At 37.2% G+C, this 144179-nt stretch overlaps 1 protein-coding gene across 1 annotated transcript; it reads left to right on the top strand.

Annotated features, from left to right (window-relative positions):
* The first annotated feature begins 62107 nt into the window (after nucleotides 1-62107).
* On the top strand, nucleotides 62108-143976 carry TRPC6 (transient receptor potential cation channel subfamily C member 6). The gene is made up of 12 exons (XM_064645157.1): nucleotides 62108-62368; nucleotides 111369-112143; nucleotides 116598-116783; nucleotides 118357-118521; nucleotides 121788-122001; nucleotides 123645-123872; nucleotides 126856-127120; nucleotides 127914-128109; nucleotides 129469-129672; nucleotides 136359-136442; nucleotides 138896-138971; nucleotides 140861-143976. Exons 1-12 carry the CDS (start codon nucleotides 62226-62228, stop codon nucleotides 141010-141012), a joined length of 2688 nt encoding a protein of 895 aa, XP_064501227.1. The 5' UTR covers nucleotides 62108-62225; the 3' UTR covers nucleotides 141013-143976.
* Nucleotides 143977-144179: the final 203 nt, after the last annotated feature.

The raw sequence follows: 144179 nt of genomic DNA, 5'->3' as shown, positions 1-144179 counted from the left end.
GTTTGTCCACAGTTTCTGATTTAATGTATAATGCTTTCTGTCTTTCATTTTATCTGTTCACTCGAAGAAGGAGTTTGCATTATCCAAGAACTTGTCCACACATCTCTGTCTCTCTCATTCTACTTTCACTCCCTCACTCCCATCTTTTAAGATATGCAGTCTGTCCTAAAAACTATTAACACGTAAGAGACTGTCAGACTCTTTTAGTTTTGTAACCATAATTTTGTGTCTTAGTATTTTTCTACCTTTCAGATTTTGTAGATTTGGTTTTATTTCTTATGCTTGTTTTTTTAATTTGAGAAGAAACCTGATAAAACAACTTATTTGGGTTACCTCAGATTTACCTGCCTTTCTCTCTGTTTCCAGAATTTTCTATACTAATTTATGTATAATCTTGAACCTTCTGAAGATGAACATACTGTTAGTGAGCGGCAGAGTTAAGGATTAAAAGTTTCAGATAAGTGGTTCAAATTTAAGTGAACTTCATTTAAATTACAATGGAGAACTGTTTATGATGATGCTTTGTAAAAATGCAGCATTACAGGGAATCAAGATATGTCTGGTAAAACAGAATTATGATTTCTCAGGTAAACAGGAAAAAAACATAAATCCAAGAAAGACCTAAAAAGCAGAAAAGCACAGTAACTAATTATAAATAGTCTTTATTCAAAAGACTTAACTTTCTTTCTGTTTTGGAGCATATTTCAGAGCAGTGTCTAATATGCCTTGAAGCATAATTGTCAGGAAACATGGTACAAGGTCATGTAATGCCTGTTTTCAAATATGGTATCCTAGAACCCATCTCTCAGTTGTACTATAAATATAATGTTAGCTGTTCCTCCAAGAGGTGATACAACCTCGCAAGAAAAACTGCCTCAGTTCTAGCTCTGTGTGTAGCCTTGGGTATTGGCATAATCATGCTTGTGCCCAGAGAAAATTCAGGTTACCAAGCGCTTCCAAAAGAGTGCCCACGGATCTGACTGACAGTTCATAGACACTACTAAAATGCACAGCATTGTTTGCATCCATGAGCTTGGTGGACTTCCAGATGTTTTTTTCAGAATCATATAAATGCTTGTCAACTGCATTTTGCTTTAGCTTGCCTATTAGTAAATAGGAAATAGAAAATTAATACTGGTTTTGTTAATTAAACACACTGTCCTCTGTTTAGTACCCAAATAGAAAGTCAGCTACATACAGCGACTCTCAGATGTTACCAAGTTTCCTGAAGTAAGGCTACGTGCTGCATGAGTCTTGCCTTTGTGACTATTTCCTTGTTTGTTGATATAAAAATCCTCTTCCCAGAAATGCAGTTCAAAATGGCATGTACTGAGCACAAATTCATACTGATTTCAAAGGATATTTAAGACAGCAATGGTAAATTTCCATTTTCTTTATATCTAATTACACTGACATAAAGACAAAAGAGTCTTCTTTACTGAAGACCCCATCTTGCCTGGAAATCAATGTAATGTCTGAGTAATAAAGCCTGTACCAAGAAGGCATGTCTCAGGAGAAGTGTAGTGTTTGTATGTTCAGAGGTTGTCTGACTGGCTCTTCCTTAAGATTTTCTAAACCTCCCGGCAATCACACATGTTTTGTCTGACAGTCCCTGCTACTATGTATGTTATTACTTACAGCTTTCCTCTATTAAAATAGAAACTTCAGGACCCATTTTTGCCCTTATGGGTCTGTATAATTCCTACAGCTAATGATTTGGAGCTGCTGATGCATACTGCAGCACAAATAATATATTGGTAATAAGGTGGCTTAGGATAGCAGACAATTTTTGGAGGCTGCTAACTCTACAAAGAGTAATCATTTCGATAACAAATAAGAATAATATAATAAGGATACTCTAGTCAAATGTCTGTGGCCTAATGAAATATCTCATTTACAGCCAGTTGGAGCAAACATCCTGTAGTTAGAAACAACCCCATATTGGTAGGGAGAAGAAAATCCAAAATGCTGGACTTCTAATATTGGTTTGCTCATGTCTCTTGTTCAAAATTCAAAGACACAAAATTAGAGCAGTTTCTAAGTATATCAGGAATGGGTTTCCCAGATGTTCAACCACATATACGTGAAAAATCATTGCACTAGGCAGTAGAGAAAACCCATTCTGTACTATTTGGTTCTACCAAGAGGTCCTAGATTATGATGGTAGAAAAGATTAATTTTCCTCAGGTCAGTGTAGTCAGGACTATGTTACCCATTCCTTCCTTGCCTAGGGAAGAAGAAACATTCTCGTAATTAGTCCATCATCTTGTCCTCCTGTGCAAAAACAGTGCAAGGGTCCAGTGTGCATAAATCATACTATATTTGTCCTCCAAGTTATTTGCTGACACACACACTGTGCAAGGTCATTAACTTTTAGTGTGGCAGCAGGAAGCACTTAACCTTAATTAAGTTGAAATGCATTACATTTTCAAGGCATAGGAAGAAATACATGATGTCTTGATTCCTTGGGAAAAATACTGAAAAAACTCAAAAGGAACAAAAACCTTTTGTCAATCCAGAGCCAGGTATCACTGTTTCGTCAGTCCTTCTAGTACATTTACTATTCTGATGTTATAGGCACATTCTTAGTACATAGGTCATGTGAACATGACTTACAAAGCTGTATTTTTAGCCTGAATGAATACATATTTTATGAGAGGAAGAGTTTCCTTCACAAAAAAAGCTTGAAAATGATGTGAGACTTATTTTTTTCCCACAGACTCTTACACATATGTTGCAGACATCAAGAAAAAAAGTATTTGATCTGGCTGGCTAGGACAGCTGCACGAGCTAAAATACAGCTCTAAGTTCATTGGTAGATGTCTCTAATACCAGATATTCAACTTATTCACCCTCATACTCACTGAGAACCATGTAAATTAAAGAATAATCTGCGATTACATTATGCTCTGTAGTCTATTGCACTACAGATTGTAGCAATTTTCTCAAAATCACCCTGAAAATTGAGGAACTAATTATAGCTCAAGATACTCTGCATTTTCTCTGTCAATCTACTTTTCTCATGTAGGAATTGGTTTGGTTATGGCAGGCTAAATGTTATTTCTATTACCTCACTGATTTTACATTATTCTTCCTTAGATCCAGCCAGAGGTTCCCCAGGTCACTTGTCTATGTATATGAGCATTTTGACTCACAAATAGAGTAGAGGCAGGTCCACAGTTCTGAAAATGCTGCTTCTTCTTCTTGTTCTTCTTCACACAATACATCATTCCTTCTTTTCCCTCATCCCACAAATGAAATATAAATGTCCCCAAACATGTCACAGAGGAAATATAAATTAGAATTTATTTCAATGCCACATTTCAGTCATTACTTTTTTGCTACTTTTTTTTTCCTCTGGAGCTCATGAAGTCCTTCTCATTAGAAGTGGGCAAGGGTTTTCAAGTGAGAGAAAAGGAATAAGGCTGTCTGGCTATTCTCCAGGTTTTTTTCTAGTGTGGCCATGATACTCTGAGTTTCCCCCAATGCATTTTCCAATATTTAATGTGAGAAATCCTGAAAGTAAGCCAGTCTCCAAAGAGGCTTTTAACAACATTAAGACCCTGAGTACATCTACATAGAAATGGTAGGTTAGCCCTGACTTAACATGCCAGGCAGCAGTATTTTAAGCTCATTAAAGCACTTGAAATTTGACCAAATTGGAAGTTGGACTGTGATACTATCCCCAAATTTGCTGCTCAGATGTGCGATCTACAGACATACAAGACAAAAATTCTATTGTCTCTGAGCACTAGGAGGCTGCTGAGGGGACTAGAGGTGTCAGGGCATATGCACTCACCTCTGCAAGAGGGAAAAACTGCTTAATCTGCTGTTAAAGTTCTGTTGCACAGCAGTATATTCTGGGTGAGCTGAAGGGGGAAAACTCTGAGTGCAATTAAGAGGCAAGAGGGAAATCAGCATGTCTGGGAGAAATACTAAGTGTCCTCTTCTTTTTCCTCTCGCTTTGCTCAAGTCTGTGTATCTCCCAATTTCGTTTGCATTTGAGAAACTGCTAAGAAATTGTTTCATTGAGGACCTAAGAGTTTTTACCATAATAACCTTCTCTAGTGACATCAATAACCTCCTTAAAAAAGGATAAGAGTGAGGGAGGAAGAAATGTACAGATGAAGGAGTTTGCTGGTTTGCTGTATGACAATGTTGTCCAGATCAAAATTATCAGCAAAATCTTTGGAGCTGATTCAAAAGTTGGGTTTCTTTTTGAAGTTCAAATATTGACTTGTTTTTCAGGAATTAGAAAAAGCACGTATTTCATGTCATTAGGAACTATAATTGTCCAGTATTTTATAATGAGGTAGTTGTATCTATTATAGTAACCTTATAGCTTTAATTCTATATTTAAATATAGTTATGACTATAAATCAGGCTAAAGGTCCATCCAAAGCCGAGGACTCCACATTGCAGCTAAAGTTTCTCATAAACAAATTGACCATTATACAATTTGGTATATAGTGGGAATCTTATTCTTCCATCAGAAGTACTTTAGTCACAGCTGCAGTTGCAAATCCTAGAGTAAGTTTAGGTCCTTCTCTAGTAGTTTTGTGGTGGTTTTTCAATCTGTTCTAATTTGTGAAGTAATAAATATTTTCTATAGAAGCTATGGACCCTGAATAAAAAAATTCAGGCCATAATAGCATACGCTTATTTTTCTTAGGGTGTAGTTGCACTGATATTTTTTCCAATAGGAAAAAAAAGGTATAGGAAAGAAAACCTATACCTCTCCCATAACTTTATCTTGTTTCTATGCTGTACACCAGTTAATCACACTCCTTAGCTTTTTTTATATAGCAGATTGTTGATTCAAACAATGGCATGGTTAAAAAATAATCCTAGTAGTAGAGAAATCATAGAATCGTAGACTGGTTTGGGTTGGAAAGAATCTTAAAGATCAGATAGTTACGGCCTCCTTGCCATGGGCAGGATCACCTTCCACTAAACCATCTTGCTCAAAATAGGCAGTTCGGACATCTGTAACCAAGGTGAAAAGACAGCATTTGTAACCAAGATGCAAAAAAAGCCCCCAAAAAACAAACAAACAAAAAAAAACACACACAAAAAAAGAAAAAAGAAATTCCAGTTTATTGTGAATGCTGCTAATCATTTACTCAATGAAACTACTAGTGTTCCAAAATAACTGATGGTAGCCAGCTGCTGTTCCTCAGCTAATTGCTGAGTTAATGTACAGGCGATGAGGCAGCCTGTGATGGTGCAGAGCAGGAAAGGATTGAAAGAAAAAGCTTTCCAGGCAGCTGTTTTCAGCAATCACTAACAGGCTCTCCCTTACTGCCATGTGTAGGTGGAGTACACCTGCCTGCTAGTAAAAGATCATTTAAACATCTGCAAAGACTTTTTCTTTAGTGTTTGTGCAGTCACTTGCTGATTTATGAAAGGCTGGATGAGCCTGTGAAATGGTAAATCAGGTGCCTGTTTACAGAACAAATGGTTCGTTGCAACAGGCCTCACTGGACTCTTTTTTGCTACCCTTCCCTCCTTGCTGTTGCTGCCCAGGGTGTCAGCACTAGCATTTGTATGTCTGCTCTGTCAGTCAGACCAGAAACAAATCTAGTGTTTGTTTTTTTCTTGGTGGGTTTTTTGTTAGTTTGGTTTTTATTTTTTTTTTAATATTTTTAAAGGTTTTCTTTAAAACCATGTCCCAGGCTCAGGGTCAGAATTATCAGACAGGAGGGAGAGAGATATAGGCTATCTCATACCATCATCTTTATCAGATGCTTGACTCAGGCATAAAGACACAGATTTTACAGTTCCTTATTCCCCTTCCTCTGAAAAGCATCACTTTTTTCCAGGCTACTCAGTTCAATATTATGACTTTGCAGCCTAAAGAGGCAATGCTAATAAAGAGTGGATCTTTTCAGAAAAGTTGGGACAAGAAATAGGAAGATAACACATTTGTCTAGTTCATAGAAATAGGATTGGTTTTAGTTTCATTTTCCCCATTTAGGAATACAGTTAAGTGCAGAATTAATTTGCAAATAAAAATACTGAGTTGGTAGATGTAGGTATTTTTACTGCTACAAGGGGCAACTAGAATACAGAATAGTTCCCTTTACATGTAACTTGCGATTTGGCTTCCCTTTGAAGTATGTAGAGGAATATTGAGGCCTTTGAATTACTAGTATCTCAGAAAGAATCTATCCAGTCTCAAAAACTAGGCTTATTTAGTACTTAAGACAACAAGTTCAAAAAAGCTTCCCTGTGTTGAGCATTCACCAATTCAGGTTTTCAGATAGCTAAAACTGCTAAATTTGGGTTGACAGATAAAAAAACACTGTATATATATGTAAACTATACAGAGAGAGATAGACCAGGAAATTTTATATTTATATATTGATATTTATTAAAAAAATAATCCTCAGACAGAGGAACAAATTTTCTTACTGGGAAAGGGAGAAGTAATATTTTATAGATACTTTCTTGGTAAAGAAACAGGGCAACATACACACTCAGAGTAGGAGATTTTTTTTCTTTCGGGGAACAGTTGGAAACATGGGTGTTAAAGAAAAGACCAAACAGTTGTCCAACTATTTAGGTCCATTTGCATCTTTACAGGTAACTAGTGTTCCTAGCATTCCTATAATTGATTACCTTACTGTAATTTTGGGGAAGATGGAAGATCCATATTTAAATATTGGCTTCAATGAGTCATCTCTCTATCTTGCCATCTGTTTATACTATACCACAGCTTTCATTACTCACTGACTATTTTTCACTTGATGCATCTGCATAAGTTTCATTAACATTAATGAAAATTCCATTTGTGTCAGATGGAGTCTAAATCTCCAAGACTGAAAATAATAGCTTTAATATTTCCTGCAAAGATGTCTGGAGAGAAGACAGGTGTAGTTCTAATAGGTACTTCTTCCTTCCCTGCTCATTATATCCATGTATTTCCGTCTTAATATAAATTGCTGTTTTCAGACCTACTATACAATTTAGATTCTAAAGTACAATTTAGATTCTAAAAAATGAAACAATTCATAATGTGGAAGTCTTAGAAATTTAATTTAGGTTAGATAGATCTAGAATGGTTCTATAAGAACATACAGACACAGATTTCTCAGAAGCAGTTCCAAGGCTTGACCTATGTGGTGTGACAGGACAAGTCCAGGTCTTGTGATGCAATCGTGAGTCTTCTGGCTCCTAATTTGCTCATACCCACAACTGCTCCTGATCTTATAATCCTTTGGGCACAGGAGAACAAGAACTATTAAGAATCTGCATTGCATTTATTTATCATTTACCTGTATATTCTTGTTTATCATCTGAGACTTAGCTAAAAATAAAAAAAAAAATTTAGTTTTAATTTACTGTAGAAAAATTTTTACATATCAACAAGTGACAAAAATGTTTTTTATATTAACTCTGGATAGGAAGCAGAATGTCAAAATCTCATCTTATTTTAGACATAGACGCCTAAATCAAAGCTGTGTGCGTTTCTTCTAGACAGCAACCTAGACTTTCAGCTTTCAAATACTGCCTTAGTCCTGTAGGCACTTATCTACTGAGCCTGAAAGACCTTCAGGTATCTAGCTTTAGCTCCTCAAACATGCTCCAAAGTGGAGCAAACGTGCTCTAGAAGGATGAGCAGACCACATTTGCATCATAATACAGATTTAGGCAGACAGCCAACTACAGTCTGTCCAACTCTGGAAGAAGAGGTACTACACATGGTTTTGCACAAAACGTTTAGTGGCTAAAGCCCTCACTAGCATGTGAAACTTTCTCCCAGTCTACAGTTTCCACTCACTCTTCCATCTCTTAGAAAATGCCCTCGCCATAGCACTGTGGGACGTTGGACTGGGAATGCTTACTACAGCTCCTCATGGAGCTGAGCCTGGGATCCATGTCATGGGGCCAAGGGAAGAAGAGACACAAGGAGTCTGATTTAGCCTGGATGTAGGCACTCTTGAGAGGCTAATACTGTGAGTCTGGACTTAGATACCAAAAGCATTTTTTTGAGTAATCCACAATTCTTTCTCCATTCTGGGTGAGATTTGAAGGAGGCTGGATGCTGCACTAGAATCTGCTGGTGAAAAACATCTGCATGCTCAGCCTCCCAGTCTGCAGGGTTTGAACAACAAAATCTGATCCTACTGAAATGCCATTTCAGATATCTGAAATTCTTCATTGAGCTCAGGCTTCATTTTTAAACATTCTTGTGATAGTTTTTTAAAGATGAAACTGATTTTTTGTTCCCTGCTTTTATTGGCCAAGGTTTACATTATTGTTGCCATGATGATTTTGCAATAGTTCGGGTACCACCACTGTGTGAATTGTAACAGAACACAAGTCTGTGTTATTCAGAGTTTATATGTTATATATGGTGGTGTGCTTAAAGACAGTTTTTTTCTCATATTTCACTTGCCCTTTACTGTTTTGACACTCTTATAATTAATACTGTAAAAAAAGTATTGGGATAGCATTTATAGAAACAAGAGTCTCCACTGCAAGGTATGTTTTCTTTTGCTTACATTTTCCCATTTAATCATTTCTTTCCTGAACTGTAGAGATTTGCATTAGTTAGAAACCACTATGCCTACATAACTCATACTGGTACTACCTGCTTTTTGTAGCAAATTCTCTATTATATTCTCCTGTTCTCCCACATTTTGTTAATCCTAACTTCACTTCCACGTTTTGTTAATCAGACCCTCACTTCCACAAGAACAAAACCAACCAACCAACCAAAGAGAAAATCCAAAACCAAATAGCCAACAAAATTCAATGGCTGAGCCAAGGACAAGATAATATGATCTGTTCTTCTTGAAAGGGAAGAAAAATTATTTCTGAGTAATGGAAAAAAGCAAGAAATCCCCAAAGCATCAGTAGTAGCCAACACTGGCTACTACCACTCTTCTCCAAGAATATAGATCTGAAGTTGTGGAAATACTAGGCTAGTACAGATTTAAATTTCAAGGTCCCCTTTCCTCTGTTGAGCACACTTGTCATTAGGCTGTGAATCCTACGAATGCATGTTTTTTTGTTTTTTTTTTTTTAAAGCAACAATGACTAGATTTGTGAGGACCTGAACCAGTTATGAGTCTCAGAGCAGGCAATATTATTTCTCCTAGTTTTTGGATAATGATCAACAGCAGGCAGGAGTTCAGAGTCCAGAAACCTATTTTGGAGTGTGCTGATGTATGGGATCCTAAACGTTAAGTGAAGGGCACACAGAAATTTTTGGTGCTTTCAGAGTTAGTGAGGCACTAAGCAAAGGCATTTATGGCCTTCGGACCCAGAAGTTCACACAAATGTTTTCCCAGAGTGCTACAGCCCTTTGCTATCTATTGCCCAGTGCCTTCTTTACATTCTCCGGTACCTGAAACCTGCTTAAGAATTACTCCGCAGTCAGGAGTCCAAAGTACTTCAACCTATGGCTATGCTCATGCTGCGTTATTAATGCCTGCCCTCTGCTCACTCCACAGCACATTAATCCTGCCTTGGAAGACTTTCAGCTTTCTTTAAGACTACAGCAAAGCAGTTTAAATAAAAGACACCTGTTCAGAAGCTATGATCTGATCCATTTTGGGGAAGCAGTTCCAGCTAGTAATGGGGCGGCTATTATCTTCCACCATCTAAGCAAGAAGAAACAATTACACAAAAAAGCCCCAAACACAAAACTCAACAAACTGGTAATGCTGGGAAGGGAAATTAAGTACTAGTAGTGTGATTTAAAGGAAAGCAGCTCAGCAAAGATTAAAGAGAATTAAAAGCAGCAGAAGGTATTATTTCATAACTCTAGAATTAAAGGCATGCCCATCCCCAAACCCTGCAGCCATGAGCACCTGACAGTGCTGAGGATGTTTCAGCATGAACTGCAGAACTGGCACCTTTCTGTCCCTGAAATGAGCGGAAGATGTTTTCAGGGACTGCCCTGTGCTACATGCTCCAGCTGGACACTAGAACAAAATATGTAGGTTAGCTTCTGTCTACATGGGTCACTGCAGACTGTTTCCTTCTCTTCAATGTTTATAGATAAATAGTATTTACAAAGTTATGGTCTATGCTCAAATCTGATGAAGCTCTACCACAGGTACAAATGTAGTACAAAATCAGGCTAATACGAGTTCTGAAACCCCCCAAACTTCACAGGGAAAACATCCAGACCAAATAGAGGTGTTACTGAAAAATGAGACCCTGTAGACATAAAAAATTCTCTCTCTCCTCCCCCCCCCAAGTATAAATAATATAAATATTTCTATAAATGATACATTGTGAACCTGAGGCTATATCTCAGGAGAAAAATCTGGCTCATAACTAGCGATGCAGAAGTATTTAACGTCAAAATTTCTTTTGAATTTATTGAAATCTATTTGTTAAGATGAACTTTCTTTACTAGTTTTTGACAAAGCAAACTGCAGGCCTCTCTCCATACTGCAGTTCAGAATGTCTTGCTTCTGAGTTATTGCTACTGCTATAAAACCCACACAGCTCAGTTACACCTGGTTCTGACTTGACTCGTGATGATACAAGATGAGCAGTCTCCACTGGGTGCTGAGGCAGGTCAGTATGATGCTTCCTTTGGATTGTTCTTTCCCTCTGCGTCAAATTTGGTATTCATAATTGCCTTGCTTTTTGCTGGTTGGAACTGGATCGAGTTTTGTTTAATTGCACTGACCTTCTGAAATCAATATGGTTTTTATAGAAAGGATCAGGAGCTATGGCTCTTCTTTTTAGGCTGTTACTCATTTATCATCTTCATTTCAAAGTCCTATGTTGTCTTGAAATTGTGTGGCACACATGTTCAGCAGTCATTGCCACTGGGTGCCAATGAAACTGAAACCTCTTAGGGTTTAAAGAGCATTTAAGCAAGTTGTGAGGGAGATAAGGGGGCTGAGGCTCCCCCAGGGTGGCAGGGCAGAGGCTGGCACCAAACCTGGGCTTTTTTTCACCACTGTACAGACATTATTTTTTCTCTCATAAGCAAAAGAGGTTACTTGAAGATTTTCTAAGTAAGTTCATAGATTTCAAGTATTTCAGCCCAAGTGCTTGTGGTATTTCATTTTAGAGATAATGGGAAATATGTGTTCCCAGGATCAGACGATGTGAATTTGACCTTCATCTGCAGATGGAATTTAGCTCCCCCCCTCATTTTTTTCACATTTGTCCTTCTGTTGAACACAATCAATAAACAAAGCCTCGGGCTAAACCTGAGTTGCCAGCATTGTAAAAGACAAGATGACAAAACATAGTAATACACCTTTAATTATTTTGCTTTATGGATTCTTTTGTTTAATCTCATGTTCAATTAATTCTCTAAGTAAACTTACTCGAGGTTATTCAAAATTGATCCCTAGTAATTTAAATTGACTATTATTAAATTTTATTGGAACTAATAAATTAATTTCAATCCAGTACTTCCCTGTTTTGAAGAAAACTGAAAAGTCTATTTTCACAAAATATTACTTATAATCTCTGTTGGACATCAATTCTTATTCCAGAATTTAACTCAAAAGACTCATAACAGCTCATTAAAGTACTGTAAGAACCTTCTAACTTTTTTCTCATGCTCCCAAGGAGGACTGGTTCCAAATGGATCCCCAAAGAAGTCTTGAATCACTTGGTTAATAGCACAGAGTTGATGGCTCAGTGAAATCTGGATATCTGTAAAGTAATTACATTTCTCTTCAGGACTAATTGATTTTTGAAATGTAACAAATTACATATCTTCAAACATGAGCCCAGTTAAAACTTCTTAATGATTTAATAAAACATAAACCAAAAATTAAATTGAAATCTTTATACAACCTATCATTTCTTATGTTGGTCCTACACCTTTTTGGAGTTGGTACTGACAGTTTATGGACAAGTCTTTCCTCAGTTTCCATAATTCCTGATCATCTAGTGAAATGTCTATTTTCTTTCCTGAGTAAACAGCTGTCATTAAAAACTCTGGAAGGTATAAGCAAGAAAATTATGTGATCTGTCAAAAATTAATGAATTTGGATGCTGATAACTAATATTTACCTGGAACATTTTTACATCAGGAGACTACAAAAATGTAGCACCAACAAAACCTGAACTGTATATCAATAAAGTTCTTATTCCACATGATAATAAGCAGCCCTAGAAAGCCCATTGTCCTCATTTATCAGAAAGCCCCAGCACTGAAATCTCTAGAAACCCAAGTGCGACTTCACAAGCTTCACAAAGCATGGCATGGTTTGCTATTTGGAGAACTGATTAAAAAATGAGTAATTTTCCACTCTTTTAAGACAAAATATGGAAGAATTCAAGTTAATTGGGCTGACTGTAACCTATTAACATTTGATATCCCCATCCATTTGGGTAAACTTTAATGTGTTGGCTGAGAATGGTGGAGTGACTTGAACATACCTTCCAGTCTATCCTCTCTGCACTGACATTGCTTCTTTGCAGGCACTGAAGGACCAATTCTCACTTCTTTGGGATGGCATTGGAAGGATATTTGATTATTTGTAGGCTGAGGTTTAGAGTTCCAAAGACTTACTCTCTGGGAAGTATAGGAAAACTTGATTACTGATGCATGAGGGCAATTTTATGGTAGCAAGTAGAAAGCAGGAGTGGGTTTTTTTGGGAGGTAAGAGGCAATAACTGACTGTTTTAAAACGCTGCCCAATGAGTCTGCATCAGAGCATGGAGGGCCTATTTAAACAACATTAAATATTTTATTCTGCTAAATCTGACTGCGTGTCTTGAGTTGATTTACTGCAGCAAGTTGTACAGCCAAGCCTGGGCTACATTCAGGGAAATAATGCACTGCTCAGAGATGCCAGAGTTGCAGTTATCTCCTCTAAATATTTTTCTTGTGTTCACGTTGGGAAACAAATATAAAAATCCACTCCCTCTTGAACCCTCTAGGTACTGTCAGTGCCAGAATTGGAAGTGTCAAATGTGGCTCTCTCTACATGGCACTATTTTGTATCTCCAAGGCTTTCAGATATCTGGCTAAATAAGATGAATCATTGTCATTCATTTAAAGGGTAGAGAACAAAGAGCATGTCAAGGATGGTGTGAGAGCCTCTCTGGCAGTTACCTTTGAGCTGAAATTGTTATGAGCTCTATAACAAATTGCTTGCTTACAGGCAAGGTCACTCATATAAATTTTTCTGAATTGCCCTCAGTTCCTTGAATCTATGAACTATGCAACCAAAGGCTAGCAATAAGCTTCACTAAATCAGTATTTCAACTTTTAATGATAATATTCGCAGACTTTATGGAATCAGCTCAGTTTTAATTAAAGCTCATTAAAATTAACACAGAACAAACCCTGGAGAACACGTGTCAATAAATAAGGTCCTTAAAGGACAAAGATTTACAAAAAGACTAAAAGAGATAATGGATCACTGGATCTATATCTGGTCATTTGCTATGCCAGGAAAGACAGTTTATTATTCTTGAATTGCATTAAGGGGAATTTCATGGACTCAGCCTCTCTAATTGTGAAATTTCAGGAAATTCATGGTTTCCTAAATTACTGTATTCTCTTTAGGTTATTTTGATCCCCCTTTCTTGTGTTCCTGTCATTCTCTTTGTGACTGCTGCTTATATAGATGTATCTGACCTAGCCTTAAATTTTCTAGTGTAAGCTCAGCAACATATAGCTCATTGTGGGCTGCAACACCTAGCCAGATGTATTTGAGATGGCCTTCTATTTGACCTCTAGATACTGTTGCTGAAGGACTCTATTCTCTGACAGGTCCTGTGTAATAACAGCCTTCTCTGTAAGGCTCTCTCAGAAAATTGTGGTCTCAAACAGAACAGTTTGTGTTCAGGTAATTGAGTTGAGCTCAGACTGTTGCAGGAGCTGCTGTTGAGCCTCACATATAATGATTGTCAGGTACCTGGAAGTGTAAAAGGTGGATTGTGAATTCTTCCCTTCATTTAGAGAATAGCTTAATCTACCTTAATATTTGTAAGCACTTGCCAACATTGAAAGATTTTTAATAAGGGACTTAAATGTGATTAATAGGTGATAAAGTTAGCTTTTAAATAAAAAATGAGCAGTTAATGTCAGCTATTGACTTCATTTGTTAGTGATGTTGATGTTTTAAGTGACATAATTATTTTCTTGCTCTAGTAATTGCTCATCTTCATATGATATAGATTTTCTGTACTTATACAAAGTTAGTTGATGTTCTGTTATTTACTTTCTTGCAATGATACCAGTAAAGCTAAGCCATATAACACAATCTTGTAACTGATCCCAGTATGATCCAGCTATATAAAGAAAAACAGGCTTCCCACTGACTCTGGCCCTAGAAGGCTCTTAAGCACCAATTTAAGAGGAAATATTGCATGATGTTTTGCTACTAGGGACTTCAGCAAGGTTGAAAATGGAGAGTGACTGTGTTTGGAGTTGTATTTCTTTTTACTTTTTAAGTAACTGCTGACATTATGGCTGACAGCAAAGGTGGTCTAGAGATAATGAATAAACCAAAATCTAGATTACCCCTGTTCTGCTGCAGACTTACCTTGAGTGAGTAATTTTAGCTTGAGGAGAGATTTTACAGCATGCCAAAAGAGGCAGTCCAGCTACTTTCCTCTCTCTTGGCCATACTTTCTTTTCTTGGCACTGGCACACAAGATTCTGTGATGAGTTGATTCAGCTCCTTAAATTGGCAAAAAACAATTGTTTCTGATGGGTTCATTCTTTTCTGATTTAGTGAGCAGAATTCATCCTGATAATGACCAGAGTGATTTCAGGGGTGGGACTGGGATGTAAAATCAAGAGAGCTGAACAGGAAAGGGAGAAGAAAGAAAGGGAAGAGGAGGCAGGCTTTACATTTTGGTAATAACTGTTAGAGCTGCTTGACTCGTTTGTAAAACTTCAAACCCAGCATAGTTTCTCTTAGACCTTTCCCTTTCCATAATATGTGAAGAATAAGACATCCATTTAACACCTATTCTAACAGAACTCCTGTTTGCCTAGGAAGTTTAGGCAGAAAAAAGGCAGAACATGGTATACAAGGCAAAATATGACTCACTAATATGACTAAAATATGAAAAAGATGTAGAGAATAGAAATCCTATTGAAGAAGTAGTTTGGAAAGTGAGACAGGAGCAGTCCAGAAGATAGCATGAACAAGAGAGAAAATTAGGAGTGCTTACAGAAAGCTGTGGGGACAGCCTCAAAAGAAAAACCTGAGGCTGATGTTGAATTATTTTGTATACAGGATGAAAGCCAAGCTCTAGCAAGTGAATATGTGAGCAGATACAAGGCATGTAAGCCTAAGGCATGTGTCTGTTCAGTGGGAGACAGAATTGGGACAGAGCATGTTTAGACTTTTTTTCTTTCTCACCTATATATTATGCTTGACTTTACAATCTGTCTGCACTTGCAGCTAATGAACTAAATTTCATTTAATTGTAAAATGTGTGAAGGAGGGAATACAGACTTCAGCAAATTTTATTCCTGTATTTTTTATTCCCTTGGATGCAGTTGGCTTTCTAGTATTTGTAACTAGTCTATTTCTAGTATTTGTAACTACTAGTTGAATGAATATTTTTAGGATCAGGTCTAGTAGATTTATAGTATCAATTTTGCTATATCAGTTTGCTGAAAAATATTTGGGCTTTTCCCCCATTTATTTTGTAAATTCAGTATTTATATTTGCAGCAAGAGTAGATATTGTAGGATACATAGAGGCCAAAGTGACAGTTCTGAAATTCCCCTGAGCTTGCTGAAAGTCCTTTTGGTATTCTGCAACTCTCACTAAGATAGATAATGTATTCTACAAAACATTCTTTGTGCAAATAGCACCTAAATATCTTCTCAGACAATAACAGATATGTAAGGCTATATTTTCAATCAAATATCTCACTTCCATATGCAGTTTGGCAAAGCAAGAGGGTATGAGATAAAGAGAAGAGACTATCCTACACACCTAGGGATATAAATGGGAGGAATCTTAACCAAATAAGTCACTGAACTACCAAGGGCTCATATTGGGAAAATGAGTCAGGTGTGACTGTTTGTTTAACTTCTGCTCATATTTGGCCTAAAACCCAGCTCTTGCTAAGGCTTGATGTGTGCTAGAAGCAGTGCCTTTAGGTCAAAGGAAGGACAACACTTAGGCAGGACATCACGGCCAGAAAGGGGTAAAGGTCCTCAGGTAGCCACTGTAACCTACAACTTGCTGTCTCCTGACCAAATTTCCAAGCTCAAAGTTGTAAATATGTCAGCTTACCCAGAAGGTTTTTGAAGCAGATCCAAAAGCAGCTGGACTGCTGAGGTTTTCATGCTTACTGATGTGATAAAAGAGATGACTGTGCTGTGACAGAGGACAAAGTATGAACTCTCTCACTGTTGACCAGTATGTTGTGTGTAGGTGCACAAGTTACAGTTGTAAGTTATAAATTAAAGAATTTTTTGGTTAGAAACATCATGAATTAAGCCATGAATTAGTGAATCACTTGTTAGACTAGTTTGTACAAAGGGGATTGAGCCATTGTTTGTAGTTTTTTTCTTTTTTTGTCTTTCCTACTACGCTCATAAAAATAAGTAAATTTGAGATCCTAGTGGACTGCCACAGTGAGGCTCTAGGAGGGCTGTTTTCAAATTATGTAACAAAAAGCTAATGTCATCACTCCTTGGAACGAGTGTTCAGAGTGCACTGCACTGATGCTGCTCATCATTACTACAGCCTGAGCTTTTATCATAAGTAATATATGAAAATAGTAATGGACTTCTTGAAACTGTAAGTTTCATAAATTAAAAGATCTAGACCTTCTAAGATTTGCTCATGTTTATTAAAAAAAAAAAAAAAAGGAACAGAGAATCACAGTTTAGGCAAATTTCTGACTGACTCAAGCATGGGCACTGGAGTGGTGGAATTTTCTGAGCAGCCAAAAAATTTTAAAAGTCTTCTGGTGGTCTTGAAACCATTGGGCAATGTTGGTGACACAGCTGCAAACTATGGATATGTGTTAGCTAAAACTTCTGTACATCTGAAAAATGCAGCTTTGCTTTTGGCATGTCACTCCAGTGACTCTCATGTTTATTTTTTGGTGAAAGAGAGTGATGACTTCTAAGTGGTGCGTCTATTTAGAGAGACTGTATCCAGTTCCTAACACTTGGCTGGCAGATCTAACAGCTTACACATAAATTGTATTTATGCTAGTAACTCTGCTAGACTGATGATCCTTGAGATGTCAGGTTTCATGTAAAGTGCCTGAATTGTATGTTTGCATGCTGTGCGTGATTCTCCACAAGACAAAACTAGATAGAGGGATAAAGGAAAGGAATTCTGTAGTTCATGCAGCCCTTGATATTGCTCCCTCTTTAGGAGCTGTTTAAAAAAAATTAAATAAAAAAGTAGAAAGAGACATGCTAAGAAGTTACATTTTTGGGAGATGGAAACTGAGTGGTAATCTCTGTTCAACAATTTGATATAATAAATACAGAGCCTTTGTTTTAGAGCATATATTGTTCTCCATAATGATGTTTAAAATCAAGTCTCAGCTAAAGTTGTCCCCTTTCTGCTGCCCCTCACCTGTTGCCAATTTAGCAGAGCTAAATGTCCTTCCCTATGGCCCAGCTGTGCACATAATGGCACACACAGTTGCAGGAGAGACTTCAGTGACTCAGGTGTGTGTTAAAGGAGATTTCAAAAGTTGCTAATGGTGCTATGAAGAAGTTCCTGCAATCTCAACTAATGTGTAATTTCTGTTCTTCAGTAAAATAGCTAAATTTAGCACCAGGCAAAAAAGAATATGGAAAATGCTGTAATAATGGCAGTGAAATTTATTTTGCGTAGGCAGAAAAATCATAAACTATCACTAGAAATGCTACTTGCTGATTAGACTCCAAGCAAACACTTGAAAAACTCAGCTTTTAATCAGTGAAAAGTAAATTATCATAAATAATAGTGAACGGTAAATAAACATAATGATAAAATATATAATTTGAAACTATTTATGCATGAAAGGTAAACAAATAAAGAAGCAGTTGTATCCTACAGGATTTGATCTCAGATTTCAGAACATCTGGAATTCCTTGCTTTCTCATAGAATATAAATGACATTTCTGGAGAAGGAGAAGGAGGGACTTTGCTGCTCTCAGAAAATGAAAGTCTTAAGCTGGACTTGGGCTTTCTTCTGTTTCTCAGATAGCAGAAGAGATCAGCACAGTAAATTGCAGGGAGGCAGTACACAAGGAAAAGTTTCCCCTAGGTGAATTGATAGAGTAGATAAGAAGAAAATTACAAAATCCATATACATTGGAAGTGTTTCCTGGAAGCGTTCAAGGTCAAGTTGGATGGGACTTTCAGCAACCTGGTCTAGTGGAAGTGTCCCTGTTCATGTGAGGGGGATTGATCTGGATGATCTTTAAGGTCCCTTTTAACCCAAAACATTCTATCAATCTATGATAATATTGAATATTTCTTTCTGTGAAAATAAATTAAGGTCTAAGTGCTGTTATAATATATTATGTTTTTATATAGCACTGACCTTCATCCTCTCAGATTAATTAGGTTGTGGGGTTAAAATAATTTGTTAGCATGGGGTGTTTTTTTGTCTCAAATATGCTTCCTTTTGCAAGCTTAACCTTGTTATAAAAGTACTTGTAATTCCTTTTTTCCAGAGATTTTTTTTCCCAGTAGGAGCTTAATATTGAAGCAACAGTAACATTCTAGTTGTCCCAGATTATTATTAAATTGTATGCTCCAAATAGCCTCTTTTCACCACTATTTGTTCTATGGCCATGCTGAGAGCAGTCTATCTTACAGACCTTTCCCAGTGGGCAGTTCAGATTGCCCTGCCTCTTGTAGGGGTTTTCAGATAGAGATCCCAGGCAGCATCCACAAGACTTTCATGACTGGCTGGGGTAGAACAAGATAAAGCCACCTTTCCTCAGTTTTCTCCCCACTGCAAAGAGAAATTTCAAAATAAAACCGTCTTTGGGGGTCCTGTCCTCATCTCGCCTTACAATGGTTCCCAAAACCTAAGCTTTCTGGCCTGTGATCAGAGAAAGACTCAAAAGGATTTGCACTCACATTTGCACCCCTATCAACTCTCTGCTGCTTAAAAGATACAAGAAGGTGGTACCCAACCCTCTGGAGTACTGGGCTACTCACCCTGCATCTCACTAGATTTCTGTGGGAGGCCAATACAGGTGGCTTTTGGAGGGCATAAACACTTTTGTCTAAAAAGAAATAATACGAGATTTGAAGTAGAGTGCTTGGGACAGTCTAAGGGCTGTTATCTTAGGGAGAGCAGCCTTGATCCTTGCAGTGTATTTGTTGACATTTCAATAAATTTCTCTAGCAGCTTTCCAGAGCAGACTGGGGATATTTTGGACAATTCTGTAAAACCTGGTGGGTTTTTCTGGAAACACTAGACATAATATTAATCTTGAAGGTAGAAGGAAACAAAATCACTATACAATTGTGCGGTGAACAGAACTTTCATTTCCATTTTACTCCATTGGCTAAGAGAGTACCTGAATCCAATAGGACTTGTTCAGCTAAGCCTGGGACCACAGAGTAGCCAGGGATTGGCCTCAAGACAATCCACATTAAGTATCTGTTTAAATAGAAGATGTATTCTATAAGAATAAATCACAGCAACATTCTGGTTACGTATATTGGATAAACTACTATTTAATGTACCGGCTTTTAATCTTTTGCTTCTGGCAACTCTTCTCTGTGACAGCTGCTGCAATTCAAAGCACACTTGCTAGTGAAATGGTGAAAAAAGATTAGAGAATATCCAGGTGCAAGCTGTTCAGGACTGTGAGGCTGTTTTCCAAGACAATTTCAAACCAGATGATGCTTGTAGACAACTCAGAAGCAAGAGGGAAATAGGGCAACCAAAGGAGGGATTAAACCTTACCAATAAAAGCTGAAGAGTGCCAATATTATAGGGTTTTTGTATGGATGAGAGAATTTATCTATCTGTCTTTACTGTGTGCCTAGTAACAGTAATGGCTGGGAAACCACAGTGTTGAACCCAACATCAGATTTTTTTTCTGAACTTTAGAAACCTATATGTTACAAGAAGTAATTGGGTGAGAATTAATCATCCACCACTGCAGTACATAGGAAAAAATCAACTCCTACTTGACATGTCTGCATATGAAATAGGCTTTAATTGCAGTGACTAATTTTTCTAGCACTGTTGCGCTGTATCCATGCTTTTTGAAGAGATGCTTCAAGGACTCCAGTGTTAACAACTAAACCTCCTTTGGACAATATCCAAGCACCCATGCTGGATGTTGCTATGAAGGGTGGTCTTAATATTTCTAAAGCCTAATTTGTGCCCCTAATTTGTGTCCAAGACTACTCTTTGGATTGGAATAAAATTATAGGAAAACTTTGCTACTGCCCAGTAATAATTCTAATGAGAAATCACTTCTGACTGAACAAGCAGATTTGTTTGAAGGTAAGAGAGTTTCCAAGGAAGACTGTTGTTCAAGCTGACTTAAAGAGTATATCTGAAGATAAATGTGTTTAATCATGAAAGCCATGGTTCATTATACCCTGTACAACGTTTCTGTCGGCACCTGACTGTAAGCAAAATGGGAGAGGTTTAGATTTAAAGAGGTCACTGCTAACATGCTGATTTGTACCTCCCAGCAAAAGGTGAAAGATAAATTAAACTAACATTTTGGTACTAAATGAGGGAGTTTTCGTCACTTACAAACCCTAAAAATTGGCTTAACAAATGGTTTTTATTAAAGGGAAGAAGAGAAATCTGAAGAGGTGGACAAGCTCTCAAGAGTTACTCTCACAGCTCATCTTCTAAAATCACTTGTGTTGCTGATTTTTGCTGGTGTCACCCTCCTGCTCCGTGCTGCCTCTTCCTCTTTCCCCTCATAACCACCCCTGTTTATCACAGTTGTGACTTCTATCAGGCCTACTCCTTAGCACCATCATCAAAGCACAGCTTTCCACTGCAAGAATTTCCAATTCCTTCTTTCATTTTTCTTCTGAAGGGCTTCCTTCCTTTGTCCTGCAGTGACTGTTGCTGATGATGCTGCCTGATGCCATTGTCCTAATGCAGTGTCCAGCAAGGGAGCATTCAGCTTACCTCTTACACTACTGTAAGGGCGTTGCTCTGCAGGCCATCTAGGTTGCCTTCCTAACAACCACAACATGTCCAAAATTCATGGGTTTTGGGTCTGTCCTAGAACATGATTCACAACACACAGTTTTTTAAAAGTACTCAGTGATTTTTCTGGTTCATTTTGGATTAATGTCTACAAAAATGTAAAATGTTCTGTAAATAACAGAGGAAGAAGGAAAGGAACTGATACTACTGGTGGTGAATTGCTTCACTAACACCAATATAGTTATCTTAGATCTGCATCACCTGCCCTAGACTGATTAAAATATCCAAAGGGATTTTAAATGTGATTTTTAATCTCTGTTGCTATATTGTGTAATAAATATGAGAAACATATTTTCATGAGGCTTCACTGTGCTTCATCTTGTGGCACATTATTGGCTCCTGTACTTCCTGCGCAAACTGGCAACACGATGCCTCAACATAGAGATGCTTTTTGCAAACAGAGGGCTGCGCACCAAGGCTTACATACTTAATGGGCGACACAAGGAAACGACACATCATCTACTACATTCTCATCAGGGGATGAAAATTAGGAGTTTGGTGTATAGTCATGGGAGGGTGGAGTCCAGTCAGAAGACAGCTCTTAATAGGTTAACTCTTCTCTTAACTGATACATAGTCACTGGTAAGTGAAGTTCAACTCTTATGACTGTATCAGATCTAAAGAAATATAAACAGGATGATACTTGTGCTTTACTTCACAGGGTGTGCAAGCCTGCCACAACAAAGCTTTTAAGAAATTCTGTCTGTACTTTGTGGAATTAACAGCCTGGAAATTTTTTGCAACAAAATATCTTGAGATATGTACAGGATAAATTATTTTAGATGGAAATGAATCATGCTCCTGCAGTGAAATGCCTGTCTAAAATAGCTCAATAAGAAATAATAGGCAGTCAGTTTTGTGGTGATGAAAACAACACCCTGAGAGAAAGACTAGTGAGGGTAAAAGCACTGCTAGATTTGACACTCATGAAATGCAGAGAAGATTTACTCACACATCACTGAATCTGCAATCAGTGGGTTGCAGCATGAAAGCAAGAAGTCTGAGGGCAGTTACAGTTCTGGTGGTGGATTTTACAATTAGTTTTAACAGCACTCAGTCATCAGGACAGTGTACTGGTTAAATAATTAGATTTGTTTTGCCAAAAGAGGCAGATGTGCAGACTCGCACCAGGAAAGAGAATTAACCCTTCAGAGTCATTAGGGTTTGCCAAGACAATTAAGACACTCCCACCCCTCCCTTCAGACTGAAGCTGATGAAGAATGGAGAAGGCTCTGATACTGTAGGTATGACAGACAGACAACATAAAATAGAAGAAAAATGATCCAAGGCGAAAAATTGCTCAGAGCCAGCATGTATTTGCCATGCGTAGCTTCAGAACTAGATTAGCATTTTTATGGGGAGGGAGATGAGATTGGGAGAGAAGGTAATATTAACAATGGATTATATTGTTTGGCTGGGCTTTGCAAATGACAGCAGTGTGCACAGCATGGACTGGGGGATTGAAGTACTGCCTTAATTCAAAAGAATTAGAGCTAGACACAAAAGATTACGCTGCAGCAAAAGACAAACTAGCAGCCCAAAAGCACATACAACATTTGCAAACCTTGAGTTGGATCAAGAAAGGTGTAGAGGCAAAAACTGTGCCAGAAACAGTAATATTAACACTACAAAGAAGTTAAACAGGTAAAAGCTGGGCTGTGTAACGTTGGTCTTACAATAGAAGATGTGATTATACAATAGAGGATGTTATTATACAGGTAAATACCAGCTGGTAAAGAATCTGTTCTGTAACAATGCTGAGGAAAAAGGTGGGTTATATGACTGTGAAGCTCTTAGTTTCATCTACAGTGCTGCTGCTGGAAGTGTGTTAAAGTGACTGAGGAAGATACTCAGGGCAGTAGACAGGACTCAGACCTTACAGACTAAAGCTGAAAAGCTCAATAACCCAAGGTCAAAACTTTAGGAATGCTACCATTGCCCTAGAGCAATACAAACCATGGAGGATGGGATTCAGGCTGCAAATAAAATACCTCAATTAAGAAATACATAAATGTTTGCTTATGCAGAAGTTTTCCAAGCTCCTAGTAAAGTCAACAGAGATTTGGAATTAAGGTTGGTCACTCATATATAAGCATGTAACCCTCTCCAGTGAGACATGGATTACTTACAGGTCATGTTTCATGTGTTTCATATTAATGTCTCCACTACCCAAAGGAGATATACACTGGGCAGCATATGTTTGCTTAATCATGAATGTTTAATGTCATTGTAGGTTGATGGCTTATTTTGCTGAGCCTCCAATGGCTGCACCAGCGAAGTACAGATTTCTAGTGGGTGCTGCATTAATTTGCCAGTCCTTTGTGAAGTTTATTTGATACCACTAGAGCCTTTCAGATGGCACTAGGTACCCATGGTTAGAAAAAATTAATTCTGACTCTAGCAACTGATCATGGTGCTGAGGAAAGAACTTTGGGCAGAATGTAGGCTCTGATTTGCCAAGCTGCCTCCAAGAAAAATTCAGGTACTTAGTACAACAATAAAATATTTGATCTTTGTATGTCAACAAATACTGGTATTCTGTCGAAGAGTTATACTACAGACACTTTTAATACTTTTCTCTAACATTGCAAAAAAAATATGTAAATATCATGTGCAGATTTTAAAAACTCTGTGAAGAAATTCTGTGTTTTAGTCTCGTCTTAGATAAATGACTGTGTTATAGTATTTAATATCTCAGGAGTTGGGTGGCTGGAGCAAAACAGACTGGGGAGAAAACTTGTAGGAATGACACCCTATTCCTAAAAATAAATTTTAAAAAATAACTTAAATTCACCCTTCCTGGTGCAGCCCTGCCACAAAACACACCAGCTGGACAGAGCCCTGTCTAAAGGAACATGCTAGACAGGTCACTCATCTCACTCACCTCATGTTGTCTCTGTGTTTCTCTTTGCCCTAACCCTAAATATGCATGTGTGTCTGTTGGAGGGAGGCAGGAGGGAGTTCGTGTGGAGGAAGAAAGTGGTGCCTGCAAAGTTGTCCCCAGAGTGGGATTTACCCTGGCTGCCCCTGAGGCCCAGCTCCCAGCCTGGCACAGCGTGTACATTGGGTGGCAAGAAGGAAATGGCTGCCTATGACCTGCGTCACAGTTCTGTCCTCAGCAAAGGGAACGAGCTGACACTGCTGCACATTGTACAAAATCCTATTAATGCCAACTGGAGGATTTCTTCAGCATCATGAATTTGCTCTTGCTGAACTCACAGCAGTACTTAAATGCTACTCTGCTGATGAATGCAGTTGCATTAGCGTGATTAAGTAATGAGGCAAGTGAAACTTAACATGTTAAAAACATAATTTCTTGTGCGATAAAAATTACTTTCATTGCTTAGGTAGCATACCCGTAGTTATTTCAATGAAAAATCCAGGTGTTACAAATTATCAACTTAGAGAATTTTGCACAGTGCAGAAAAGACATTAATTCTTAATTAAATTAAATCTTTTTAATAAAGAGCTAATATTGATTTGTCAGACTACAGGTACAACTTCAATTATAATTAATAAACCACTAGACATTCTACTTATGTAGCAACTATGAAACAATATCAATAAAAGTACTAGAAAAAAGGCAGTCTATGAAAAGAATTAGATGAAAGTTGCTGTCTTGATCCAGAGAAAATGCTTGAATCTAAACATAGACCCTGCAGATAAGGGTGACTACACAGGAAGCAAGGCACCGCGAATAGAGATGGTACAACGGCATCTCGCAGACCTCGATTCCACAGTATAAAATATTGTAACTATTTCCATTCCAGGAAGCCTCAGTGTTAACTGAGCTACCTGGGCCTCTTTGCACTCTTGCCTGTGCTGGTTTAAAAAAGAGTCTTTTTACCTCTAAGTCAGGATGCAGTGATGCAAGTTCCACACTGAGCAAAGCATCTGTGTTTTCAATTCCAGTGATGAAGATTACCCAGATCTTTGTGTTAGAAGACTGTATTTGTAGACAAATTTAATTCAAGTGGTTTAATGGAGGAAGAATGACTTTTATCAATTTTTGTACACTTTTTTTTTTTTTTTTTTCAGTGGTCTGGCTCTTTCATACAACTGCAGTTCAGATCTAAATTTTTTTTTCTGCTCTCAGAATGCCAATCACACCTCTACCAATAGGAGCTACAGGTAAAGTGAGAAAGCTTAGCTGTATATTTGGCCTTTCTAGACCAAAATATTGTAATTTCAATTACTTAGACCATAGGGGAGACACTTTTAACTTTAATGGATTTCCTACTAGTTTTCTGGATTTTTTAGCATGATACTTTCCAACTGTCAAATGTGAGTAATAGCTGATGTATTCTGACAGTGACATTGGAGCCTACCTTTCTCTTACACTTCTGCAGAGGTGAGCAAAAGGGATGTAGACAATTTTAAATGCTACTGTAGATTTTTAATTTATCTTCTGACACAAGCTCACAATGAATCATGAGAATAACCTTATTTTCTTAGTCTGGCGATTCAAAATCTTATTTTCTTTGTTAGTAGAACTAGTCTGCCTGTGTTTTCACTCTGGTTCATCTTCTCCCAAGAACCCTGCAGACTTACGATATGGCAGCAGAAAATTCTTCTAGCCTAATGCAGAGAATTAATTGACAAGAATAATCGACTGCTGTACAATTATTCCATTTAGTTCACCTTTGTCTATGATAATTGATTATAAAATGAATAGTGCATGGCCCATCTACTCTCATCTTGGGCCTCATAAAATTTTTCATTTTGTGTAGGTCCTGTGTGAATTTCAATCTAGTACCAAAATTCTGTGTGCTTCAATGGTTACTAGGATACATATTTTCTTCCGAATTTCTTTATTTACCTGTCACTGTGCCATCAGGTTATTCTCATACAAACTTTCAGAAAGGGATAGGTTCATATTCCCAGTAAAAAAGTGGCAGAATACTAAAGACATTAAAATTTGTTGGTGTTGATATAAGGAGATACTGCCATAAAGAGAGGTCTTCCATGTCTCTACTTAATGCCAAAAATATGACTTCTTTCATCTTGTTCTTAAATCAGAGAAAAATAGTCACTGGAAAGTGATTCCTGTTAAAAACCGAGGTCAGAATTTTAAGACTGTTGACATCATTCCCTGAAATGTTTTATATTTCTCCTTATTTAAATCCACTCTCCTTATTTAAATCCACTTTTACCTTTTTTGTCCAAAGAATTTTTAGAAGAATCTCATAGCTCTGTTGGCTTTTTTTGCAGATGTAAGAGGATGACAAGTAATTCTCCTTTTGCGAAATCTGTATGTTGCTCTCTGGTACTTCATAATTTATTATAAGCTAGTCTATTGTTATTCTTTCAATTAAAACACCTTTTCTATACCATGACATATTTCTTTGCACTTACTGGGGCCACATATGAATGTGTCATGTCACTTCACTCACTTTGAGTTTCTTGAGAGGAAATCTAGGTATTTTCAATGTTCTTCTCTTCAGACTGCTGAAATAAACTGCTTTTGGCTAATTCCTGCAATTCAGTCTGTAAACTAGTCTTAGTTACAATTTGCTATAAATAATGACCAAAACGGGAATGAACTGAATTTGTTTTAGTGAACTTAAGTAGTTATGAAATACAGTTATCAAAAAATGTACAAGTCTAGAATGAACTCTCATAAAAGTTTATTATGATAGAGCAGCAACTATCAAGATCATCACATATCTATTTACACTGGCAAGTACATTAAAAAGCATATTTCTGCAGGTATTAGTGATCATATGATTTTAAATAGCTTCAAATATTTGCCTTTAAAATTGACAATATAATGGATTTCATGGAAGTGACTAAAGAATGAGTGCATTTGGCATCACTCCCTGCCTCAAAATTTTGGGCGAGCAGTTCTAAGAATCTTAACAAAGGAAAAAAACCCAACAACCTGATGTAAACCTCCATGCTATATCTTATGCCAGTGTTACCTGCAATCTGGAGATATGATGCACCATAGAACAAAAATCTGAAGAGATCTCAAACTGGTTATTTAGTTCTGAGAGCCCTATTATTAGGGCTTTTCCTAATATCTGACATAAGTCTTTCTAGCCTGTCTAACACGAACTTTTCAAACCTGCTACTACTGGAATAATTAGGCGTGAACATGAAAAGCAATTTCCCCCCCTTCCTTTTACATAAATCATTTATCATTTTCTTCTTTGAAGCATTCCTAGTATTTAGTGTTTTCCTTATAGTGCAGTTTCCAAAGCTGGACACAGTATTAGAGCAAAATCTTGACTAGTGTGGTGCAGAGAGTAAGGATTGCTTCTTGTGTCTTGCAGGCCGTATTCTAATACATACACTCTTTTTAACATTAAGATGTTTTTAACTGCTTTCCAGCTTGTGATCTTCCTTGAGTTTCTAATGAAATATTTCCAATGAATTGCTTCCCTAGGCATTTATAGAATTCAATATCCTTAAATAAATACCTTGTACTTATTCTGGTTGAATTTTGTCCTTGTTTTCCAGAGCACTCCACAGTAGCTCATTTTGTACTGCAATTCTGTCCCCAAGGCAATCTTTTTTTTCTCAGGCTCTTGTTATCTGCAAATTTAACAGCATGTACCTTCTGTTCAGTTGTCCAGGTAATAAATGAGGTAATTGAGTAATATAGAATATAGGACATATCACAGAACCTCAGATTGGTTTGGGTTGGAAGGAGGACCTTAAAGATCATTCAGCTTCAATCCCTCCGCCACGGACAGAAACACTTCCACTAGACCAGCTTGCTCAAAGCCCCATCTAAACTGCCTTTGAGCACTTTCAGGGATGGGGCATCCACAGCTTCTCTGGGGAATCTGTGACAGTACTTCACCAGCCTCACAATAAAGAATTTCTTCCTATTTAAACTTACCCTCCTTCTATTTACAGCCTTTATCTCTTGTCCTATCCTTATATCCCTACAGAATAGTACAACCTTCAGTTTTGATAATCAACGAAAGATAACTACTATCTGAATGAAGTTTTCTAACTAATGCTATATCCAAACTATGGTAGTCTAAAAGAAAAGTGAAACCTAATTCTCGTTTTGCTTAAGAAATTCTATGTGATACTTGACAGGAACATAAAAGGCTTGCGTGAAAACAAGTGCTTCTGCCTGTCATGCAGTCATGGAAAAACTATACGGGTTTCAGAGTATTTGTTCATAACAAGTTTGTGTTAGTGTGTCTTAATTTATATGCTTATTTAATTATTTTTAGCAGAATATCTATGATAAGCTAAGTAGGTTAGTTTGTAAGTGTTTGATTCCTCCTTTTTAAGGAAGGACACTGTGGCTACCTTCTTTCTCTATCCTTCACAGCTTCACAAATAGAGCAGGCACTCTTCTGATGCTGCTTTGACCGGTTCTAAAGTGTCGTTTATCAAGCATGCTACTCCTCTACTCCACTCATTGAAAGCTGTAGTTACAGACTGAGAAATGAATGTGTGAAAACATTACTTGCATTTTATTATATTCTGTCTGTATATAGCTTTTGTCAGGACACAGAAAAGGTACAGTTATAGTGTTGGCTGGTAGTGTAGAAAAAAAATAGGTTCTTCATTCATACAGTTATTTTTTTTGCCATGTTCTGTGGCTCGAAACATGCACTAGGGCATACTGATGATCTAATACTTTGTTCCAAACTCCCTTACTCTTAAAAAAAAAGGAAAAGAAAAAAAGAAGGCTGAAGGAAACCAGGAGAACATTACATTTTGCACTTCAAGGACAGTATTGTTTTTCAAGTGCCAGCTGGATTCCCTTCTGAATTGGGAAGTCCTTAATGTAATTACCTGAAACACCCTAATCTAACTGTGAATTCCTTACTGAGATTGTAAGAAGGTAATTAGAAAGTATTTTGATTTTATTTATATAATGTGCTACATTCACTATTCCCTGTTCCAATAAGATTATGTCCAATTAAAATGCAATTACTTCTAGATTTCCCCAGAAAAATGACTGCACAAGAGAGCCTTTTTCAGGCTTGGAGAACTCTTTCTTGTCCCCATTCACCCTTTCCCATCAAAGTGTGGTGGCATTTTGGTGGGTTTTTTTGTGGATTGAGGATTTTTCTAATTGGGGTTTTATAATGAAAATAAATCAGTAAGTAACATCAGATGGTGGAAGTAGATGTTTGAATTATCAAAGAGGACTTTAAACATTAGCAGGATTTTGTGCAGTAATAGCTGGACTTTCCCTCTTGGCATCTCTGTCTTCAGCCTCCGGTCTGTTCACCTTCTTTATCCTTACACAGCCTTCTAGACTTTCTTTTTATATAGTGTCCATCAGAGTAAGTTTTCATTCTGCTTGCTTTAAGGTGTCATAACAAAACCAAGGTCACTAATAATAAATGAAAAACTATGGCAATGTAAATTGAATTGGTCAAAGCAAACAGGTTATGAAGATTATGAAGATCTGTGAACTTTGTGCAAAGAATGGTAGTGCTTTTTCTCCTACCAGCCTGCATATCTCCTCTTCTGGAAGGCCTTCTCTCAAAGCACTTGAAGTTTTAGATGGCTTTGTGAAATTTGTGGTAACTAGATTTCATTGTTAATTTGGGTTCATTTTGCAAACAATACTTTTACAGACTTTTTTCTTGTATTCCATGTTGTCCATTTTCAACATTCTCAAAGTTATAAAGTGATCCTTAGGCTGAAGAATATTTTCTTCAGAAACAATAGGCATTATATGCAGATTAGGGTTATCTCCTTCAAAAAAAACCTGGAAAAAATCTGGAGAGGAATTGCTTATATATTTAAACAATTATATCATTTTCATAGGCTAACTGCAGTCAGGTGACCTTTAGCAGGATGATACTCCACTAGGTTTGAAAAACAGGAGGAAGGATAGCATCTGCTCCCAAACAAATGTTTAAACATATGAAACAATTTGTTCACTGAATATAAGAACTGTCTGTCTTTTCCTTCTGCATCACTGGCCTTATGCATGAGATTCTCTGCCAATGAAAAATATTTCTGACATTGGTAGATGTGTCATCAAAGGCCTAAAATAGTCAAAACAGGCTACCCTTCCTCTACAAGACATCTGGACAAGGCTGACTTGCAATGCCAAACATCAGCATAGATCTAAGTGAAAAATTGGCTGTACTGTGGATTTTCTTTTTTCTCTTCTTCCAAGAAAAGGTATTAGAAACATAACCATGTAAATTCATGAAGTTTCATATTTTGTATGTAAAAAGACTTGACAAAGGGAAAGACAGATATCCTAATGAGAGACGTCTTCATTTGGTTGTGCAGCCTGTTTGTGTTGGATGAGTATGGGCATGTGTGGTAGACATTACTAGCATTTGTAAAGTTAAGTCTTGGGAAAGCTTAGGAGATTTATATTGACTTTTACATGCTCTTGCAAAACTCTGGGTGAAGCTTTCGCTGTATCTGTAACCAGCTCACGAAGCACAAGATAAAACATGTATCAGTTAATCTTGGCATATCTGCATTTATTAAAAGAAACATCAAAGCATCATTCATGAGCTTTAAATGCTTTCACTTTCTAACGACATGGAGAGTGCCCTTAAGAAGATGTAATTTCATTTAAGTACAGTCAAAAATATTTTGATACACATTAAACATTGTTTCTTCGTTTTCTTTGAGGAGAAAACTTCTTGTTGCATGGGAATCAAATGGATATCTTAAAAAGCTGCAGACCTAAAGATACAGTTTCGCTAATTCTTAAATATCAAATTGAAGAAACATATTCTTCTGTTGGACTCCGTTCTCTTCCTTTTCATTATTATAGTCAATGAACCTAAACAGGTACAAATCCCAGGGAGCATTTCCAGGGCCCAAGCACCTGTGACAAGTGGAATATGAGATGTTTTATTTAGCTTCTCACTGTCATTTGTATCTCAGGCATGATCAATTATCAAATACATCATCCTCAGGAAGATGTCTCAGATGCATCAATGCATTGCCTGTGAGCCCATGATGATTCAATTATCAGGACTTCTGTTTCTTTGCAGAAAACACTTTGACTGCTTAAGTCTAGAACAATATTCTGTCATGGTTTCAAAGACTCACCTTCCACCAAGATTTGATTTAGACAATTAGATCTCTCTCCTAGTTGTCAAATTCCATCTGAGTTTCCCCTGCTGCAGTAAAAGTCACGTTTATTAGCAGTCACGTTCATGACTTGGTTGTTATAGAGCAATATTTCATGCCGTTCCTAATGCACTCATTCTCGAAATACCTGGTTTTCCTATATCTGATATCCCAGGCCTTTCCCCCATTAATAATGTTGCATTTCTCATCAGGGAATTAGAATTTCAAGTTTTAAGCCAAGCTGGCTATCTCTCAGTCTTCTCTCTCTTCTTCAGTTCTTACAAAAAAAAATTTTTCCCAACTTATTTTTTTTTTTTTCATTTATAGTCTATAAAATACTTATCTGACATTCTGGATAAATCAGAACTACAATACTTCTTTTGTTTGGAAAATAATTTTTCTAAACAAGAGGTGTCAGATTAGACTTGTGTACTTCTAGCACTATTATATAGTCTGTTATGGCTCATTCTAAATTTTTCCACTATATTGTACATTCTTTCTTAGCAAATCTTTTCCTTCCCTTCCCACAAGTATTTGCACTGTATTTGTATAACTGTGAAGACCCACACATCTGTGATTTCAACACATGTCCTTCTTGCCCAGATATCGATTTATTTTGGTACAAACTTCCAGATGTCTATGACATCATAGAGCTACTTTAACTCTGCAGCAGGCTTACATCTGCTACAGGTTGGTCACACAGCTCTTGAAATCATTTCTTCAGCCAGCTAAAGAGCCAAGAATTGTGTGTACTTTGCCTATGTCTCAAGAGACAATGTGAGTGCTACTGCCTTGACATTGGCTCATTAAGCAGCCAAAATATATGTTTTCAGATCAGCTGACCAAGAAATTATTTTTCATCAAATTTGTGAAGAGGAGCTATAGAGCTCTGGCTTACAACACGAGCTGACTTCAGTGAATATGTGTCAGATATTAGGAAGAAATTCTTTGCTTGGAGGCTGCTGAGGCACTGGAACAGGTTGCCTAAAGAAGCTGAGGATGATCCACCCCTGGAAGTGTTCAAGGCCAGGTTGGATGGTGTTTTGAGCAAGTTGGTCTAGTGAAAGGTGTGTCTCTGTCCATGCCAGGGGGGTTGGAACTGGGTGATGTTTAAGGTTCCTTCCAACTCAAAAAATTCTGTAATTCTATTCTTATCTTTTTACTGGTTCTATTGACTAGAAAGAGCTACCTCAGTATTTTTAACCCTAATCACTTGCTAATAGTCGTGCTTCATCAGTAGTCCTAGCTTTGCTGTTCATATGTGGAAACAGTGGCTGAAAATTAAATTCTATTTCTTCCCTATGGCCTAAATTTACAAGCGCAGATTTTTTTGCATTTTTTTACTGCAGTTCCTCTTCTAGAAACTATGGCCTTTTTACAGGTAATTGAAAATTTACATCCTATCTATTATGATTCATCAATACTTTTCTTGAAAAGCAGCTTCTAAACAATCCAAAGCAGTATTTTATAAATCCTAATAAAAATTCTCTTCATTAGTGTAATCATTCATTAATGTCTTCTATTAAAAATTATTCCACTTTCAGTATTATTGCCTAAATGAATTATCTGAACCAGCAACAACTCTTGAAGCCTTTTGAAAAAGTGTGTAATAAAACACAATTCCTGACTGAAAAAATTTAGATAATATATTTTTCTTTTCAATTTGCAACACAACTCACCTCCCAAGTAAAACTTACTTCTTCCATGCATTTACACTAATGAACAGCTTATTTTCTTTCATATTCATAGCTATGTTTTTTGAATCAAGTACTCCACACTAGTGGTGGAGAGCTACTGGTCCATATACCAGGAGAACTGCATAAGTACATCCCACCTGAGGTACAAGAACATCTGTAACTGGCCATCAGTCTGAACTGTAGCAAGATGTGTTTCAGTCTTCAGTTTCATTATTATTTTAGTACTGTCATTCAGAACTACATTCAGCTATATCCAGGGGCAGCAGGTCTGTAGTTTCCTTTGACAAAATATTCCACTACTGAGACATCACAAACTATTTCCAAATATATTAAGAACAAGTAGGGGATTTGAAGTAGTCAGCATAGATTTATAAAGGGAAATGACTGTTCAATCTGACAGACTTCCATGATGAGATGACTGGCTTGGTTATATGAGGAGAATAGAGTCCTCATGTTTGCAGATGATATAAAACCAGGAGTGACTGATAAACCAAATGGGTTTGTTGCCATTCAGAGGGTCCTCAACAGGCTGAAGAAACAGACCAACAGGAATCTCATGAAGTTTAAGAGAGGAATATGACTAGTCCTGTCCTGGTGAGGAATAACCCCCAGGACAGGCTGGGGCTAACTGGCTGGAATGCAACTTTTTAGCAAATGACCTATAGGTCTTGGCCAATACCAAGTTGAGCAGGAGCCAGCAGTGTGCCCTTGAGGTAAATAAGGCCATCAGTCTCCTGGGCTGCATTGAGCAGAGCATTGGCAGGAGGTCAAGGGAGGTGATCCTCATCCTCTGTTCAGCACTGGCAAGACATATCTGGAGTGCTGTATTCACTGCTGGACTCCTCAGCAGGATAGAGATATGAAAATACTGGAGTCAGTCCAGAGAGTACATATAAGAAGAGTCTGAGAGAGTCAGGACTGGGATAAATGCATGGATTTCTACATTTTAATGTGTCTGTGTTTCTTATTTACCCACAGGTTTATTATCCTTTTTTAAAATCCCTTGTTGTCAACTTGTTATAGGTGGAATTAGCTGGACGTCTAGTTTGGACAACGAAACACCCTGAGAACAGTGTCTTTATTTAATCTTTCACAAAGCTTTGTTACTGAAACATGTGAAGAAGTGTAATTATGGACATAGGAGAAAATGAGATAATATTTTTTCAGTGATCTGAACCTAATTACTGGAATCAGAAATGTTCTATTTTTCACTATTCCAATCGTTTGCATTAAAATCTTTTCTGCTTTAGTAAGACCTACTTGTTCCAAGATAACCATTTCTATAAGTTGAAGTATTATTTCTGTGTGATTTTAAGAATTTACAGACCTAAAAACTAATACATATTTTTAAAATAAGGAAAGAAGAAATATTAAGAAATGTACCTAACTGTTCTTATATTTTTGGTATATTTTCATAGACAGCATCTGAGTCTAGATCCTTTGAAAAGGATACCGATGTAAACTTAAATCTTTGCAAGCACTGTCTTTTCTTTTTTCTTCTCTTGCAATTTTTGTGATGGAGATGATTACCATAACATCCCATAACAAGTTTAATAACTGAGCTTCCTATACAATTGCTACAACTATTAGGCTATGTCAGGTTAATCGTCCTGAAATAAGTTATTAAAAAATCTCCAACGAAAAGAACTTTCATAGAAAACCAAAGCAGAGAAGTAGTCAGTGGTTGTGTCCAATAAGTACAACCAAGAAACATATATTTTCTCAAAACATGATTCAAATCCATAGAGGATGCATAAAGCACACGTGAAAGTTAAGAATGTGTTTTCATTTATGCATTTCATTTTTGGTTGAGATCTGACACTAAATTATTCAGCAAAGATATTTCTCAGGTTAACCAGCCCTGTTAATACTCCAATAAGAGAATTATTTCTTTTGATAACATTTGGAACATTTAGATGATACCTCACTTTTAAAAGATAAAGTGGTTCTTCTAATTAGCTTGTAACCCAAAAGAACAGGTCATAACCTTAAAGATTATAGAAATACCCACTTTCAAGTACTGTAAATTGATGCATAGCTCAAACATAAATACACTATGATGAAAACAATTGAGGTTGCTAAGAGAAAAAAATTCCATGAAAAGTAAATCACCAGTTTTAACTCAGTTTATTCAAGCAATGAAGTTGAATGTATTCTTGTATCACTATCTCATATGTGCATACCAAAGTCTGAGATTACACCCTGAGAATTTACAATTCAAGTGCATATATTCATAATAACAATGTTCTTTCACATAAGCATTTCACAGCTTGAAAAAAGGGCCAAGGTTTCAGTTATAGGAATTCATGTTCTCCATAGATCTCCAGTATATCTCTCATTATGCATTGAAATGATGGACACTTTACTCCAATGAAAAAAAGTTAATAGGTCCCTGTGCCTTATGCCTGAGGAGTAATTGTCAGTTATACAACACTATTTTTTCCAAACAGGGAAAATTTTTCTTTCAATCTGTAATACTACTGTGACATAGACCCACATTTAGAGGGCTGTAAATGAAGCTAAGGCCTGGTAAAAACAATTAATGAATTTAAAAATCAAATATAAGAATCAAATATAAGTTTCTGGATAACATGTTCATGCATTAAAAATATTAAACATCTAGCAGAAGAAAACCATAATGGTATTCTCTGCTTATTTAACTTTAATCTGAATTTCTGGGTGCTAAGCATTGACACAGAAAACCACAGCTGCAGTAACTTTAGGCAGAGACAGGTTCAGATGCTTCTAAATCAGAGGAACTGCAACTGATCATGCCTTGAGGCTCTTCTGCAGCCCCTAACCATTGAGGTTTCGGAGCACCTACAGTGTTTAATACTCTATCTCTCATAATGGTGCCCAAAGATAAGAGCAGCTAAACCAAATTGCCTGGGAAGCCTACTAAGGTCAGCCTGTGCAGAAACAGTGAAAACAGGATATGTATTAAATGTCATTTCTCTCCAGGGCTGAGATACTTCATGCAGGGTGGCAGATAAGTGCCACTTGAGACTCTCACCTCTGCATCTTTCAGCAGCAATGGCACCTCCACCACTTTCTTTCTAAAGCAGAAGAAGGAAAAGTTTCTTCTTTTAAAACCAGAGCTGGAGTCTTATGCTGCTGTACTGGTGCAGTATTTTAGCACTTGCTCAGAACGTGGTATCCTCACATTTAATTACCTCTTGTACCCAAGTGAATTCAGGCCTCTTTTGTCCCTGGAAACATCCTAGCTTTAAGTTGGGTTGTGACATTCTCCACTTCTCTGGGTTTTGTACTTGCTGAGCAGCAACAATTCCCAATTGGAGATGGCGTAACTTTCAGTTTCTGTCCTGCTCAGCAGGGTGAGAGAGGTGGAGCTGCAACCTCATGGCTCTGTTCCTACAGAATTCAACGACAGAAAGAGCAGGCCCTATAATTCTATAAACTGCAATTCACCTACATGATTTTTTAGCTTTGGTTTATCGCTAATCACAATCCCCCACAAACACAATTATAGGTCATTATATTTTAGCGAGGCAGCAGAATTTTCTGTGAGCGACAGGCTACGCTTTGTGCGGTATGACTTGGATCACAATGTCCCACACAGCATGACTGTATGAAGTACAGAAAAATTGGATATAACAGAGGGAGGAGATAATTTTAGACCTTTGACTTGGATGCGTGTGTTGGGACCTCAGAGCCACTTTGTAGTAAAGGCAGCCTTTAGAGAGTAATTGAGAACAGCGGAGCTGGGAGCCTCCCTCACTCCCACATGGGCTCCCACCTTAGGCACAAAGTTAAAAGCCTCAAGTAAGGAGAGCAAATGTTGCCATTTTCATTTAGCTTAGTAGAAAAGACAAAAAGGCCAAATTATCATGTGCTGATGCCCTAGCAACCTTCCCATGTAGTGTCCTTGCTGTAACAACAGACAATTTGGTCCCATAAGATTCCTCCACTGTTTGCCAAGAGAAAGGTTAGGAACAGATGAGAACAAATATCCTGAGAGAACAAAATCTTTAGGATTTTGCATTGGATTATTCCTCAAATAGTGAAAAGCTACATGGAAAGCCTGAAGCTAAATAGTTCAAATCTCCATTTTGCTGGTGGAAATTAACCCCCTCCTGAAAAGCATAACCCAGGATTCACTCCACCTCCTCAATGTGTGCGTCTCAGCTGCAGAGCTCATCACTCCAGTAACCTGGATGCCTTTTGAGACACCAGGTGTGTTTATGAAATTCTGAGTGGCTGTTGCTGCTATTTATAGTACCAGGGCTACTGTGCTTCTCTCAGTAGCTCAGTTGAGCTGGTGTGTTTCAACCACGTTCACTTGCAGTGGCAATGGACAAAGGAGCCCACGAACCACTTTTAATTCTGCAGTTTCACATTAAGGCAACTGAATGCAAAAATGCATGGATCTTTACTGGGGCTTTAGAGGGGGACTTCTGAAACTTGGTGTATAGTAGCACTGCAGAGGAACTTGCACTAATGCTAAAATGTGTTATTGGGGAACTGCAGGCTGTGTCCATCCTGGTACGGTCATTGTGGAAACAGAACTAGTTCAAGTTAGCTCAGGTGATGAGTAGGTGATTTTCCTATAGAAAGTCCAAATGGGATTTGGGATCCTCATTCACACTGTATCCTGAAAGATCTTGCCATTATAGGCTACTTTTGCTGGGCATTTTCTGTTAAAGTTGCCATAAATTATGTGTTATCCTCAAGATTTCTGGTTGTTCTTGTGGTAACGTTTTGAAATAGAGCTGTGTAAGTGCAGAGGTTTGTTCAGAACATCTTATCTGAGATGCTGTAACACTTCTTTAGGTTATAGCAGCAATTTTAGTTTTGAGGATAGCAAGGCTACAGCAAGTATGCAATCAGCATAGGAAAAGCATGCATAGGTAAGAAATCAAAAGTAATGCTTCCCATCTATTGTTGAAATGGGTAAAAAGTGTATAATATTTTTCCTCACACAGAATTAAAAAATAAAATATTAAATTAATGAGTGCACAAGGAAATAGGAGTAGCATTGTAATATATTCATAATTACTTTGGAAACATATGTGCAGGACTTGCACTGAGGAGTTTCGTTTGACTTTGCAATATTACACTCAGTGATTCCAATGTGTCATAATTGTGTAGATATTAAAAACTTAATATTAGATTTTATGATATATGTATATATAACAGACTATATTTCAAAATTCAATATTGTTTAGATTATTTAATTCTAAAAGAATTAACTAGAACTGGTGATCATTGAGTAATGCAAGTACAAGAAAGTCTGTGTTATCCTTTCCTTTCTCACTTAACATTAAGAAGGATGTTATATATATGACCTCACAAACAAGCACTAAGATTGAATTTTGGATATTACCAAAAAGCAGAAATATCAGAAGTATCTCAGAGAAGTCTGAAATATATTTTGACCTTTCTCTAATTCAAGAATGTGTTGAAATGTTCCAAAATCAAGAGAAATGTAAATACATAAGTGAAAAAAAATTCTGTGTGTTTTTGTTTTTTTCTTTTAATCAAGGTGAAAAATAAGAAGATGAAGCTACTGTAAGTAGAAGACTAGACTAGATAACCTTCAGAGATTCACTTCAACCAATATTTCTGTGAGTAAATTAAAATGCATTTTATCAACCTTCAATGCATTACATAATTTTGACTTTCATCTCATTAAAGCAAGAATTCTTACCTCAGTGTTGAGCCAGCCTGGGACTTCATTGTCCTGGATTCAACTTTATGCTCAGGTACAGACTTCCTATGAGAAGCTTTCTGGGAGTTGAAAAGCCCTTTAGCTCATCTCAAGGTGTGTCTCTAGAGACATGTAAACGCATCACTTCTTGATGTGTTCCCTCCTTAGTCCAGAAGCCTGTGACAGCATGACCCCTGCACTGAGCTCAAGATAAAGCAGAGTAATCCCCCTCCTTTGTTATGACCACGACACTTCTGGAATAGCACAGAGGAAGTATATCAGTGTGGAGTGATTTGATTTTTAGTAGAACATACTTATACGAGCTGGTCTTCACATTTATTACAGAAGGATTTCATGGCTTTACTAACCTCGGCCTTATATAGTTGGTGACAAAAAATAGGGTTTTTCTTAAGAAGCAGACATATCTTAGCACAAAGGTTTTTTAAAAGCTCCCTGAATGCTGGTATACGAGATATTTGAATAGAATCATAGAGTGGTTTGTGTTGGAAGGGACCTTAAAGATCATTTAGCTACAATGCCACTGCCATGGGCAGGACACTAGACCAGTTTGCACAGAGCCTCATCCAACCTGACCTTGAACACTGCTCTCATGGAGATTAAAGGTAGGTAAAAGGAAAAAAAAAGTGTTACAAGGGTTGGAGGCTCTAGTGCACTTAGTGCTTTCATTATTCTTGACTGTTTTTTAACAATAAATTTTAATTGAAAGAGGATTGCCCCTAAAAATTTTATTCAACACATATTTGGGATCCTGCAAACTAATGCTAGGTTAGAAGAACCACACTGTGACATACCAAATGCAGGTGGGACCTGCGTAAAACTTTTGCGTATTGTACAATAGAGTCACATAGATATGAAATTGGCATATTGTGGACTGACAAAACAGAAGCATTGAAATGGCTTCAAAAGTGAGCTCTGCAAAGAGAATCCTATTTGTGGATTGCCATAGCAATACATACCAGCTTTTAGCAATCAGGACTGAAGTGTCTCTGGTCATGCTTAAGAAATCTCTGCTTTGATAAACACATTCAGGTTTTCAAGGTAACTCACTTGTAAAACAAAAGGAAAAAAATTACCATGGCCAATAATAATAATTTACACATGTTAAAGATATTTAAATTAGAATTTTATTTTAATCTCACAAGATAGTCATGAGATACAGTGTCTAGCAATTTAAGTCAGAAAAGGTTGAACAAAGGAAAAATTTGTATATAACTTTCACAACAGATTCTCAAGATTGTGATCAATTCTTTCTCTCTTAGAAACTTTAAATTGAGATTAAATGTATTTGAAGACATGCTTAATCTAAGCATGAACTGCTAAGGTGGGTGTGTAAACTATTGAGCAAAATAGTGTGTCATAATTTACCTAGAAGATCAAATTAAATTTCCATGAATTATGGCTTTAAAATAAATAAAATGACACAACTGACTCTAATAAGAAAAGGTAATTCAAAAGCACTGGAATCCATGAAACTTGAGCAGCTCTGGAAGTTAATTTGAACATTTTCAGAAGAAAATAGGACTTGGAAGGTTATGTTACTGACATATAAATCTGTAGGCGATTTTTGCAAACATAAAAAAATGTGATGTATCACATGTTATAGCTCAGTCCCTACTTACTTACATGAATGCCTTAACTTCTGATCTATAATACAGAGAAATAATTCCATTTTCATAGAAAACAAGACTTGTCATTTCTCATTTTAGGTAGACTAAATATTGTTGAGAAGAGGAATTAAGAAAAAAACAAACCAAACAACCCCCCCCCCCCAAAAGCATACAAACAAAACCCTATAACCCTGACTGAAAAATAGTGTTTCAAATCTGAGTGACTTTGAAAAATTTGGCAATATAGGCATACTTTTAATTTATTCTTTGTGTTTCAATAAGGTTAGTAATGATCAGTATTATGGGACAGGTATGTATTATCTGTATAAATAACACTTACTGCCTTGAGATGGTTCAGGACTTCACCATTCATTCCAATCATATTAAACTGCAACATTTATTCATTACAGACAATATTGAAGAAAAGTATTTTTGTGACTCATTGCTGGACTACCACATTCAGGTATGTAGTAATTATTGTTCATAAATTCTGAGACTGATGCAGAGGGCTACTTGTAGAAAGTTGCATTGACTCTTCTTTTAAGAATCTTCATAATGATTTTAAGTTTTCTTGTCAAGAACATACTTTTCTTGATAATTTTCCTCATTACTAGATGTTAATACACAAAGAAAACATCTATCTAGACACATATGTATCTAGATAGATGTATTTGTCTACTTTATTTCCAGAGCACTTAAAAATGACAGAAACACATAAATGATATTAAAATAATTGCATGCACCATGAGATTGGATGACTACGTGTTTAATCTGTATTTGCAGCTATTTGTATTTGCAGTTTTTCAAGTGACTCCATGAACACTGAAGCTGAGTCACTTCAGTGCTGTAGTTACATATGCATCAAGGCACAGAATTTGTAAGAAGGTGCATATGCACAGAGACATTGTAAAATGGGAAACATGCTCCCTGCCACAGAGCAGAGCACCAAGTACGGACTGACCCCTGTGAACATGAGCTGCTCAGAACTACTGTTAGAAAGCTGATGGAGATGGTCTGCGGCTTTATCCCTCTGCAAAAATAATATGACGTTCTTTAAGATTAAGAGGGAAGTTAAAGAAGGCAGATACTTTGTCCAAGTGTACCTTAAAAATAGTTAGATCATGATCTCTTTGTTAAAATGTACAGACCTGTGCTCTGCCATGCCTGTCCGGCAGGTGGTTATTAGACATTGTATGCACAGAGGACTCACTGGGCTGAGAGTGGAGCTGACCAGAAAATATTAATATTGTGGGGCCACAAATTTCAAGAATTTATAATTAGTTTGAGCTCTGTAACAAAATGGAATTAGTCTTTGGTTTGTTTTTCTTTTTTTTTCTTCTTTTTAATGAAAAAAACAAAGGAAAACCTAACATAGTTAAAAATCTTCAATATTGTTTTTTGCAGAACAGGAGAGTATGGATCTAGTGAATGATTTAGATGAGTGGTTTGAACACAGATTTTGTTCCCATATCAAATAAATATTAGATTATTGACTCTTATAAAGACGTGACATCTGCATGTCTGGCCATTTTTTCTCATTTCCTTTATCTCTCTCTCTTTCATTCTCTTATTTTGACCAGAGTTTTCATCCAGGATGTAATAAATGTTTTCTGAACAGAAAATTATAAGTTTCAGGGAAATACTTCGGTTTCATTAAAGAAAAAGTTTTCTTCAGGTCTAACTGACATTGCAAAAATATATTCTTCCTGCAACTTTGGAAAAAATTAATAATCTAGCTTTAGAGAAATACAGCAGAAGGATCAATCTTTGTGCTCTTGAGTCACCCACTTATTGGTATCTTCAGGCCACTTTGCTTCTGCTTCTGTTAATGTCACTGCTTGCACTGGGAATTACTGAACAAATAATTTTGCTTTGTTGAGGCTATTTTATTTTCAAATCACTACAAAATATATGTTTTAGGAACTCTTCACAACAACAAGTAACATTTTGTCATTATCAGGCTAAGGTTTTTTGGTGGTGTTCAGTTTTTCACAGTGGAAAATATCAAAATTTTGACCATGGACTTTTTGAATTTGAAATTTGAAATTTAATTTTAAAGGTAATTTTTTCTTGAACAAGCAGTTCTCCCACCAGAGGCAAGTTAGATCAATGTATTCCTGCTGTGAGAGACACAACATCTGAGAAGAATTTACCAACAAATCTGCATGAGTAAGAAATGTATATTTTAGGAAAAACACAGGGATTTGCTTTCATTCTAAGACTTCTGAACAAGTTCTAAAAATAGGATCATAACTGTTGTTTACTCTGTTTGATTCTTAGGGCAAGATTTTCCCTGTTCCAATAAAGTGATTTCTGGTGTAGATGGTTTTTTACTTTCATCGTTCATGACAAAATACAAGGTTCAGCTTATTCACCCAACAGGAATCTGTACGTGGATTAGTTTTCTGCCAGCCTGTTCAGTTGGATCAGCTCAGAGAGCAGTCTGCACAAGGTGCCAGAGATAGCAAAAGGCAAACAGAAGGTCAGTGGGATGGAGAAGAGTGGAGCTGAGATGAGGAATGGAAACTCTTCTGCTTGGAGGCAGTGAGTAGCTTGGTCAGTTCATCCTCTTTTGTGAAACAGCATCTAGAGTTAGGTGAAACATGCCCACAGTTGGATCTATATCTTGATTATCTGCATCTGAACAAGAAAATCCAGACAGGTTTCAAAACTGCTGTAAGTGGTCAGTGGTGTCCAGTGACTTGGTAGATCCTGTAAAGCAGACTTCTGACTCAGCTCTGAAGAAGGGAAGAAATGACAATCATTTTATCTTGATTTTGCTAGAAATCAGGAAAGCATAAATTATTAAATTCTGAATAGCCATCTATAAGTGTTTACTATCACTTTTCAGGTACCCCTAATGATCAAATGAGATTCCACAGAGACTTCTTAAGATTTCTAAATTAAGAAATAATTATTGTGCGGAGAAGGTCATAAAGGGTTTTTCAACTGAGAGTATTGGAAAAAAGTTATACATGTGTGTACATGACTCTTTCTTCACACCTGAAGATTGAAACACTGAACTTGCAAGACAGGCACAGATTTGTAATAGCTACTCAGTTTCACTAAACTATAATAATAATAATGTTTCAGACTTTCATTAGGCATTTGCTGACTTATGCAGTGTTGGGGAGTTTCGGTGGGGTTGTCTTGGAAATGTGCGCAGCAGAAATCCAACAAAATTCATCACAAAAGTAGCTGGTAATTACATGTGATACGGGTATGAAATGAGTTCCTCCATCCCTGTGGATTTACATATAACAGAACAAAGGTAAGAATCACCTTGTCTTGAAGGTTCTGGGATGTGGGGATGGTACTTGTCCCGACTCTTGGTTTAGGGCAATGTCCCCACAGACATTAAACAGCCCAGCACAGTGGAGATGGGGCAAGTGGTGCATGGTGAAGGGACTGTAGGCAGGCAGAGCAGGAGAACTGCTCATGCTTCTGAAGAGTTTTTATTGCCAACTAGCAGATTTCCAGAGTATGCTTTGGGACTGGGGACTGTATAGTTATACAAATGTCATTGCAGACTTAAGCATTTCATGTCGATTTGTCTTTTTTTAAAGGCAAACTGCTCCTGTGACGGGAGATCATACTCGTACTCTGAGGTACCTGGTAAAGAACCAGCTGGCTAAATATTGTCCTCTTTCAGGCCTGAAGTAGTTATTTTCTTTGTGCAACAAAGTTTTCTTTGTTTTTTGCCAAAATGTTTTAATGAAGTATTTCTGTCAGAACTGCCAGAGGCATGAGATGGGCATTCCCAGCTCTCTCAGCTCAGCTTACTCTCTCTGGATAGGGTGGGATGTGTCATACTGTCTATGGAACAGGGTGACTTCACAAAGATGTTCTTGGAAGAAAGCATATTGGGTTAATCTGAAATTAAGTTTTCCAGAGTTTTAAAAAAGTGCTAAACCACTTCCATTTCGTAACAACTTTATTTCAGCTGTTGGGTTTTTTTTTCTCTCTTCATTTGGGCATGAACTAAAGAGGCATTATTCATACAGCTGTACATTTTAAGTCACTTGCATATTTTACACTGCACATACCATCATTGAAAATAAAGGCTTTTGTCTCTAATCCTTTTGAAACATTATATCATTCTCTGTTTATAAAATCTAAGTCAAGAAAAATAATCCAGAATTTGGGTATTACATTTACAGGATAAATTGCTATTAGTATCTCTGGGTTTGCAGGTGGAATTCCTGAAATCTGGAGAGGTTAAGACACTCACTCTGGACCACACAAATAGCCCAAATGAGATTCTGCATAATTTTTCTGGTTTTTGGCACAAACCAGCATCATCTGTGTTTCCTTTGCTATAGGAAGTATAATTACAGAAGTTTATGCAGATAAAACTTCAAGCACACTTTATCAACTTATTTTTTTTCTGAGGTATTGCTCTGGGAAATCAACCAAAACCAGCAGTAAATAGCAATTGATTCACACTGAGTTTTTACTAATGCTCTCCATGTTTTCTATATTATAAATCTTTTATTTTATGGCACTCTTCAACTTGGTGATTTGGATATGAGCACATATGCATAGTCAATTTGGCTCATAAAGTACATAAATCAACAGCATTTCATCTTACTCTAGGGAAAGATTATTATCTGTTTTCAAGCAAACAGAGGCTGGTGATGCATAGAAGCAGCCTCACACATTTCTCTATTCCTGTTAGTTTTATCTTTCACTGTAGAATTTCCATGATCAACAGTTTGATTTATATCTCTCAGTTGCTGCTCTTTTCCTTTACAGGCAAAAACAATGTTTAAAGGCTCTGTTCACTTTACGTGTATTACAGCCTCCACAGTTCTATCTGCGGGATGCATTTTAAATCGTCAGATAAAAAAGTATTTCACAAAGTACTGAAAAAAAAATCAGACATAATGAAGCCTCTGTCAGCTTGTGAATCTTCTCATTTGGGGATGTTTGTATGAAAAAGAAATATTGCATTTGAGTTTTCAAAAATACCACATGATTAACTGAAATGTAAGCATAGCCTGCTACTCTTTCAAGGCACCATCCAACCAGAAGGAGGAAGGATGGGCCTGCCAGATACATTCCTGCTTAAGCATGGGTAAACCATGGCACTTTGCTCTTTCTCCATTCTTGGTTATAGACTGCAGATAATCTGGATCTCATAAATACTTGACATACTTAGTAATATTTCCTTGTAATCCTTTCTTCAAAGTGGATATTGAAGAGAGCATAGATGGAGTCAGGTGGATTTTTCACATTAATTCTTCTTTAAAAAAAGAAAACAAAGCTTTTTCAAATTTTATTGTTTTTTTGTAGGAATATCTGCAATGTTGTACACAAAAGTTTTAATATGACCTTACCAGAAATCTTTTCTCCCCCTGAATGCCAAGCTATAGACAAGCTAAAATCAGATTTGTATGGATAGCATGTTTTGCATATGAAAATTTATATAATGATATGCAAGTTTCACTTAATTTTGAAAGACGGTTTGCTTGTGTAAAATAACATTAACATTAGTAAAATATAAAGATTAAATTTCTAATTTTTTTCTTCAATAAAAGAATGCTCACCCATATCACAGAACTATAAACATTTCAGGCCTGTAGCAGATCTGCAAAAAAGCACAGAGCATGAAAGAGTTTCCAGAAATCCTCTGAAAAGTGTTCTAAGGGACTGAATTCCTCATCATTTGTGAAAATGGGGAACATTAAAGAATAGTTAGCTAACTCAGATTTTTGTATAATATTATAATCAGAAAGCTGAATTGTTGCACAAAATCAATGGAAACAAATATGTTCTTATCACTCAGTGTTTGAGTTGGTAGTGTTGTGTTGGTGCATCATTCACAAGTCTGTTTGCTGAAAAAACAGGGCTGAGCTTCTGTCAGCCAAGCAAGAGAGTTCTCTCATTCTGCTACTGTAAAGCCCAGAGGCTGGGGGGAGTTGCTGAGGAAGCATTAAGGTATATACCATCAGAGGACAAAAAAATCCATCTGGAAATAGTAGGATTCCCCTTCTAAAAAGTAGTTTTACAACAGATACTGGATATTGAATCAAGGAAAAATTGCTATTCTCTGTCTTTTGTTGGGATTCACTTCATCCAGCTTCAACTATCTGTTTTGTGCAAGCTGACTAGTGTCAACAACAGAATCAATATAGGAGAGGAGCTGTGAGAAAGCAATGGAACAGAGCAGGGTGTGTGTGCCTGACTGCGGCTCTTAGGACATCCAAAAGAAAAGCCAAAAATATTTTAATGAAGTTTTAATATGTACTATTGGAAGGTTCTTTCATGGTAAACTGAACTTTAAAAGTTCCTTTAGTAAAACAAATAAATAAACAAATGTATGGTGTCCTAGGAATTGGTAGTGGTTAGCTAAGTTTGTGCATGTCCATGTGCTTGTGTGCATGGACAGTCATATAAACACATGGACAAAGCTCAGTGGTTCCCTTCAGTCTTTTCACACTCAGAACTGAGAAATCTCTGAAGTGACTATCTTGTGTTTGAAGACCTGTTGTCAGTGCTGCTAAGCATATAGAGCACCCAGTGCACTGCATTCAAATTATCTTCTGCATGACAGGAAAAGGACACTGCCATTCCATACAGGAGAACTTTCTCAACACGCTTATTGCTCAAAAAAAGGCAACGAACCTTTCTAGAAGTGTTTTAGAGGTGGCAATGTTGTTGCATGTATACATAGAATAGGACAGGACATTCTTTCTCAAGAAAACCACCTCATCTAATGAGCAAAGGCATTATGGACTTGAGAAACTGTAATGAGATCAGACTTCTGCTCCTTAGTTTGAATTTATTTTTAATGACACTTTCTGCCAATTTGAAGACTACAAAAGGATGAAAAATGAGCCTTTGAGAGGCTTTTCAGGCAGGGACTCATATCTCACACAAAAGATTTTAATACTGTATGGACAGTTGTGGTAAGTCGTGCAATGGAAGGCACAGGGAAAGAGCTAATAAACGTAATAGAAACAGAGAAAATTTATTTGGGTGAGTTACAAAGACAACCAGGAATCTTGATGCAGACAGTGCTGTTCTTCTTTCTACTTCTCATCTGTATTGAAATTGATTAAATAAAAATTCTTCTGTGCCTTCCTTTATCCATAATTTATTCTTGTCTCTCAAAGTTGCTTCAAAGATTCATTAATTAATTGGTGTTCATGTAGTAATTAAAGTCCATAGTTGAAGTAATTTGTAAGTGCTGACATGATAGAAAAAATACATATTGAAACCTATAACACTGGAGCATTTCACAGTAGCTGAAGAAGGTTCAGGTGAAAATAAGTATCAATTGTTTAGGGTTCGATGATTAAGAGAGGAGAAATCAAGTTCTTAAAACTACTCAGATCTAAGGATTTCACTGGGAAATTAAAGCTTGGCTGGGCTGTTCTTCTAATACCCTAATGGTAATTAAGAATTAATGGTTTAACGTGACAGCTTTAATGTGCATATGTAAACTGTGATGCAGCACTAAATCAGTGCCAAAAAAAGACTGGAACAGACTCATAAAAAAGGAGTGCATAATAATTTCATAATACCATGTTTCAATATCTTCAGAAACAGACTGCATAATAGTGAGTTATTGCTAATGGATAATTAATCAGGAACTTAGATTGCCTCATTTAAATTTGATATATCATGCACTCAATTAGGACTGTTGAATGGATTCCGTCTCTACTGTATACCAGCAGCAACACCTAATAGCCTACTAAAAAATGGTCAATATGCTTGGGAAATTGTATGATGCTGTGAAATACCACCAGGATTTCTATGCTTTTCTCACAGCTTCAGAACTGCCAGCGGTTTCTGCCTAAATGGTACAATGAAATAGCTAGCAGTATTTTAAATTTTTAAGGATTCTTATTCAGATAAACTTTCACACCTCCTTTCCTTGATTAAGGCAAAATAAGCAGTTAGCTCTTCTTCAACATTTGTTTTTGGCATGCCTGAGAGTGCTATCTGTGTCATACAGATGGAGAATGTAAGGCATGGGGAAACAAAATAATATAACATCGTACAGCAGCTAATTAGCAACAGGTCCCAGTCAGATGCCAACAAGTCCCAAGCCTGTGCTCAGCCCATTAGATTGTGTTTTGTCTGTTACTAAACTTCATAAAGTCAAAATAAATGGCTTCAATGGGACTGAAGATGAGAATGGGAATCGCTTCCATAATTCTTTGGAAAGCTTTGTAATTCCTCTGTTGCTATGGTGGTAAATGAGATCTTGTGCATCACATGAAAAAGAAGGATAAATATGGTAGTCAGAGATTCCTTTGTACTGAGGCAGTTACAATACCTGCACCTGAATCTTTATGTTGTTGATATTACCTTTTTTTCTTTTGATTCAACATGATTACTAGTCTTATCATGACTTGTCATTCCCCAGATGAGCACAATCTTTGCAGTCATAAGGTAGGAAGGTGTTGGTGTTCAAATGAATCATATAAGACAAAACACTACCACCAAAATAGGTTGGAGAGCTGCCATAAGCCCATTCAACTCACTCCTTTGCTTCTAGAAGAACTGCTACAAGAGATTTTTCCAGGTATAAGGTTTAATTCCAAATGTAAAATGTAGAATATTTCACTTCAGGTAAAATTTTCAAAAGGTGCCATTTCAGAAGCCAAGCTGCAAGGCAAATGAGCCTATCTATGACTGTACCTTCATTGGTACCTGAAGTAATTTAAAGCTAATGCCTTTACTACTCTGTCATTAAATAGTTGGCTGATAATACAAGGGAGATCAGGGTGCTTTCATGCATTGGTCTATGCACAAAAATTTATTCCACCTTCAATTTGACTTATACTTTCAATACACAAGTTCAAAAATTATGAATGCCTTTTTGAGCCCAAGTTCACCAGTTCTGAAAATCTATCCAAGATATATTTATCCAGGAGGGAACAAGATACAAAAGAGAACTCCTGAAGTGTGTCATCCAAGTTCCATGAGTACCATACTGATTTTTCTCATAATGGACAATTTTTTCAGCTAAACAGAGTTTAGCGACATATTACATCTAAAACTGAAATGAGAATGTAAGTAAGGAGCAGCAGGGAACTAGGAAAGGAGCTGTGACTATAGTGGTAGTAGGATCAAATTTAAAATAGAGATTGTCACCTGGTCTTATGGTATTCAAAATAATAAATAGCTGTGTTAGAAATCCTTGGTGTGAAGAGATTTAGCTAGTATCTGTCCCTAAGGATAGCTTTAAGCTGCTACAAAGCCATCAGGTACCCAACCTTGCCACTGGAGCCCAGAGCAGATGGACTGCGAACAGGGACTTCGGACACAGAAACTCAAAGCAGGCACATCAGCTTGTAATGAAAATTTAGCACTCATGAATGTCCAGGCAAAGGGTCGGGACTAAAGCTGTTACACCTGCCCTATTAGGGTTTTTCAGGTAACTGTTACAAAACATTAAGCAAGTAAAATGGGTTAACATAGCAATCATAGCTATAAGAACATATCCCACAGTTGTAACATCTCTATTAACTCCTTACCTTGAGGATGAACTTGTTTCAGACTTTGGAGCCTCTTTCTGCTTATGGTTCTACAGGTTGTATATATTTTGTAGAACAGGTGAAGTTTGCTCTCAGTTACAAGGCACTGGAGGAGCCTGTGGAACAAACTCCCAGCTGTGGAACAAGAGAATTGGTGACACCAGCAAGTGTTAATCACAGAGAATGCTGCACTCTCAGTTCCCCTAGAAAGTAGTTCTGGACTAAATTATTACAGTTGTGTTTAAATCAGAATGAGAATAAATAGTGTAGGAAAAAATATTAGTATTTCTAAGAGCAGAATTTGGAACATATGATTTGTGGACTACCCAGTTGTCAGAGACATATATTACCTTGTGTATTATTCTTATATGTCTCTTTCACATCCTATGCAATGCAGCAATATCTCTGTGTTTGGAAATTTATGCTTTCTCATATCCTTGAGCAGCTGCTGCCTGTTCTCAGCAGGATGGCAATGGATGTTGCTTAACATATAATTTTAAACAGAACTGTGTAATTGTATTTATTACAACTAAACTATTTGAATTTTCTAAATCTATTATGACTGATTGTCAAAGGCCAACTCTAAGACTTCTCAGTTCCGCAACTGGAGATTCAGCTCTTCTGATTTAAATCCTGAAATCTGCAAAAAGAGCATCTCAGATCTTCTGAATTGTAAGATATGGTTTCAAACACAACACTTCATAACTTAATGTAATTTAACACTAATTTTAACCTGTGTGAAAAAAGAGCTTGGAAAGGCCCTTTCATTGCTTCTTCAGTGGGTAAGAACAGAGTATACAGGCAAAAGGAACTTCCCAGAACTGTTGTCTCTAAACTGGGAATCTCTGAATTTATTTTCCCCTTATAACTGGAACCAATTCCTATTCTGCTTGGAGTCAAAATCAATCTTAACATTAAAGCCTGAGAATTATTTTTTAACATAATTCCCAAGAGAAATATGAAGTGAATTTTTCTTTTCAAGTCCATCTTTGCAACTCAGAGTCCCAGAAGCTTTTTTCACTGAGAACCCTCATGCAAGTAACATGGTCCCAAGAGATGATAAGTGAAGATGACCAGATTCCTTAAGACTCAGGTTTCCAAATAGCAATTTACAATATGCAACACTTTACTCAGAGACAAATAACAGCAGTCTTGTGGTTCAGAAAACAGTTCCATGGCAATTTCATCCATGAATTTATTAAATAAATCAGTTAAACCACAAAAATTTAGTGTCTTCAGTGAAAATGAACTTCTGAAGCAAACCATTGTCTGAAAAATTCTGTTTAGAATGCTACTGGGATCTTGGCAATCTTAGCAGTTCTTGGAAATCTCGGTGTTTCAGAAAAAAAAAATTAAGGGAACAGAACCTGAGGATTCATTTTTTGCAGGTTGCTTATTCCCAGTCTTAGAGCTTGCATGTTCCTTTCCAATGGAGCAACATAGACTCTCAGAGAAGTATCACAGTTAAAACGACTTACCAATATTTATCCATGCTAAGTATCTTAGCACAGAGTATTGATACAACCCATTATTATGGAATTTTAAGAGCAATTCCAAAACCCTTCAGTCCTGCATAGTTCATGTATTGAGAACTTAGCATACACATAGTGCCATCATAGTGAACAAGGTTGCCCATATAGACCTAAAAAAACCTATAAAATGTCAAGATGCAGCAACTCATCAGGAATTTGGTGGCTGGATCTATAACTGGTGATTCTAAATGCATCCATCAAACATTCATGATATAACAGATTAAAAAATTGCAAGCAAAAATAATTCATACAATGACAATTTTCAAAGTAATTTTCAACAGTTCTCAGTAAGCAAGGCCAAAACAATAAAATGTAACCCCTGACTCATAGTTGTCAGAGTTTTTGGTGTTATTACTAAACATTAATAACATAAAGATGCTGATCTAGCTCATCCAGACAGATGAGATTTGCTTAAAACTTTGTCTCAATTCTGCTAATACTCAGGATAAATTCTTGGTTCCGTTTTAGTCCATTGATGGCATGATTTCCATGGATTCCAGTGGGATCAGAATTCCATATCAGTAGTTAGCTTTCTGGTGGACTATCTATGGGGGCTGACACCAGTACTTTGTCAGTAATTCAACACTGCCTGGAAAAATAAAAATGCTAATTAATGGGGGAAAAAATCGAGTTTATCTGGCTGCTTTAAGTATTTAACTCTGATACAGTGTTTAAAGTACTTCGAACTGATTTCAAAATTTCAAGTGTAATTACTAAAATCCAAATAGAGTAAGCACAAAAAAAAAAAAAATCAAGGGGATATATTTTGAAGTTACCAAGAATGTTTGTTTTTCAATTAGGGATTTCATTTCTTTCCAAGACAAAAACCCCTCTCAAGTAATAACTGAATATTTTGGCAAGTCTATGTCTGCTGAACATTGCAGAGAAGAGTTTTGTGTGAAAATTTTCATCATCTCTAATCAGAATATAATTAACATTATTCAGGTTAGCTCATATATCTTGGATATGCAGATAAAGATTCAACATTTATGTATTTTTAAATTTTCAATATCCTTTCTTTCTGACTTTTCCATAGAATTGTTTGCTAAAGGCACAGATTACTTTGACAGAATAAAGTAATCCTCTTTAAAATTAACTTGTTGTTGTTATTAATCAACACGAAGCAAAACTAAGGGTGTTGGCTACTTGGCACAACATGGATAGTTTTGTGGGAACTATGTATTTCAGGTAAGTTTTTGGTTTGCCCTCGTTTTTTCACAGAAATGTGATCTACAAAAATGATTCTGTGGAGACCAGCAGAATATTTAGTTAGTCGTATTTTAAAAGATGTAGAGCTAAAAATACAGTGGTTCATCTATTTATATTGATAAGGAGGATTTTTCTAAGAGGAGATTAATTGATGATGCAGTTTGGAGGACACAGACAAGATTAAAAGTATATCATACAACTCTGGACCCATATAGGTGACATGGAACGTAACAGGATCAGTGCAGGACAGTCACATAGTTTTTATTACAAATATACTCCTTTTGGAGTAAAATCTCAGTAACATCTAATTTAGTAAAAAACATCTCAGAATCAAGGTGAACTGTGCAGAACAAACTGTTCCACATAACTGACGTGTGTAGCTGTGTGCAGTAGATCACTGCTGTAGTTTGCATATCGTTAATGTATTTTTCGCAGTCTGTTTTCTTAAGGTTTAAGGAATCAGCAGACTGGTGAGAACCTTAGAACTGTGAAGTCTGGGACATGATGTTTTGCAACTGCCAAGTTGTTTAGCAACTTCACCTTGGTGAAGAAAACAAAGACCTGCTGAATAAACACTCAAAAATCTGCTAAACTTTAACTGGAAATATTGAGCAAGTAGCTCATCTCTCAGTAGGCCTGATTTATTCAAATTTATTTCAATATATTTCAAATATTAAAAAAATTTAAAAAAAAACTTCTTTATTCCCAGACAAACTTTCTTTGGGAGAATTTCTTCAATGTATTAAACATAAGTAATCTTTCAAAAATTGACCATGTCCATAAGACTTAACTTTCAATCCCATCTTGTTTTTTACATATGTATTTATCTGTTCTCCATTTATCCTACTTGTCAGGAATGAATTGAACATCCCAGATTCCTTTTGTGGTGTTTGTCCATACTGATAGTTTGCAGAATCTAGTTACATATGGTACATCTGCTCTCAGAGGATAAAAGGAAATCCCTGTGTTTTCACTGAAAGGGAAATGAGCATAACAATTCAATACATTCATCTTTACATGTTATTTCTTTGCTAGCATTATTTACAAATACATTCACCATGCAGATATTTTACAAAGCCTAAACAAAAGTATCCAACCAGATTTTAATATTGCCATTTTATTATTTGTTGCTACCAAATGTAAGAAGTCAGTATTTTGGAAAGTCTTACTAGATATCAGTTGTCATAAGAAAATGGAAAAAGCCCGAACCTTTCTAAAGATGTAGATTTTCTCCGATTCTAAACGAATATTTTTAATCAGAAGGCGAAAACAGTATTCCTTAGAGCTACTCTTCTCTCTCTCTGCCCAAACCTCAACCCACTCCTTTAGCAGTCTAATTTTATGTTAAAAAGTCTCTACTAAATTCTAGAATTGTTTTTCTCTTTCCTTTGAGGGTTAAGTGGTCATGGCATGAAATACAAATACTATTTCATCATTGCCATTTGCAAAAGGGGAGTCTGGAAATATATTCCTGTTTAACATTTTCCCAGTTTTGTTTCTCATGCCTTCATGGGATGTGCATACATCTATTACTACAACATGGTCTAAGTTTTATGTGATGACTACAGTGTGAGGGCCTATATGGTAACAGGTGAATGATGAACTGTGGAGCAGAATTTATTTTACTTACCTTTTGCACATTTGCAATGTAAGAATCTACTTCTGGGGTACTTATCTAGGCTTCCCTGAAGATAACTGGTGGAAAGTTTCTTCCTGCAGTGTGCAATTAATCTAAACCTAAATAGATAGACAATTTCCTACAGAAGAAGCCTAAATAGCTATATGTCTGTGTTGTAAACATCTAAAGATAAGCGAAAACTACTTTCCCCTGATATGATATTCTTAAAAGGCTAAGGATGATGTATCTCTGCCTCCAAACATACCTTACATCTTTTATTCCCAGCCAGTATCACTTAATTGTTACTGCAGATATTTTGGTAACAGATTAGGCAGATGAACACTGCAACGCATTTTGGAAAGTCCATCAGAAGCAAAACTTTCTTTAGAGAAACTGCAGGTGGGTCATGATCTATTTCATACTTTAACTTTTCTAGATTGAAATAGATTTTACTTACATGATGCTTCATAAATTCTGGTATTCCAAGAGGTACTCTTACTTTCTTGTAGGTCCCAAACTGTTGTGAGTTATCATTTTTAATACAACAGGATGAAGTCAGTGGGATATCAATGATTATAAATTCCACCTTGAAGGCAGAATGGTGACACTAATATCCATCATGCCAAGGTCTCTAAACATTCTCTAAACTTGACATAGCAGTTCAGGAGGTACTCACTACAGTTAGTCTGCTTTTAATATAACAAATGTCTTCTGTTGGTCTCCTTTCAACATGTTTTTCACATTTTGTGTTTTTATCTACTTCTCAAAGGAGGCAGCAAATTGCTAGTGTTATGATGGGCAGATAGCTGATAACTCTTATATGAGTATCATTAAAAAAGCATGATATTTGATTTGAGAACTAGAGTAACTACTGGTGTCATCTCTTAATATGACATAGAGACAAATCTTGACAGGGCTGACTCAAGATTTCTAGTATGCACCAGAATAAAAACCAGAAAACATTCTTTTCTCATTATTAGAAGCTTCGCACCTTCAACTTGCAAAGAAAAGTTAAATTAAAATTAAAAGGAAATAAAAAATTTTGCAACTGTTATGAACCACATCATGGCTGCAGGTGATCATGTCAAGTTAAACAGTTTGTTATTAAAACACGCTTCTTTGCCACCAAAGGTTACATATCAGCAATAGTTGTTTGAATGTTCAAGAACCTATTTTTCATAAAGTTCTAATTTATTTGTCATTATTTATTGTTTATTCTTTATACATTTTTACGTCTAAATATCAAATCTCCAAGAGGAGTGCCACATACTGATTCTTCAAAGTATGTATGTGAAAGGCTTCAGTGTGTCGTGCTCTCTACTCCTGTGATAAATTTAAGTGATATGTAGAGACGCTTTGAACCACTTGGGCAGGACACAGAAGTTAATATATTGTCTTGCATGAACATGAAACCGACATTGAAAAGCTCTTATGTTAGTCATTAAAAGGGAAAATTGAAGATATTTTATTTCTTTCTACAATGAAAGAAGGTAGAAAAAAAAGAAAAATCTAATTTTGGTCTCACTTATGCTGTAAATCTATTGATTTCTGTCAAATTAGTCTTGCTTTTCACAACACATATGATCTCTGGTCCAATGTTCCTTTCTGTAGTCTACTAATTGGAAGTTTAAATACTTTTCCATTTCCTTGGAAACTTGCAAGACATTTTCCACTTGATTCTATCTAGTTTTGACTTCAAATGTCCTCCTACTCACTTGTAACAGAGTATCTTATTATCTGTAATGGGAAAGAGGTTTGATGACTAGCAGTGTGCTTTATCTTTGAGCAATAAACCTCAAACTGGGTTGAAAACACAGTATTTATTCAAAACCCACAAAACTGTGCAATGAAACTGAACTGGATTTAATGACAATATTTCAATTGAACTGACTTGCACAGTGTAGGTAGAGTATAAGTGGGTGTTAGTGCATTTCAAAATTGTAAAATTAATTGACAATAATTAATAACACCATGTAAACCAAGATAAATGTAGTATGACAGATCTTGTGTGAAGGTGCGTAGAGAACAATTGTATGTTTCTGACAGTGAAAAAGGTTAATGGCTGAGTGGATCCTGTAAACTGTGCGTGTGTACACATGTGTAAGAATCCCTAGCAGTCCAGCAATAATGATGCTCCCAGAAATCTATGTCTCCCCACAAACTAGAGTGTTGAACATAAATGTCCATGTAGGAACGCATCACTATATTCATTCTTTCTCATTGCAGACCCTACTTCTCTCCCCTCTCTCTTACAGTGCAAAAATCCTTCAGTATCTCTGGCCCCTGAACATCCCAGGATCTTCTTAGCCAAGACATTTTGGACAATTTTTGAGCGTGTTCCTACTGTTTCTGTGATCCAGTCCTAGTGTTCTTATCTGGCTCACTAATCATCTGAGCTCAACTCCTCATCAAGCTCTCCTTTACAGAAAAAAAGGCTCATCTGTAATTTTTGATAGTGATTAAAATTGGCACATCAGTTTCATAAATGTATCCAGGAAAAGGAATACAGGTATGACAGCCAAACCATAAAATCATAGAACGGTTTGTGTTGGAAGGGTACTTAAAAGATAATCTAGTTCCAGCCCCCTTCATGGGCAGGGACACCTTACACCAGATCAGGATGCTCAGAGCCCCATCCAACCTCCAGGAATAGGGCATCCACAGCTTTTCTGGGCAACCTGTTCCAGTGCCTCACCATTCTCATAGTGAAGAATTTCTTCCAAATATGTAATCTGAACATGAAACAGTATGTTGGATCATGGCCAGAAGAGACTATACAAGGGAAGAATTTTAGAAATAGGGGAGGTTTCTAGGTTGGCACAACAGGATTCTGTCCTAATTCACATTTAGACAAAAACTAATCACAGATATTAGCTGTGATTAGAATTAGTAGTTTACAATGGTTATTCCATTTTTGTTATGAAGACAACTAATAAAAAGTAGAATGGTTCGATTTTTGGGCTTTCTAAAAGCAAGCCTTGAGTTCTGTACTACGCAGTAGGAAACAATTCCATCAGGCAGGTTACACATCTTTCACACTTCCAAGAAACCAACATTCCATTGCTGTATAGCATTGCTGTTTTCTTTTGAAACGAGGCTCACATCCACAGCAGCGACACTGCTTAGCTGTGGCACAATTATGCTGACTTGCACCCTTCCTGTTTTATTCAACAGTGGTTTTGACAGTATTCCCAATGCAGAATAGAAAACCAGGAAACTGCGACTGTGGCAGTGCTGTAGTACCTTTGTTAGTACACTCTAATCTGCTTATGTAACAAGACTTTGGTTAAATATGAGCAACCAAACATCATTCCATGAATCCTTGAAAGTTTCCCTGAAAGTACAGGTTATTGTGTCCACTTCCTTTTGTTCCTGAAGAGGTTTAGGTTAGTCTGCAAGTGAAAAATACAGGTGCACATATATATATTGTACTATATAGAGATAACCTTTATGTAAGTTATTCAGTGAGACTGAATCATGGTACTGTGCTATTCTGCATGGCTTCTTTTGCAGCTTTCATTGCCATGGTACCCAAGTGACTTCTAGTAGTACATTAAGCAATGTGCCTGTCACTCGTCAAGAGAGTTCACTTCATCTCTCCTCCTTTCCCTTGTACAGGGAATAGGAGCTTTCAGCTTTTCTTTTTAATCTTTCTGAGTGAAATATCTCAGTCACTAGACTTGACTGAGTGAATGATGATGGAACAGTTTGTAACTTGCTGTCTGTAATGAAACCAATTAAACCAACTCTAAACTACACTTCCATTTCACACTAAATGCATCAGTTCTTCTTATCTGAGAAGACAGATGTATTTTCAGATTATGTACTAAAAAAGGTTCACAGAAGGGAGATAATAAGCAGGTAAAAGTTGCAATTTTTGTATCATCAGTCAGGGTTATATATTTTTTACTTCAAAAGAATGAAAGGTTAACACATGTAAAAGTCAGATAAAACTCAGTGGTGGGTTGACCCTGACTGGATGGCAGATGCCCACCAAAGATATTCTATCACTTCCCTCCTCAGGTGGAGATGGGAGGCAAAATATAAGGAAAGGCTTACATGTCAAGACAAGGACAGGGAGAAATCATTCACCAATTACCATTACAGGCAAAAGAAACTCACCTTGAGGAAAATTAATTTAATTTTTTACCAATCCAGTCAAAGTAGGATAATGAGAAATAAAATTTAAATCTTAAAACACCTTCCCTGCAGTGGCACAGGGGGACAGGTAATGGGAGTAGTGATCAGTTAATCATATGTTGTGCTTCTCCTTCCTCCTCAGGGAGAGGACTCATCACAGTCTTCCCTTGCTCCAGTGTAGGTACCTTCCATGAGGTGCAGTGCATCAGGAACAGGTTGATTCAGCATGAGTCCCCTTCATGGTCTCAAGTCCTGCCAGCAAAGATGCTTCAGCGTGAGCTCCTCTTTCCCCAGGGCCACAGGTCCTGCCAGGACCCTGCTCCAGTGTGGGCTTCCCATGGGGTCACAGCCCCCTTTGGGCACCCACCTGCTCTGGCACATGGTCCTCCAGGGGCTGTAGGTGGATCTCTGCTCCACTGTGTGCCTCCGTGGCCTTCAGGGGCACAGCTGCCTCACCATGAGCTGCACCATGGGCTGCAGGGCAATCTCTGCTCCAGAGCCTGGAGCACCTCCTCCCCCTCCTTCTACACTGACCTTGGTGTCTGCAGGGCTGTTCCTCTCACATATTCTCACTCCTCTCTCTGCCTGCAGTTGCTCTTGTGCAGTAATTTTCTCCTCTTCTTAAATCTGTTATCCCAGAGGAGCTACCACCATTGCTGATGGGCTCAGCATTGACCAGTGGTGGGTCTGCCTCGGGGCTGGCCGGCATTGGCTCTATCATACATGGGGGAGGCTTCTGGAAGCTTCTCACAGAATCCATCACTGCAGCCTCCCTCCTCCCACTACCAAATAACACACAAACTATGGGAAATACTGCCGTGAAGATCTGATAACTTTTTCCAGAACAGCAACTTCATTGTAATTCAATTTGCAGTTTAAATGTCTAATAAAACACTGCATAAATATCAATAATGGCTAATTCATTAAAAACAGCATATGTTCCTCTTTGCAACAGAAATACCAATGCATTAGCAAAGCTAGAATAATATATAAATTTCATTTTGGTGTTGGAAAGGCCTACAAGAAAGGTAATGAATAGTTAAAGTAATACTCTATTAAGAGTCTCCTTTCTCGTCTCTCACAGAAGGAAAGGACCACTCCTTGCTTCTTCATCTAAGCATCTTGGCATCACAAGTAATTCTCTTTAACCTCACTAGCTTTCAGATAGTTACAGAATGGAATCATCATCCCTAGACTATTACTCAAAAAAGGAAATAGATGCAAGTTCACTCCTCTGCCCTGGAACCATTCCAAAACAAATGTATCAAAAGGACTTAAGTACAACAGGACACACCACCTTTAGCCAGGGTTCCCATCATCTTGTGACTCAGACATCAGAAGATCTGTGCTTATCTGACCTCTAGTAGAAGTATATCCCACTCCTACAGTGCTGCATGTTTTTACCCTGTAAACAGACAATGGAGACTAGAGAATTGCTACAGTATGTTGAAAGAGAACTTTTAAAAATATAAATCAGGTTGAAAAGATTCAGAATTTCAGCTTAGCATCCTTTTCTCTTTCAAAGGTGCTGAACATTTTATGTTCCTATGACTTGGTCTGCCCAATGTTTCTGAAAAATCACACAGCTGTGTCATCACTGCAAGTTATGAGTGTGGCTTCAGAATTTGTGAAAAGTTTGGGACCTATGAGAAAGTAAGAGTACCTCTTGGAATGCCAGAACTTATGAAGCTGAAATAAGAATGAAGACTAAGGAAGGTTTGGGATGTAGGAAAGGCTGCAACTGAGAAAATGAGAAATGTCACCTGGAAGCTGAGAGAGATGCACAACTATCATGGGGAAGATGGGAAATAATACTAGGGGCACTCAAACAGTAAGCACAAGATCGAAGGAAGCAGCAAAATAAAATAGAGAAAGTGTCTATGAAGGCTCTGAAATTAAAGGTAGGATGGTATTAGCTTTAAGAATGAAGAAAAAATTCCAGAGGGGAGCAAAAGAAGAACAGAGGGAGGGGGGTAAAAAGGAGGCTGGAAGAAAAGATTTGAAACATCAGTCTAATATCAAATAGACTAGTTGACATGAAAGGGAGAAATAAAAAAAACCTTCAAACATTTTGGGAATATAGAAAAAAAACATTAAGTGGAGAAGCACTGTATCTTCATAACAGAGTAGAACAAGTGAAATTAAATGGTTATGCACAAGAGCAGTGGAATACATTAAAATTCCTCCCATCACAAAATATTCTGTTACTGGCAAACAATTTTCTTACAATAAAAATGTGAGATATTATCAACAACATATTTCTCAAATGCAAAGACTGCACATAACTTTGTAATATCTGTTTTTATAGTAATATGAAATAAGAATCAGCATGAGAACTATAAAATACACGTGGTATCATTGGTACTAAACCTCCTATTTAAAACAAAATATTCTTTAACAGAAAAAAATTATTTGCAAAGAAAGGAAGATTTCTAAAACCCATTAGAGAGTGATTTTAAGAGCCATAACTAGGAGGACAGAAGAAATTTCAGAAATTTGACTGCAGGTATTTCTGAACCTCCTCTAAAGACCACATAAATGAGCTGTGGATCTCTTTATACACCTTCTCCTCTTGCAGTTCAGTAGGTGAAACGAGTCTCAGAGGCTCAGGCACTTCTTAAAACCATGGTCTGGCAAGGGCTGGTGGAGAGTACAGGCAATGTATGCCTGCTTTGCAAATGACTGTACTGGGGTTAGCCCAGTTATTTTCTCAACACATCACCAAATCAGGGGAAGGTGTGCATGCCTAAAGAGTATAGGGCTGTGTGCTGTTCCAACACAAACACTGGCAAGAATTTCAATATGTGAACATATCCAGGAATGAGGGAACAATTTTATTTAGATGCACTAATTTTTTAACTGTACATTTACATCATTTAACTCTAAATATTCCCTTTTGAAATAGCCAGTATTATGTTTAACGTGAAAGATGCTATAGGTCATATGTTATCTCTTCAGTGCCTTACATTGTTTCCTAGTAAAGTTGTAATTATGTTATATTTCAAGTATTACAATATATCTAAGTAAAATATCATCGAACAAAGTGCTACCAGTGAAACAGAATTGAGAAATACAAGTGGACTGAGTTTTGCTAAAGGTTATTACTGCAAAAGCATTGGGTTTGGGTTGGTTTTTTTTACTATGATATGTGATATTTTGCCCCTGCACTTAACTGAAATTATTAGAGGTGATTCAAAATTGGTTCTTCACTGAAACAAGTGAACAGCACTTGTAAAAGGATGTTTCAGAGATGAAAGAAAGAGGCAAAGAGCTTGAAAAGGAAATGGAATTTGCGGGGAAATATTTCAATTTCTAGGGAAGACTTAAAGTTTCAGATTTTCTGCGTTTGCTGGATTAGCATTAATTTTCACTTACGCTCTTCCTAGACCACTTACACCAGAGCAACAGCACAGAGCAGGCTGAATTGCCAAGCCACAGTTAAGTCGAGAGTTCTGCTCCCCAGCCGCGGGAGCCACTGTCGGTCGCTCTACCGGTCCTGCCGAATTCCCAAGGGAGGTTTCGGTGGGATTCATTGTAGACCACCGCGGGCCGTGCTGTAGGAGAGCGGCGGGAGGTTGGCACTGTCCCCGCCGACACGGTCAGTGGGACATGGCCCCTCTCTGGGGCAGCACTCCCGTGCTGGGCTGCCCAGGGGGCTGCGCCGTGCGGTCGCAGGTGAGGCGGTGTCACGGCCAGCTCCGCTGTGCCGAGGCGCTGCGGGCCCGGTCGCCACCGCCGTGCGGGGCAGGGGCGGCCGGGAGCCGGCGGGGGCGGCGCGGAGGGGGCAGCGAGCGCCCCAGGGGAGGCGAGCGGAGCCCGCCGCCCTCCCACCTCCCGCCCCTTCCCGCCGGCCGGGGACAGCCGCGCCAGCTGACGCGCCGCAAACTTTCCTGCTCCCGCTCCGAGCTGCGCCTCGCCTCCGGCGCGGCGGGCGGCACCGGCTGCCCGTGACCCCTCGGCGCCGGGGCACGCAGGGAGCGGCCCCGCCGCGCTGCCCGCCCGCCTGGGGGACGCGGAGCTCCGAGGGGACACCCGAGCCGCGGTCCCGTGCAGCGGCGGCTGCCCGGGGGAGCCGCGGGACAACATGAGCCAGGCGCAGCCCTATGGCCCGCGGAAGAGCAGCTCCCCGGCGCCCGGGACCCGGCGGAACGACAGCCAGGACTACCTGCTGCTGGATGCGGAGCCCTGCGAGGAGAGTGCCCTGCCGCCCTACGCCTTCTATCCCGTGTGAGTCCCGCCGGCCGGAGCCGGGGATCCCTCCCTCTCTCCCTCCGCTGGCGCGGAGCTCTGCGCTGCCTCCCGCGGGAAGGGGGGAGGCGGCGGCGGGATAGGTGGTGGCCGGCGGGGGGCACGGCGTGGGGCTGGGGCTGAGCCCACGGCAGGGACCTATCATCTTCCCTCGCCCTCTCGGGAGGACGAGCGGGGTGTTTGTGTTTGGGAAAGGCGGAGGAGCAGCGTTGGCACCGCCGTGCCCAGCTGGCACCTGTGTCCTCCTCTGCGCAGCCCGTGGTGCCTGCCCCGCTGTAAGGGATGCGAAGCGTGGCTTGGGTTCGGCTGTGGAGAGTGGGGCGAGAGACGTGGGTTGTACATAAACCCAGTAGATACCGTCAGTTTTAATATAATTACAGAAATTTTATCTCCTGCAATCGGTTGCTCCCACTGAGAGAGTGCACATTGCAAGCATATGCATAAACCTGTCCTTTCATTACTGCATTTCGTCAGTCATATAGCCTCACACAATTTCATTATGCGAGTTTTGGCGGGTGAGTTTTGGCAAGTAGTTATCATTTAAAGCAAGGTATAACAACATGTGCAATAAAGCTAAATTACATAAGGATAAATTACAAAGGTTCCACGAACCACAACTTTTTAACATCCAGGTCGCTTAATGTTCAGTGTTGATAGTGTCCTTCTGGTTATGTGTGGTTAGCATGACTTCTGTAATTACCACTTGTTAACGCCTCTGAGGAGAAGCTATCCCACAGAGGGGGAAAATGGATGTTAAGCAGTGTAAGATGAGTCCTAAAATCTCAGATGATTACCAGAAGATGTGTACTTTCCTTTGTACAAATTGTATTTTGTTGCTTAACTGGTAAATCTCTATTATCAGTCTTTCCTAATATTTGCTGCTTTATCTTTGAGCAACTTACCAACCACTTGCCAGCTGCCTGGGTATAGGCAAGGAATAAAAGCAATGAAACTGGGAACACTCACAGTGGTTGAATATTTATAAACTCAGCTAAGAACAACCAGAGTTTTCAGAATTTGCTGCTGTTATGGCTATTCCTAAGTGTCTTTGTGGATCACTAATTCACTATGCTCGTGTAGCTATAACAGTATACATTATGGCACATCGGACTTAAACCTCATCTCAAAATATATGAAGACACCTGTTTAATGAATCTTTTCAGAAGAAAAAACCTTGTGATGGTTAGTTCAGAGATTGGTTCTCGCCAGTAGACTTCAGCTTGAACTAATATGGCAATTCTGAAGTTCCTTTGCCATTTACTCATTCAGAATGGTTGTGCAGCTGTGAAAGGATAGATCTCGCATACATGTTTCAAAGCTTCTCTTAAAAAAAATATCCACAAGTCTGTGGGGTGCTGCTGTCTTAACTTCAGGAGTATAAGGTCTTGGTCCAGCACACTCCCAGCGTGGAGCTTGCCTCTCATCATCTCACAGTGGTCAAAAGGAAAGCCTGCATCCCAATCAAGTTGCTCTATGGAACAAGGGTAGCACTAAACACAGGAATTTATCTCCAATTATGTCATGTCAGGGCCCTAGATGACTGCTTCTGTTGTACAGGTAAGTCCAGTACCCTGGAGTCCCTCACTGGTAGAAGATGTTTCCATCAGTCTTTGAGAGAATAGACAGAAGCTACCTGATATGCATAGAGGGTGTAAATTGAGAAATGTGCCCCTTCTCAAATTTATATAATCACTACTTAAAAAGGGTGCTTTAGTAGGCAATGCTTTTTTTTGCATGCATGTTAGGTGTGGGAAGCTGTCATTTGGGGTTTCTCTGGATATGGAAAAGAACCACTTCACATACATCCATAGACAATGCCTACATATGGCCACTGCCAGGACTTCCTTGGCTGGCAGGGATGAATGCAGTGAGTAAATAGGCTCCTCCAGGATACAGTGATTACCTAACACAGTTTCTGAATTTTCCTGCCTAAATTCCGCCTCCATCACATTTGAGGTACATTTTGCAGATCTGTCTTTTCAGCCAGAAGACATTAGTTTTGTTAGTGGCCTTCATAAGGCCAAACATATAATCAGATGGGCAATGTTTAGGATATATTTTTTTTACTCTTTATCATTTACATTCAGTAATAACACTTTTATCTACTTTTTTTAAAAAATCCTCAAATTACCAGTATTTCCTGATACTATTATGGTGATTAATGCAGAGTACAGCTGATGTCCAAAAAAAGCTGAGTTGTACCTCCTTTTAAACATTGCTGAGAGGGTAACATGCTTACTGGTGTAATAGTAATATGGCATGTGACTATTGCTTGAAAAGTAGTTTGATACTAAGGAATAGTTTTTCTCAAGTGGTGATTTAGTGCTAATGCTGACTGGGTGTGTTGTTTGTAGAATATATTTTTCATATGTTGTTTTGTGACTGCTGTTAAGTGATATAGTGGCTGGATAATAATAAACATCCAAACCATTTATAGAGAACCATTTCTGGTGGTTTTAGCTCTTCTTTCTGGAGAACAGTTCTATTGTGTCCAAGGTAGCTGCTACCTTTGTTGTAAATAAGACTTCAAGACTGTACCTTGACCTCATCAGCTGTGCCAAGTAGGGTCACACTGTCTTGTAGCAATGGGTAGAAGGTTTTTACCTTTATTTGTGGTATGGTGCAAAACAAAATTCTAATGGGATTTTGTGCTGAAAAATCTTGCTTTTCTTTTGAATTCAGAATCTTTGATAAGAAAACCACAATTTGAGCAATTTGTAGAATTCTTTTTAAGAATTTAATAATTATGTGTTATAAATTATATGCAAGAAATACTTTCTTCCTAATAGTCCTCTTCCATCTTGTCATCAAGTCTTGCCACTTATGTACCAAAAACATATTGCAACCTATATGTCAGAAGATTGACTCCTGAAATGCAAAAATGTGGATATGTTGGTTTTTCCCTCTTGTGCAAGTATTTCATTGGCAAAGAGCCCCATTTTAAGTTTTAAAATAGAATGGAAAGTACACTTTAAGGTCTAACTCCAAATCCTAGTGCTGATGTGCAATGGGATTTGAAAGTGATAGCACTTGTATGTAAACTTCCCCACTGAACAAATGTTATTGAAGAACAGATTGTTAGTGTATTAAGCTAGTGAGAAGACACTAATTCAGTCAGACATCTGCTTATATTGCTTATTTATACTTTAAAGTATTTTGTACTGTGAAAAATAAATGTTTTCTTATACATGTGAGGAGGGACAATTGTGTATTAAAATGTCAGTTGTAAAGTAAATGAGGCACACAAATTATCAGATGAAAACAGGGGAAGAAAGGTTCTGTTGTGCATAACTGTCTTGAGGCATAGATTATTCCTCAGCATTTGTGGTTTTCTGATCAAGTGTTTCTTGGCATTATCAAACCTAGTACATTTAAGACCCATTCTTTGTTAAATAATATGTTTTATGATTTCTTTTCTGCCTGCAATATAACAGCGTTTGCTATTGACAGCATATTTTTTATCTCTAGTCTCAACTGTCTTGCTTGAAATGACCTGTAAAATTATCTTCCAGAATCTTCATTAGACATAATCTCTTCAGGGAGTACTCTACAATGTGGCAGCTGTGTTTCAGATTGCCAGTCTCTTTGCTGAGATGTTATGTCTTCTGAAAATATGCTGTACTAGTTTTGTTGAGATCAAAAAGGTAAAAGAGTTGATATGGAGGGGGGTAATTTCCTTTTATAGCCTAGTGTATGGAACACTTTCCTATGATTTAGGATGATTTAGGATGGATCTACATAGTAGTGGGCACTGGAAAAAAAAAATCATGTCTGAGTCTCTCATATTCTGAGTGACTGAATGTAGTCCCTGAGGTCTTGAGTAAAAGAACAACACCATTATTTCCAAGGCCCAGAAAATGCAGCCTTTAGTTTGCTTTGCATATCCTGCCAGTATTAAGAGAATGCTTCACTTTCAACGTTGAGCATATCTTTATTTCAGTTAGGCTTTTTTCCCCACATATGTTAATTTCTGGCGAAGGCTTGTGGAATTTCTTGGGTTTGGTTGTTAGGCACTTTTGTGTTCACTATGTACACTCACTAATTTAACAGTGAACCTCTTTGGTCAGCTATAATATGTGAACAGTTTCCTATGCTAATACTTCATAATCAATTTTGCTTGAGCCATTGCAATATATCTGTAAGTTTATTTATACCCTAGCTCTTACATAGTTACCAAACAAATGAAAGTCACCTCCCTGTGGGACCTAATTTTATAAAACTGGAAGATTTCCATGAAAATATAACTCATTTTTTAAGTTTACGTGAGGAAGGTGGGGTAGTGATTAAGAAATGTGTGGGATGTATATGGGATACTTTTCACTGTAAATGTTAATAACAAGCATGCTCTTTGTCAAACACTCTCCCAGCAGTATTTGCCACCACAGAAGCTGAAGGTTGTAATAACTGGCTACTTGAAGAATTCCTGCCAACTATTGGTATCCCCAAATAAAGGCAACTTGGCATGGTGGGTCTGCGTCATCAAGCTGTGTTAGATTTTCCAGCTTTGTAAACATGAACAAAAGAAAATTTTAGCAGTTAAACTGTATTCATGAAATTCTTTATAACTTGGTTTCATATTTCAAGCTGTGATGCAGTCCAGGCAATGACATAGCAAAAAGCTTCAAACTTAAAGTGCATGCAATGAGTCTTACATACATGTTTGTGCACACACTTGTGAGTGTAGCCACTCGCACACAGGGTCTACTCAATGGGAGGCTTAAAGGATTTGTGTTGATAATGTAAGTTTTGTTAATTAAATGTTGGCAAAAAGCTTAATGGTAATTAAATGACATGCAGTTTTCTACAGAATGGATTAACATTTCTGTCTTGCAGTAGCATGGTTATTATTTGTTTATCACTGACAAATACGCAAGCAAGTGTACTATTTTTAGTGGAATAAGTTGTGGAGTATAATGTGAAGATGACTGAATGAAATCTGGGTTTATTTTTTATATCCATTTCTATACAACTACAGTTTTTCATACTATTAATACAATTGTCAGCATGGCTCTATTGTACCCCTCCAGCCCAATATGTTTAAATAAATATTTGTCAGTATTGGGGGTGGGGGGGAAGCAGACTTTGACACTAGGAAGGAAATGTGAGATTTACTACAAGAGTCCTGAGTAAGTGAAATATCAAGTATTGTCATTTTTAGGTGTGTTCTCAAAGCTATGTGGGAAGCGTGGATAGCTTGTTTTCCGCAAGAGTTGAATGTAGCTTCCTTTTATTTAAAAAAAAGTTACTGATCTGAATAAAATGCCAGTGTTGTAGATGTGGATTTGTGGATGAGTCACTTTTTTCATGTGGAATTGTAGTGATGAAATAAAACATGAAAAATAGTAGCAATATTAATAGTAAAAGTAAATCATGATGAAGCAGTGCGACGCCCACCTCTTTGCTCAAACATTCCTTCAGTAGTGCTCTTAGTCATAATACTGTTATTAATTAAAACCAAAATGAACCTTGCCCACTACCAGCTCAGAATAACATGACCAGAGTTCTTTTTTGTCCTTAGAACTTGATTAAATACTGGTTTTGATGTCAGTATTTACCTTATGGAAGAGATTAAAGAACTGAGGATATTTTGAAAAATATTTAGAATCTGTGAGGCCTTACTATGCAGGTAGAAAGAAGGATCATAAACCAAAAGATCATGGTTGATGCACAGAAAACAGAATACAGACCAGAAGGTCTGGTGCTGCTGCAGCACTAACAATTTTGCAGAATATTCAGTCCAGAGGGTTTTTATGAAACTTTGTGCTTTGCTACAAAATCATAGTCATAGAATGGTTTGAGTTGAAAGGGACCTTAAAGATCATTTAGTTCCAACCCGTCTTCCACCCGCTATATCAGGTTGCACAGGGCCCAACCAGGTTGGCCTCATATACTTCCAGGGATAAGGCATCCACAACTTCTCTGGCCAGCCTGTTCCAGTGCCCTGTGAGCAAAGAATTTCTTCCTAACAGCTAATCTAAAATCTTTCCTGTTTTAGTTTAAAGCCATTCCCTCTTGTTCTATCTGCATGTGTAAAAAGCCATGCACCCTTGTTTTCATAAACCCCCTTTAAGTACTGGAAGGTCTCAATGAAGTCTCCCTGGAGCTGCCTCTTCTTGAGGCTCAACATCCCTAACTCTCAGTCTGTCTTCATAGCAGAGGTGCTTTGGCCTGCTGATCATTTTTGTGGCCTCCTCTGGACCTGCTCTAACAGGTCCAAGTCATTCTTGTGCTGAGGACTCCAGATCTGGGTGCAGCATCTGCTGGCCATGCAAATTTTGAAAAAAACAGTGGATCTCTTACAAGTGGCACCTCATATTCTTTTGATTTAAGTCCTGGTCTACTGACAGTCCTGGAGTTATCCTAGATGGCCCAGGCTTTCAGCAGGTTCAAATTACAAACTGACTCAGTTGTAAGTGACCCCCAGCAGCAGCAGCCCCTCCTGACCTTGTGCACAGATAGGTGTTCTAACAGATCTGCGCTCAACCCAGTATGGTACACCAATAGATGTGCACATGACAAGTTGTAGTCCCTGAGCTGCACAGAGGACCTCATATATTTCCAATCAGGGCAAACTGCTGTACAGTTGAATTATTATTTTGAAGAGAGAGAATCTTGAATTCCCCATAACACATAGGGACCCACCACATGCAAGAAGGCAGTGTCTGACTTGGAGCTGCAGAGTAACTAGCCTGAGACCAAGGAGTCATTGGAAAGGCTTGGCAACCACAACTGTCTTGTTTTCTCCTCAAATATATTTTTAAGCTGATCAGCTTAACTAGCAAATAGGTATGTGCCCAGCAGACTGAAGGGGTGGACTACTGAGCTGGTCTGTTGCCTCCTGTTGTCTGCTGTCAACACTGGTGTTAGTTCAGATGGACATTTGGTTGTGCTGATTTTCCTCCTGGCCCAGTCTGGGTTTATCCTGTTGCACTTCTGATTTACATTTTCTTTCTCTTCAGTAAGATATTTGACTGTGGTCTACATGTTTCAGCTTTTCTAGTCGTGATTTTTCTCCCCTTATTTAGAATGGATAGCCAAGTCATACTGGTAAACTTTGTTAGTCCTACTCTATGTGTACATGTCTTAGGCCTGCCAAGTGGTAATAACCCAATACTTGGAGCTTTTTTCACACAGTCCAGCTGTCAAGCTTTCCAGCTGCTGCGTGTTTGGCAGCAGAGAGCAGTTCTTACAACAGCAATGCTTTAATTCATGGATTGTGTCAGCCAAACACCTCTACAGCACCTGGCACATCACAGGAGAACTTAACATCAGTACCACCAGCATGAATCTAGGAAATAGTTTTAACTGAAGTGCAGCTTGTGGGAGGATACTTTGGAAACTGGCATCATGAAACTTGGAAGGTGAGTGCCATTGAGGCACGAGCTGTGAATGTCACAATTAGCATTTCTGTGCTAATTGTGGTGTGAGAAAGTGCCTTCCCTTCCCTATGTGCCCACGCCCTAGTGACATGTAGCAGAAGCCCACTTACGAGTGAGGGCTTGTGTCGGGGACAGTGTCTGATATGTCTGATCACTTAGCAGTGGGCTCCTGCATCTGTCCCACATGGAACAGCAGAGCTTCAGAGAGAAATACGTTTTAACTTGCAAGTCCCACCACACAGATAGCTTAGTGCCATGGATAATCCAGGTCTTAGTTAAAAAGATGGATTTTAGGTTTTTTTCTAAGCATTTGCACTATGTGCCAATGTTTGCAGTCATGAGTTTCTAACCATATTTAGTGATTTATTTGAGATCCGAACCATTGTATTGATGATTTTTTTTTTCTTGGTAATTCTTTCAGAAAACATAGTAAACTTCTATAAGTTTACTAGCTAACTGTTTTTCAAGACTGAAGACTATAAACCAAATCTCCCTCTGTTTTGCAATGCAATTTTTGATTTTCTATACTAGTTTAATTCCACTCTGTTAATTTTTAGTTTTATGCTTTACCTCCTTAAGCAAATCTAAAATTACTTTCAATTTTCAAGTGTTTTAAAATTTTTCCTAATGAAATATCACATGTACTAGACATTTCTAATTTACTATCTGCACTTGCTAAGTTTTTTGGGTTATACATGAGTTGAAAATATGTTTCTTTTGTTTTTTTCTTTCTGGATTTATTAATTTGTAGTTAATTCGAGTAGAACTACAATGATGCAAGTATATTAAGTACAGAAAGATTTTGAAATGGTAATTGAAAGGTTAAGAGCTTTATTGGGAGACACGAAGGAGAGGAGTTTTTAAAAGTTAATATGAATATATATTATACTAGTGGTGCTTATTCAAAGAGAAATCCTGTGCTCTGGGAACTCTCAAGCCCTGAAGGATGAATCTGTATGCTCATGGATCTGCCTGCACCCTGTCCACTGCCTGTGTTTTGCTTTCCTCTGTCCTGTAGGAGCACATAGACTAGGGTGGTCATCTTGCTCCACTGGTGAGTGAATTACCTAATTAGCTTGACAAATCAGATGCAAAGGACAGGCTAGGGGAAGGCAACAATGACTCTTCCTCTCCTTAGACCCTCTCTTCCTCTCCCGTTAAGAACAGGTTTCCTATTGATTTCTCAATAGTTTTTGAAGAGTGCTGCTCTTGTACTTTTCTCAAGTGAGTGTTTGAATCCTACTTTTCCCCATGCAATACACGATTTTGTTTTCCTCTCTCTCCTTAAGTGTAGAAATCTGAGCTAAAAAATGCAACCAAAGAGCAGTAGTGCTTACAAAACTTAACTAATATGACTTATTTTCAAGTAGTGGGCATGGATGACACTTTTCAAGGATACTAGGTGCTTTGTATGGCTTTATGTTGCTGTTCTCACATCAGGATCTTAAAAATTAAAACACAACATCAAAATCTCTAGAAATCTTGGGCTGTAATCTGTATAATTGTTCAAGTCCCTTGGATGTTGGTGAGGCTGAGAGTTTCTAACAGCCTCTTGCTCCACTTAGCCAGGGAAGGCTACGGAGTTACAGCAACATGGCAGATATGGTGGAGTAAGAATAGCAGTATCTTGAACTGACATCTAAGCAACAAATAAAACTACCAAAAATTAGGAGGGGAGAGGGACTTATGTTTCTGAAGATACAGTCTGTATTATTTGAAAGATTTTGTAGGGCACTGCTAACAAAAAAACCAGCAATAGCAGTATCTCCAGAAGGTCTGCAGAATGAATGCTGCCCATGGTACAAAGCTATAGAAGTTAATGTTCTCCATGTTTCTTCAGAAAGGAATTTTAGAGGTTTAAATCATTTAGCTCATCTGATGTGAGCGCATAGGTTGGTAAACAGCAAATGATGTGATAGTGAAATTTCATCACTGCTTTGTATAATAAAATACAATACCTAACAAGTTGACATATAAAATATACACTGGGATTTCTTAGCCCACAGCCCCTTCCACCCCAGAATTAACATCAGTATTTAATGCCTAACAGGAAGAAAAACTTAAAAAAATAATCTAGACAGGGATTTACAGAGACAACAAGGCTAATGCCTCTTGTCCTGCAAAGCTGTCTGAGGATCTTTCATGACCCCATAGGTTTCTATGTTACTAATTTTACATCAAATCTAACAAACAGCAAAAATTACACTAGTTATCAGTGAGAGCAGTAATAATACCTTAAAGGGAAGGAATTTCCTTTGTGGATTATCTGGTTTCATGCAGGATTTGTGACATGACTCCATGGATGAATGAAGAAGATGCTGCTGGCAGCACTGCTGGGTGTGTGTGTGCCTTTTTCAACCTCTGTCCATGACAAGTGTTCTTACTCCCTACATACAGGTATTGATATCTCCAGAAGGTCAGAAAAGGCATGGAGGTGCATGTCAAGAAGGAGGGGAAATAGAGACACACACTGCAGGAGGTTCAGGAGGTTATGGTGCAATTCCTGTCTGTATTTCCTTTTCATTGAAACTTGAGTGGTGGATAGGAGGGATGGTGCATGTCCAGGTTTCACCCCAAGGACAGCATGCATGCGTGTGTGCAGGAAGATACAGGAACTTAGGAGCACTTCTGTTATTGATGATGTATGCTCCGGATTGCTTCATATTCCTAAGTTCACCAGTTCCTGATTTCGTGAGTTTGAACTTCTAGATCAGGTTCTGGGTATTCCATACTGTGGATAAAGCATACTAGGATTGATAGAAACTCCACATCCATCCATGATTTGTTTTCAAATCTTATATATTTTAGTAAAAATGTCAGGAACTTTACAATTTTCTTTTGCTTTTGATTTAGTCACAGTATTTGGGGTTGGAAAGTAGAAATCTTGCTGGTGCTTGCCTTTATCTCAGAAGTGGTCTTCAGACTTTTAGTTTAAAATTGCTGCTCATGAGACAGGAGTGGCAGCAAACGTAAGAGATGCCAAGAGATTTGTCTGAAAAAAACCCTCCAGCCTGACCTTGTCATCTGGGCTTCTTCTCTATTACACAAAAGGGACAAGCCCTGAAGGGGCTTGGGAGATCCATCAGATCTCTTTCAGGACTAGGTGAATCATACAGGTGAATAAAATATTGTGGAAGGAGTGTTGATGAATGGCAAATCTATATCGCTCAACATCCAGATGCTCTGGTGCTAACTTCAGTGGAATTCATGTTCATATGCCTGTGGAGAATGCTATCCTCAGTCTTTATATCCCTGAATATATATTTTGTCCTATCTTTCACTGTTTCTGTTGTAGTGTAACTCAATGATTGATAAGTTATATAAGGAAGATGATCTATTTAAGGACTATGAAAATGAGAAATATACAGTGAAAATCAGCATGTATTTATTTGATCAAGGCTAAATTCTGACAGACATGTATTTATAGATGGATTTTCTGACCTTTGACTACTGAACTATACAACATTTGGACTTACATTTTTTTTGAGAGAAGAGAGTTAAGAGGAATACTTTGTGTTAATCGTGAAATCTTCTGTACTGCATTAGCAAGCAAAGGCAGGAAGAAGAATGTGATATAAATGTAGACCTGAATGGCTTTATCATTTGACAAAAGTAATTTTGTTTCTAATTTAAATTCAAATTTGGGACAAACAATGCATAGTTTTCCATTTTTACTAAAAGCTTTACTTTCAATTTGCAAAAGTATTGGATCTGATTTTTTGGAAAGAAATAAATCATAATGGTAGATTCCATAAGCATCACAAAATATTTTGTAAACTTTTGGATATTCTTTCCTGATTTTCCAGTTGGTTGTGAAGAATAAAGTAATATCATCAATGGTGATGTAATTTTGTGTCAAAATAGAATTTCCTACAATTAAGGCTGTTTCCTAGTATTCTGTGATGTCGGATTGCATTCTCTCATCTTGAGTTTCATACATGGCTTGTTGACATCATCTCTCATTAATTTAATGTTTCTGCAGTCTGCGTGCAGGCTAGTACAAGTTGAAGTTGAGAATGTACCTCAGCTGTAAGCAAGATTTTGCTCTACAATTATTTAAAATTTTAAAACATTAATTGCATAAAATTTGCATTAAGTTTGCATAGGAAACAGGAATATTTTCTGTTCAGGAATGAATAAAAATCTTAATTTTCAATGTCTTGGTGACCTGTCTGTTCATACAAAATTATTTTCTTCCATTAATAAATTATTTACATATATACAGATTTCTGTTTTTTTCAAGGTGACTAGTGACTGTCTGTGGAGTTTAAGGAAGGATCCTACCCATTACTAATCAGAGGGGTAGCATAATGTTTTTTCCTCAGGCCTGAAAGACAGTAAAGATAAGAGTCACATTTAGAGACATGAGGGCTGTTTTGGGAAATCAGAATTATATGACAGATGCAGCCGCAAAATGTCTTTTCTGAGTGAGAAGTAATTTCTGAATAATTTCTATATCTGGAATAGTTCTTTTGAATCTATCAATATTGTACTGGAAGAGGGCAAATGTTTCCCCAAATATGAATTTCCAGCCAGACAGCCCCTGGGCAGTGGTACAGTGCAGCTGACTGCTCTTTATGGTAAGAAGTATGGAACAAGATTTGTAGTGCTGAATGTTGCCAGAAAATTCAAGTGTGCCCATCTTTGGAAGCTCACATCCAGACACAGAAGGAGTTCTGCTGCTTGTAAGGGGTGTGGGATGATTCTTTCGGTGTGTAATGCAAGTCTGGGATCCTGCCTCTGTATCTGCTGGGGTTGTAGTGCTCTGCTGTGTGATGACAGCAAGCGATCAAGATCATTGAAACTTTATCATCACATTATATGCCTGTTCGTACTAGATAAACATATTTTTTTGTGATGCTCATTGGGCCTTTTCTCATGTTGCTGTACTTAAAACATTTTTCCTGAACATAGACAATGGGTCATTAGTGGAATGTACTCACAAGTATCACTGTCTTGCCTGAAGATTGGATCACCTTACCTTTTGCTCTGCTTGGTAATCCCTGAGCCCAAGACTGAGATAGATGGTAGAAAAAAACAAGAAAGCACCTATTGCTGTTCTGTATTCTTGAAAATACCAGTTCTGAGTTCTGAGATGTAAGAGGTAGTAAATATCAAATTATGACTGCTTAATACTTACAAAAAAAAAGGCAGGGTGCTAAAAATGCTTTAACTAGAAGGGATGTTTAAAATGAATTTAGAAAGTTAGGGACCTACAAAATAAGAATGCTGGTTTTTCCGCCTGTCTCCCAGTCATCAAGCAACAGTTTACTAAAAATTCAAGGTAATTTCCAGAAAAAGCAAAGCCATGTGAAGCTGCTGCTGTATATTCTTATGCACTGGAGCTGGATGTCACAGAGTGGGGGAGAGAGGCAGTGAAACTAATTTCATTACACATTTCATATGCAGCATCTAGAGAAATGATATGTTGACTAGACTAACTGTATATCCCAGAATATTACTGCTGCATGAGAGCATGATTCTCTGTTCTTCACACTTCTGCACTTACTGCTGCTCCAGAGAGTACACAATATCACACTTACAAGAGGATCATGAGGAAAAAAAACAAGTTCTAAGTAAACAAAAATTTTAAGTAAAACTCTGAAAGTGCATGTTTTGCCTTCCCCCCCCCCCCCCCCCCCCTTCTATTACCTTATAGGCTTGGCAAAGCAGAACAATTTCATTTTTCTGATAGAGCATATATATGTGAAGGCTGTGTTCCCATTTCCCAACTCCTATGTAAAAATGAAAGCTGATTAAGTTTGAATTTCAGCTCACGTAAAATGTTATTGGTTTTGTATCTGTTTTCATGGTTAAAAAAATTAGTATTTAAATTTTTTTTTTCCAAATAAGTCTTGACAGTGTTGTTCTCAGAAGTATTCACCTTCCACTTTTTGATCAAAATTGTTTCATTTTGTCTGAAGTAAGAATGTTTACATTTGGCTTGTTGAAGCCACCATAAATCATACATGAGTCAATTCAATGTTAACTGCTTTTGAATTCCCCCTTGGATGTTGTATAGAGGACAGTCTCAGCTCTCAGCTGAACTCTTTCCCTCAATGTGTACGTGGCTCGACTCCCTTGGCAGTCAGCTTTATTCAGGGTGTATCTGCTTGTTTGTGTTCGGCTGATGATGTTCTCTCAAGAGACCAGCTCAGGCAAAGCAATTGTGACCAAAACTACAATTCTGTCTCCTTTCAGTAGGAAAATATAGCTAATTGTACTGTGGAGCTGATGCAAAGGGGTGCGTTTCATTTGGAGTTACAAAACAACCATATGAATGCTTTCTTCTCTACACCATGAAAATTTTAGATTCAAGTAACAGAGCTTCCCCTTCTCTGCTTCATTTTAATGTATTTGATTAAAATCTGATAAGTGAAGTTAGACAGTTAGACAAGCAAGAAGGATTCCACATGAAAGTTTTTGATGTTCAGAACCTGTATTCACCACCAAATAAATGAAAAGGCCACTTTGATTATAATTTTTTTTCCTGGTTTAGTGTATTTCTCCAGCAGAAAAGTTTCCTTCCATCCCAAAGAACTACTATTGGATGGCTCTTAACTCTGCTAGTGTACATGCAATTTTATGCTAAAAAATGCTGTGCATTGTTATTCTGCTTTGGTTCACTGAATTCTCTGGATGTTACAATCATCATTCTTTATCGCTTAACACTATGTAACTAAAAAGGTTTTAATTAAATTATAGTTCTTCTCTGGAGTATGTTGGAAAACTGTATAATTTGCTAGTAAGTAGAACTATGTGAAAATTGGTTTTGGTTGGTATTTACCTTGCATTTGAATGTCAGTGCTCCTAAATCTGTGCTTATGTGTCAGTTTGAATAAATACCCCTTAGGAAGATTTCTCATGTCTATATTTCACCATAGGGAATTATTTAGTGGTAAGGTACATTTGTGGGGTATCAAAGACCAAGTTGCAAGACCTGTTTCAACTCAGGAAGAACAGAAAACTCTATCTACAACTGCTACCTGCCAGAAAAATATCAGCAAGTTGGAACCATTCTTCTGCCTGTTTCTTATTTTTTTTTCTTGAAGATAAGGGTCTCAAGGTTTTCTCTGTATATTCTGAAACTTTATTTTTCCCCTGTGAAAGTAAACCCCTTGATTTCATTTTGGCTATAATAACAGTCTTAGTCAAGTAATTGTAAAAGACTCTCTGTGTTCTATTATTATTACCTAACTGGAGAGCAACAACAGCTAATGATATTGTCACATATGCTAACTAGCTCATGGATTTCTGCTATTCTGTGGGATCAGAGGTAACAGGGTGGTCAGTGGAGGCCAGGGCTTTATAATCTCTGTTGAGTGGTGGGAGGTGGAGAAGATTCTTTAAATTTTACAAATGTCACAGGAAAATATTCTGCAATTATGAAGTAGCAGTAACTGTTAAAGGTCTCATTTTATGTCTCCGATCTATCAAACCAGATCATATCTCTCTTTTACATTGTACCATGTAATGGAATCACCATTACATGTCAGGTCTGAGAAAGGCAAATGATCTTTTCCCAATGGAATTGCGTGAGTGACTTGCCACCAATTCTTTTTTCACTAAAAGTGTCACTGAGTCATGATACCAAGTACTTTATTTGTGCATAGCAGGGAACAATAGGCATAATTGTTTCTTTATTCTTATAAAGGAATTAATTTTTAATAACAGTAATTACAAATATTAGAAGTAAACCAAAGTAATTCCTTTTTTTAGATTGTTTTACCTTTTATGTATGCACACATTGAAATGCTAAGCTCTTCTACAGGAGCTCTTCTTCATTCTGAAGTAATATTGCGCCAATTTATTTGGAATTCATGTGTGTGTGTGTGTATGTAGAAAGTATTTTTTTTCAACCCACTTTGCAACAGATAGTGCAGAAATAACTCCACTCCCTCCTTTTTCATGGAATTTTTAACTCTTTTTAGTTTTCTTCGAATCACAGCATTTATATTCTTTTTGTTGAATACGGCTTTGTTTTTAAGCAGTTTTAAGGTAAATTTTATCATATTGCATGGATTCTCCCATTTACTTAGCAATACATCATCACATTTACATAATGAAAATGACTTTTTTCTAACACAGATGCAGGAAGAGTATATATAGGCACATTTCATTATTTTCCCCACAAACAGAGGAGGAAAAAAAATGATCTCTTGTACATGAATGGTGTTTATTGTGCAAATCTTTATTTTATCTAAGAAGGAAAAATTTGTTTAAATCTAGAGTTCTCTTTGAAGTTGTTAAAAAACAGAGTTGGTAGTTAGCGCCAGCATTTCATCATTGGTTGAGTTACAAATGCAGTTTTTCAGTGAAATTTTAATTTTGTAGAAATACGTGGTTAGACCAAGATTCATATTAGGTGATGGATACATTTCATTGTGCTACAGAGTATAATGAATGAACAAATGGATACACGTTAAGTTCTTGAATCAGTCAAATATGACTGCTAGAATAATCTTACCCATCACATTTTTTCAGTTGTATTTGATATATTATTGTATATCTGTGTTACGGGAAACACAATTATCTCTAGGTTAATTACTATCTTGAGTATAGTTATGCTCTCTTCTGCTTTTTTTGCAAAGAAGAGACAACATACTGTTCGTTCTTCCTCAGGTGCTGAGCAGAAAATGTACATACTGCTTCTGCAGAAGGGAGTTCTCTGTCACTAGACCTTAATCATTCATCCAATTCCAATAGGTTTTCCTGTTGCTTTTTTCAGACCTTTAAAAGACCTTTAGTGCTTTTTCCTGTGCTCTGAGTAGTCCTGAGGTTGTCAGTTGTCATTTTCCTAATCGGTTGTTTACATGGCTTTCATTTCATATCCAGTCCCTTTTATCCACAATTACATCCACTCATAACTTGCCATATTATTCTAGTTCTCCTTCAGTCATGAGGCACGTATTCAGCATTGATGGTCTATGATGTTAATATCCATATTTTTCTCCCATCCTTATTTTATTGGCAGTTTTCTTCAGTTCAGAGCCCTCACCCTTGACAGGTAAAGTGAGAGATATACAAAGAAGAATAGCTTGAAAGACATATTTATAAAAAAGAATGTGATCTAAAATTAAAAAAAAAAGGCTCTGAATAATATTTCAGCATGAAAAGCTCTGAATTTGGGGACTATACCTACGAATTGATGTCATTTGATAAGATATTAGGGTTGTTATATTTCATATCTGCAGTTCTCAGTTTCTCAGATTTCAGCTACATTTGGTGTTAATAGTCAGATTCTCAAGAAATAAATAGAGACTGAATAGATCTGAGGATAAAAGAAATACTCAGTTTTTGTCTACAACCCGGAAGCTGACAAATCTGATTAAAGCATAATTTATTCTTATGTTGGAGTGCTAGTTCAGTGGTGACTGGAAGGCATGTTGATCTGCAATATGCCTGTTAGAGGCTCACTGGTTTTTGTTGTACACTATAGGGTTTGTGGATAAACCATGTAGGTGTATTTCCTCTCATTCAATTAACCATTTTTTCATTTTTTTCCCCACTCTTTTCTATCTTCACTTCCACTGCATTTGAAAATAGATGGCATTAAATGGAATTTAAGGAAATTGCACTTTGTCATTAAATGGTCAAGGCAGTGAGAGATTAGCAGAGCTCTTGTCAACACCAGGACAAGCTCGTGTTATCCTGTTAATATAATTTCATGTTCCTCCTCATCTGCTGAAGAGTTCTGTGAGTAGATGGTGGCTGGACCTTACATGGTATGAGTTGTGTAAAGGCAGTCAGGAGTTTCTTCTCCTTCCCCATCACATGGCATCACTGAGGGGCCTTGCAGCTTCTGAGCTCAGGAAATGCATGGCACTGCTGGCAGAATACCCTTCAGCAGAGAGGGACAGGGAGAAGATAAGAGCATGTCTCTCTCATAAAAAAGTGGCCAAGGTAGCCAACCTTGTGGGATGTAGAATAAGAGGTATTTTCCACCTTTTACATACACAACTCTTTTATTTGGGTAAGTTTTTGAACCAAGAATTGTTGTTAGTAGTTTAAAAATGAGTGGACTACAAGGCACTTGATAACTATTAGTTTGTTTTGACAAATGTGATTCTACGAACTTAAGTCAGTTCTGTAAGCTTTTGAATTCATTTGTACAGAAAAGGTGTAGGGAGCAGTGTAAGTAATATGAAAATGTAAATTATTTAAGCGTACCAATAAATGTGTATTCAACCTTAAGACCCCTCCAATTCAGAAAGCACTCGACCTTGTGATTGTCTTAATGTTTTTAATGGAACTAAGGTGAAAAGAACAGTTTCTTTTATGAACTTAGAATTCAGAAACAGTAAAGGAAAGGGAAAGAACCCATTCTGATATTTTACTACTCTCATGCTTCCACAAAAATATTTTTTCTAGTTTCAGATGTGTAGTATATTCATTATACAGACCTTAAACAAAAACATAGCTTTAAATATATTAAAACAATTCATTTAATTTTCCTACTGTGTATATTATATCACATTCCTGAACATGATTCCGGAATTCAGTGCTTCTAAAATATTTTAATTATGCTGATATTTATTTTTTTCTATGATTTATTACATTTAGAAGCAGTAAGTTAAGTTTTCTGTAGTATTTATTTGCACATTAATGATAACATGAATTAGAAATTTTGAAAGATGTAAAAATCTAGTTCCAGCATTTAAAGTTAGTGAACAGTATTCGTATGATTTGAAAGAAGGATGGGTAGTCATGGCAGTAGTACACATATATTGAGCTAACCTGTTTCTGTATGTGGATTTTATAAAGCATGTTATAGGGCTTTAATGCACTTGTCAGGTTTGGAGATTTAAGGGGTTAAAATATGAATTGATTTGCATAAATAGAGATTGACAGTTGATTTAGCATAGATGAGCAGTAGGACTTTTATCTGCTCAGAGGTTTTATTGATTGTAAAATACTAGAATGAGAATTAATTTAACACTGATGCTTTCTTTTTGCTACCTGAGATGATTCAAACATGTCAGCACGGAGTAGTGGAGAATCACAATGTTTCCTGCCTAGTTGAAGAACAAGAAATTGATAATAAGGACTGTTGATTACAGGAAAAAAAATCGTCCACTGGATTAATTTCAAAGAGCAAATGGGAGTATTTAAGCACTAAGAAGCAAACCTAGATATATCTGAGAAAGTCTTTAAAAACACGGTGTACCTTGGCAGTAAAGTTGTTGAAGTATCTGCTTCAGCTGTTCTTACAGATGACAGTGGAAATGGGAACACCAGCACTGTAGTTTTATAGTTCTCCCAAAGTAGCCTTGAAACTTGTGTTTTATAGAGAAGTAAGTTTCATCTTAACTTAGCCATCTCACATCTCTGCAGTTTGTTTAATGCAGGTAAACTGGATTTTACTGGGTATTGCTGTATTTATGCAACACTTCATTATTAGTTATAAAAATTGTGATATTTTTTCTGCACTTCTCCATATATTATCTCCAGATATTTAGTAGTTGACTTTTTCTTTTGCAGGCTGTGTGAATTCTCGATTACCTGGATGACTTACAATCTTACTGATTAAACTGCCTTTTCTGTGTGTGTTGTGAGGGATGTTGTGTTTTGATTTGAGAACCTTAACAATTTGCATTTTTAGTAGTTAAATATGACTGGATGATTTCTAATTTGCAAAACTACAAAAAAATAACTTAGTGTTATCCACTTTCTTTGATGAGACTTCAGGCCTCTTTATGGTTATCTTTAGAGTTCCTGTCAATTTATAGAAACAATTCTGTAGGATAATGGTACAGGCAATGTCATAAATGCAATAAAAGTGAGTGGCAGGTAAATACTGTGGTCATAATGGGACATTTATTCATGTCAGCATAGCTGGGAAAAGATCAGCAGTCTTGTAACAGTTTACACCATCTGAAGATTACCCTTATTTATGGCATTTATGGCTCCATTCCCTGTGGGAAGAGAGTAGAGTTTGACAAGGTTTATATAAATGGACAACATCGAGAAACATTTTATTTTAAGACCAACTTATGAAATTTAAAAACCCATTTTTTCATACATGCAAAGCCCTCCAATTAGTAGATTTATTTTAAAATTATGAAGATTAGTCTTTCTGATTATGGATGTTCGTTTTGTAATACCACTTCTAGAATGAGTAACTTACTGTATGGGCAATTATAACTACTGCAGAAATAAATGTCCTCAGTTTTTTGTATCTGACATTGGACTTACAAGGTTTCTGATTCTGTGACTTTTGAACGAATTTCTTAAGCTTCAAGGTTTGATAAAGTTGCCTGTGTATGTTTGTGGCAGTATGTTTTTTTTGTGCATATGGTCAAAATTTTATCCTGAATCTAAAAATTGTAATTACTAGTCTGTCAGCAACTCACTACTCACTTAGATATATTTTTTTCAATTACAAGTGTAATAACTTCAAGGAAAGTTAATGGTGACCTTCAAGTGTGAACAACACTGAAATATTTTGAAGTTACATCTCAAGATATACAGTACATGTACAAGCTGGGAGCTTTCATTAGGGATTTCTATATTGTGAGTTGATGTGATTTTGATTTTGGGGGTTTCTGAACCAGATAGAGGCCATTATTTGTTTTTCTTCAATATGTGAAGTTTTTCAACTCAGGGCAGATGTATACTCTTTGACAGCCTTGTCTTAGAGTGAGCTTAGTGAAGCATTTGTAGTTGCTTTTCATATCCTTTGCTAATTGTAACTTTACACAAACTTTGGTTTGCCTACTCCATCCATATGTGTTTGGACAGTATCTTTGTATTGAATCAAATAGCTTCCTCCTTATTCCATCATCCCTATGCTTCCTTTTTACACTTGCACTCACTCAGGGCATTGTTATTCATCCATGCTGGCCTCCTACAATGCTTGTTTGACTTTTGGTGTACCACCAAGGGCTGTTTTCATGCTTTTGAGGAAGATGTCCTGAAGACAAAGTTCTCCTTGACTTTTTACCCTTCTACAGGATGCTGCCGAGCAGGTCTTTGAACATTTGCTCTCCTGAAGTTCAAGGCTAATTCCAATATCTATCTTGCTACCTTCTTTCACGATTTGGAACAGCACAACCTCACCATCCCTTCTGACAAGGCTGTTGTTGACATGTTAACATATCTTTAACCAATTCTTTCTTTGTGAGTAACAAGTTGGAAAGTTCCCATGCATGCTTTTTGCCTAATCCATCTACAGTTTCTCAAGCAATTCCCTTCACAGTTTAGGAATTAGGAGTGTTGCTGGATCTGTTTGCTGTTTTTGGTTTTCATGCAGCCACCCTGTTTTCAACAGCAAAAGAGTTTACTGAACTGAGCACAGTGGTTGTAGCTGTGGGCTACAGCCAACTGGCACTAATGACCTGAAACATTCATTTTAACCTGTGTAGATGTAGCTGAGGATTAGCCTCACAGGCCTGCTGTACAAGCAGTTGACTAAAATAGTGAAATACTCTGCACCAGCTAGTGCCAATTAAAAGAACATATTTCTTTGTTCTGTGAAAGAAGACTTTCTATAGCTCTAAAATGGGGAAAGATGCAGAACAAATGATAGAGAAATTTGTGTGTCTGCATGTGTTCCCCAAACACTCAGCCAGTCCTGACCTGGGGAAGTTGTAAATAGAGAGTTTGTTGATAGTAAGAGACAAGTGGTCCGTCTTATCCCCCCCATACCTCTGTTGCTATACTGGTTGTCCTTGCTCCAAAAGTTTCCCATTAGACTTTAGTTTGCTCCATGCTGATTCTAGAAGGAAAGCCTGAAAGAATAGCTGATGCTCTTTTAGTCTGTCTAAACTGGTCCATGCACATTTGCAAAGCCCTGCACCTGACATATGCCCTTACAGGATCACAGTGTGCTTTCCCAACTTCCATCCTCCCCACCGCTCTCCTGCCTCCATTTGGCATTACAGGAAAGCAGCTCTTATATGCAGTTTGGAGGGAGCCATAACTGCAGTTTTCTCAATGCTTAGTTTTGACTTAGTCTTAATAAATAAATCTTCTGTGACAGTTCAATTTAGCTGCATATTATAGCCACAATGTAACCATTGAAAAGAGTCTTCTCTGACAATACATTGAAAGGTATTTATAGTTGTACAGTAGAGGTTTAAATGTGTTCTTAAATCTCTAATAAAAATGTGTTGCAGTAAAAAAAAAAAGAGAAATTGGCCAGAGGAACACTTACAAATTTATTCTATAATAGTATTTCATTGAAAAGTTACTCTGAGAGTTCTTGGTAGAATTTATGAGTTTTTTAAATGTTATGTATATACTTTCACTGCGATGTGCAATCTAGTGGATGATTTACTTCCATTAACTCCTCTATAAAATACTCTTTAAACAGTACCCCTCTACTATAAGAAGTATCTAGAGATACTTCTTATCTGTAAGTGTATTGAAACTAATTATGAAGTTTTGCATTTGTAGTGCTGAAATTTAAATCTGTATATTGATGTAGTTCTGCAGTGAGTGACGTCTTATTCTGGATGGAGATGCTGTGGCTTGTACTGAATGGGAACTCATAAGCCAAGTCAGAGCTGGCTCTTGCAGAGTCACCATCTCAGCATCAGTCAACATTGCTGCAAACATGTAGTAGCTGTATACTGCAGGATGTGACTTTACTGTACCATGTTTAATTCAGTGCTGCAGTCAGTCATTTTTCATGTATCCCAGAGTGCTGGGACATTGTAAGGAGTCCTGCAGACCCAATAACTCCAGTTTCTTCCTGATATGGTAGCTCTAGGGTGGCTTTGTGTAGTGTGAGTTCTGTGTATCTGCAGCACACTCCCACTGTGCATATTGTCACAGCTTCTTCATTACCTTCATAATTTTACAGTTTGCAGAAAATGAAAATTGCTTCTGTTCAAAGGATCATGGAATGAGATTTCCTGCAGAATTAAGTAGCAACCAGATAATGACTGAAAGAGGTATCCTCCACAGCTTAAGATGTATATATGTTCATAAATATTTCTTTCTGCTGTGAAAAAGTTTCTTATGGGATTTTTTGTTGTTAAACACAGATTGTTTTCTTCCTGTTGTGTGTAATACGTACATTCCTCTTGTTAAAAACAGGTAAACCAGAAAACATTCTGAAAGGAGATGTGGAGACAGGACATAGCTAAAGTCTGCAAATAATTACAGAAGCAAGGCTCAAATGCCTAAAGTTTAGTTGGTCCTGGAGGATAGAAAAACTTGCTAGATGAATAACAGTGTCTTAGAAAGCCCCTCACATTTTATGAGTAGTATCTCATAAAATACTACTATGAGATACTACTCATAGTAGTGAGAAGCCACCTAAAACCCTGTAGAAGAGATTTGCAAATACTTTATAAATAATTTTGATTCAATTTTAAAAGTTTTCTTTAATTTCAAAATCAGTTTTTTTAGTTTACAATTTTCATAGATATGATTGACTATATCAGAACTCTGGTTTCAACAGATAAGTATAAAGAGCTCCCATCAGAAAATTGTTCAATATTCCTCTTTTCGTATAAATAACTTCTATTACATGAGGCTGGATTTGAATTTGTATGTCCATTGTTTCTTTGTAACATAAGAATGAGCAACATTCCAATGAAGTGTGAGAATGATAAAGTTAAGAATTTTTTCCTCCTTCAGTATATTCACACCTGAAAAGTGAATGCAGGTTTCTTGAACCTTGAAATCATTACACCATCAGCACCAATGAGATTCTGTGGTGACAGGATACAAGGAGTTATACTCCTGTATAAAAAATTCAGATCCATTCTATGCTGTTAAAAATGTGGGAAAGATCCTTGCTTAAATAAAAATGTCATACTAAATTGAACTTCAAGAATTTAACTTCAAAATTTTTAGTAGTCTCTTGCTCTGCGTTCATAAGAAATTACTTTGCATTCTCATTTTAATTTCATGGATACTATCAGCATATATGACCTAATATTTTTGGCTGTCTACAAAATTAGGTATTTCATATGCATTATAGAAATTGCTTACTGTTCCCACAGACAACCTGTACATGAATACATATGCACAGATATTCACATGTGGATGTCAGCTTGGCCTGAACTTGCTGTTAGCTCGTAAATGCCATTGGTATGGTGCAGCGTTTGGATTATGCACTCAGCTGGAAGGCAGATGACTCAGACTGAACTTGTGGGTTAGCTGTGGTTACTCAGCTTTGCAGTTGGTGGGGGTTCACATCAGGCCAGTTTAGAAAGTCAGCAGAGTGAACGCTCGCCTGCAGACAGAGGTTATACAGATGTCAGAGTGTCATTTTTTATGTCCAGTAGTGTATCTGCCCAGGAACTTTGATGTGGCTTTTTCTACTGCATGAAGAAAGGGAGAATCTGCAGTGATTACAGGTCTATGATCTATTCTACTTCTACCATTACCTTCACTATAATAAAGGCACTGGACTGTTACTTATCAATAACATATTGATTACAATCTTTTGCTCCCACCAAAACATTTCTTTCCTCGCAGTTTTGCTTTGATTTCATATTTAAAAACATTTTGAAAGCCTTTCTTTCTTTCTACTGCTCTATTTTTCCAGTCATCTCAGTGCTTACCTTCACAAAGGGGTGAAAGATTGCAAATTACCTACATAGAAGGATTCAAAAGACCCAAATGATCCTGATTTTGTCATTAGCTGTGATGAAATTGCTGTGCTGTCCATTTTGAGTGACTTTTCCTCATTTTCTTTAATTTTCTAGAAAATATCTTAATATATCATAAAATAGTAGTCTTAGAGATACAATTGAAGTTTCCGTTTCTTTAAATTGTTTTAATTTTCCATTCTTCCCACTCCCTCCTGGTTTTGCAAGTTTCACATTAGTGCAGATCCCTCCCAACCATCTTCTAATTGTAAAATAATATTTACATTTTTACATTGCAAACAGCATGTCCAGAAAAAACAGATGGCTATTTCTTTTTCTAATAGATGTAAATCTGAATTGATTAAAAAGGAATTAAGGAAAACTGGAAAGAAAAGCTACTGCTTCTTGTGTGAAGGACTCTTTTGGTTTTAGAAACATTATACATTTGCAATAGCTGGTAGACCTCAGTTTTTTTTGTCTCACTCTCCTCTCAAATCCATGGATAACTGCACAACATTCTTTCCTTCTCTTTGTTTTGTTTCACTGCTTGTCCTTGGAAATATATGGGGGGAGGGAAATCTTGTCATTCAGCTAGTGATGTTTCCTGGGATATACAAGGTTTATTATTTGTTTTGGAAACAGGAGCTTTATTGGGGTTATCCTTGGGCATCTACTCTCTCCATATTTTTCTTTCGCAACCAAGTGTACCTTTTTCAACTTTTCGTGAATATCCAGGAGTTTCACAAAACACCTGCAAACAGAATCAGTAGGTATTAGGAACTGAAAATAAATTTATATTTTTGTCTCCCTTGTTAACCCCTTGATCACAAAGGTACTGTCTTTTCTTATGTGTCTGGACAGCATCTCACACAACAGGTTTCTGCTCAATTGCTAGAGTCCTTATGCTGTATCTGTATGAATAAATTAATAAGTGCTAGGGAATGTTCCTGGGCAGCAGAACTCGGTCATCTGTATTGGTAAATTGTTAGCATGGTGTCTGGTATGTTTTTGGGCTAAGCCAACGAGCACTCCCAAATATTCCCATGCACCACTCAGGAGTTAACCCAGGCAGTAGAAATTTTAGCTAGTCTGAATGCTGCCACCCTGTTTTCATAAATAATAGGATTTAATAAGGAGTCAAGGGCTGTTCAGCACTGGTTCACTTCGGTGGCTCCAACACACCTCATTTTTTAATGCAGATACAACAACAGTTCCCAGATGTGTGTCCCACCCATACTCTTTAACTTCACGTCAGAAAAAGAGCCAAGAACTCCAATTTTCTTCAACTTTCCCTCCCATGTCTTGAGAATTCCAAAGAAAGAAAGTGCATCTTCTGGCTGGAAGGCAACCAAGGGCAGGACTAGGACAATGCAGTACGTAGCAGAAAGCACCTACCATTCTGTTTCTCTATAACCTCACATAATGTGTCCCATTCTAAGCACAAAACAACTATTTCAACTCTTGTTTCCTGCATTAAAAGAGTAGAGTCTATATCTTCCTAGGAAATCACTTGTAGTGCAGGAACTTGAAGCCTATAATTCTTTTCAGGACCCCGAGTGCCAGAGGCAGCGCATTAGCCTTCCCTGTGATCCAACAACTCACTGCATTTGGCATATGAGACCAAGTGTGAATGAACACAAGCTGAAAGCAAGAGAAATGAATGAGCTTCATCCTCTCTATCTGGAACATTTATATCTTAATTATAGGGTTAAACTCAAGTACATGCTTCTACCAAAAATGTGATATGCAAAATTTGTAATGCACCAAAGTAGAATACATTTGTCTTTTCAAAGTTGTCATTTTGACATACAGCTAAGTCATACAGTGAAATCCCAGACTCATTAAAGTGCACAGCAAAAGTTCCATTGTCTTTGATAGAGTAAGAGTTTGTTAGAGTAAGAGAAAACCCTGTTTTGGGTTTTCATGGGTGTTTGTTCATTTGTTTTACTAACGTTGATGTTCTCATACAGTGTGGTAACTAAAGTAAGATGTTGGGATATTTTGATAGTGATTCATCTCTTCCAAACAGATAGTATTATTTCATCTCATCACAGGATTTTTCAGACCTTTTTTGACTAGTTCCCACACACATCAGTAACACTTGGATCAGATCCAAAGAGATGTTTGTCTTTATCTGGTTTATGCTGCCATGGTACAAATGCAGCTGTGTGGGGAATTTTCACAGCATTATTTGACATTTTGCAAGAGCTTAGATTCAAAATCAGAAAAGTGTTTTTTAAGAGGGCATTGGTTCCTATGTAAACCTCTGGGATCCATGTGTTAAATCTAGTTTCTGGTACAACTTCAAGCATAATTCTCTGCCTTCTGCTTTACAGATAAAGAGGCACAGTTTGAAAAACTAGTATTCTTCAGGTTCCAGTGGCAATGTTATACTCAGAATGATTTAAATATTTTGGCAAGATAAGTTTTTGAAACAGAGGACCAATTAGTGTAGACCTGAATCAGAACATGAAAAAGGCTTAATCTTCTCAGATAACTTTAGTGAAGTATATGTAGGTATCTACATCTCAATGAGGCATGCTTAGGTCTTTTACAATCAGTGGAGATAAATAGGCACTTCTAATGTGCAATTCAATTTAGATGTTTATATGGGGCGATGAATCATGCTGTGGAAGGGCTTATTTCTGTCCATCAACAGTGCTGGAGGTTTGGGGTGCCGAGCTCAATTGCAGATGTCTGCATTGTGTACATCTATATTTAGTCAAATCAATTGTATCAGATTGTATCACACATAATGGATTTGATTAGATATTATCTCATTTTCCAAGTCAGTTCTGGTGTCAACATGGCTATACTCCATTAAAAGCATCAGATTATTTTCTACTGTGCTGAATGACTAATGTTTAAATTTTTTAGAGAAAGCTACACCATACTGACATACAATATGTTTCTTACTAGTGGATTTTTTGTGCAGCTAAAGTCAGAAAAATCTAGTGTGGTGACATAGACTATGCACAGCAGGAGGGAGCCTGCTTGACAAAAGAGCTCCCTCCAGACGTCATTAGCAGTAGAAATGTGAATGAATCAGCATTCTGAGTCCTTTGAAGGACTATTTGGAAATGCCTGGGGTGTTCTGCTCAGGTGTGTTGAAATATGTGTAACAGTATGAGGACTAAAGGCTAATTTGGTCCTTCTATGCAGAGTTGCTGGCATCAAACCAGTCCTTCAGAAATTCTGCAGCCGCTCAAAGGAAAGTGATCACTTTGCTAAATTCTATTAAAGAGCATTTAAGAATTAAAATCAAAAGAAGAGGTGCTAAGGAACTTGTTGCTCTCTGAGTTGTAATTAAAAAAAAAGCATTGATTTAGAAATAACACTTATAAAGTTATAGACTTAGTCATACCAAGCACCGCTAAAGCTTGAATTTGATGACATATTTTGATATTTCCCCCAAGGTATCAGTCAGTATCTGGACTTCAGCATTGGGAACAATTACACTACTTGTTCTTGTACAGTACTAGTTTCAGCAAGGAGCCTATAGTGCCCTCTAACAAATAGCTTGATGAGATATTTAGAGAAGTTCAGGTAGGGGTGTTTATGGGGTTGCCTTGTATTGTGTTGGCAGGTGCTCACGCATGGATGCACCTACACAACCAGTTTTTACTCTCTGAAGTTAGGCAATACAAGACACCTGCAAGATAATAAAAATAGAAGTGTGTTACTAAAGGAAATTTTACATCTGTACAGGTCTCCCCTGCTCTGACTCGCCCTGGGCACCGCAAGGCCTGGGTAAGTGGCTGCTGCCAAGAGGTCTCAGCAAGGCAGGTCATCCCAGAAGGAGTGGTCATGTGTAGGGCAGATGATTTGAATTTTGTCCCTTTATGAGCTAAGCTAAAAATTGAGCTGGTTACTTTGGAAATGAGATGATGCAACATTTTAAAGAGAAAATGTTCTCTGAAACCTCTCAAAATGAAACCTACAGAGAGTCAAGGTCATTAATGATCATATAAGTCCTATATTTTCATAATATGCTTACTTGTAGCCTTGCCATAAAATGGATGGAGGTGACAGAGCACGTATAGGGAACCCAGAGAGAGCTGTGATAGGTAATGACTGGGTTTGATTGTCAGTTTGTCATCTTTGAAAAAATGTTACTATGACAGATGGTGCTCATAGAGGTATAAATCAAGATTTCTTTAATCTTGAGGAATTCCTCAAGATTCCTGTAATCTTGATAATCTTCTGAGGCTTCCTGGGTGTCTGTGGAGCAGCCAGAAAAGAAGAATTAGGCGTCTAAATAATCATTAGGGCAAAACCTTTCTCATAAAATGAGTGATATTTATTTAGTTTTGCATATTATTTTCAAATACCTCCTGTTGCATCATTGAACTCAGTGCACATGAAATGGACGTGAGTTTTTATTCAGGCATAGTGTCAAAAGTGGCTTTGGGGTATGCAGGTATGTACCTCATGCAAAGAGCTGTTGCTATCCATGACAAAAGCAATTTTAGAAGCTCAGGAAATAGAGCACAAAAAGTGATGTTTCACAAAACACAGGGCATTTATTAGATCTTTACCAAGGCAGCATTCAGGAGATACTTCTTTAATCCTAATAAAACAGGCAATTTGGGAACATTATTTAGCTTCTAACAGTGTTCAACAAAAATCTACCCTAGACATAGCAATGTCTACTGCCACATAGATGTAAAAGGTTGTGTTTTACTCCAGATTTGTTTTATGATATATATTATTCAGTTTCTAGTAGTTTTGCTTTTGCAAAAGGCCTGAGGAAAAGCACACTTGCTCGGGGATCTGGTAACACAATTACGTTATTTCCAGAAGCAAAAGCAGACAGAAATTGAGGGTTACATCTCTGGGCCAGTAACACCAAGGATGTGACACAAGACTTGTTTTTCCTTTTAAGGCACAAAAATGGCAATTTAGCAACTAGTTTGTGACCTTGAAGATCAAGATTAAAGTATATCCTTCTGACACTGAGCAAAGCACTTAAGACTTTTTTAAATTTTGCACTGATGGGCCTGCAGCAAATCCCAAGTTAATATTCGGATTTTTGCTCCATGCCTGCAGTAACTAAAACCTTTCATTTTCTCACTAATGAAGTTCAGAACACACACACATAAAAAAAGTGTTTCACTAGAAAATAATGTTTGACTTTGCTATCTGCAGGTTTTGGATTTGAGTTGCTGCTATTTTGAGGGAAGCAGAATCAGCTTGAATTGTTACTTATTTTAGGAAACAGAATCAGCTAACAGATATAAAGTCAGGTAGATTATGGATGTTCCAAGTTCCAGGTAGCGACACCTGCAAGTTTCTTTCTTGGAGTTTAGTTATTTTCTTTTTACTTCCCCTGAAAGAGTAACTCAGGTGGGACGTCTACTTGCAGGTTTTCAGTAGTTTTGTGGAATTTGAAATAAGTGTAAGAAGCCTTTCCTGGGTACTAGGTAGAATGAATTTTGGCAGTCTAAGAAAACAGCATGTTCAGACTGCTTCCTTGTATGTTATTAATGTTACCCACGTTTTCATATGAAAATAATGACCAAAATGCTACACCACCTGCTATTTCACCATTTTTTTTTTTTTTTTTTTTTTTTTTTTTTTTTTTTTTTTTTTTTGTGCTGCACACAGAGACCATAAATAGTATCTCTACAGCTGTGAGTAGAACTGGTGTAATCCTGTTATGCCAGACCAAAGCTTCAACCAGGCTCTGTTGTTTTTATGATGCAAGACGAGAAGGGTGACATGCGGCCAGAAAGGGCTCAACAGTGCCTTTTCCTGGAGTGTGTATGATCCAAATTCCAGCTGCCTCTGACACCCATGGACTTCAGTTTTGCAAAGTATTGTCCAACACAGTACACTGCTTCAGGAAACTGAGTTTGTATTCTTGAGTAATTTCCTGACCTGAGGCTGTTAACTTTTCCTTTAATTTTCTCATGCTCTTCCCTATTTAAAGAACATTTTTTCCCTTTGAATCAACTGACTGCCTTCTTGTCATTTTTTAAAGTGCCTTGAATAATCCAGGTGCCAGCATGAGAAGTAAGTTTTGAGCCAAATTTCTTACACTGTGTTCCTTCTTCTCAACAGGGTTTCCTGATAGAGCTGTGGTATGATAACACAACACTTTTAGGTCAACCAACAAATTTTTTATGGGCCAGTTCAGCAAGTCCTACTCAGAAGGCTCTCAGACTTCATTCAGGGGCTTTTTTTCTCTAGGAAAAAAAAATCTCTAATGAAGATTCATGTTGATGTTTCCATGTAATTGTTTGATATTTGATATTATTTGATTGTTTATTTCCAATTTTAACTTATTTAAAAATATTTTCCCTTCCTTACCTTATTTTAATGTTTGCTTATCTTTTTTTTATTAATGGAAATTAGTCAAAAACTTGAGAAATTACACCTTAGAGTCAGCAGAAGTAAAAGGAAATGTGTAGTCTCTGTCTTGGGATTGTTTTTCTTCTGTAATCAATTTGCAATAAATTTTACATCCTTTCAACAAGTTTGTTATTGCTCAGTATTGCAGTACCTCAGTTTAGTATTGTAAAGCTGTCATGATTGCTCTAGCAATTACAGTAGGCTGCAATTTCAACAGAGGTGCAGTGAAAAGTTATGCAAAAGATCAGTGAAGAGTTAGACCATGATAAATTGACTGTTATGTTTGATGACGCAGATGTAATGTATTAAGCTTATTTTCTCCCTGCCATAGCAATGAAAACACATTTATTTTCTTGGAAAAGATGAGACTGACAAAGCAAATAAGCATACTTTTGCTATTACTGACCTGTGTAGAGAGTGGAATAAACTAAAAATAAATAAAACAAATTCTATTAAAATCTCTGGCCCAATTTTCAGAATGTTTGTAAGACTCCAGTTAGAGACCAAAGTAGAAACTGATGAATAGAGGACAGGAAGAAATAGTATAACTCATATATTAAGACTCGATAACAAGGTCGCTAGGTTTTGTATTTGTGCATAATTCTGGGCCACTGAGCAATTCTCCATACAAAATGCATTAATCAGGATAAAGGTAAAACTGAACAGTTTTTATAAGGAACACTGAGTAGTCATATCTTTACATCTGTTGTTTCCACTGTTTGCACTTTATTTCATCTTTTCCTTTTATTCAGTATTGAAGCTATTTTTAATTTGCTCTGAATTTCTTTAACTGTAAATTTTCTTGTAATGGGTGATAGAAGTCTATTCTCTTCTGCATGATTTTTTCAAACTCTTATAATGCCTCTCCTTTTCCCCCAGCAGTCTTTTTTCGTTACTGCCTAATGTTTTGAGAAATAGAAAACACAATACCCAAAAGCATGCAAACCTCAAAAAGAAAGACCTGAGATAATCCACCTTATTCTACATAAAATTTTTATCATACTTCTCCTAGCACCAGGCATTGCACAGCTTTAAGGGGACACAAAAGGTGCTTCAGTAAGAAATTAATCTGTTCTGAAAGTAGAGGTGGCACTAAATGAGTCTGGTCACTTTTTTGGATAGCTGAACTAGTTTGTGTACAACGAACTTGGACCAGATACTTCATATCACTGTTATTTACTCAAAGGTAAAACATAAAGTATTTTTAGAAAAAAGGAAAAACTCATTCTTTACTTACAGGAGTTCTTTATTTAGGTCACATAAAAAGAAAGGAGTGGGAAATTTTATACATACATTTTATACGTATATTCATTTATACACAGTATAAATGAAATGTGAATAAGAAAAGTAGTTTTATCTGTTTCCGAAGATACCACTCTAGGTTCAAGCTGCAATGAGACTTGTGGCAAAGTAAGGAAAGGATAACAGTTACACCAGACACAGGCTTCTTTCAGCTGAATTCAGCACACCTCTAGGTGATTAGAATTACTTTTTCTACTTCTGAAAATGAGATAATCAGATACTTATTTGCCCCTTAGTATTAAGTACTGGAATGCTTTCACTTTGGTTTTTGGAGAAGAGATCATTTTCCTGTTGCTTGTCTTGTATGTGGAGATGTTAAGTGTCTGTAGAAAAGTTTTCTTCAGGCAGTGTGCAGGTAGTATGTGATGAGATTTTGTTTATTGGTGTAATAAAGTTTAGACTTTAGAATAGTGACTTTCTCTGCTTACTGCAAGAAAAAGCAATTCAGGATGAACCTGGACTAGTGAACAGCTTGACTAATGTTGAATAAGCAGTTGAATAGGTTATTAGAAAAACAGCCCAGTACATTTGCTTAATATTCTTTATCAGTGTGGAATTGAAGTATTGCACAAACTCCTAGAGTAAAATGACAGGATTTTTTTTTCTCATTCTCTCCTACTTTATATTCCACTTTGTTATTTTGTTATTTTGTGATTGTTATTTATTATATATGACATCCACTAATTTTTCTGCATGCAAAAACCAATGTACCAATGAACCAATGAAAGTCAAAGCTCAGCGCTCAGCAAGGAGGTGGAGTGGCCACTCCACTGACTTCTGCTGCAGCAGAGTCCTCTGAGTAGTGCTCTTCTCCTTAAGAGAAGATTTCTAATATTTTAAAGCCTTTTTGATGACAGTTTGTGTGAACATGATTACCTTACTTCCCAGTCTCTTACATTTTTTCTGAAGTTGTGAATTTATTTTCACCAAAACCAGCTAAAGCATATTTATTCCTGAAAGACCAAGACTCACATAGATTTTAGGTAGAATTATTGTTTGTATTGAGAGACAGATTTTTAGTGCAATACGGAGAGAAATCTCCTCCTAAGCAGAACAGAGATGGAGACAAACAGCAGTGGTTTAGTTGTTCTCAAATACAATTTGAGCCTGAAATACTTCAGGGCACCTTTTACTTGCAGAGGCAATTTCAAACTGATTCTTTTCAATCTTCATATATCTACTTCATCTCTGTATCCACAACAATGGCATATTCATGAAGTATATTCAGGATGATGGTGGGTAAAATAGGGAATTTGCATCAGGAAGACCCAGCTAGGGACCTGTCATATTCTGATTCCTTTGTATCACCAGTAATCTGTGAAAGCTCAGCCAAAAGCAAGAGCAAGAAAATTGAATGCTTTAAAAGGAATGGGGAGTGGATGTATTCTTTTATAAGTTTAATTAAGTAATCTTCAAAGTTAATTGCTTGAGGTGGTTAGTAAATCTAATGAAGAATAACGATTCCCTTTTTACTCTGCAGAAAAAATAATGACTGGGCTTAATATAATACCCATGTTATTACTTAAAAAATTATCAGTAGTGCTAGAAGATGACCTGCTCTTTGTACAGGTTTAGCACTGTTTGCTATAAAATATGTGAATGGAAATTTGGCATTCTTGAAAGTGGAAAGTAAATCCAAGCTTTGTGTGGCAAGTCCACCTAAACTTACAGCTTGTGTTCTGCCTGTGCTATTTCCAGGTCTTGTACTTCAATGGCCATCTTTCATTCTGTTGCTGAAAAGAATGATTTGGTTTGTGGGAAAGCAGCTATATACACTGTGCATGACTATAATATTTTAATTCGATAAATTTTTTGTTGTATGAACATTGTGAAGTTTCTATGGCTTGAGGAATTGGAGAATCCCTGAAAATAAATCGTCTACTTATCAACAGCCAGGAGAATTTGAAAACAAGGGAGCATACCTTGTTAATTTTCTGAAGTCCTTTCTAAGCACCATAAAAATGTTGCACGAGATAAGTGCAACATACCTTAGAGGTAGCATATTTATGTTTCCTAAATAACTTGTCAAGATTCCTTGCTGGAGATTATGAGCTGTGGTAAAACGCTGTTGAATGAAAGATGAAATAGGATAGGAAAGATGAAATAGGTTCATTGCCAGGAGCCAGGTAACAGCCATAGACGAATCTTTTCCTGATGGAAAGGAGCTAAGGTTGGTGTAATCCAGCAGCTTGTTCCTATCAGAAGATGGATTTTATCATACTGCTTGTCTTCTCTCTGTCTCAGAGGTGAAAGACAGTTGAAGAGTGGTAATAGCACAGAGAGGAGAGACAAACACTGTCCTACATCATGAAAATAATTGTACTATGTGCTCTGGGAAAGAAAACATATCCTCTGTATTTTAAAGTATCAGAAATAGAAATGGTAGATGATCTTTTTTTCTTCCCCAAAAATATAAAGTGCAACTTTTTCTCTGTGTATTTTCCCTGGGGAATTTCTAAGTAGGGTGCCTTTTCTGCATGTTCTGGTTTGGTTGATTGTTATTAATAGTTATTTTCTAGGCTCAAATCATGTAAAGTGCAGCCCATCGCTTCCTTAAATACCTTTGATGTTACACACAAAACCAGAACCCAAAGTATTGGGAAAAATGGTACATTGTTTTCCATTTTTTTCTAGTATTTTAGTTTTATTGCATATTATTATTTCAAAACAATTAATTAATATCTGCTGGCAGGTTTTGAATATGGATAAAGTAGGTGACAATATTGTCTCTAATATTGTCTCTGTTGGTTTAAAAATAAATGAAGGAGTTAAGAAAGGGCTTGGGAAGAAGCATTTCACAAACGAGGTTAATTATCACATGTCAGTAAGCAGAGTACAGTTTATGAAAAAAAACCCAGCAGAATGAACAAGGACTGGTAAAAAGGCACCATTAAAATAAGCTGAAGAGAAGCAATGCTAGCAAGTGTCTGAAGTTTCTCTGCTTTTAAAATGTCTTCCTGAATGTGGTAGCATTGCAAGCTCAAGTGAAATTAATTTTTAAACAGATTCAGATAGCAGCTCTACTACTATCAGAATACTAATGCCTTAGGACACCCCTTCATATCTGAAGCATGACTTAAATATATCCTTCCCCAGCATTGCTTGAGTTTTCTCTCTGCTTTCCATTTTTCTGGTCAACGATATTCAGCCAGTATCTTTTTTGTACCTCTGTGCAGTTTCCACAGTTCTTCCTATTCTACCAAGCAAAACAGAATACTGCATTAAATGCTGTTACTAAAGGCTGCTAAGTTAGGCTTTTCCATTGTTTCACAGATTTAGGCTGTCTTTTACATGCTGCACCTACCTACAGTATTCAGCTGCGGCCATCTGGAGCCTTAGCCCGTGTGGTTCCACAGCTGGGATTTTGCTGGAGCTCATAAATGCATCACATTACTCAAGGGTCCTACCTTTTCAGCCCTTATTCTTTGCTTTGGGGAATATGAGCTAGTGACTATGGATTGTATCATTTCCCTGACTGCAGACAGCCTGAAACCATAGCTCCAGTAAGTATGAACCGGTCAGTTGCCTTAAATTAGATATCTGAGGTTTCCTGCCTTTATTTCAATATTACCTAATCCCAGCAGCATTAAGCTTTACACGTAGTAAAGCACTATTAAATGGGATTAAATGTACCTCACTGAAACCCCGTGTAGTTGCCTCTTGTGTTTTTTCCCTCTAAAGGTCAATATATACCATGCAATGTATGTTTCATTCATTATGGTGTGTACTATTCAGAAGAGGGTAACTACTTTTAGAAAAAGGTTCTGACTGTGCTGTCAGGTACTTTAAAGGCCTCAAAGGACTCGAAGTTCAAAGTAGAGTTGGAGAACACAGGGAAAGATTTTCCTCAGCTGCATTTTTTGCAGCTAGTTCCTCTTGTAGGAAGAGGTTGAGCATCAGAACTGTGAGGCTTTACATCTTCTCTAGCTGTGAACCATAGTTGTATAAGATTTTGCAAAGGCAAGAGGAGTGGGATTTAGAGGATGATAGATGATGGCATAGTTCATCAATGTTTCTGCAGAGTTTATAGGCTGTTACTTCAGCATTGAGAGCTCATGCTGTTGAACCCTGGAACTTGCTGATGAAGAATGGACTGCTACAGAGATAATCAGTTAATGGTCGATCCCCCATCTTTCTGATACATTGTACTCAGATATTAGGGTCTTTTAAAGCTATTGTTTAATTTCAGACATTGATAATTATTAGAGAGGAACCGAAATCAAGAGCATCTGTCTGAAAACTTGAGTTCTTCAAATTCTCCAGAAACATTGCAACTCAGGACAGTTTCTAATCCTTACATTTATTTGCACTAATCTCTTGAGTGTATTTTTTCTCCTGGGTGTGAAGTGATTTTTATAAACATGAATCCATTAACCTTAATTTACAACTATACTAAATCAGATTCCATGTCTCTCTGATAGATTGTGGCTTTAGAGGAGCAACACAAATGTAATTTTGTATATATATGTAAAAATATATAATATATAACATGTATAATATATTATATATATGTAATTTTGTCTGGTATATAGATGTAAGTTCATGTTACCTAATTCAATAATCTTTATCCATACTCAAGTTTACATAACAAAATGTTCATACAAAAATGAATGTTTATTAAGCTACATTGTTACAACACGTACACATCTATGTGATACTTAAAAATAGTAAATTTATTGGCTTAGCTCAAAAGCTATTCCATTCCTGGTCAGAGAATAAGAAAAGAAACAATCCTTTGAAGAGTTTTTCTTTTTTATGAGGTACAAATAGGAAAGCTGTCACCTCTCAGGATAAGCTCAACAGCCTTAAAACTGTAGAGAATATGCCAATGCTATGTACTTGTGGTGGGCTCTCCCTGGATGAATGGTAGGTTCTTACCCAAGCCACTCTGTCACTGTCATCCTCAGCTGGATGAGAAAGAGAAAATATAACAAAAGATCCATGGGTTGAGATAAGGACAGGGAGATCACTCAGCAATTACTGTCACCATTGCTGATGGGCTTGATTTTGGCCAGTGGCAGGTCTGTCTTGGAGATGGCTGGCATTGGTTCTGTGGGACATAAGGGAAGCTTCTGGTAACTTCTCACAGAAGCTAACCCTTTGTCCTGCCTCCCCACTATCAAAACCTTGCTACACAAATCCAGTGCAGTGCTCTTTGCTGCCATGGGGATCAGAGCAGATTATAACAGAAGCTGTTAGAGTCTGCAGTAGGCTATGCAAACAGCTACGGGCATGGGAGTACATTTACTGAATCTTTCTGCCCACTATAAAGGATTCAAAAAACAAACTACTAATTTGTCTCAGTTCTACTTCTGGTTCAAGAAAACCTTTTCAGTCAGGAACCTATACATAATTATATACACGATTAGGTATGCACATGATTCTGCATATAAAAAGATATATAAAAGGGGTAAATTACAGACCTCACAGTATCCTTTCTCCAACAGAGGCCAAAAGCAATGTCTAAAAGAGGTTATAAAACCAGTGAAGACAAAAAGCCATACTTCCCTAGCTTCCTGTAGTTTACTGCTGAGATGCTTCAGATACTTGGTATTTAATCTCAGCAGTGGATTTCTGTTTGCTGAATTTGTCTAGTTGCCCTTTGAACCTATTGTTAGCTTTTAGCACCTTGCCATTGTGTGGCAAGTTTCCCATGTTAACTGCACAGTATGGGGTTGCACCTCCTTTGGCTTGTCTTGAACCAGTTATCTGCTAATTTACTTGCTGCTCTCTTTTCTTCAATTTTTTTTGTAGGGAAGAGTTACAGGCTGTGCTTGTTCTTGTTACTGGAAAAAAGAAAATGGAGAATAGGCAGTATAAGTCATCAGTGCTATTTGAAAACATGAAAACATGTGTGGTCAAAATCAAAGAAGGAGCGGCAGAAGGAAAATACACACTATAGAAGCATAATCTTGCATTGCCAGATAATTTTAAATACATTGTTCTTTCAGTTCATTGGCATATGCTCTCTAGAGAGAAGGTGTGTGTATGCATGTGTGTAAATGGGGCTTTGCTCTTTATAAGCTCCTGACAGATCTCTTGATTCCTCCATAGCACTTCAGTAGTTGCCTTAAGATGACTCAGAGGTTTGAGCAAGAGAGCTGTGCATGAGCAGTCCTTGGGGCAGAGAATCAGAGAAGGGCACTGACTGAAAGCATCTCGTTTGTGAACTATAGACAGTGAGCAGACAGTAAGGCATTAAATGCTGAGAAAATAACCTGGACCTTCTGAACACATAGGTTTCAGCCTACTTTCTGTTTAGGATTCACTGAAACTAGAGATATAGTTGCTTTCAGGGTTGCTTTTTCAGGTTTTTCAGCTGAAGTACCACTATTACTGATTTAAATATAAATAATATGCCCAGGTTCTGTTTATATGGTTGTGACATGGGCAAGCACAAACCAGAGCTTGATAGAGAAAATCCACATGCAATTACATTGTCTATTCTGTTCTTCACCTGTCTTCTAGGTCATTTATCTAGTCACTTCATCATCATCGTAGATAGATCACTTGATGAGTGAATGAAAAATATTGATTGAAAAAAAACCCCATTTTTTTGCATCATAGCCTATTGTTCTGAGTAAGAGCTCAAAATGGGGTAATTCAATGTACAAGGGGGGAGCACAAGAAAAACACAAAGTTGTACTAAGCAACTTGATAGACAGTAGTCTTCATGGTACAGACCAGTGTTACTGTAGATGTTTGTTAGGTAGCATTAGTCTATAGATTTCCATACACTTTGGGGTGACCTTAACAGGCACTGTCACCACAAGAATCAAGTATCCCTCTCTTCTTGCTCCCTGGCACTGATTCCTGTCCTCACACTACCCCCCCCCGCATGGTCCAATGAAAGGGTTTGCATCTGTATAATAAACCAGGTTGAAGATCTGGGCTTAGAGTAAGCACTGTTTTGGTTTTTCTTTTGGGGGGGGGGGAGGGGCATGGATGGGTGTTTATTTCAGAAAGGTTATTATTCATTTAGATAAGTTCCTTGATTGGGGTCAACATGGAGATGCCCCAGTACTTCTGTCAGAATATCGTATGACATGATGCGACAGTAGCAATGAGCAGCCAAAGCACAGCACTGTGTTGGGAGTGTTTCTGCAAGAATGCACATGAAACAGCATCCTGACCTAATTTACTAAGCAGTTAGCAAAACTACTGCACCATGTAAATTGTGACAGTACAGGAATTGACCTGTTAAGTTGAATAGAAATTTATTTTAATCCTTGTGAAGATAAAAAAAAAAAGAAATTGCATTTGTCCCTCAATCTCTATAGGATCAACATTTTGTCTAACAAGTTTTGACTTGGATAAATAAAACATTGAACCTTGTCTGTAATTTTTTGTTTGAAAGATAGTTTCTCTTTAAGAATCTTAGAGTTTCCAACAGGCGAGTTGCTTGTATATAATAAAATTTTGCTTTGTTTTTATCCAGTTTTAGCATTGGTACAAGTATCCACACTCTATTTTAAGTGCTTTTATTTATAACCAGTGGGACACAGCACTAAAGCACGTGCTACGTGGTAGTGTAATGTTCCAACGATCTGTGAGAGAAATAGGTTTTGCTTTTGTTTGAACTTCTTGTCAGTTTGTTCCTAAGAAACTCAGAGAAAATAACAAGGGATATGGTGTTGATGTCTGCTACTTCATTACTAATGTAATAATGTTCTGTTTATAGAGGCATGTTTGTCATAGACAACCAGCTGTGTTTGTGTTACAGCCATTATATTGATTATGATCCTTCTAACTGAACAAAGTTTTAGCTTCATTTAAAAAAACATGACCTATTAGCTTTGGTGATTTAATCTACAAGTCGTTGAGAATAATCTTATGATAGTAATAATGATAGGAGTTATGGAAATTTCAGGGGAGGAACTTATATGAACTAGATGTACCTTTTCAGGGGGCCCATATCTAGGTAAACAAATGGAACTAAAATTACCATCTCAGATGAAGTCAGACTTTGAATTTTTAGATTGCTAACTGCAGTAGCTTATTAACACAGAAACCTCAGTGATCCGTAATGGAAAGGAGAAGCTTGCATGAGGCAACCAGTCATCTAGCAATTGTTATCTACAGTAGTCTTCCTAATAGTCAGCTTATAGTGAGGTGAGTAATGAAAGCCAGTAACTTACCAGAGATTGTGAACACAGCAGACTGCTTGCACAGCACCTATACTGTACAGTATTAATAGCTCTGTAAAAGATGGCTTAAAATGGACAGCAAGTGCTTGATTAGAAAACTGAGTTTCTGAAAGGGGAAATAGTTCCAGAACTAACAGAAGTAACCTCAAAAAGAACCATCAGCTGCAATAGCTGCAATGACAAAGCAAGACATTGCCAGATAACTGAGGAAGGAAACAGGCATAGGACATTAAATTTGCAAACATACAAGCTCAGATAGACCTGTACAAATTGTTTTTAGCCCCAACTCCAAAGCCATATAGATACGTGCAGAATTGAATAATTATTTACTTCATCTCAAAATGTCTATGCATAAGACTGTAGGAATACAGAATTTAACATAACCCTTAGAATATGCTGTAAATGGGGTACTTCTGTAAAAGCCTGGCAGTGAAGACTGTGATGTACTTTAGGTTTTCCAAATAAAAACTACAAATTAAGAAAGTAGCTAGCTGTTAATTTACGCTAAAGTCATACTTTGTATTTCATTTACTCCTAATTTTTCTTTTATTTCCCCAGTCTTGTAGATAAAATACTAACTTTAACTTGAATTAGTAAGACTGCTTGATCTTTGTTTCACTGTTCTGAAACCAGTAAAGTACCAGAAGGGTAGAGGATGTAACACCAGCTATGCTGTGAGTACCAAAAGGAACTTCCTGGAGAACATTTAAGGAATTTGGTACTATACGTTTTTTCTTGAGATGCTGAGTCTGGCAGGAGATAGTAGTGTTATCAAGTGCCAAGCTTAGTAAGGTGTTCCCTCTGGTGGGCACACACCAGTATTCTTTGCCACACTCTACAAGAATCACTCCAGAAAAACAAAATGCTTCCTATCTTTAAACAACCTCAGAGTAACATATTGATCAAATAAGCTGTGAAAATAGGCAGTTACACTCAAATTAAAGTGTGTTTTAAAAGATGAATGCATTCAGCTTTTTTACAGTTGAGGAAAAATATTTGAGTAGGTATTAGAAAGGAGCTAGCTTTGCAGACATAGCTAGATACAATTCTGAGCGTGATCAACTACTGGAAAATAGGAATTTAGTTTTTCAGCAATGATACTAAAATTAGGCTTCAAATGTTATATTTAAAGTTTATTGTCAAATGTTTTCAGCAGCCAACATGAAATTATGCATGTGCTCAGATACAACATGATCTTCAGACCTACAAGATTCAGTTCCATAGTATTTTATGGAATTTTCCATAATTTTAAGGCTTAAAATTATAGTAATACTCAAAGAAAGGGATAATAAAATAAAAGGATGTCTTTTGACGCTCCATACTAAGCAGTCTCAACCCAGTTCTTCACTTCATCTGCCTTGCCTTACCATCCTATGCTGTTTAATCTGCTCTGTTTTCTTTCCCTTGCAAGTATGGTGTATAAAAATCTCTGAGCTGGTAAAACACTCTCTTCTTTTTTATTTTTAGGAAAGAATTTAAAATCTCATTTCTCTGTTTAAAAGCTGCAAGCAATCAGAGTGCTCTTTTCTTTGTTGTTTCTGATAAATCTCCTTTAGGCAGACTCAGTTACACGTTTCCAGGTTACCTTTCCTCCTTGGGCCATTTTTCTCCAGACACTGTTTCTGTAATCATTTCCCTTAATATTTCTGTTTACTTGTCATTCCCATTTCAGTGGTTAGCAGCTACTGGTTTTATTACTCGAGGGTAAAAATTATGGTGAATGAATGACAAGTGAAATGAGCCTGTGAAGTGCTTGTTTGCCTTATTTTGGGTGCTTTGCTGCACCAACCATTAGATAGCCACTAACCTACTTTCCAGGAGAGAGAGAAAAATCTTCTGTTATTTGCTGAAGAAAATGTTTGTCAGACCATTACCCTTTCAGATTCACAGACTGTGATTGATGAAAGACTCTCTACAACATAATTGCCTTTAATTGCTTCTGTATAAAAGCTTTGCACAACATAATCAATCAGCTTGGAGAAAACACTTCTCAGCAGTCTGTAAACAAAAACCTTTGACAGTCCAGGTCTCAGAAGAGTCTCCAGGACAGTCGCAGAAGACACATCAGTTTCCACCAAAATTTCAAATAAAAGTCTTAAAGATGACATATTTCATACTTTGTGTTGGATGTGCATCTTCTGATAAAAGCCCCATGTGAGTAAAATTACTCTTATATGTACTTTTTGTCTGCTACAAAATTAAATACTTAAGAGATGTTCATTACAGGGTTTTCATACTTCTAACACAGTCACTGTCACTGATTATTTGTAAATTTTATTGTAAATGTCCAGAGACAGTTTTCACTTGTTACTTACACCCCACTTACAATTTACCGCCATATTCTAAGGGTTAAGGGGGAATGATGGATCCTCATGCAAAAGGATGGAAAATCTAAGCGTTTTCAGGTACTTGTTTCAAGATGTTCCCTGTCTTTATATTTAGAATTTCAGTCTAATCTTCCTTTCTACAGACTGTCACTTTCTGTCCCATAGCATGGAATTGTATAGAGATTGAGACCACGTGTCTGTCTAAGCTCTCATCCTATCTCTGGTTGGACTAAGTTTATTAAGTTGGACTTAATTTTATATATGCAACTATTATTTTATAAAGCTCAATTAGTAATTTTATAAAATACATGTTTTGGAAATTATTTATAATATATTTATAATATGTGTATAATATATCTGTAATATAATATTATGCTTCCTACTTCTAGCTAATTTATTCTTGCATGTTTGGTGCTGATGGTCTTGTTTGGTATTACTTCTTATCTGTTCTCCTAGCTAATTACTAATTATAGACAATTTACCAACAGCGTATGAGAATTAAATTTGAAAATTATTAATTTAGTTTACATAGGCGTTTTTTCCTTTTTTTGTAAAAACAGGTTCATGGCCTTTCAAGTTTTATGGAAGCTTGCGCACACAGTTGAGAAGTGATTACTAATGGTTTCAACGTTGTTTCAGCTGTGTACTTGAGTTTGAACAAGGAGTGGATACTATTGTCACACTTAATGACTGGCTGATTTTCAAAGTTCTTGACCTTCACAAGATGGAGGAGTTTGTGATTAAACCAGCATTCCAACATAATTCTACTTCATTTAGTTTGCTTTGAGAGTATTTATCCCTCTGACTTTTTTTCTTTAGAATTCTGCCCCCTTATTTACTTGCTTGCTTCTAGCCTGTAGATTTGCATTGCTGGCAGTGTACATGAGTACATATTTGTTTTCTCTTCATGAGAACTACAGCCTTTATGCCTCATTTTACATTAATATCCTCAACTAAGGGACTTCAGTGTAGTCTCTTACTAAAGCATGGTCCTTATAGATAGAACCAAAGTTGGATTTTGTGAGTTTGTATGTTCTGATTTCCTGAGAAGTTGTATAGTCTTCTTCTAAAGCTAATAAACTTCTGAAGGGAAGCCAAACCTCGAGTTTAAGTGTTTTAATGGAGTATTCTTATATGGTAAGTTTAGAGCATAATAAACTCTTCTTCGTGAGTACAGGAACAAGAGGAGGAGTCTGCCCTGTTACTATGCAAGATTTTTCAGCTTCTAGCAGCTGCTGCAAACTCTTCTAAAAAGTGTTTTACTTTGGATTATAGTGCTGTGGATGCTCACAGTTATTTCCCATGTCCAAACTTTCCCAGCTCCACAACTCTTTGTAATGACAGTCTATGTCCTCAAAGGGAGTTCAGGGTCAAAATCAGATCTTCCAGCACAGTTCTTTCAGTTCATAATCCCAAAACTCACTGTCTGACACCTGATTAAGGAAACTGAGCAAGGGCAGTAGACATCTGTGGCTCACAGAGGAATTGTGATGCCTAAATGATTTCTTGGATGTAAATCCACCAGAGAGGTAGCTAAAGACACACTACATAAAAAACAAGGTGTCTAATCATTTTACTGCAAACACTGACACAAAGGATTACTGTATTTTAAGTTTAGAAAGTTCTACTCAGGCAGGTTTTTGTTCTATGGCAGATTTAACTGTATGGATGTAGCAGGAAAGGAAATGAGCTTAATGTAGCTCAGCAAAGTGAAGGTTGAGAGAAGATATGATTACTGTGTGTTTGTTGTAGGCAACCACTGTCAGGGGAAAGTGGAGGAAAATGCTACTTAATTTGAATAAAATAGATCTAAATTGGTGATTTTTAAATTTTGGCCAAAAACTAGATAATTCTGAATACTACAACAGTCAAATTCAAGATTAGCCTTTAAGTGGGATTAGTGAGAGAAAAATAAAATTTCCACAAGACAGCAATTTCCTTTAAGACAGAATCTGATATTTTAATGGGAATTGTTTGAAGTGGTATCTGTACTTGTAAGGACTTGGCTCCATCTTCCTTCTGTGCTCTATATTGCTGCTAAATTCTACTCATTAAAGTAGGCCTTAATCTCACCAAATTGCTGATTAGATAAAATTCGTTTTGAAACAATGGAAAAATATAGGTGCTCAATTTAAAAAGGAGGTAGAAGAAATGTCTCTCCTTTATATACAGAGAAGATCAAAATGACTAATTTATACTTGAATTGTACCAATCCTGTGGTAGAAATGAGATGCGTACCATCCTGTATAATTGACAAAATCAATCTTATTATGCTTGAAGTGGCAAATACAGTAGAGAATGTGTGACCTCTGCTGCTCTCTTGCATTTAATTTCTTATTTTGTAGAACTCCTTCCTGTAATATGATATCCAAAATGTTGACACTATTCCAGGCTTGGTTATACTGGCTCTTCAGTAGTAAGTACAGTCATTTAGACCTTATCTGCCCAAAAGTGCATTAATAGTCTTCTGCAACCAAACATTAAAGTCTGGGAAGGATGAGGTTTCAAATGGCTTTAAGACTTACATTGCCACCATCTGCGCCAATAGATGGTAACATGGGCATCGTTTTAATAAAAAATGGACTGGAAGGAATTTAGTAATGTTGAAATAAATGTAAGAACATCAGAATACAACAGGACTGAACATAATCTTTCGGATCGTCAAATTCCTTTCCCTGCTCTTGGAGGCAATCAAGTATCTTATAAAATTCAGTTTTCTTTATTACAATTAAACATATTTATGCTCTCATGCTGCAAGAACCAGTTTTCATTACAGACCATTAACTTTAATTAACTGTAATTATGAATAGACAAACCAGGAAATTTATTTCATACCTATAAAATATATTGATGCAAGGAAAGTGGATTACGCTGAGATTCTAGAAGTGTGCATCAGACGTGCATTACAGTATACATGTCCAGCAAACAATGCAAAAATCTATTTCTTTCTGCAATATGTTCTAATCCAGAAGATGAGCTACTATCTAAGGAATGTATATACTCAATCCTCCATTTAAGCAATGATTTTCTTCTAAATGCATGCAAGGAAAGGGGAAGTGCTACTAGATGAAGCTAATTCTAAGTATTCTTCACTATTGTTTTGATAAATCGTACTGAATGTATTGCTAGAATAGACATATAATCTGTTTCTATTATTTAAAAAATAAAAGAGAAAGTGTTTAATGAACTGCAGTTTTTGTCTGTGTATTGAGTCAGTTCACCACCACAGGTCCACTGCGGGTGGACCCAGCGACAAAGGACACAGGTGAGACTGAGGTACTCAGTGCTTTCTTTGCCTCAGTTTTAAGCACTGCAGTCAGTTGAACAGTGTGAGAGACTGCAGAAAATGATCACTGGCTCCAAACAACTAAAGTGAGGGTGGTGGGGTAGGGCAGGGCAAGTTCTGTGTAGGTGGGATGGTGCACTGCTTCACAGCCCTCCCCTGGAGCCTCTAGTCCAGCCCAGAAAGGCTAATAGCCACTGGCACACCGAAAACCCCACCTGAGGGGAGGGCTCCAAGAGATCAGAGCAGATAAAAGCAATTGTGCAAGCATACATGTGTAATGTCCCTATTGTCTTGGATTTTGTACCGAGACCACACTGGAACCAAGACAGTAGCTACATCTTTCCCTTGTCTCTCTCCTTCTCCCTTTTTTTCCTCTTCTCAAAATCTGGGTAACTTAAAGTTAAGTGAGTTAGAGTTTATTAAGTCAATGCTTTGTGAAATGGTTTATTTTGATTGAATGTTGCTTTAGAATTTGCCAACTACCCTTATTTTTTATAGTTTGCCATTAAAAAGTTTGTCTTTTAACCTCCTGAGTGACATTCTCCCTTGCACTCCCAAGCCCCTTTTAAGAAACTTGCTGAGCGAGTTTGGGGCTTTGCAAATGGTGGGTGCACATGAATTCCATTAGTCTTCCATTTGCTTCTAGTGTGTTTTCAGAAAGCTTTTCTTGCTGCTCTTCACATTGTTTGCTTCTTTTAACTCCAGCTGCACTTAAGCTTTCCTAACTCCATCTTTGCATGCATATGTATTGTCTCACTGCTTCTGTCAAAAGTGAGAATCAGAAGGATAAGCAGTACAGTCATGTTATTATGAGTTGAGCAGATGTGAGGACTTTAGGCTATTTATCTGAGGGTAATATAAGCATAATGTATCTAGTGTTACGTTGATGATGTTAACCATGATTTAGGCGGTTCCTTATGTACAAAGAGGTGGAGTTCCTGCTCTGAATCCTGATCTCATGTAAAGGCATCTCAGTTTGCCTTTACTGACTGCAGAAGTTTGAGAGATTGACCTCATTAAACTAAACTTAGTCTTAATTGCAGATCCTGTGAACTATAGAAATGGAGCACAGATAAAAAGCTATATGCTTTCTGTTTTATATCCTGTATATATGTGTTGAATCTTGCTATATTTCACAATTCAGAGTATTTCTGTGACATCAGATTTGTTGAAAGTTTTAAAAGCAGTACAAAGTTTTTGTATTCACGTTTTATCAATTATTTCTTTTGCATTAGAGAAACTTTCATTTTTATCAATTAAGCTCTAAAATCCAACCATGTGTAATTAAATTTGATAGCAACATACATACATGTACAAGACACATAACTACACTATGCATTATTTGTTTTTTCTTTAGCTCTTGTTAATTTCACTATGAAAATGACTTTTTTTTCCCCACACATTGCACAGTTTGGATAAACAATGGCAATGGTGAATGAAAATCAGTTCTGATCAGTTGATCAGCATCAACTTGATGTTTTTTTCCGAAAATTTTATGACTGTTACTCTGAACCTCTTTTTTCTAGGAATCTATAAAACTCAGGAAACATACAGTCCGGTTAAAACCCTTGACTGTAGGATTAACTTAATTGGTGTAGTTAAGTTCTTTATTTTTTGAACACTGACTCTCTGACAGAAGTTAGGGAAGTTGTCTCCTTGTCTCCCTGTGGTGTTGCTATAGTCATGTCTTGAGAGTTATTCAGTGCATAAATCTTAAAACCCATAAGGTTTGGAAATTTTCCCTTGCATTCTTTTCTCTTTCATTCCCCTCCTCCCTGCACCTTCATGCCTTTAGCTTCCTTCTCTTTCCTGACACCCAGCCGATTTTCACCTCATCTGTGGTACACTGTCATATTCTGTGTGTGAAAAAACTGTTCAGAACCACATTAGAGTCCTTTAAAGTATAATTCTGAAAACTGGAAACCCTGATGTCTGCTTTCTCTGTTGTGATCTCTCCTTCATAGCATTTCATCCCTGTTCCAATTTATAACACACATTTCCAGTCAAACAATTGTAGATATAACAACAGACTGGCTTCTATTTAGTGAATCTCAGGTTTTGGCACCAATAATGTCATGAATGCCAGTAAAATTTTCATTCATTTAGTTTTCATGTTTTCTATGAAACCTCTCCAAAGGCTGTCTTTTCAACAAATATAAATATACTTTTTAAAATATCTGGAAATATGCATGGAAAAATTTCAGCCAGCCATATAGCATATCCGTCTGGTAGACATTAGCATATATTCATGTTCTCTCATATGCTCTGAACATGCAGGAACTGAGACAGCCTTTGCAGAAATCTCAAGGAGTAGAAAATGGGATCTAACATGGTTCCGTAACACGTAATGACCGACATAGTGCAAACCAAGGCTGTAGACTTGCTATTGCAGCACAGTATTAGTCCTGTTACATTGACCGTTACTCTTGTCTGTTGAGATATATTCCACATTCCATACCTATTACTATCTTACACAAAAATTGTCCTTCTATATGTAAGATTTTGGCAATTTGAAGCATTTGCAGTGCTGCAGAGAACTGTATCTCTGGAACTGAGAAGGCAAGAGCCAAAAAAAGGAAATTTATACTAAAGTTAAATATAGACATTTAAATTCATATTCATTAGTAAGTAGTTAATGAATAAAATATTGCTCATGGTTAGTATTTTATGGGAAATACTGAATATAATGAACTGTGTTTGAGCATAGGCATGTAAAGACTCATTAAGCTACTATTCAATGAGAAAAAAAGATGAAGTTGTGGTGAATATTATGTAGTTTAGCAGAGTAATTCTAAAAGAGAAAATTATTCACAACTGAATTTCTATTCAGGATTGGGATCTTAGTTGACCGAAATAATAGCAGTTGCGAATTGGATTTGCTTCTTGTTAAAGAGAATGTAACATACTTCGTAGCATTCCTGAATAAACTTAACTTTGATATAGTTCCCTTTATGTTTTAATCATTAAATAATTATTAATGAAGTAATTAATAATTACTATAAAAGGTTAGGAATGGCTGAGGGTTTCAGTAGTAGCAGACTGGACAACATTTCAGAAGTACTGTGAATCAAGAATCGGCAGGATGTGTTGGCAAGCTACTGAGTGAAGGAATAAATAGTATATCAAGGTTATGAATTGTAATAATGAAAAGGATGGTGGAGATGGGGAGTAGGAAATGTCATACAGTGTAATTGTATGCTTTTATCTTGTCCAGATTCAATCTATGACTGAACATTCAATTATAGATGACAGAAAAACATCATCAGGGTGAACAGGAGAAACCAGAGCCCTGAAGTCCTGAGCAATCCCTCATTCCTAATCCTATGACTGCTGATTCCTTTCATCTTGTGGCTTGTTTTCACTCTGAGCTGTGAGGACAAAATAAGGAAAAAAGTGTAGTGTTAAATTATGATTGATTAGGGCTTTTTCTTCTTGTTGAATAAAGTATCTGGCTACTTATTCCAGGGCTGTGTAGTGACTGTGGTTACAAAGTGCATCAAAGTCAGTGTTTCTGGTCTTCCTGATGCATTAAAAAATATGCAGAAGATAAAGGTTTAAAGTATTTGTATTAATTATTATTTAAAATGGATATGCCCTTCCATAAAACTGAACTGATAATTTTTCTATTTCCACACAGCCGAGGCAACGAGAACAGACTAGCTCTACGAAGACAGACCATTCTCCGGGAGAAGGGGAGGAGGCAGGCCAGTCGAGGGCCAGCATATATGTTTAATGACCACTCAACAAGTCTTTCCCTTGAGGAGGAGCGCTTTTTGGATGCTGCAGAATACGGAAATATTCCAGTGGTTCGCAAAATGCTGGAAGAATGTCCCTCCCTCAATGTGAACTGTGTGGACTACATGGGACAGAATGCTTTGCAGCTGGCAGTTGCCAATGAGCACCTGGAGATCACAGAACTTCTGCTGAAGAAGGAGAATCTGTCTCGGGTGGGGGATGCCTTGCTTTTGGCTATTAGCAAAGGTTACGTTCGGATAGTGGAAGCCATCCTAAACCATCCCGCTTTTGCCGAAGGCAAGAGGCTTGCATTGAGTCCTAGCCAGTCAGAGCTCCAGCAAGATGACTTCTATGCATATGATGAAGATGGCACACGGTTTTCCCATGATGTTACACCAATCATTCTGGCTGCTCACTGCCATGAGTATGAGATTGTCCACACTCTGCTGAGAAAAGGAGCTAGGATTGATAGGCCACATGACTATTTCTGCAAGTGCAGTGAATGCAATCAGAAACAAAAACATGACTCTTTCAGCCATTCCAGATCCAGAATCAATGCCTACAAAGGTCTGGCCAGCCCTGCTTATCTGTCTTTGTCCAGTGAAGACCCTGTAATGACTGCCTTAGAGCTCAGCAATGAGCTGGCTGTGCTTGCCAACATAGAGAAAGAGTTCAAGGTGAGTAGAGGGATACTGATTCTGACAGACACAGAATTGCAAAGTTCAACCAAAGGTTTTTCTCCCATTCCTTGAGCAGTAAGAGATCAGCATTATCTTCATAAATCTGCAGAATAATTTGGGAAAAGATATAATTGTTTAATCAATGGAGTATTTAAATCTTTGGGAATGTCTTATCACTGTGTGCTGAGCGTAATTCTTGATCCTTGTGTAGAATGTGCCAGTGAACTAATTTTCTACTTCCTATTAGACAGGATAGTAAAGGAGGCCCTTCAAACCCATGCATAAGCTGTCTTAGGACAGGGGAAAGAGGAGACTAAAGTGGTACCCCTTGGTACTGTTTGGCAAGACAAGTTGCATGATTCTATTAAACACTTGCAGATTCTCATTATTTTCTCATAATTGGACTGGAAGCTTTCTCATTTCTCACAAAATTTTGCATTTATTCACAAAAAAGGACTCTAAATAAACATCCTTCTCCTTTTTTAATGTCCCACTTTCTTTTTTCTGGTATTTCTAGTGGCTTCTTACTCTTTTTTACTCACTTGTGGCTCGTTATATGGGAACTCTCTAACGTTAAAGACTTTTTCAGTGTTAAAAGAATTTTTAATATTTCACAATGCATGATTTTGAAAAAAAGTGTGATTAGTTGAGACTTGAAGCGTGAGTGTTCTTTGGTTCATTTTTTTTGTTATGTAGGTGCACAACCTACAGAAATATTTTCCACAGTTCATTTGTGTTAGGACAGTAAGAATGTAACTTTCTTTCTCTCAGTAAATGCAAATTCAGGCTTTGTGCAAACATTGCCATTGTTAATTATGACTTAGATTAGCTAAAATCACTTAGACTGGGTTTGCCTTATGTGACCCAGTTGAAAGCAGATGCTACTATATAGACTTCACTAGCAGGAGATAAACCCCCTCCAAAGCAGAATATAGAATAATTTTCAACATTATGTTAGGAAGAGTTTGAAGTTGGCATGATCAATATTTGATGTTCATCTTAGCAGTGGCACAGTTCACAAGGCCCTGAACCTTTCTCGATTTAGCCAACCTGATCTAAGATGCTGAAGTTCTGAATGAATTACTCCTGAGTTGTGTTCGTAAGGGTATCTTTATGGCACCAATCTGTTGTAAGAAGCAGAAATATTTCTTGGAGAGGGAAAGTAAGGAGAACGAATGTGCAAGATGATCGTAAAAACAACAGCTAAACATCAGAAATTGGAGCAGAGGAGAATTTTTATTTTATATCAATAAAAAAAATGGTGGGAGGACCATTTCAGCTTAATGCAGAGGATGCGTATCTGCCTCATGAAGTCCCTGACAGAAATCCTTAGGACCTCAGTGGGCTGAGATTTCATCCGCTGCTTTCATATACAATTCAGAGGAGAGAATTTAAACCACACACTCATTTCTTTCTCTTTAGCAGCTGCTGATGGGAACAAAAGGAGTTGATTAACTTAAAGAGGAGTAAATTTAGAACAGAACAGAAAACCATTTTGCATAAACCATAAATGCAGCCTGTTAAGTTCACAGCTATGTTGAGATAAATAACGTCTGATTCGTAGGAACTGTATAGCTCCCTTTACCACAGTTGGAGTGACACAAACTAAGATTATTATAAAGATAAATAAAATCATCATCTGGAATAATCAGCAAGAACTGTCTTTCAAATGTACGCTGCAGTACACAGTCAGTGGGATGAATTGGGAGCACAATGTCCCTGATACCACCAGGCAGGGAATGAAGTACACAGGTGAGAACAGGTGGGCTGGGTCACAGAGCAAGCTTCTACAGCCTGCTCTGAAGCGCCATAAGAAGGTCTTTCTTCAAGGACTTCTTTTTTTCTAGTTCCTCTTTTGTTTCAGTTGCTTTCTCGAAAATTAGAGCTTAACTTCTAATGCAGTGTTGTATAAAGAATTTCAACGGAGATTTTGAGGTACTGTCCCTCAGCAGAAATAGGAGGCTAGATGAGAGACAGAGCAGCTCCACATTACTGGGCATTAATCATCCGGGCTCTGCTGGGAACATACATACTCTTTGAGTAGAGTGGAGGTGAATAGGAACTGTGAGGAGCAGGAGCAGTAGGCAACACAGAAATTTAACTCTCCCTTAATTTAAGGTTTCACCAGGAACAGGCAACATAAGGTCTTTAGGGAATGTTTTTATAGGTACTAAAATCCCGTGGTGGTTCTGGATAAATATTAAAGACCATTCACATTTATACATGAATTATTGAGAGTTAACATTTACAATTTTGATAAGTGATTAACATTTACAATATCTAGACAGGCTAGGGACTTGACTGCAAAATATCTGTCTTAGTTTCAGAGGAGGTAGTACAACTGTGTGCAAGTTACAGGAAATGGATGCTGTCAGCTTTACTGAGTGTGAGCTAGCTTGTGCTCCTGCAAGCTCATATCCCTGCTTGCAGCAATTTATCTAAAAATTGTTAACCTTGCTTTATTTCAGGAGTTTGCTACAAATACCTGGATAGTGTAGTTGCTGCATAAAAATGTGGTTTCATAAAAATGGGTTACACATGTTAGCCTAGTCAGAACAAGTATATTTTTAGTGCATAGGTTAGCTGGGCATGGCAAACCTTTAGCTCCACCTGGGGTTTGCCTTAGCCACTTGAAGTATTTCAAACCTTACCTAAATGGAAATTGAACTTTCTGTAATACACTGTTATAACAGTCACCTATTTTATAGTGCTGATGGGGTTTTGTTTCAGGGGAACTTTCAAGTGAGTGTCTGCAGCAACCAGTGGCACAGATAATTCCCAGATCTTCCTCAGAGGCAATAGAAAGCGTCAGTGCTAAACTGGAGAGATGTGTCGATCACAGTATAGGAATATTTCTGTAGCAAATAGCTAATTCAGGCTTCCTGAGTAATTCTGAGATCTTCAGGATTTTCTGAACACCATTTAATTTAGTTTTATATAATAGAATGCTTTGGGTTGGAAGGGACCTTAAGGATCATATAGTTCCAACCTCCCTGCCAAGGGCAGGGAACCTGTCACTAGACCAGGTTACTCAGAGCCCTGTTCAACATGGTCTTGAAGATCTTCAGGGATGGGGAATCCTCTCTGGACAACCTATTCCAGTGCCTCACCACTCCTCTAGTAAAGATTTTTTTCCTAATATGTAATCTAAACCTATGTTGCTTCAGTATAAAGCCATTCCCTCTTGACCTTTTTCACATACCCTTGTGAAAAGTCTTTCTCCAGCCTTCTTGTAAGACCCCTTTAGGTACTGAAAGGTGCTATAACGTCTCCCTGGAGCCTTCTCTTCCCCAGGCTGACCCAACTCTCTCAGCCTGTCTTCATAAGAGACGTGTTCCAGCCCTATGGATGTGTTCCAGCCCTTTGTGGCCCTTCTCTGGATTCATTTCAACAGGTCAACCTCTTTCTTCTATTGGGGGCCCCAGAGCTGGACACAGCACTGCAGGTGGTGTCTCACAAGAGCAGAGTAGAGGGGAAGAATCACGTTCCTTGACTTGCTGACCAGGGTGCTTTTGATACAGCCCAGGATATCGATGGCTCTCTGGGCTGCAAGCACATATTGCTGGCTCACATTGAGCTTTTCATCCATAAACACCCCTAGTCCTTCTCCCCAGGGTTATTCTTGACCTGTTCTCTGCCCAGCCTCTACTTGTGCTTGGGATTACCCTGATGTGACTAAGAGTGCAGTTTTACAAGGTTTGATGTTATATAGAATATTTTTACTTTTGGAGATTGTGATCATGTTTTCTGTCATCTCAATCATTCACCCACCCTAGAGCTAATATCTCTATTATGTACATAAAGATGTTGATGATATATGACAAATGTCCTGCAGAGATGTGACCTGGAGTTTTGAGAGGGACAGCTGTGTCCCAGTGCTGTTCAAAATGGATAAGATAAGCATTTAGTACAAAGTCCATTGCAACTATAACAGCAACAGACTGGTTTATTGTGTCATGGGATGGAATGGAAAATGTATTTTTAAGTTAAATATAGATATGTTACTGTTTACTGTAAATTACTTCCCCTAATAAGGTTGTCTGAGTTTGCTTTTCTGATAAGAATCAAAATTCAATGTATCAACTCAAAGTCTGATTTTCTGCTGTTTTGGTTTTTTTTTTCTTTTCCTTTATACAACCCCCATTACAGAAATTGGATCCCAGTCTTCATTACGGCTATTAAAATATGTCAGACAACATTTCTGAAAGTGGGGTTTTTTTACTTTAATTGCCTCAAAAGGGAGTCTAGAGAAGTGACTGAGGTGCAGAACTTGATAAGGTAGATGTGCAAGGTAACTAAGGTGAGACAAATCCCACTCTGAACATTTTGCGGGGGGGGAAGCACATAACAAGATGCAAAGAAAATATTCACAGAGGTGTGACTGGGATGTAGAACTGTTTCTGTCATGGTGGATCTAAACACCGAGTCTCCTTCTTTCTTCTGTTTTCTAGAATGATTACAAGAAACTGTCTATGCAATGCAAAGATTTTGTAGTCGGACTCCTTGATTTGTGCAGAAATACAGAAGAAGTGGAAGCTATTTTGAATGGTGATGTAGAGATGAACCTCAGTAATGGAGAACACGGCCGCCCCAGCCTTAGCCGCTTAAAGCTTGCCATTAAGTATGAAGTTAAAAAAGTAAGCAACTTTGTTGATCAAACAGACATGTCATGATAGTGGTATTAAATTGTGCTATTATTAAATGTTTATGTTTTGGTAGCCTGTGACAAATGAACATTAGGACCCTTTTGTATTTTGCAAACAAAAGAGTCCTTGCCCCAAATAGCTCGCAATATAAAAAAGAAGCAGATATTGAGGGTGAATACTGGTCACAGTGAGTATGAGAGCAAATGACTCCAATACAATTTGTAGCTATGTGCAAAATAAAAAAAAAAAGGCTTCAGGCAGTGTCAGTTACAACAGTTATCATCTTCTTTGTCTTGCTTTCATTTCTACTGTCAGTTTAATACTATGGTCTCCATCTGAAATGCTCTCAGTGAAACTAGCTGAGTTAGTAGCTGCACAGAGACCCTTGAATTACCCAGGAAACTCGTCTTGGATAATAGAGGCTGTAAAATTCTAGGTGGCGTGTGTGAACCAGGGAGAAATTATTTGTGTAATGAATCGTATACAACCAAAGATCAAGAAGATACAGATCAGGAGAATACTTGAAATGCATGTTACCCTAAAGTAGAGCCTTTTTTACAAAAATTGAGCTCACATCTCCTACATGAGAGGTGTATTTATGTGTTCATGAAAGGAAGAAAAGAAGAAAGCTATTTTGGCTGAGCACTCACCAATAAATGAAAACACTGCAAAACACTTGGCAAGTTATGGTCACTAAAGAGAGATGAAGCAACTACTGAAGAGAACATGTCACAATGAGTTTGTCCTTCATAGTATTTGAGCCTTAATCCTTCCCTGAATGTGAACTTTCTTGCAATACTTTCTCTTATCTCAATAAAGATATTTCTTGCACCTGCAGCCAGTAATCCTTTAAGTATAGAGAAGATTATAGAAAAAAACAAACCTAGATTAATTTAAATTTTTAATTCTATTAACAGGTCTGGATATAAACATACACAGTGCACAAGGATCTACTATTTATTAATACCTACCTTTGTAAGGTTCTTCTTATACTAACAAGAGGACACAAAGGGGGTTATGGGGTAGACTTCTCAGTTTTGCAGAGTTTGTCCAAAATATTCCAGAACCAAGTTATAAATAGTCCTTATCTGATTTCCTGCAAATACGACAGCTGTTTTCTTATGCCAGCATGTTAGCACGTAAAAATATATCAAAATCTTTCTTTCACAACTGAAGATTATATAGCATTTTTTTGCAGAACAAAAAGACTTAAAGTTCTGGAATTTCTGAAGCAGTAAATTTAAAATTATAAATATAAGAAAGTTACAAAGTTTGATCAGATAAATTTTATGTTTAATTAACCTTAGATAAAATTAATAGTTTGTGATTGAATAATAAATAATAAATGTCTCAATAAATAGTAGTTTTTTAAATTAATGTATGTCTGTTTACTGGGAAATTTGGCCCGTCAAATAGTTTTTCTTATGACCTTGTTAGTTCTCCTTTGAACAACTCTCCTGAGTTGTTGCTATTCCAGAATTCTTAATGTGCTTCCTATAGCTGTATTTTAATAAAGGTTATTCTGATAGCAATATTATTTTTGTGCTCTTTTTCTTTATTATAGTTTGTAGCACATCCAAACTGCCAGCAACAACTTCTCTCAATTTGGTATGAAAATTTATCAGGTTTACGGCAGCAGACCATGGCAGTGAAGTTTCTGGTTGTTCTTGCTGTTGCAATAGGACTGCCCTTCCTTTCAATGGCTTACTGGATTGCTCCTTGCAGTAAGGTCAGTCTGTGAAATCTTGTAATGGCTTTTTATTAACTCCTGTATCATCTATATATAGATTCCTGTCTGACAAAGACATGCTTAAACAATAAAATTATTTTAAAGCCAAGTTAGAATGGAATGGCTGCAAGACTGCATGTTCAGACAACTGTAATTAAGACAGGTATATGTATTGTGTTAAATGTAATATATATTAAATTAATTTACAATTACTGAGCAAGAGTTGCTTTGTAGAAATCCTGCTTTAGAAACAATGAGTCAAATTGTTATCATTTAGTTCTTGCCTCTATAGGCAAATACCAAGGATACTCTTTTTCCATTGTTTCAGATTTAGACTAAGTTCAAGCAGGGAGTTGATTCCAATTAACTCAAAGGCAATTTTATTTTTCATGATTAAAAATAAATAGATAAAAGTCATTGAAATATGAATGCCAGAAACTAAAGCAATCATCACTTTTCTAGAAGTCAAAATTAACTGTGTTGGCTTGACAAGACAGTGCTAATATTCATCATATTTCATGAGGACTCCAAAGTAGTCACACAGTCTCCCCTGCATTGATTTACAATGCACTGTCTGGATTGGGTGACAATCTCTGACCTCAGTGAACTTTGTGTTGAATCTCTGTTTGAGTTGGTCACTGTCCATTTTGAGTGGACACTGATGGAAAATATCCCTTCAAAGTATGTTAGAGGGAAAAAATGGCATCCTATAAGGGTCATTCACCATGTTGCAGTATAATATCCCCAACTCTAACAGGTCAAGTCCTTTGCACATACCATGATTTCAGGGGAAGAGGAAGGTTGAAAGAGAGGACTGAGGTCTTTGTATGGTTTTTTTTGTTGTTCTCTGGAGGAGAAAAGTGGGCCTTTTTTGTTTTGCCATATTTTTTCATTTCTTTCAGTCTGGACAATAAAAATCAGTTATATTATTTTCACTTTTCTGTATAGTGACCAGGTTTTTATGAGTACTTATTTCTTAAGACACTCCTTGAGATTCAACACACTTCATTAATTGATTTTCTACTATAGCAGTGACTTACCTATTTGTCATTTTCCATTTTCAATGATTTATTGGAACTTAAACTAAATTTGAACCATTGTACATTCAGAAAAATATATTTCAGAGTAGCTTTTAAAGTCAAGGTACAAGTAACCACATTCATTAAGGTTTCAGTTCTGTCACTATTTAATCAACTCGTCATGTGATTTGAATGCTTTTTGTTTAATTGTATTCTGCAAATATAAAATCCAATCTACCTTTTTCACCAATTGCCATTAAATACTTTATGCTTCACTTATATTTCAGAAGTTTAATCTGGTTTTTGAAGACAAAAATTTTCAGTGTATAGTCTCAAGTTAGGATGTCTCCAATATAGAACATCTTCTTTATCAAGAGTCCATTCTGTGTATGAATTGATGGAATTTTACATCTTCTCTTCCTACCGAGATAAAGTACACATTCTTTTTCCAGGTTTGGCAGTATAAGGCACAGTGACAGAAGAGAGAAAATGTTCACAGTATTTCTGGTGAAAATAAAACCTTACAGTAGAGCTCTGACACATTTCTTTATATTCTCATGTCACGGCTCTGAGAAAGGCAACATCTCAGTCAGTTGACTGTAATGCTGACCAGCTTCCTCTTTGGGAAAAAGTTAATTTGAGTTTGGACCACAGACTGAAGGTTTGAATTGAAAGTTTCAGATGTGAAAAAAATTTAATGGAAATATGTGGTCAGTCCTGTTGATTTGGAAGGAATTCACTACTGCCGGATGCCAAAAGGCGTTAAGATTGCCTCTTATTTGAATTTCAGCCATTGTTCCTCGCAGAGACATTTCAAAATTTTGTCTGTCTCTGGCAACTGTCTCCTAACTCATCTTTGTGAATACAAGAATAATACATTTAAAAGGACACTGTCAAGGTACTTTATAATTTTCCAACTCTACTTTATTGTATGTTGTTTATGACTGTATCTTCCTGGCTTGAAATAAAATTTTTCCCCGTGACAATTGCCTGTTCTCTTTGTAGTTCATGCAAAATAATTGGTTGTTGAAGTTCATCCCATGAGGCTGACAGACTGTTTAATTTAATAAAAAAGAAATTAATTTAATTGAGTGAGAAACATAATAAATGGCATGGGTTTGAAAAGTAATATAACAAATCTTATGCCTGCTAACCTTGACAGTGTTCCTTTAACAGTATCTTATATTTACATTTGTCTAGTCTTCCTAATGTGATTTGTGTTTGAGACCTTACCATTGCATCCTTGGCTCCATCCTCTTATTCATGTTTCTGTAAAAGCTGATTGCAAAATTCTGATTTTCTGCAGCAAAAATATGAGTACCAATAACATACCTCTCTGTTTCCACCTACTTTTTCCAGACCACAGATTGTTATATGTTTTAGTTGAGATCTGTAACACTTGCTATCAATCATTTCCAAGCAATTTTTTTAGATATGAGTACAGTCTTAGTCTAAAATGAAAAAGTAGTTTTCTGCAGCTTCCAACTAAGTGGACAAGCTAAGACTTTTAATATTAGTACAGCCACTCTCTAAAATAAAGTAAATAATTCCTAGAAGTTCAACCTTGTGTGAATTTGTATGGAACTTTTAGGTTTTTGAAGTGTTGCACTAAACCATTTTAAAGTTGTTCTTAGTCATGACAAAGATGAAAACTTTTCCATTGTAGCAGTCAGGAGGAAATTAAGACTTTACAGGACTATAAACATAACCCTTTGAGGCCTCCTGACTTTTTTTAAAAAAAGAAAATAAATTGGGAAAACTGCAAAATAACTGTGCTAAACCGAGTATCACATCAGTCAGGAAATTAAATTCTTTAGTCATAATTCATTCATGGTGATAATTCTTTTAGTAAGTGTCAAAATCTTGGTTTCTTTCTTGCCCCATAAAGATGACTAGCATGTAAGAAATCCACCAACTATAATAGATTTTACCTTTGATTATCTGTAATAGAGATAGATACCGCAAACTAATTACGGAATTATTTCAAATCGCCCAGTTAAAAATACAGATCTTTTTAATTTCAGTATTCTATCAGTGAAACTAATAGATTATTCCTGAAAATAGCACATCAGTAGAAACTTTTAAAAGCAACTGTCAACATGGCATCATAGTACACAAATTTTTCTAAATATTTGTTCCTTTGCATTACTGAAATATATGACTTTCTGTGTTACTGGTCTTTTTATATATTTTTTATTTTGGAAGAAGTCAATGCAATATCCTTGTGTTTCATAATCTCTGTTGCAGCTGGGGAGGATAATGCGTGGACCATTTATGAAGTTTGTAGCCCATGCAGCCTCTTTCACCATTTTTCTGGGTCTGCTTGTCATGAATGCAGCTGACAGGTTTGATGGCACCAAACTCCGACCTAATGAAACAACAGACAATGTAAAACAGCTGTTTAGGATGAAAACATCATGTTTCACATGGATGGAGATGCTCATTATTTCTTGGGTAATAGGTAAAAAATTTTGCTTAAATTTGTCTTGCTATGATTTCAAGTGAAGCTGAACTAAATGAAATCCTTTTCTATCAATGTTTTGTGTAAAAATTGCGACAAAGGGAGTTTATTCAGTTGTCTGCATTCCCACATGGGCCTCATGTTTTATGCTGGATGTCATCAGGATTCACATGTTCCCATCTGATCACATTCAGATTAAGGATTTATGTGAAATCTACATCATTCTGAAATCTACATCTACATGAATTCAGTTTTACAAATAACAAAGCAAAGTGTCTACCAGTTTTCTGGGGGTTTTGAGTAACACTGCGTCAACTACAAAGGGGAAAGATTTGCACATGATGGGCCAAATTTTTTTGTGTCTAATTGTCTCTTTCTGCTAAGATTCTCTTTTTTTGCAAGTATGTCTGCAGAACTAACGGTATTTAGCTGAATGTATTATTGACAAAAGAAAAGAATATAGACCTATTGGCAGTAGATTTTCTCATCCCAACATAGGGATGACATGAGTGCTATGAGTAGTACTCTGAGCTGACCCACTGAATTCAGTGATGTAGTACTATTCAGCATCAGAACCTGAGCGCAGGCCCTCCAAAATATTTTGGCTGTCAGATGCTCATTTACAAGTCTAATACCTTTTAATCCAGTGAGGGTTACATGCCCAAATATTTTAAGGATCTGGATTCTGGTTGTTACTTAAGACAGTAATGTGTGAGATTTAAATTCAAGCTAAGTAAAGTATCTTTCCTTACAAGAGTTTACACATTTAAAATATTTTGCTTTTATGATCTCTCTTTGATTGATATTTGTACACCAATTGATTCTTATAGCTTTAAAGACATTGGTAGCCTTTATTTATTTAATAGCAAAGCTATTTATAAATTAATATAGTTGTGTATTATAGGGATAATATAGCACTCAGATTTCTGAAGTCTATAAATATCTTCATCTGATAAAAAAGAAGGAAATAATAGTTTCTTAATTTGAAGTTCTAGTTTGATAATTTAATCTATTTTCATTTTTATTTATTTCAGTGTCATGCATAAGATGGTTTATGAAAAATTGATTCAGTGCATACAGACGTAACATTGAATGCAGTTACTGCAATTGACATTATTATTGTCCTTATCTGAAAATTATGAAAAGTTCCTTCAGACAATTTGATAAGTGAAAAAAGTATTCCATTCAGCTTTTTATTAAAGATTCTTTTTAAAATCCTAGAAATGTAGTTTATATTTTTTTCTCTTGAAATGAAAAAAGATTTTCTCTGAAAATAAGAAAATCTGAGTTTCTCTATTAGCTCTACCACAGATCATGCCAGAGCATTTCTGCTCTTTCCATCTCTTCCTGTGTCTGTAACATATGGTAATACTCACATCCCATTCCTCTCTTTGAAAGCTTTTATAGTTGTACAGCAAAAAGAATTCTAAAAGATTGCTATTATTACTCGCATGAGAAGAAGTCTTGGAATGTATATGAATTTTCAGATTCAAGGATTTTATTTTGTGTTTGAATTCCCACTGATCAAAATTGTTTTGAGTTTGACCACAACCAAGTGCATGTTCTATATATAATAAAAATATAAAATAAAACAATTGTGAAGATAAAAGAACGCACTGTTTTCTCTGTTCTGTCTTAAACAGGCATGATATGGTCTGAATGTAAAGAAATTTGGTCTCAAGGTCCAAAGGAATACCTTTTTGAGTTATGGAATATGCTTGATTTTGGTATGTTAGCAATTTTTGCAGCATCATTCATAGCAAGGTTTATGGCATTTTGGCATGCATCCAGAGCCCAGAACTTCGTTGATGCACATATGAAAGATCTGACTAGTCCAACACTGGACCCCAGCATAAAATACTACACCTTGGGTGAGTTGATTGAACATGGTTAAAATTTACTTCTGGGGCCAAGATGAACTGATTTTTCAGTAAATAAGTCTCCAATACCATAGTTCCACAAGGTACTACTAAAGAAATTCCCACTCCTTCTCCTTCTCATCCTTATGGTAAATTGAATATGAGTCAGCAGTGCCCTGGCAACCAGGAGAGACATCCGTGTCCTCGGATGCATAAGCATAGTATCACCAGACACCCGAGGGAAGTGATTGTCCCAGTCCACTCTGCACTGGTGTGGCCTCACCTGGAGTAGTGTGCAGTTTTGTGCACCACATTATAAAAAAGACACTAAACTATTAGAGACTGTCCAAAGGAGGGTCACAAGGATGGTGAGGGGTGTGCAGGGGAAGCCATATGAGGAGCAGCTGAAGTCGCTTGATTTGTTCAGCCTGGAGAAGAGGAGACTGAGGGGAGACCCCATTGCAGTCTACAACACCCTCATGAGGGGATGCAGAGGAGCAGGTACCAATCTCTTCACTCTCATGACCAGTGACAGGACTCAAGGGAATGGCATGAAGCTGAGTTAGGGAAGGTTTAGGTTAGATATCAGGAAAAGGGTTTTCACCCAGAGAGTGGTTGAGCATTGGAACAGGCTCCCCAGGGAAGTGGTCACAGCACCAAGCCTGTCTGGATTCAAGAAGTATTTGGACAACATTCTCAGGCACATGGTGGGATTCATGGGGTGTCCTGCACAGGGCCAGGATTTGGACTCAATGATCTTGATGGGTCCCTTCCAACTTGGCATATATTCTATGATTCTATGATTCTACTATTTGATCACAGTTCCGTTGGCTATGCTCATACATCTTTTGGGGAGTGTTCTAAACAGCAGGCACTGAAATGATCTAAGATCAACATAACCTTACTATCATCCCACCCCTTTTCTAGATTATTTTAATCTATTCAATTACACAATACTGTCTGCAAACCAATCTGTGTTGGTGCAGCTGTGAATTGAATCTACTCTAATGTGGGGACAAAACTAAGCAATGAGATGCATGAACTTCTTAAACATGCTATGTCAAATAACCAATATGTCTTTTATATATTATTTTTTCAGAGACTCTGTTGTATTACTTTAATATTTTTCAATCCACTCTCTTTACCAGTAAGAGATGAAAAATGTTAATAAACTTGCTTGGCATATATGAGAAGTGACTAGAAGCTATTTTGCCTGAATGAGAAAAAATTAAGCTCTGTTGATTAGTGTTCGCTCTCAACATCACCACATCTCTCTTACTGTTATTAGATTTTCTTTTTTCTAGATACTGAATTACATCAGTTTCTATATGTGTTCTGTGACTCAGATTCTATTTCTCTTAAGGTTACATTCCTGCATCATCCAGGTTGTAGAAAAGCAGAGCAATTAATATATAGATTCTGAAACACATTGAATTGTAAGACTGACAAATTTTACTGGAAAGTTACAGATTTTACGTAAGTCCTAAAAGCAGCTGGTTAAATATTAATTCAGTTTTCAGAAACACACACTTGAAGAATGTGCAAACAGAGACTGTTGTTTATGTTCACAGTGCCTGCGTATGACAAGCACAAGTCTTGTAACTCATTTATGCTACACAATACTGCATCATTTAGAAAGGCACCTTCCATTCATATCAGTCACGGGTTGTGACTTTGTTATGCCCTGAAGCACAGCTGATACATTTTTTAGTGGATGCATGTACACTGAAGTCTGGTTGGAGAGCACCTGTGTCTGGTAGTGCCAACATGGATAATGTTATTTAGTGCCACAGTTTTTTTCCTAGGTTAGCAAACATAACTTGATGGACACCATGAGCCAACAGTGGGCCCCTGTGGCAAAGAAGGCCAATGGTATTCTGGGCTGCATTAGGCGGAGCATGGACAGCAGGTGGAGGGAGATGATCCTGCCCCTCTACTCAGCACTGGTGAGTCCACAACTGGAATGCTGTGTCCAGTTCTGGGCTACCCAGTACAACAGAGATGTGAACATGTTGGAGATAAGGGCCTTTACAGTAAAGTACAGTAAAGTAGACACATAACAACATTCTCCTGGGACATAGGTAACACATCCCAGGTTAACCTCTTCTCTTTGTCTGAAGCACAATACTGAATGAATTTAAGCCTGCCACATCATAAGAGAATGCCTTGTCTTACAGCAAGGAAGTATTCTGAAGGGTATTGCTTCAGACTTCTTCTTCTGACACTTTTCTGTAAATATTTATTTAAGTAAAAGTTTGAACTTAAATGTTCCTCTCTACAGTTGAATGTGTCACGTTCCCTATTAAAAGACATTCAAGTAATTCACGAGTACATTAGCTTCAGCAGAAGATACTAATAGAAATGATGATAGAAAAGGTGATGGAAATGGATGTTTGGTGTTTGCTGGGAAATGACCACTACAATTTCATTATAAGTAAGACAATAAAGTAGAAAAGATATAGAAATATAGTTCATGTAGTTTTGGAGTTGTGAAGGCCACTTAATTAATTCAGATCCCCACATCAAAACAGTTCATTTTGTCACAGCTCAGTTGTCATCACCTGCCACTGTAAGCTGAATTTTACTTAAATTCTATTATAGGCGAGGATTCAACTCCCAAAAAGTTACCTCAGTGATCTTACGGTCCACCTTTATAATCACTGGTGATCTAATCAATACAGTCAGTGGAACTGTGGAAAGGTTTTAGAGTTAGTTACATGGCTCACTTCAGTCAGCTAAACCTAAGTGATTAGTGCTGTTTGAGTTGCCATGGGTTTCTTCCCTCACCTTGAAATCACAGAATATCCTGAGTTGGAAGGGACTCACAAGGATCATCAAGTCCAAATCTTAGCCCTGCAGAGGACATCCACAGGAGTCACACCATGTGCCTGAGATGTTGTTCCAATTGCTGTTCCGACTGCTGTTCCAAAAAGACCCCCCCATAGATGCATACAGTTATCTTGAAATAATGACAGTTCTCATCTTTTGTTCCTAGCCAGAATAAACTGGGATCCGTCCGATCCTCAGATCATATCTGAAGGGCTGTATGCAATTGCAGTTGTGTTAAGTTTCTCCAGAATAGCCTACATCTTACCAGCTAATGAAAGCTTTGGACCGCTGCAGATATCACTTGGCAGAACCGTGAAAGACATCTTCAAGTTTATGGTGATATTTATCATGGTGTTTGTAGCTTTCATGATCGGCATGTTTAATCTCTATTCCTACTATCTGGGGGCGAAACAAAATGAAGCATTCACAACGTAAGTACAACTGATTAAAATGTAGCTTTTTTTCTTAACAATAAAGCAACAAAATACAAAATGTGCTTTGCAACGCTACTACATTTTTGGACATGGGGAACTGAGATCTCCTTAACAAAGCAAGGGAAAATATGCCTTCAAACAGACGGAGATAGATAGGAAAAAATACCTCAGAGGTTTGGACTTCTATATATGTATAAACTGATTAAGAGGAGATACATGTATTTAAGTGAACTAACTTGAAAAAAAATCAGTATGCCCACACCATGGTTTTACACTGAAATTGTGTAATAGTAAAAATTCAGCTGGAGGATTACGATCTGTGAGACTAATTTTTCTGAAAATTGATGAATTGCCCTCAGACATCCTGTCTTCTCACAGTTTCAGAATGTTTGTCATAATAATGGTGAAATAATTCATACAAAGTGAACTAATGGTGCAATTTAAATAATTTACAGGTTAATTATTTTTTATTTACATTAATTTACATTCAGCAGGCATGTAGATTAGTTAACAAGTAAATCATTGTGATATTCTTTCAAGGATGGGTATATAATTCCTAAACTCAATCAGATGGTTTTATTGTCAGTCCTAAGTTTTAGGAATCTTGTATTGTGCAACAGCCTGTACGCATGAAATTAGATAGTCTACTGTTATGCACTATGGTAGAATTCTACATTATGATAATGAAAAAATTTGTACACCATATAAAAATGGTAACTGGCAATTTATATAATAAGAATATACAGCTTTTCTTCAGTATTATATGCATGTGTTCAATTTCTCCTTTTAGTGTTGAAGAAAGTTTCAAAACTTTGTTCTGGGCTATATTTGGACTCTCAGAAGTTAAATCGGTTGTCATCAATTATAAACACAAATTTATTGAAAATATTGGTTATGTCCTTTATGGAGTCTATAATGTTACCATGGTCATCGTCTTACTGAACATGCTTATTGCAATGATCAACAGTTCATTCCAGGAAATTGAGGTAAAAACTGATTTTATGATGAAGTATCACCACATTTACTGTTACAAATAATTGTATAAACCTCTCGGAAAATATTCTTGTTGACATCTTGTTTAAGAAAAGTAACACATAGGCTTTTGGAATATATTAGGAGAAAATATTAATTCCACTGTACATTTTTGTTATAAAATACCTGGAAGTTACCTGTGCTTGCATTAGTAAGAATCAAACTGGAATAAGAAAGTTCTGCTGAACTCCGTTATGTTCCTGAAGAGGATGGCTACATGGTGTGCCTTTGTGAATCTTTCACTCATCTCATTTGTAATTATTAGAGAAATGTCCCTCTTGCTGCAAGGATGTTCACATTCCTATGCCTTGGCCTTGCAAGCAAGTCTCTAACATGTTGTATTCTTCTTTCATTAAATGACTGTTGCTCTAGACCTCTGCAGTGAACAAAACTTTACTTGACAAAGTAATCAGCAGGGCTACTGAAAATCAGCGTGAATTTTGCATGCCATGGAAAACAGAGGGCTAAATCATTATCATTGTTTTGAAAAAAAGGAAGCATATCTCCAGGAGCTAGGCCATCTCAGACCTTCCCAGACGCCCTTGCCACACAGCTGCATGCTCAGGTTTGACACTGCTCTGGTCCCCTGTTCTAGGCTCTGGTTTGGGGCCGTAGCATTGTCTGGCTTGAGCAAGAGCAGCACATGCTCTAGGGAGGTTCATATTCTTCTGACTCGGGAAGCCACAGAGCAAACCTATCAGGTTTAGAGCCTTAAAAAGCAGTCTCTTATCCAAAAATATGTTGACTGGATAAAAACAGCTTCTAAAAACAGGCACAGCAATAGCGATTAATGTCCTTGGACATGATGTCAGTCCTTTCTGCAGAAAATCCTCTTAAACTTTGCAGAGTGGAATAAAGTGATTGTTTTGACGATCCTAAATGTTAAGCATAAACCATGGTGATGGTAGCATATCTGGTTTAATCATATATTTAAGCAAGTGGAAGGAATTATCTAAGAATCATCTAATCTTTTTTAACTTCATGTTTAAAGTAATAGAGTAATAGTGTCTGCAGACTATTAGCAGGGTCTGTCGTTGTAATCATATATTGCAGACTATTAGCACTGACCCTGGAGTAAGCAATGTTTAAATTAAATCCATTCTGTTCTTCTGTAATTGCATTATTTTAAATGGATTAATAAGAACAATTCCATTCACTGAAATTTGGTTTTCATGGATCATAAGCAAGTTCTTGATGTGTTTGAGATTAACTTCAGCCATTACATTCAAAACACATACAAAGTTTAGCTAGAGCATCTTTAATAGTCAAAGTGGTATTAACAGTGTATTAACAGCTGTGTTTCCATTTTACAGGATGATGCTGATGTAGAATGGAAATTTGCAAGGGCTAAACTTTGGTTTTCTTACTTTGAAGAAGGGAGAACTCTTCCAGTACCCTTCAACTTAGTGCCAAGTCCAAAATCTTTGCTGTATCTCCTAATCAGAATCAAAAAATGTATTTCTAAACCATTTCTGTGCCAAAAGAAAAACTTTCAGGAAGATGCAGAGATGAACAAGGTAATTTTGTCATGTATATATTAACTTCTAATTTTAAAACATAAAAATAATTTTAACTTAATTTTTGTTGTTGCCCTGTTTTATTCATGAATTTCCCAATATACTTCATCCATACTAAAGTCAGTCACTAACGTGGGTACAAGAATATTCTAGAATACAGAGTTAAAACCCTTGCTAAAGTCAGGTCAGAAGACATCTCTAGCTCTCCCTTTATCTGCAAGTCAGAGAGATTTTACTTTTCATAAATTCACACCTACTTTTTCCAGTCGCTATCTGTCCTTTTACGTGCTCCAAGAGGATTTGTTATCCATTCCAATTTTTCGCCAGTGACTGAAGGGAGGTTAAGTGCCCATGTTTGCTCAGATCATAATTTTGACCTTTTTTGAAGATGGGTTTGACATTTGTCTTTCTTCAGCCTTTTGGGACCTCTCCCAATATCCATGTTTTTTCAGAGATGATTCCGTATTTGCAAGGGGTTCATCTGCTCTCTCAGCACCTGTGGATTCAGCCTTTTGGGTCCAAGGGACTTGCCTGGGTCAAGTTCTCTCAAGTAAGCCCAGTCCCCTTGAATCCCTTCACTGAGCACAGAGGCCTGAGAGACTGTTGCTGAAGCCTGAGGCAAAGAAGGCATTAATTCCCTCAATCTTACCGTCATCCACTGTCACTTAAATCCTCTTTCCCACTAAACAACAGGCCCACATTTCCTTGTTCTCCTTATTATTGTAGCAGTAGAAGTTCTTCTTATTGCCCTTCCAAATGTCAGTTTAAGACAAGCTTTGTCTTTCCTAACACTACGCTCACATGCCTGGACAGTTTCTAAATTCCCCTTGATAGCCTGTCTCTGCTTCCACTGAGAATGCAGCCTACTTTTATCATAAAGCATTTTTTTATCTGTTTTATTTACACAAGTGCAGTAAAAAGAGCTTGAGTCGATTCACTGGGCTTGCTTAAGGAGGTTGTAATCAGTGTATTTTTCCTGCACTGTCTTGGCATAAACCAAAGTAATTGCTTTAGGAGAATGTGGGATGTTAGGTGATATTGGAAATTTAAAGACTAGCACTATTCTAGCACTATTGTAACATGTTAGGGGAAAAGAGCCGTGCAAGACAGCTGATCAGATGTAGCAAGTGGAAGGGTGAGCATACAAAGAAAAAGAAGGTTAAAATTTGTCATGGTAGCAGAAACAAAATTGTCTTCTGTGGAAATTTAAATGTGGAAGAATCTTTGTTAAAATGTGTGGTAGTCTGAGCAGAGGCCTGTTCAAGGTTACGAGTTGTTGAGTCTGTAGTCAAGAGTCATTAGCCATTAGACTAGAGAACAGTAAAGAATTTATGTGTGTCTGTCAGTTCTCTGTCACCAGTGTGACAAGCATGTTTTCCAACACAGAGTTGAAGAGTAGAAGAGAAAAACTGGTTGCAATCCTAGATGGAAAAAATGGAGTTTTAGGAAAAATACTGTGCCTCTGACAAGCCTCTGCCTCTGGTTAAGCTTATAATAGTTTATGAAAACAAACACAGGTATTACAAACACTGTCACCAAAGTCAAGATTGTTGTTAACTTCAAATGGCTCATGTGTACTATTGGTAATTTTTCTAGTATTTCACAGATCTCACTTCATTTTACTTGGGAAATTTAATCCTAATGTATTTAAGACCTGACAGAGGTGATACTTCATTTGCTCAGGTTTTTAATGACTGACATTTACAAAACTTGATTTTAAAACCTCTGTGGGTGATAAAGTCATCACCGAAAAATCATGCAAATAAGGAGATGCATATAAACTTAAAATTGAGTGATGGTGAGAAACAACAAATGATTCTTTTCTAATTCACTTTTGACTTTGAAAATCACATAAGTAAGTTAAATGCTTGTTTTAGTGACTTTTTAGCATGAAATTTATGTTCTTTAAAACAGATACTATTAAAAATCTCACTTATACACCCTAAGGAAAGAAGCTGTATTTTTATCACTCCTTTTGAATCTAGCAATTCAGATTGCTAGAAGGGTGCAAAGTGTAATAATTACCAGTTCTAGATAAAACAGTAACAGGTGTATTGGTTTTTACGGCAGTCCCTCTGAAATAGAGCTGTAAGGATGTAAACATCGTTTATCAGATTTTTTCCTAGCCCTGAATTAAATTTTAGTCTTCAAATATTAATGCTTTACACTCACTGCAGATTTTAGTGTAACTAATCCTAAATGAAATGTGCTTACTCCCCAGCCAAAGCAGCTATAAAACTGCAAATCAAATTAAAAAAAAAAAAGCTTTTCTGTTGAAAAACATAAAGCATCTGAGTTACATTTATTCATTCACCAGCTTTTGCAGCAGGGTGACTGCTGTTGCCAGATGATTACATTTTTACTTACTTTTTGGACCACTGCATGCTGTGGAGATGACTTTATCTGAATCTGAGATACTGCCATCCTGTGCACTTCTAAAAGTAACTAAAATGATTTTGTGTTACTTTTTGACCCACTATTGATAATTTGTTGTTGTTGAGGCCAGTTTATGGCATCTTTTCTAAGGCATTCTCAGGCTTTTGGATTTTGTCTTGGGACTCATTCAGTGCTGAGTGTGTTGGTGCTGCTGCGACTGCTGAGCAAGGAGCTACTACAAATGCAGTGAGCTGTGCAAAGATAAGAAAAGATTTGACAAGACCAGACCCAAGACCCTAGACTTAATGGCTGTGTTTGTGCTAGTGAAATGTGAAGCGTAGCTTATCTGGGCATTGAGGCCAATTCGGGAATGGTTTGCCCCTATTTAAGTAGTTTTCCTTGCAAAGGGTTGCTGCAAGCTCTTGTCTTCAGACGATTCCTGTTGCCAAACCATGCCTAGGAAGGTAGAAAGTTGTTCTGAGGCAAGTCCTACCTGGGAGGAGAGTAAAAGTTTACTGATAGAAGACATTGCATTGCAGGGCCCAATAATGTTAACACACACTCGAGTTTACTGATTCAGATCCAGCCTGTGGGTCTTTCTGCTGTGCAGCCAGCATCTTCTCAGTGCAAAAGTGCCAGCAGCTTCAGGGTGAGCATGAAGACAGGAATTAGGATTGGAAGGGGGGAAATTCTGCTCCTAGAGCCAGCTCTGCCCTGATTATTGTTGGCAGAAAACAAAGCCAGATGCTGTCAGTGCTAAACAGCAAGTAATTTACATATCTGTGTTCAAAGTGTACCACACCAGAAGTTAATTTCTTGAGACATATCTGCATATAATACTGAAAGCTGTGAAGATGTTTTCTTTCAGGCTGTTGATTAAAACTTGTAGATTTCTTGTTTCAGGCTAGAATTGGAGTTTTAAACATAAAGTGAACAAGAAACTCAAACCAAAAAAGCGGAGAAATAAATGAAGAAAAAGGAGAGTTTTAAAGAAATGTACTTTGATTTTTATTCTAAATTTTAAAATTTCCTTCCAATTGAGAAAGTTTATTGTTTAAGAGTCACAGAAATTATTCATCCTCCTGAGCTAAAAAATGGTAGTTGCAGATGATGTATTTAAACCTTGTTCTTGAAACATGGCCCTTCAGAAAAAAAATAAGGGACAACTATTTATTGAAACTGCTTTAAACCTCCATTCAAATAAGAAAAATATGTCAACTTTTACTCTACTAGTGCAAAGCAATGTTTCTGAAATGTTCATGGGTGGACTTTGGTTATGGGAGCCCAAACTGAGTGATTTGCTCTGAACCCTCCCTTCTGGTCCAAGCATTTTTGCATTCCAAATCATCACCTGCTTCTGAAAATTGGGATTTAAGACATTAACAGAGTGGTAAACAAAACAGCTACAATAATTACATTGCTATTCTGATTGCATTCAATTTTAAGTAATACTAGAGAATAATAAAATGAGAAGAAAGTTTAAAGACAAAGGTGTTTTCTAAGAGGAATGATGCACGTGTGCTGCATAGAATCATAGAATCATAGAATCAGCCAGCTTGGAAGGGACCTCTGAGATCATAAAGTACTCTTGGAGAAGAGTTATTTTGGGGGTTTGTATAATTGTTTTATTTAATTTACATTATTTCCCCTCCGATCACTCTTGTTCAAAAAATGTTAACTTGAAAATATGAATTCTTGTTCAGTCATCAGTATGACAAGCTGAATGTACTCTAGTAGTAATTTTGGGGAAAGAAAAAAGCCATAGGCGTGAAAATTAAAGAGAATTTAAAATGTTATTTGACGTTATGATGAAATCTTGGCAATCTCTGCCACCAAGTGGTCATTCGGCAACACACAGTAGATATTCTGTCCTGTTAGTGTTGCACAGAAAGAGTTTTAACGAAGTTACACACTTATGATTTACCTGCCAATTTTAAGGTGCACTTTCTAGGTAAGTACATTATTCTGTCCAAAAAAAGTGCTGAAGGGTAAAAGTTAAGATAAATTTGTTATAATGTACCTGATTTTACAAATTTGCGGTGTCTCACTTAACTGATTTTGCCACAAAATACCAGTTTTGCTATTTCAAGTGAAAATCAAGTTGTAGTTAAGCATTTGATTAACTTTTTGAGTGAACCAGTGTAATATAAATTTGAAACTGGTAGCCAGCATGACAGATTACTTTTAAAATATATAATAAAATACATAGTAAATACAAAAAATTATAAAAAATAAATGAATCTGTAGATTATACATAAACTGGTAAATAACAGGATCATGAATGATATCACAGCTGCAAAGTCAGAGATCCAGGAGTGCTGGGACACCAGCCACACATCTGTAGCCCAAGCTCATGGCCTAGGGTAGCTTTATCCAAGGAAACTTCCCTCTGCTACAGCAAAGAAAGCATGCTTTTCCTCTTACTCTACTATATTATTTCCAAAAATGGTGCATGAGAAGTCCAGGGGATAAAATAGCAGGAAGATTGTTTTTCTCTTTTAACCTAGTAGCAAACGTGAGGCCCAAGACAGTATTAATAGTTCTAAATCCTGAAAGACATAGTGATTAAACAGTTGTGTAAACTCACTAGCCATTCCTTTTTATCATAAATCAGATACCTAGTTTAAGTATCAACGTTTAGATAAACTTATGTTTTCTAATATATATTCAAAACTTTTAAAGTAGCTTTATTCAAGCAAGAAAAAGAAACAATAATTTGCCTTTTTTATACATATTCTATTTAATTTCCATCCAAATGTAGATTAATATGTAAGAGACAAATATTAATTATTTTATATTTATACTATTATATATCTTCCATCATTATTTTTGCTTAGTCAAATAAACATAGTCTGAATAGAGAGATAGTGATTTTTACAAGAATGTGCATACAATTTGTGAATCTTTCCAAAGAAACAATCCAAGTTCATTGTAAACTTTATATTAATTGCAAATAAATGTGTTTTACCAAAAGGTATGAACTTTTCTTCAGGAAAAAATATCAAAATACAAACCTGATCTAGTGGAAGGTGTCCCTGCCCATGGCAGAGGGGCTGAACTACATGGTCTTTGAATATCTATTCCAAAACAAACCATTCGTTGATTCTATGAAATGCTAAACAAAATCTAAAAGTATTTAAATTATTCCCAGTGTACAACTGCATAAGCATCTAACCCTCCCTTGCTTTCCTCCATAATGAATTATATTCCAGCATATCCCACACAGTGCTTTACAGGCTTCAAAATGCTCCAGTTTGCTTATCTGTAGGTGCTCTATGTGTTAAGACACAACATAGAGAATTTCACTGGAAGTACAACAAAATCCCACAGGATCTGAGACACTGCAATGCCTGTCTGGTCCTTTAAAACCGTAAACATTTTATTGGACCATGTAAAATTTCAGACTTTCTCAGTCCCACTTATTCCTCATCAAGATCAATCATTATTTATATTTCACAATCTTTATATTTCTAGCACTACTTGTTGAACTGGCCCTGTTATTTATGTAAAGTAATAATATTTGTTTTGACAGTTGCTGTTCACTCTTACTGCAGCCCAGTCATTCAACTTGAGTCTCAGTTCACCATTTTGTGATTCTTTAGTCATTCTCAAAGATGTAAATCAATAATGAAGCCTACAAATTGCATCCTCCATGTTTTATCGGAGATTTATGCCCTTTCAGCACGTGTAGTAAAGAAGATGCAACTCAAAAATGTCAGCTGATAATCTTGTTGTCCCTGGCATGAACTGCATAAGCAATTACATTCAGACAGTGAGGGGAGAAGCAAACTCCTTGTGTATTTTGTGGTAGTGGAGGTCACATTAATTACCGGCAAATGTTATGAAAAAAAAAGGAAAGGGATAATGCTGCCACCCCTCTTTCCTTGGCTTCTCACACACCTGCCCTGATCTTCCCTCATCGGTTGCCTACAAGGCTGTGCCACACCAGTACTACCTTCCTCCTGATGTGGATTCCCCCTCCTGTGCATCAGAGGAGCAGGAGAAAGCCCAGAGTGACGTGACCACTTTATTATGGTCCCTTGGACATGTTAGGAGCAGGTGAGAGGCAGAGTAAATAGAGAAAACCTCCCAGTTCTCACTTTACTACAGCACAGTCTGAAAGTGTTTTTTTCACTCTTGTAATGAAATTCTGTACATGTATGAGGACTTTACCACAATAAATTGACATTTCCCAGTTGAACTTAACAGTTAGTGTTCTGTCACATGATGTATGTATGAACGATATATACACAATATATCTGTATTTTTCTTTTATTTATTTTGAATTATAAATAATCTTTCCGTTTCAGCTTGGTCAAAGGAAGCAATCAAGTATAAGAAGCTCAGATGAAATTCACTTAAACAGTTTAAACAATCCTCCAAGACAATACCAGGTAAAAACCAGTTTATTTTTGAACAAAATCAAGAAGTAGTAGAACTGGCTGAGTGATGTCTTGAGGACAGTTTTGAATTTATGCTAAACAGCATGAGTCAGGAATAAATTCACAGGCCTTGTATATATCCGAAATAAATGTAATGATTTAGGTATTTGCAGTACAATCTAGGTGTGTTTTTCTCTCCTCTTTGTTTCTTAAATGCTACCCTTATAGTGTAATATTTTAAAGCGCTTGAGAAATATTTTTAATTTTAGAGACAGGATGAGTCTTCAACTGTACAATGGGAATTGAGAAAACCAAAAAAACCCTCAACAACTTCCCATTCCATCTGCTGAAGCAGCTCAGATTATTGTTCCACACCTCTGTATACGAATACTACAAGCACTGCAAATATCTGTCAGCCTTTATGCTGTCAATACAGTCTGTTTTTTCTTTGCCTCCTAAACAACTGCAGTGAGCCTTTGCGCAGTTAAGTATAAAGAGACCCAGCACAGTCCACCAAAGGGCCAGCTATTCTGATCCAGAGACTGCTACTTTCCTTCCTGAAATACTATACAGCAGGTGGAAAGGAAGAAACAAGAGCTGCCTGGTAAATAGAACACGACAATCTGAATGAAAAGGGTATAGAAAACAAGTATACTTTATTGACGATAAGACAGAAAAAAAGCTCTTCTCCCTGGGCAGGCTAGGTCTGCTCCGTTCTTATGTTATATAGTGTCTGCACAAGTCTGTTCCAAACACTGCCTCACTTTTTCACAGCCAATTTCATTAGGATGCAATGATAGATATTAAGATTAAAATTTTACCCCAGAAACATGAGGATGTGTGGCTTTGTATTTGAAACGTTCTTGGATTACTAGAATAAACAGTACAGCTGCTGACCCTGCAAGTGATGGTCTGGAACCACTAATCTGGGATGACTCACCACACAACCAGCTCTGGCTGGGTTTTTTACTGTGCAGACAAAAGCAGATACATAAATCTGTGTACATTTTATATCTTATGGTGAAAAACAAAAAGTATTTTGTTGTGATGGACTACACCATATGAAAATACAGAAAGACAGAAATACAGCTCCTAAAAGGCGTTTGGATACCTCGTTCTTTTTCTAGTCATTTGAACTAATGGGAGAATCAGGGGCAGAATTCTTTTTTCCTGGAAGGGTAAAATTTACAATAAATTTGCTGGCCTAGCTTCCCCTTATTATTAGGGGAGAAGTTAGTCATTCTCATGGTGTGATCTATTCGATCAGTTTTAGTTGTCTGAGATAAACTGTGCTCTCAGGTTTGCTCTCTTTATCCATAGAAGGAATTAAAGGTGGCAGATATGTGTATTTGCATGAGAAAGTACTTGGTTAGATGAGTCCCAGCTGAGACACTTAAATGACTTAGAATTGTGGGTCCCATTTTTCTCTAAGCCCAACATTGGGAAAACATAACTTATTAAATATAATATCAAAATAGTTTAAAATAAACTGATGACAAAAGGATTTAGCAATTAGCACTGCTAAACAGGGTCATTGTCACCTTGTGGTAGCAGTAAAGGTCAGATAGTGTCACCTATGTGGAGATCAAAGCTACAACTCTATTGATCATTCTTATAGACTCCAGTTAAGTAAGTTAAGCTTTGTGAATTCTGACATTTGTAAAATGTGTTTAGTTTTCTATTTTTCAACTACATATATGTGCAGAATCATAAAGTTTAAATATCTACTATAGATGAAAGCAGAGATTTTTACATTCTATTTCTTTAACCTGTTGAGTCCTACACTGAAATGTCTGAATGCAATAGAAGGTAACAGAGCTGTTGTAATTAAACACCAGCTGTCAACTAAGTACTGCACAGTTGCTCACTCACTCTCTCCATATCACCCCCGGAACCCCGTGGGATGAGAAGGAGAATTGTAAAAGGTAAAACTTGAGGGTCGAGATAAGAAAACTTTATTAATTTAAATAAAGTAAAATATAATAATAATAATAGTAGTAGTAGTAGTAGTAGTAGTAGTAGTAGTAGTAGTAGTAGTAGTAGTAGTAGTAGTAGTGAAAAGAAGAGACAGAGAGAGAGAGAGCACAGTGATTGGCCATTTAAGGCCAACTCTCCCCAGTTTGTATACTGAGCATAACATTCTGTGGTATGGAATATCCCTTTGGTCTGTTTGAGTCAGCTATCCTGGTCATGCTCCCTTCCTGCTCCTTGTGCACCTCCTTACTGGCAGAGCATGAGACACTTAAAAGTCCTTGACTTAGGGTAAGCACTGTTCAGCAACAACTAAAACACCAGCGAGTTATCAACATTATTCTCATAATAAAACCAAAAGTCACACTGTACCAGCTAGTAAGAAGAAAATGAACTCTGTCCCAGCTGAAAGCAGGACAAGAGCTCATATTTTGAAATGTCATAAAAATACTAGTCCAACAAAGAAAACTTTTTTCTTTCTTTCTTCTCTTTAGAAAATAATGAAACGTCTCATTAAAAGATATGTATTGAAAGCTCAGATAGATAAGGAAAGTGATGAAGTTAATGAAGGTGAGTATGCTGATGAATTGTATGTTTAATCAAAGAATCAAGACAAACTAAAGTGGTTACATATGCCACTTGAAAAAAAATGTTTCCAAAATACTTAATTCACTTGACATGTTTACAAGTGCTAGATATAAAATTACCATGAAATTGAAGTTAAAGAAGAGATGGGATTCCTATCTCTTGTCTCCCATCAGAAAACATCAGTGATCTGACAAGTTGTCAAGTGTTGCTACTTCTAGTAATAATAGAAACATAGGATCATTTGGATTGGAAGGGACCTTAAAGATCATCTAGTTCCTTAAGGATCATCTGCTTCCAATCCCCTTACCATGGGCAGGGACACCTTCCAGTAGACCAGGTCGCTTAAAACCCCATCCAACCTGACCTTGATCACTTACAGGGATGGGACATCTGCAACTTCTCTGGGCAACCTGTTCCAGTGCCTCATCACCCTCACAGGAAAGAATTCCTTCATAATATCCAATCTAAACCTACCCTCTTTCAGTTGGAAACCATTCCCTCTCATGCTGTCATTGCATGCCCTTGTAAAATATCCCTCTCCAGCTTTCTTGTAGACTCTCTTTGGACTTGGGAAGGCTGCTGTGATGCTCAAGGCATTTCCCATAGTGAGACTGCATTTAATGCAGCAGTTGATTTGAGGCATTCCCATATGAATTTTCATTTGTGTTGGTATGTGTTTTTATTGTGAATTCATATATGGGGATGCATATGCTTCAGCTTTTTTTGTGTGTGATTTATTAGCTGGAAACATTTAGTAAATGCACTTCACAGGGATGTTCTTGTCTGTTTGCACCCCTCTGATGCTAGAAAGATACTTAGTTCAGCAGGAAAAGGAGAGGACTGCTCTCTTTTGGACAATGAGAAGCTTTGTTGCTGGCCAAGACTACTCAGGCAACACCAATCTGCATGATCTGCAGAAAAGGACCTGGGGGTGTTGGTCAACAGGGGCTGAACATGAGCCAGTAGTGTGCCCAGGTGGCCAAGAAGGCCAATGGCATCCTGGCCTGTATCAGCAATAGTGTGGCCAGCAGGACCAGGGCAGTGATTGTCCCCCTGCACTCAGCACTGGTGAGGCTGCGCCTTGAATCCTGTGTTCAGTTTTGGGCCTCCCACTACAAGGAAGACATTGAGGTGCTGGAACATGGAACATGTCCAAAAAAGGGCAATGGAGCTGGTGAAGGGTCTGGAGCACAAATCTAATGGGGAATGGCTGAGGGAACTGAGGATTTTAATCTGGAGAAAAGGAGGGTCATAGGTAGACCTTATCACCCACTATAACTACCTGAAAGGAGGACGTAGCGAGGTGGTGGTTGGACTCTTTTCCAAAGTAAGAAGTTATAGGACAAGAGCAAATAGTGTCAGGGAGAGATTTAGATTGGACATTAGGAAAAATGTCTTTACAGATAGGGTTGTGAAGTATTCAAACAGGCTGTCCAGGAAAGTGGTTGAGTCACCGTCCCTGGAATTATTTGAAAGACATGTAGACATGGTGATTAGGGGCAAGGTTTAGGGGTGGACTTGGCAGTGCTTGGCTAATGATTGGACTCGGTGATCTTAGAGGTCTTTTCCAACCTACATGATTCTGTGATTCTGTGATTCAGCAGAACAGCAGCTTCCATATAAGAGATCATATGATCTCTGTTGTGAACTGATGTGGCCTCTCACACTTTTACCTTCAGATTTGTTTGATTCCTGAACTGCATCTTCATATTCCTGTCTGTAAGCCACCATTCACCAACAGGCAACAGAGCATCTGCTTTTTCTGTTTCAACAAAGAAATACAGAAAAAACCTGTGATAATTGTGAGATATTTGGATATGGTGTTTTTTCTTTTGTTTCTTAATGGTATGATCTTCTAACATCTGTTACAGGTGAACTGAAGGAAATTAAACAGGACATCTCAAGTCTCCGGTATGAACTCCTTGAGGAAAAATCTCAAAATTCTGAAGATCTGGCAGAACTTATAAGGAAACTTGGGGAAAAACTGTCAATTGACTCTAAGGAAGAAGAAAGCAAGAGATAACCAAAATGTTTAAGAGATGCAACAGAATGTTAACAATTCACTTAAAGCCATATTTCTGTTTTTCTCAAGTCTAGCTCACGTTTATACAGAAGATTCAGAAATTAAATCATTCCAATTCTTCATTGAAAAAACACAGTGACAAATCCTGTGGGTCTACAATAGGGAGGGGATGCCACTTCTGTAAAGATATTTATTCTTTACTTGCTGAAAAAGAGTTAATTTGATATAATTTAAATACTCAATTTACCTCTTTTAGAATTCCAGTGGAATCTTGATATCTTGATAAGGCCAGTCATGAAAGACTAAAAGCATAGATCTAAAATTTTCCTACATTACTGTTTCTGTTTATTTTTTGCAAATTTCCTTTTGTAAAGATTCTTACATATATTTTGGTGAAGCAAAAGAGAAAAATTCCACACTTTTACATATATATATATATATATATATATATATATAAAGCTATTTAATTTTTCCAGCATTCCCAGGTGTGGGGGGGGGAGAGGTTGGGTTCTTAAAAATAATTTAGGAATGTTTCCATGCAGAGGTAAATTATCAAGATACGCATAGCACTGTATTATACTTCTCCCATCTTATCCCTGTCGCTGCTGGACTGGACTATCCTGAAAGATCCCTAGGTTCCAATGGGAGTCAGTGCATTTATAAATAGGTATTTTTCACCAAGTTTATTGAAAAGCTATTGCTGAGACCAGAAGAAATTTTTTTTTAATCCATAATATTTAATCATTAATGTTCTAATCTCTTACAGAATTCCCAGGCTCTTCAGCTTTTATGTCTTGAGCTGAACTTCCCAAACTGCAGGGTGGGGGGTTGAATGTAACAATTTTATTTAAGGTAGAAGATACTAAAATGTTAGGTGAAACCCCTCTCTGAATTCTGGCGGTAGCATGCATGAGGGACCATGTTTCCCCATAGTTAAACCTGTTTAAATCATAACATTTTCTTCGGATCTCTCCATAACAAACAAAAGCATCTTGTTTCAAAAGTTCATGAAATCTCATCTTCTTTGCATCCCTCGTCCTTTTTTCCACTGGAGAAAGCTCAGTTCTTGTGCCATGTTCTTTAGGGCTCCAAAGAATAATCTCCATGCCATCAGCAGAGGCCTTTAGTGCTTTCATCCTGCCGACTGCAATACTTCTATGTCTCTTTCTGTTAAACTGGAGATGAGGTGTCTGTCTCTGGCTGTTTGTTGTGTCACTAATATGTCCATGCAGGATAGTCAGCTAGTTTCTGTCTCTCCAGGTAGATTCAGCATAAATTCCAGATAATCTTTTCCTCAGTTAATACAGTAATTTGTATTTCCCACTGATTCTGTGACTGTTATAAACATATATTACATTGGGCATCTCTCTTCTCTTTAAGCTTGGTTGTGATTAGTGAAAGGGTTGTGAAAAATTGTAACAGGGACATCAAGGTGTAAGAATGCACCTGTAAAAGACTTGTATGTTGAAGAAACAAGGATGGAAATATCAGTAATTGCTTTAAAGTTAGCTTTGTGAAATTTATTTATTACGGAATGTATCAGAATGTTTCTGCCTCTCCCTTTTAGGCTGATGTTATTTTTTAATGGGTTTAGATTAGTTTCCATCTGAATTTACTGATAGTCTTTTTTAAAAAAATTTCTGGTGGAATCACTGTGCATTTTCAGGGAAAAAAAACAACACGTGTATTAGAATGGGTTTTGAAATCATATGGAGACAGGTGGAGGCAAGGGTCTGAAGTCAACCTGTCCTGAGGTTGTTTGTCACGGTGTGGGGGAACTGCTTGGCACGTTAGTTTAGCCACCACTGGAGCATATGGGACAATCTGTGTCCTTGGGCTCCAGGCGTAATGAACTCAGGGTTTATAAACTCCCAAGGCTTCTTCCTCTGAGGGAGAAGAAAGAAAGTGAGGTTTTCAAAGATAGTAGAGCATGGGCATTTGGTGTGACCTCAGACTGGAAGGCAATATGACCATAACTTCACTGCCTTTTGGCTCCTGGACGGTTCCTGGCCATCTCCCTCAGGCAGGACTGGCCACTGATTTTGAGTTCCCACTTGAGTATTTCAGGCCTGGTTTTCTGAAGCAGTGAGCAGTTAGTTCAGGACCATTGAATGACTGTTAGAGGCCATGCTGCTCAAAGCATATCTTCCACCTGTGACAAGCTCCTTGGAAAATCTGTTGGTCAGAATTTGAGGTAACAGGGACAGTCAACATTTGCTTTTGGTAATCAGAAGTCTTTAGTTTTTGGTCATTGTAATGTGCAGTTTGGACCTGCTCTAGTGCTAGGCGATGGTAAACCTTCACTCTCCATAAACTCACTGAAAAGAAGTACATGAACACAGTTTAAGATCCAGGCACTTCTAAAGATTTTTATTACAGAGATAAAATGTACACTGTGAATTTGTTTAAGCCCAAAATTTGGCTTACCTTAAAACAATCAGATCATAATGTATATATTGTATTTCATTAAGAAAACACATATGGATTTTTTATTTCAATGAAGATATTTTATATATAGTTATTACTCATGGAACAATTTGTTAAATATATTTGAAGAGGTCTATTACCAAATGTAGTGTGACAAGCAATGTAGTATTCAAAATGAGCACAATACCAAATATATTATTCTGTTTTAAAAAAATTAAATGTATCAGACTCAAAATATCTTTGTGATGCATTGTATGAATATGTTGGTATTTCACTGGGAACCATTGGCTGCTCTTGCTTGGAAGACTAGTGTGATAAAACACTTTCAGTTGCAGCAACACTAATACAAAAAAAAGTTTCAAAGAAGGTACAAGGGTCTTTTCATACTTGATTAGATTCAAGACCAAGTATTTTGTCTGCTGTGACTAACTGTGACTCATGCCAGATGTTTCAGAACATTGCAGTAGGTAACAGATAATTTTCATCTTATATAGTTCTTCTTTTGGTTTCTAATAAAAAAGATTGATATAACTTTGATGAGGAAGTATTTCCAGATTTATTCGTGAATTATTAAGATAACAAGACAGTCTTGCTACCTACTTATTGTTTCTTGAATTTTTTTGAGCTCAGCAATTCAGTTTCTGTAGCAGCAGCTTCCACATCTAAACCAGACCTGCTATGAAGAAGTATTGCCTTTATATATTTTTTCCCCGGAGTATTTCTTAAGCTTGAATTATGAG

The sequence above is a fragment of the Pseudopipra pipra genome, chromosome 2, assembly GCF_036250125.1.
Source record: "Pseudopipra pipra isolate bDixPip1 chromosome 2, bDixPip1.hap1, whole genome shotgun sequence".
NCBI classification, from domain to species: Eukaryota; Metazoa; Chordata; class Aves; order Passeriformes; family Pipridae; genus Pseudopipra; species Pseudopipra pipra.
Note: the sequence above shows the minus strand (reverse complement) of the source record. Positions and strands in the feature narration are given on the sequence as shown.

Bases quoted from the DNA above. Each gene is read 5' to 3' on its own strand.
- TRPC6 (XM_064645157.1), top strand. From the start codon at position 62,226: ATGAGCCAGGCGCAGCCCTATGGCCCGCGGAAGAGCAGCTCCCCGGCG. The intron at 112,144-116,597 runs GTGAGTAGAGGG...TCTGTTTTCTAG, and splicing joins ACATAGAGAAAGAGTTCAAG to AATGATTACAAGAAACTGTC. The intron at 128,110-129,468 runs GTAAAAACTGAT...TCCATTTTACAG, and splicing joins GTTCATTCCAGGAAATTGAG to GATGATGCTGATGTAGAATG.